This window comes from Thamnophis elegans, chromosome 1 (assembly GCF_009769535.1).
Source record: "Thamnophis elegans isolate rThaEle1 chromosome 1, rThaEle1.pri, whole genome shotgun sequence".
NCBI classification, from domain to species: domain Eukaryota; kingdom Metazoa; phylum Chordata; class Lepidosauria; order Squamata; family Colubridae; genus Thamnophis; species Thamnophis elegans.
In genome coordinates, this window is record NC_045541.1 from 102,109,199 (window position 1) to 102,253,377 (window position 144,179).

The 144,179-nt window shown below is 38.3% G+C and overlaps 3 protein-coding genes across 3 annotated transcripts; 2 read left to right on the plus strand and 1 right to left on the minus strand.

Moving 5' to 3' along the window:
• Positions 1-31,138: 31,138 nt before the first annotated feature.
• On the plus strand, positions 31,139-76,631 carry PRR5L (proline rich 5 like; the record flags this gene model as incomplete). The annotated part of the gene is made up of 8 exons (XM_032213024.1): positions 31,139-31,311; positions 33,772-33,852; positions 37,957-38,005; positions 48,397-48,454; positions 54,514-54,605; positions 58,923-59,063; positions 60,223-60,349; positions 73,394-76,631. Coding segments are annotated over 8 exons (1,104 nt in total), but the record flags the coding sequence as incomplete, so codon positions are not given.
• Positions 76,632-89,815: 13,184 nt separating this feature from the next.
• TRAF6 (TNF receptor associated factor 6) lies at positions 89,816-107,277 on the minus strand. The gene is made up of 7 exons (XM_032231680.1): positions 107,088-107,277; positions 101,229-101,558; positions 97,730-97,880; positions 96,733-96,891; positions 95,549-95,620; positions 93,328-93,405; positions 89,816-91,357 (listed from the first exon to the last, which is right to left on the minus strand). The coding sequence occupies exons 2-7, from the start codon at positions 101,531-101,533 to the stop codon at positions 90,476-90,478; spliced, it is 1,647 nt and encodes a 548-aa protein (XP_032087571.1). The 5' UTR covers positions 101,534-101,558; positions 107,088-107,277; the 3' UTR covers positions 89,816-90,475.
• Positions 107,278-138,613: 31,336 nt separating this feature from the next.
• On the plus strand, positions 138,614-141,748 carry RAG1 (recombination activating 1). The gene is given in 7 exon segments (XM_032213036.1): positions 138,614-139,208; positions 139,211-139,372; positions 139,375-140,916; positions 140,919-140,975; positions 140,978-141,052; positions 141,055-141,072; positions 141,075-141,748. Coding segments are annotated over 7 exon segments (3,123 nt in total).
• Positions 141,749-144,179: the final 2,431 nt, after the last annotated feature.

Consider the following 144,179-nt stretch of genomic DNA (forward strand, 5'->3'; position numbering starts at 1 on the left):
GCTAAATGACTTTAAATTAAGAGCATAGCCGGCTATTATGCAGAGACTGAAGACGTGCGGTTAGCGTGGGGTGGGGGGGGGGGGAGAGAGAAAAGAAGAGAAAGATCTGGCAGGCTCACTTGTTTCAAACCCTCGTCTCGGGGACTGGGTGAGTTTGGCTTTGAGTCATCCAGGGGAAGAATGAAACGCTTTTTGTTATCAACGAATGAACGAGGCATCTCCGGGCTGGGGAAGGCTTGGATAAGTGAGCGCGTTTATTCCGTTAACCGAATGTTTACTTTATCTTTTTTTTAAGGAACAATTATTTTGCGTTCTGGATAATAGAGGGTCAGATTTTGCCCTCTCTTCTCCGATTTCTTTCATTTCTGCCTTCTTTCGTGAAATTTCCCCTCCTGCCAAACAGCTCTACCAGGGCCCGAAGGACTAAACTGACGCTTGAGCCGGTCTGGTCTCTCGTATATTTTTGTTTGTTGGTAACAACTGTGGAGTGTATTTATAGGCAGTGCTGTAATTTTGTGGTGCAGAAAGTTTCAATTTTGTTCAGCCAGCCATTTACCACAGACCCAGGCACCCTGTAATGTTCCGATGAGAATAGATACAGGTTACTGAGGGGGAAAAGTCAAGTGCTGGGAGGCCCCTGCAGAGTTGGGTCCACAACATTTTGGCACCCATTTTTTGTTTTAAAAAAAAAAACATTGTACGGCTGGATTCATGCTCTGGGGCCACAGAGGCAGCTGTGCAACCAGCAAATGTGTGCTTTTTAACCTGTCACGTAACTGCATGGGGATGTGGGACAAATTGGAGGGATGGATTCTGGCAAGTCACTGCAAGTAGTATGTGAGTTGGCTGCTAGTAGTGGCTTGGACTCTCCAATAACTTCTGCAGGGGGAATGCCAGCTGTTGTCAGATATGCTGGCATGATCCTTCTGTAGTGCCCTGTATGGATTTGTAGAAACTGGCAGATAAAGCTTTTCCAGAATTTAGGCAAGCATTAGTGCACCCTGGAGTAGTGCTCAGCTCTACTGATCTCTCTTGGGGAGATCTAAACTCAATGCACTCTTGGTCATGGAGCTCTGGGCCAGCCCCTTTTCCTGTGATTTCTTTGAGGATAAAAATCATGTTCTCATGAAACTACTCAGAAGAAAGGGGAACCATAAAGCTGAAATGTATGGTTAAAAACTAACCAGTTGTCTGCTAAAAGATTAGCAAAGCCTATTGGTTCATCTATTGCCTTCATATTGGTTCTATAATTCTGGATAGTTAGAACAGTAACTACTAGGTGGAAGGCTGCTAGGTTTCCCCATTGCTATATGCAGGAGTAGACACATGTTTGCATATCTAAGTGTATTAGAAAACAACATCTGATCCCTTGTAACAGCCCTTTGGTGACTATTCCCATCTGTTATATTCTCCTTATTAACCAGTGCCATAGATTAGGCAGGGCAAGCTTATCTTTATTAAATATGCTCCTTTAGAACATGGGTGTCAAACTCACCTTGTCATGTTGCTGTCACATGATGTTTCACAATGTTTTTCCCATTTGCGGAGCTGGGGTGGGTATGGCCTGTGTTTGACACATCTGGCCCACGGCCCACCAGTTTGATTGCCTCTGCTTTAGAAGTTGCACTAAACCCTCCTCCCTGTTCTCTTTTAGGAAAGGTATCAGGGCCATTCTCTTTAAAAAGACTTTTTTGGGTTGAAGGAGGATTGATCTGTCTGACAAGCCTGCTCTAGTTGTGAGTATGAGCTGCTGCTCATTTTTATTTACTTGTTCTGTGTCACCAAATCAACAGATGCCAATTCATGAAAATTTACAAAACAGGCATAACAATTAAAATATCCACATTAAGGGCCAATAAATGAAACCACCAGTAGCTAGAATTAAAATAATGGAAGTATAAAAGTGAATGTTGGTAATGATAAATAAAACAAAACATGCAAAAGCTGATAAAATGCCCATTACTTGAATTAATGCAAGTAATTAAAGTCTTGAGGGCAGGGTTGTCTACGTAGACCAAACTCATTGGAAAGGCAACTTTAGATTCTCTTTTTTTGGAGGGGGGATGTATCAAAAATAGTATTTTTTTGATGTACCTGTTGTGCTTTATTTTATTAAAGATAGTGTGTTGTGGACAAAAAAAATCTTCAGCTAGATACTCTGCTCTATATCAGGAATACCCTTCTCCTTCAGTCACTAGTTGCTGCCTTGCACATTTTTTGAATAAAACTTGATGAAACAGTGAAACATTATAGAATTAACTGTCTCAACCACCTGTGTTGTAAGTTTAAGAGTTTGAGTTTATTCTCCATGCTTTTCAGCACTTAGAATCATGTAACTGAGGAGTGTAAAATATCATGATTTTACTACTTTATGGGCTGCCAACTAATTTAATAAATTATTATATAGACCTCAACTCCTTTTCTTTAATTAAATCAAGTGAGAGTGTGGATGCTCTGAATCAATTCTTGGTTAAGATTGGATGAAGGGTAATAAAATTAGATTTAATCAAAACTAAATAGAGATACTGATCAGAAGACTAATTAGGCAATGGTCAGCTATTCTGGAAGAGATTGCAGTAATGCAAGAACATTGGATTGGTAGTTTAAGGATCCGTTGATAGTCTTTGGATCTAACATACTTTGCCATACACAGGCAGAGGTAGCCTTAATGGAGTGTCTTATATCACATCAGATTGATACAGGAACTGCTTCTGTAGAAATAGCTTATGGCAGTTAACTTCCAGGATGAATTATTAGAATTTCCTGCACAAAACATGCCTCTAAAATTGCATTAAACTATTATTAGTCTAAAATATTACCACTTTGGCAAATTATATCCAGGTCCAGTTCAAAGTTTTAATCGTTAATCTTTCAAGTACAAAGTGACTGGCACCCTGATCCCCATATTTAACACCCGTGATCTTGTTGTAATTGTCTATATATTGTATTTCAGTGTATCACTATACATGAAAGAAGTAAGCACTTTTTTCAGTGCATATAGAAAAGAAGGAAAGAAACAAAGGAGAAGAAAAACTAAATGGATATGAGGTAAAGGAAGAAGTAGCTAGATAGGGAAGAATAGAAAAACAAGCAATGCTCCATTAAAGTATTAACAAGAGTTTACTAAAGTGGTAAATGGGTCTTCCTATGCTCTTCTAAAAGCTAGTCTTTAGGCTAACCTTAGAAGATAGTCATAGCTTTCATTAGGGATGTTGCATCATTTTGCAGCTCCATCAATTTAGACCACCTGCCCTATACCTAACAAATGAAAGACATCCCTCTATCAAGGTAGATAACTATATGAAATTGCTACAACAGGTATCCAAAGATATGACTAATTGGAGTAGCAAACAATTGTCTCTGATGGGCAGGATTGCGACAGTCAAGACATACCGTATATACTCGAGTATAAGCCGAGTTTTTCAGCCCACTTTTTGGGCTGAAAAAAGCCGCCTCGGCTTATACTCGAGTCTACAACTGGATCCGGCAGTGCTGTTGCCTGTTGGAGGAGGAGGAGGCAAACCAGCCTGCCATCGCCAGCCACCGCTAGCCCTGCCGCTCTTCCCACCCCCTTCCAAGCCCCACAGTCCAGCGGATGGAGCAGCGAAGCCCCGGGGCTTCGCTACTGCTCCCCGCATTTTCTGCACGGGGATCCCTTGGAGAGGGGATTCCAGCCTGCCATCGCCAGCCACCGCTAGCCCTGCTGCTCTTCCCACCCCCTTCCAAGCCCCACAGTCCAGCGGATGGAGCAGCGAAGCCCCGGGGCTTCGCTACTGCTCCCCGCATTTTCTGCACGGGGATCCCTTGGAGAGGGGATTCCAGCCTGCCATCGCCAGCCACCGCTAGCCCTGCTGCTCTTCCCACCCCCTTCCAAGCCCCACAGTCCAGCGGATGGAGCAGCGAAGCCCCGGGGCTTCGCTACTGCTCCCCGCATTTTCTGCACGGGGATCCCTTGGAGAGGGGATTCCAGCCTGCCATCGCCGGCCACCGCTAGCCCTGCCGCTCTTCCCACCCCCTTCCAAGCCCCACAGTCCAGCGGATGGAGCAGCGAAGCCCCGGGGCTTCGCTACTGCTCCCCGCATTTTCGCTGGACTGTGGGGCTTGGAAGGGGGTGGGAAGAGCGGCAGGGCTAGCGGTGGCAGGCTGGAATCCCCTCTCCAAGGGATCCCCGTGCAGAAAATGCGGGGAGCAGTAGCGAAGCCCCGGGGCTTCGCTGCTCCATCCGCTGGACTGTGGGGCTTGGAAGGGGGTGGGAAGAGCGGCAGGGCTAGCGGTGGCTGGCGATGGCAGGCTGGAATCCCCTCTCCAAGTGATCCCCGTGCAGAAAATGCGGGGAGCAGTAGCGAAGCCCCGGGGCTTCGCTGCTCCATCCGCTGGACTGTGGGGCTTGGAAGGGGGTGGGAAGAGCGGCGGGGCTGGCAGTGGCCGGCGATGGCAGGCTGGTTCGCCTCCTCCTCCTCCAACAGCACTGCCGGATATCCGCCCAACGCTGCGGGGGCGCCAGCGGGAGCTTTGGCGGCTTCACCTCAGCCGCAGCGCTGGGCAGCAAATGTGCTGGTGCTGTTGGAGGAGGAGGAGGCGGCGGCAGCAATAGCACCTGAGGACAGGACAAGAAGCAATGGAAACTTGTCAGAAGGAGACTCAAACTGGAAAGAACGAGCAATCTGACAGTAAGAACAATTAAAATCCTAGGAAAATGTCCTTTCATGAAAAATTACTTTTTCAGTTAACTCTGCCTGACATTAGTTGGGTGAACAGAAATATTAGTTGGCCAATTCTAAAAGGGAGCACCAGAAAGAACTTAAAATATTTTTAAGAGAGCTGGGTTTTTCATTTATATTATATGTATGAACAGAATTAACACAAATTGCAGATACCAATCAAACATAAAGAAAAAAAGGATGAAATAATGCTCATTTTAAAAAACTCAGTGAAAATAAAAACAATATACCAAGAAGGTGGCATACTGGTTGTGATTTGATCTCTTCGGGGGATCCCGGGGATCCCCTATACAAGTATTTTAATATTGCAGACTTGCAGTATTATAAGTCATACTGATATTATAGAACACTTTAATTAAGCGGGTCCCTTGAATAAACATAACTTTGAGTTTCAAATAACACTGATTTTTTATTTTTGAAATTTACCGTAGCTGCTGCATTTCCCACCCTAGGCTTATACTCGAGTCAATAACTTTTCCAGCTTTTTGGGGTAAAATTAGGTGCCTCGGCTTATATTCGGGTCGGCTTATACTCGAGTATATACGGTATGTATTACCAAAATTTTTGTTTTTGTTTCAAACGGCACCAACTAAATTGGACAAATTTTTTTTTAAATCCTTGGAGACAATAGTGACACAGTTTATATGGCAAGGCAAGAAAGCACGAATCAAAGCCCAAACTTTGCAAAAACGCAGAGAACTGGGAGGCTTCGGAGTACCCAACTGGGAAGCATACTATAACGCAGCAATCATGACATGGGTGAAAGATTGGGTGATGTTGAATAGAAGGCGCCTATTGGCTATAGAGGGACATGACCTCCCCCAGGGATGGCATGCCTCCCTCTGGCAAGAAAGAGACACCCCCCATAGGTACTTCATGGGACATTATATTCGGAAGATTTTGATGGGGGTCTGGGAAAAAATGAGGAAAAAATATTATCTTAGGGTTCCGTGTTGGTTGGCACCATTAGAGGCCTTAACGCATCCGAGTGTATTTAATTGGACAAGAAACATAACATATAAAGATATCATGACAGAAGATGGCAACATGAAAACAAAAATGGAATTAGAGCAACAGGGCAGAAATTTGGAATGGTGGAATATTTACAGGTTAGAAACAGGTTTAAAAGTGATAAGGCACGTTTCGGGATCTACCCAAACCCTCAGGGGCTAGATAAGATCTTGTTTGGTGGAGACAAGAAAATGTTATCGAAGATCTACCAATTTTTGACCTGCCAAGATACTAATGAAGAGATGGACAAAAGCCTTCTAATAGTATGGGAGAGAAACCTAGGTTATGAAATTGAAATGGGCAAATGGTGGGATCTATGGAGTAAGACCATTAAACTTACAATATCTACTGAATTCAAAGAAAACATATACCGTATATACTCGAGTATAGGCCGAGTTTTTCAGCCCACTTTTTGGGCTGAAAAAAGCTGCCTCGGCTTATACTCGAGTCAGTGAAAAATTTGCCCAAATGGAGGAGAAAAAGGGGCGCCCCTTTTTCTCCTCCATTTCGGGACCCAGTGGAAGTTCTCTGCGCGAGGTGAAATGGCCGGCAGCAGCCTCACTCTCCTGCCGTGGCTTCCGTTTCAGTCGCGCAGAGAACTTCCACTCGCTTCCCGGGCTTGTGTTCTGATGAGGGGGAAAGAGAGGACTTTCCTTACGCCCGCATCAGAGCTGGACGTAAGGACTTTACCCCATTGATGAGGCGGGCGGCGCGGATTGTAGCAAGGACGGCCGCCGATCGCAGCCTGGCTGCGCTGGCGGGGACGGGCGGGGCGGGGTGGGATGAGACTCCCCACTCGCCAAGATGGTAGGACTCCAAGTCCCATCCCCTCCACCCGTCCCCACCAGCGCAGCCCCTGCCGCGTCAGCCGGAATCTAATTTCCCCCTCATCAGAGCTCGGCGCGGATTGTAGCAAGGACGGCCGCCAATCGCAGCCCGATTGCGCCAGGGGGTTCCGCTGGTTGAAAGAAAGTCCTTCTTTGCACCAAGCGCTTTTCCCTCCCAACTAATTATAACTAATTATATTAATTAGATAGATCAGTGTTTCTCCACCTTGAAGACTTGAAAATATGTGGACTTCAACTCCCAGAATTCTGGGAGTTGAAGTCCACACACTTTCAAGTCTCCAAGGTGGAGAAACACTGAGATAGATGATCCACGGTGTTTATTTTTGGAAAAAAGCGCCTCCTGCTCTGGACTGCCGGGAACGCGATCGCGTCTCTCTCTCTCTCTCTTCCCCCCACCCCCGGCTTTTCCCACCCGGGAATGTTCTGGCGGGCTAGGCGGAGGGTGCGTGTGCGTGCATGTGTGTCAAGGGTGGGGAGGCTAAGAGGGCGAGGTGAGATCCTGGCGGGGACCGCATTTCACCCGCCGAGCTTCCTTTTCCCCCGTCTTTTCCTCCGCTCGCCGACTTCCTTTCTCCCGTGGCTGACAGGTGGGTGGGTTTCCCTCCTCCTCCTCCCTGCTGGACGTGGATCTGCGGCGTGGGTGGCCGTCCTTGTTGCCCGCCGGCAGCAGGTCGCGGCAAGAGAGGGAGAGGGAGAGAGAGAGAAATGCCGCCGCTCCCCGGCTCGCCTCTTTTTCCCGGGATCGCCGTGATGCTTTGAGTTTTCCTTCTGCGGAGGTGGGGTGGAAAGAAGAAGAAGTGGGGCCCTTCCCCGCTTCTTCTCGGACTACCTAAGTGTTGGGTGCGCTGTCCCCATCTGGGAAAGTAGTGCTGACTCATCAGGTTGTCTGGGAACGGGTGGGGCTGAGGAGCGGCTGGGGGTGGGGGGTGTTTCACAGAGCGGCTGGGGGTGGGGGGTGTTTTACAAAGGGATGAGGTGGACTGAATTACCCCCTTGTATCTGCTGCCTTGTTTAGTGATTGTTTTGTTTGCAGCTATAATGATGGTGAAAAAGACCTGTAAAGCAAAGGAAAACTGAATAGGATCCTCAGCCCAGTCACAGTTTCATTTAACAACCATTTAATGACCAAGATACTAGTCCCAGTTATGTTCACTAAATAAGGATTATCTGTAAACTGTTCTTTTGGTATCCACGTATGCAAAAGACTGATAGCTGTAGGAGATGACCAAGCTGAGCCCAAGGGAAGGGTCAAACACATCAATGGCCAACGTAATTGTTTCAGGGTTCATTTTATTTACACCAAATATAATTCATTTAAGAAATTGGACAGCACATCCTTTATTAGTTTCAAATTCTTTCTTTAAAGATATCCATGGTGGAATGTAACATGCTGAAAGCAACAGTGGCAATGGGATGCTTTTGTGGCCCTTTGGGATAACCAAGAAATAAGTGTGTGTGTGTGTGTGTGTGTGTGTGTGTGTGTGTGTGTGTGTGTGTGTGTCAGAGAAGAATTTTTAACACAGGTATGTTGTACATGCATACATTTGGACAAACTTTGCAGAAATCTCCTCTTTTTTAAGTTTTATTTGGCATCATTCAATAGAGCAAAGTCTGAAAATGAAGCTGCATGCTACTGTAGGAGTCCAACAGTTTAGCAAATAAAAAGAGAACTTAGTGTTCCAGGGAGATGAATTTAAACTGCATGGAGATGAGGTGAGTGAAGTATTTCATTGAATACACCGGTATTGTGTGATAATAATTTGTTATCCAGAGCAAATTTTTACAATGGCTACTGTATATTTAATGGGCACAGGCAGGCTGTATATGTTATTCAATGGGCAATGGCAGGCTGTAATTAATGGACACAGGACAGGCTGTATATTCAATGGGCACAGGCAGGACACTGGTAGAATGTATATTATGAGCCTATGAGTTTTGAAGGATTTTAACTCGTGTTTTAGCTTGGTTGCTGAATGAGCTAAGGTTTTGTACTTTTAAAGTTATTGTTGATACCATATTGTTTTTGTTGACCCTCTTTCCACTTACAGAGCTAGTTTACTGTTTTTCTTTGAAATAAATATTCAAAAACATTATTGGTATCTATTTTTATTTTTGAAATTTACCGGTAGCTGCTGCATTTCCCACCCTAGGCTATACTCGAGTCAATAACTTTTCCAGTTTTTGTGGTAAAATTAGGTGCCTCGGCTTATATTCGGATCGACCTATACTCGAGTATATACGGTACAAGATGGTTTATAGGTGGCACTTCCCCCCAACGAGGTTAGCCAAGATGTTTCCTGGGTTATCTCCATTGTGTTGGAAATGTGGAAGAAAGGATGGCACATTCTACCATATTTGGTGGTCCTGTACTGAGGCCACGAAATATTGGAAAAGGATTAAAAAATGGTTAAAAGAGGTTACCGGGGCAAACACTGAATGGAGACCTGAGAACCTGTTACTAAGCATCAAACCAGATAACATAAGCAGTTCAATATGGCATTTGAGCCTGCATATAATTGTGGCCGCAAGAATAACCTATGCACAATTTTGGAAATCCACCACTATACCGTCGGAAGATGCTATAATTAAAAAGATCTACGAATGTGCAGAAATGGACAGAATGACGGGTTGGCTGAGGGACAAAGGAGAAACAGAACATTATCTTAGCTGGAACCTATGGTATATGTGGGCGACTAGGAGAACAGCAGGGACTTAAAATGGGGAAAGTTAACATAGGTACCGTAATAGATCCCTGAATCTTGCAATGAGAAGATGTGGCGTAGAGACCTAATAATGAGGAAAGAAAGAAAAAATTGGGCTGTGAATGACACTGACAATGTCACTGTGGGGGGGGGGGGGTTGTATGTTTAATTTGAAAATAGATATAGTTTTAGTTAAAAAAAATATAGAAAAAAAACAAAAACAAAAACAAATGAAAGACATCCCTTCCTCCAGTTTATAGTAATGACATAATGGGGAAATCTTTTTTGTTAGTAAAAAGGGTTTGGGTTAGGAAAGATCTGTGGTTTGTCCCAGGGGTGAAATTCAGCAGATCCTGACAGGTGGAGAACCGGTAGCGGAAATTTTGAATAGTTTGGAGAATTGGCAAATACCACCTCTGGCTGGCCCCATAGTGGAGTGGGAATGGGGATTTTGCAGTATCCTTCCCTTGGAGTGGGGTGGGATGGAGAGTTTGCAGTATCCTTCCCTTGGAGTGGGGTGGGAATGGAGATTTTGCAATATCCTTCCCTTGGAGTCGGGTGGGGATTGAGATTTTGCAGTATCCTTCCCTTGGAGTCGGGTGGGAATGGAGATTTTGCAATATCCTTCCCCTGCCATGCCCACCAAACCACGCCCACAGAACCGGCAGTAAAAAAATTGTCCACATGCTATGGTCAAGTACAGATGCTGTTGATGTTGGGACTGGTAATGATATTCTCCAGTATAGATGAAAGTAAGGAAAGATTCAGGAAAGGAGGAAGGAAGGTAAAGAATTCACAGTTAGTTCTTTGGGGAAAGGCAGATGCAGAAAAGAAAAGAATCCTTTTTGCTCCTTTCTCCCTCAGCTGCAACAACCTTGCTTGGATGTTTGGCATTAGGGGAGCCTACCAATAGGAGTAGTGATGTTGTTTAAGTTGTTCCATAAGGTCACAATTCTCCTAAGACAAGAAAAACAGATTGCCTATTGGGGAGGTTCTGATCTCTTTGGCTGGCAAAATAAAAATGACGACACAAATATAGGCTCCCTCTCTACAACATAAAGTGTTCCCATAGAGGATGGGTTGTTCTGTTTTCTTAGTGTTAACATTAATTTTCTACTGGATCACCTCAACCTGCAATTGGCTTCAGCAGGAGGTTGGCTTTGAAATGATCCCTTGATGTGAGAAAATGTTTTCAACCAACAGTAAGCAATGCCTCAAACCTGCTGAGGCCTATGTGGATGAGCATCTTGTCTGTGATTGGAAGCTAAGCAAGTTAAGACTAGGTTAATATTTGAATGTGAGACCAGCAGGGGAATTGTAGATTTAAAGTTTAAAGGCTAGAAGAGAGAGGAGCCAACATCACGACGATACGGACATGTGGTCTCGATGCTCCGAGACCGCTGCTGATACTTTTGCTGCTGGATGGTCCAATCGGACCTAAACCGTCCCGTAGAAATGGTGACAGGAAGAATACGTCTTGCTGATCTCAAGGACAACCGCAAAGTCCCTGATCGATCCAAGAGAAGTTCTTCTAGCCGGCAACAAAAAGTCCAGGGCCAGGCTGATGAAGTTGGGACGGCTCCAGAACGGAAGGGAGCAGAAAGAGAAAGTATGTCCATCTGGTGAGGAAACTTTACTGTTTTGGAAAAGACTGCCCAATTTTTTTTTTAAAAAAGTTAAATTAAATCTGAAAGCAGAAGAAAACAAGCGGTGAAATTAACCTATATTGGATTGCTTTGGATAGTGTGTTTCTTTTTCTTTGTAATTCTACTTTGTGGATTGAAGTGCTCACAACTTTTTTTTTAAGAGAACAGATCAGTTTTTCTTCTTCTATTTTTTTATTTTTATTTTTTAATCTATGGATTAAAGTCTTCTTTATTTCAACAAGGACTTTTATTTCTTGCTATTAATTCCATTTAAGAACTCTGTCTCTTTTAAGTTTGAAATAACATTAGATAGTGGGAAGCAGTACTGCCACTTGGAGCCTGGAGGCTTCAGTTTTCGAAACAATGCACTTTCCCTTTTCCTTTTCTCGAGGCTCAGCAACTTGTTTATAGAAAGTGATAAGAAGCAAGGGCATGAATTGTTTTTACAGGTGCACTTTGAGAGTCTTACTGGCAGTGGGAGAGAAAAAGAAACAGAACCTTCTTTTTTTGAAGATCATAAATGAATTTGTGTTTAAGCTAATTTAATATAAGAAGCCTTGAAAGCCAGAGTGGCAGTATCTACCAGTTTGGCAAAATGGGACAATATTCAAAAGAAACAATAACTTTGCAAAACATCTTGGCCGGAACTCAGAATTTATTAGAAATAACAGAGAGACTTGAGAAGAAGATGGAAAAAAATAAGAGTTTATAACAGCAAAAAATGATGGAGTCAGACTCCCAAAAATTGAAGAGGAAAATGATTATAAAGGCAAGACAACTGATTACTTTACCAGTGGAGTGAACGTGGTTGAAAGTGGGAAAAGGGGAGTATGGAAATGGGAATTAGATCGACAGGAACTCTACCCCGGATTTCAAGGCATGGAAGAGGAAAAAAAGAGGAAAAACAATGGATTTAAGGAGAGAAAACTTCTCAGAAGCACGATTGACAACCAAAGATAAGCTGATTAAAATAGCAGATGGAGGGCATCGAGATTACTTAAGTGTTGCTACAAGCAACAAGCTGCGGAAAGAAGTCCACAACAATTTTATTAAGGAAATAAATAGAAGATCAATTCCACAAATGACAAAAGAAATAAGACTATTATTACTTGAAGGATTCAGGCTGATATATGAAAGTGGATAATAACAAATTAGTTAATTTTACTAATTAGTGATTAGTAATTTAGTAATCTCTAGAGTGAATTGTTAAATAAATTGATAAAGATAATAAGGTACATACATGTGTTGGTTTGATGAGAGGAAATTTGATATAACTAGCAAATGAATTTCTGTTAATAAATAATAACAATAACAATGAAATGACAAGGGATATAGTGAACAATATATTAGAATATATGTGTGTGTGTGTGTGTGTGTGTGTGTGTGTGCGTGCATGCGTGTGTGTGTGTGTACTGGCTTAAAAGGAATTTTTACTTAGAACATGCTATAAAGGGGTGATGTTATTAGATGATATTAGAAATAATTAATGAAATGCTACTATGTGGTTGTATTTTTAATTTTGGACTATTTCATGCAAAAGGATGTTAAAACAACCACAGTCAAATGAGAAGCATGGTATTTTGATAGTAAGATATATAAAGATTTTTGATTTAAAATACATAATGTGATTTGAATTATAAGTAATGACTGTGGAAGAGATGCATGAAAGTTATTTGTAACCAATTGACACCAATGTACTGGCTCAATAAAAGGAATTGGGATACAAATAGTAAACAGTGACTTGGAAAAGAGGATTATAAATTTTGTTATAAATCATAATTAATTCTTAATTAGAACATGTTATAAATGTGTAATGTTATTGGATGATATTAGAACTAATTAATGAAATATCATTAGGTGGTTGTGTTTTTAATTTTGGATTATTTCATGCAAAAGGACGTTAAAACAATTATAGTCAAATGAGAATTGTGGGATGTTGATAGTAAGATATATAAAAAAAATATTTAAAATATACAATGTGATATGAACTATAAGTAATGACTGTGGAAGAGATGCATTTCATCATATATACACATTTCTACAATATGTAATGAAAGATGATTTTTTTTCTGTGTTGTGTTTGTCTGTTTAAACCAAAAAAAAAAAAATGTTTTCAAAAAAAGTTTAAAGGCTAGACTAGAAGTTGAAAACCATCCCATGTGGATAAATCTAGATATATATGAGCTAAAATTTCTGAAACACAAGCTACCCCCCCTCCAATGTTGAAAGCCTTCATCAGGTGTAGTCAAAGGTGTTCAAATTCTTGGATCAAGAATTGGATCAAATTCTTTCAGTCTTTCAATATAATATGAATTCCAGTATCTTTCACAACTTCTGATTCCTTCATAAGAACTTGGAGAGGATTAGTTTTGCTTCTTGCATGCATTTGCAAGCAGTTCTTCCTTTTTGGTGGGGAGAATATATCAATGTATCAACTACAGTACCTTCAATTCAGTGGTGGGTTGCAGGCGGTATGGTGCTCTGGAGGACCCACCCGCTCGCCCGAGCTCCTTACTGGTCTTTTAAGCCTCCAGCGTTTCCGTGCACACGCATGGCACGTACAGTGCTTATGCGACGCTCCACTGAGCAGCTGGAGCATCGCAGAGGCTCACGGAGGCGCTAAGACACATGCGCGCGCTGCATGCGTCCATGTGGATGCCGCCGGGCCCATTCCAACCGTACTGGTTGGAACGGGATCTGAAACTCACCACTGCTTCAATTAATAACTTCTCCCTGTATTGGTGCTGTACTTCTAAATCAAACTGTATTATAGATAGATAATGCTTCCAACAAATAGAACAAGAAGAGAACTTAAGGAATCAACAACAAACAGGATGCTATGCTGAAACTCTTCTGAATTAACCCAAACTCTATTGATTTTTTCCCACTACATAGAGAATCTCTCAAAAGCATCCTCTTTCAGCCACTGTTACTTCTGAACATTCTGCATGCTTGTTATGTGGAATGAGTTTTTCACACTCAAAAACTCTTATTTGCCCTAGAGCAGGGGTGTCAAACTTGGTTTCATTGAAGGCTGCATCGGGATTGTGTTTGCCTTGGGAAGCTCCGGGGGCTGTGGCCAGGGTGGGCATGGCCAGCTCGATGTCACTCCTGTGGGGGACATCTGTGGTGGCCTGAGTGATCTGGCAATGAAAACAGGATCTTGAGCTCTGTTTTCAGCTGCCACATCCTCCTGCAACCCTCTCCCAGTGAAAATGGGGCTTGGGAGACTGCTTTTCACTGGCAGAGGGTTGCAAAAAATTGTGGCAACCGAAAATGGAGCTCAGGAGCCCGTTTTCATTGGCAGAAGCACCATGAGTTAACCCTTTGCTGTTTCCAGGGCAGCCCCTCTAAGTACCCCGCACATTGGATCCGGTCTCCGGGCCTTGAGTTTGACACCCCTGCCCTAGAGCCCCAGAGGGTTTGAGACTGAATTTAAATATCAAAAAACTCTTTAATACAGCAGGTGTGCTAAGTATTTTCCATGATAAGAAACCTGGCCTTTTTTTCTTTTAAAACAAACTAATCTAGAGATATTACTCTTAAGTGCTTACTAGTTTTGGGTTATTTGTTGAAAGCGGGATAGACAAAAATACATTGAGAGTACTGATAAAAGCATGATCTGTTCCTGGTTTTTCTGATTTGTTGAAGCTGTTGAAAATGTTTCCCTGTGACTGCTAAGCCTACTTGCATTGAAATTAATCAAGAGATATATGGCAATTATACCAAAGTTCTGCAGTAATTGTTTTTATCTTAATAACTTCCAGGGATTTGATATAACCCTTCTTCTAATGTATCACTCCTGAATTAATTTTATGAACTTCTTTGCCTCAGTTAATATCATTTTGAAATCTAACTTATTAATTAAACAATATTAGAAACATGCCATAATAGTAGGAAAATATAATAGTAAGTTAGGAACAGGACTATTGGTGAATTGCAGTCATCTCCCTGTATTCTGCTGCATTTTTTCCCTTTAGGTTTTTTCACATGAGATGATGTGATGAAAATTGAGCTGTATAAATACCAACTGTGCAACTTCTAATTTTCTGGACTTTTCAACAATGGATTGAATAATATACTGCATATAATATTTTTGCAGTATCATTTCCATAATGTCACATGTGTGGTGCCATAATTATGCAAAGGGAAAATTGATACTAATAACAGTTGGCATAATTTGCATTATTCTCATGCTTTTCCCCTGCAACTACTTTTTAAAAAAACCATGATTTGCTCTACTTACCCACTTTTTCTGCCAACTAAATCCTGTTAAACAAATAGTAAGAGTAAGAGATTTCAATGTTCATTGTGTCAGCTTCATAATTTATTCATGTTCTCTAATTCTAGAGATTCAAAATCTCTAACAGAGATTTTATGTAGAGAAGTTAGCTATAGTGATGTATATGTACATTTGATTTATATTTGGTCAAATAGTTCTTGGAAGGCTTACAAAAAATAATGGTTATGGTTTCAGTAGACTGATTGTCTTTAGTGAAATGCTGTTAATAGCAAAAGGGCAAGTTAGATTATGCTCTTTCCCCTTACCTCCTTCCCCTTAATATCTGGCACAGTAAGATATTAATCTTGAAAATCCATGTTTTTTAAAAAAAATATGAAGACTGATTCATTATGTGCAAATTTTACTTGACTTTTAACTCTACAATACCACAAAACACAGTGGTTGCCTATTGTAATTACAAATTTTGGAAATTGTAGCCCCTGAAAAAGACCCAGTGAACAAAGGATAGTTCTAGTTCTTTCCAATCTATAAGTTAGGCTTCACAGCTTCAAAACAAATGAAGATACTAAAGTAACTTGCAACTGTATTAAAATAGCCTTTCTTGATTAAATTAGAAACTTCAGCTAATTGAAGATCTCCTGGTTTGTTGTGCCAGATGCAAAAGGATAATGTTTATGGGACTGAAGTCTTATGGAATCATAACAATACTGCTATAATTCATATTACATTTTGTGCATATAGTATATTTTATATATGTGTGCTAGTTTCTTGTATTTCACACAGAAAAAAGAGAAGGCAGATATGAATTTGAGTTAGTAGATTTTCATTTAAATAAAAAATGTAACTTTAAATCATATTAGAAGTTAGCTGGATATATATTTCACATGCATATTGATGAAATATGAGCAGTCAGGAAAATGACTTTGGGATTGTAATGAAAACATCAATCTGGAATCTGATCTGTGAAAAAAGCAAAATTCCTACTGGAGGTTTTTTTAAAAAAATTAACCAGTTTATTTTATAATAACTATAAAAAGCTGTATGGTAATCATCCTGGACTTGAAAAAAATACTGACAAACTGCAAATGACCAGAAAAATGAATGCAATTAATCCATGGATGTGATGGTGTTGATATTGGCACTAAAAGTTATCTTGCCCTTTTCATGGAATGGATGGTGAAATAAGAAACTTTGCTTGGAGTGGAAGACTCAGAGAGTAACTTTGTATTTATCGGTCAGTTTGGAGACAGTTAATTGATGTAAGTTGTTTCCTACATGTTTTCTGCTATTCACTTCTCAGGTCAGTTTCAGAATGGTTTTTAAGGGACTGATGGAAAGAAAGATGGCAATGGGGAAAGCTACTCTGTCTGTCTCCCGTCCATATTTCTGATTCTGAACAGAAGCATCTTTTCAAGAACCATAATAAAACAAATCTAGACAGTTATAGCACGTTAATTTACAAGTGGGAATTATACTTTTCATAATGGTTTAATTAATTTGTTTGTTATCCCTCACAAACTTTATCTTAAGAAATCTGACTGGGAAAGGTGCAGATTTCCAGTCTTAAAACAGATCCACCTCCAGCTTTTTGATAAAAGGTCCCTTTTGCTCCTTTCTTAAAAATTTGCTATTACTACAATGAATAATTCTGGAATCATTATCATGTATTATATTATCATATTATTATGAATGTGGTTTGTAATAAAGAGCCCAGATTTTTTTCCGGTAGGACAATAGGGGTAAGCAGACAAGAGGGTTAGGTCAGTTGGGCTGCTGAGGAAATGTTATATGTCACTCTAAAACAATATAAAGCTATATGTATTATTTATGTAAGTACAAAAAGGTATCACAAACAGAGCAGTTAGGTATTGACTTAATCAGTGGAAGAAATAGAATTTCTAGCATTACATTTCTTGTGGGAATTGACAGTGTGAAAATTTAAAATAAAGTATATGAACCTTACAATGGGTTACGTGGTAAGCAGTTAAGTGAAAATAGATGGCATAAGTACATGATTTAAATAGATTAAAACCAAATTATCTTAGAAAGGCTGAAAAGCTGCTTGGGAAACAAACCTGTTGAGATAAACAGATACGTTCCTCTAGTTTCATTTTGTATAGACCCCTTTTCTTTCTTTCTTGACTCATTCTAAGCAACTGAAAGTAAACTTTTAATACCAATGAAATAGGGTGAAATTTTTGTCCCTCTGTCATATTGTGAGCAAAAGAGGATTTACGTGGGGGATATCCAGACTTGGGTTCAGTCCTGCTTGTGGAGAAAATTGAACCTGATTTTTAAAGTAAAAAATAAATTATAAGAATGGGCTAATTGGAACAAAAAAAAATCTATAAACCACCAGGAAAACAAATTATGGTTCCAACTATGTAAGTGGAGCTAAACTGGGAACTGAACTTTATCTTAACATTTGTTTTTACAGGGGTGTCAAACTGGCGGCCCGCAGTCTGGATGCATCACATGCAGGCCATGCCCCCCCCCCAGCTCTGTGAAGGAAAAAAAAGTCACAATACATCACGTGAAGGCAATGTGACCTGGTGAGTTTTACACCTATGTTTTAGAATAATGATTTGAATGATAGCAATTTGACCCCTGCCTCAAAAAATATGATAAAAGCCAGTCAAAATACTAGAGATTATACTTACAAGGATTTTACCTGCCAGCATGCCATAAGTCTTCCACAAACTTTCAGAAAGTTTTAGACTAAACTTCCATAGTTCCTGATATAAATATCAGACCATATTTCCTGTTGCTGATAGGATCTTCATAAATGATTTAGATGAGGGAATAGAAGGAGAACTCATTAAATTTGAGAACACCAAGGTAGTAGGAATAGCCAACAACCCAGAAGGATCTCAACAGACTTAACACTGGGCCCTATCTAACAAAATGAAATTCAATGGACAGAAAAGTAAGGTTTTACACTTAGGCAATAAAACCAAATTTAAAGGTAGATAATAATTGAAATTTAGCTGAGGTAAAACCTGCTAGAGCACAGGTTTTACCTCTGGTTGCCGTCGCATGATGTATCACAAGGTTTTCCCCCTTCAGAGACCTGACATGGGCATGGCCTGCACACAACGCTTCTGTCCTGCGGGCCTCCAATTTGACATCCTTGTGTAGAGGAATCATGAAGTCCTAGTGGACGGCCACTTAAATATTCTGGAAAGAGTGCAGAGGAGACAACAAAGATGATTAGGGAGCTAGAAACTAAACCATGAATAATGGTTGCAGGAATTGGGTACATCTAAGTTTAATGAAAAGAAGGACTAGAGGTGACATGATAGTAATATTTCAATATCTGAGGGCCTGCCAAAAAGAAGAGAGGGTCAATCACTTTTCCAAAGCAAAAAAGGCAATACAAGAAGCAATCAATGGAAACTAATCAAGAAGAGAAGCAACTCAGATCTAAGGAGAAACTTCCTGACAGAACAATTAAACCAGTGGAACTGCTTGCCTTCAGAAGGTGTGAGTGGTTCATCACTGGAGGTTTTAAAGAAGAGATTGGACCGCCATTTATTTGAAAGGGTATAGGGTCTCCTGCTTGAGAAGGGGGTTGGATTAGATGACCTCAAGAGCCTTCCACTCTATGAACTTGCTAATAGAATGCCCTGATTAGCAGCAATAAAGACCAGGTTTCTTTAGTTATCTTTGAGTACACCTTTTATACACTTGAACAGCTGAAACTCCTTGCTATACAAAGATGTGATGGAAAAAACGTTACCTGTTGCCTGGTTGCCTCACCTATGGGAGGAAAGAAACACATTTGCATTCAAACAGTGATTGTTGAGTTTGGCTTTTGCCCTTTCCAATACAACATCCTTTTCTGTTGATATAATTTATTTCTTGAATATCATAAACCTATCCAGGGTTACAGAATGCTAAGTTTATGGGTGCCTTGTACCATTCTCCTGTTTGGATGTCCAGCCAATTGAAATGTTATTCTCTTTGTGGCTGCTAGCAGGCATCCTGCTTCTGGTGGGTTACTGAAGTGGGAGGAGCTTCCTCCTTCCCTCTTGCAGCTGAGTGTCTTGCCACAATTGGCTCAGATTCCTTAAAGGGCAGAGGTTTGCTTTCAGTATACCATGAAATAAGGGAGCAGCATTCCTATTACTGTAAAGGTGAGTGTTGAGAATATCTTGATTTGGGGCATTTTTGTGTGACTGACTCTTTAAAAAAAGTTTCTAACTTAATATGCAGATGAAAGAACTTTTTAACATTCAACTTGTCTTTAAAAAATTAGGTTATTTTAGCAGCAGTAAATATTTTCAAAATAAAGTTACAGGTTTGAATTTTCCCTTTGAAGTGGAGGTTGCAATCTTGTATCTACTTTTCCAGAATGAGACACATTGAACTCAGTGGGATGTTTACATAAAGCAGTACATAGAATATGTTTTGCAGGATAGGAGATACCATAATTACAATGTGGATTAATAACTAAGCTATTAAGAGGTAATATATCTTGCTTTATAGTTTTGAATATGATAATTATTTAGGCAATTATTGTAAGTATAGGCTCCAGGGCAGCCTTTCCCACATGGATGCCTTCTAGATGCATTGAAATTAGGGTTTATTACTGAAGTTAATAAATCAAAAATCATATTTAGATTATATTGGACTCCCCAAATAATATATTTGAAAGAGTAGACATCAGATTTTTAAAATATTGACAGTATAAAAAAACTGAAGACTCATTAATCACATTATATGGTCATGTGATCATTTAATAACTTTTTGGGATTGTGTATTAATGTAGATTTGTAGATTTATGGCAAAATCTTTTAAATGTTACAAATGTGAATGTAATGTTGAATTTTATATCAAAACTTTGGAATTTGGCTTTTTTATAAGGAATTGTAATTGTAGCAGTTATTGTATTAAATTGTATTAAATTGGAAAAGTGATATTATTCCAGAATGTTTGTTGGAAATGTGTGATTTATCTGTTTTGGAAAAGGCAATATTTTCTAATCAAAGGATGCAGCAATATGTGTCATTATGGTGGCCTCTCACAATAAGCTTATTTTGCTTATAGTATTTAATTCATTGGTAAACCACTGACTTTATACTGATAAATATAAAACGTAAGATTTTTTTGTATCTTCAGTTTGTATTTTTAATTTTATTTTCTTGTAAAATTAAAGATTGCTGGTTAAGAAAAGTAAAGATACTAAACATTAAAAAAATATGCAGCTTTTGGCTACTCCAGATAAAGTAATTGATGTGGGAATCCTGAGTGACAACTTTAGCAGCTGCTTTTTTTAAATTAGTTGCAGTTATCCAAGTTACATTTAAAGGCATGAGCAATGAGAGATGATGGTAGCTCAGCACACATAGAAAACAGCAAATTGGAGGAAACAATTTTGGGAAGCATTTTCTGTTGGGTATAACAATGCTTAATGTTGTGTTTTGAGTGCTTGTATTAGAACCCTACAATTTACCACTGCATCCTGTTTACTTAAGAATATAATATTAAAATGCTAAAGATTTAAGAAAATGTTAAAAAAAGAGAAACATGCTAAGAAGAAAGACAATTCAGACATGGTTTGAAGAAAAGTCTGCTTGAAAAATTAGGAAAAAATAGAGTGATAGAGCTGTATTAGTGATTGTTCCTCTAATGTATGTCATATTACAAATTGTTATTTAGCAAGGTTCATTTGTACTATGCAATAAGACAGGATTTAGCTGTAGTTATTAATCTAAAATTGCATGGGTGCTCTCAATGCTAAATAGTGAGTGAACCTGATGTATAAGCAGTGGTTAAGCCAAATCAATTTTGTGTGCTCTGTAAACCTCGCCCTGTTTACATATCTTGGGATAAAATAGTTAGATTGGTAGAAATTACACTTACTGGTACATTTGGTGGCTGGCTAGAGAATATTATTACTAAGCAAATAGACTGTTGCTTAAAGAATGCAATAGTGGATTGTAGAGCACTTGAAAAATATCATGGGATAGATTATAACAAACATCTATGTTTTCTGCACTTCCGAAATCAGCCTGTACTTAAAAAGCTTAATCATCCTTTATAAATATGGAATGTATAAATCAACTGAAATTTAAGTTAATCTTTATTTTTTAATATACTTACTATAGCTGAAGATTATGACTAAATATATCTTTACATGACCTATTAAAAGCTGCACTTCTGCTGCACAGAACAACTTTGGATATTATTATTTAGGCAGTGTGTGTAATCTATTTCATTAAGTCTCCTTAAATTCCAGAACATCTTGTGACTGGTAGTGGGATCGAGATGAACAACAACAAAAAATATTATTTGGTGACTTTTGGTACTACAAATGGTAATAGGGATTAAAGATTAAAATATTACTCCAGAATAGATACTTTTAATTACTAATTTGTCTATGAGACAGTGGTGGGTTTCAAAATTTTTTGGAACCTCTTCTGTAGGTGTGGCCTGCTTTCCGGGTCCACTGGTGGAAACTCTTCTAACCGGTTCGGTAGATTTGACAAACTGGTTCTACCGAATAGGTGCGAACTGGTAGGAACCCACCTCTTCTATGAGATATTTAGTTTTTTTCTAGTCCAAAGAGGCTGGTAATGGTGGCTTGGATGAGTGCAAACAAACTTTATGTAGGATGGAGATGGTGTTGGGACTTCAAAGGTCTGTGCAGCCCCCTGCCTTATAATATTTGAACATTGTTAAAAATCTAGTGGTTGTCTCAAGACATGGGATGGGATGACTGTGGACCCTGGTTTGGTTTAATGCAGTTTAATCTGGTTTAACATTCTGTTGGTTGCTTTCTCTTACTTTTTTGGACGTGATCCAGAAGAAGAGCCTTTGCCTTTTGCTATGGCTCCTGTTCTGTGAAATATCTTGCTCTCAAGGTCAGATCTGCATCAACTCTTTTGGCCTTCCAAAATGCCTTGAAGTCATGGCTGTTCCAATTAGCTTCTGGTCCCAATGGGGCCGTGGCACTTTGAAGGGTTTAATGAAGTACATAGTACTCCATCCTTTTGTCCATATTTTGCTCCCCCTCTCTCCTGTTTAGTTTTATTTTAATTAATTTTTTTTAATTTAAGATTTTTACTTACTGTTTTAATGTTTTATAGTGCATTTTATTCAATGTCTGTATGCTGCCTAGAGTTGCCTTTTGTGAAATGGATGGTATACAGGTTGAGTGAATAAATGAGTGATTGAATTTTTAAGCCACTCTTGGTTATCGAGTCAAGTGGCCTCAAAATTGGATTAAATAAAGTCTGCTGGCCTGGTGAAGATACCTGCTGATTCCAGAAATAATAATTATTATTATTCTCCTCCTCCTCCTCCTCCTCCTCCTCCTCCTCCTCCTCCTCCTCCTCCTCCTCCTCCTCCTTCTTCTGCCCTTGCCATTTATGCACTGCCCATATCCAGTGAAGACAGAATGCAATGCTGAACCAGGATCCAATTTTAAAGGAAGTTTGGCATTTGGTAGTTCAGGTGATCTGTACATCATTAATTATATAATATACTATTGCATTTTTGTTGTGGAAGTTGAAGAGAATCTTGTTTGTAGAATATTCTGTGTCACAAGGCAAAGGTTAATGCAAATGGTTTAGATGCATCAAAATCTCTACTATATCATTTCATAAAATCAGTTCCAAAATGGTTTAACATATCTGTCTTTATATAAATGTACTCCTCAGGTGGTGTCATATATTATGAATCCTTTAATAAAAAACAAGGCAACCTTTTATGGACTTCACAGTTGAGTAGGGTCAGGTCTGGTTGATATTTGGTAAAAGTAAAAGCTGCAAATTAGATTGATGGAAAATTAAAAGATGAAGACAAGACAAGACATTTCTATAGCATTGTAAAGAAAGTATTAAATGATTTGACATGGACCAGTTTTCTCATTTCAAAAGCACATCATTCTATGTATTTCTCAAGTAGGGGTCATCTACAAAATAAGCTAGTTCATTTTTTAATTCTATGTAAACTTTAGTACAGTCATTATGAGTCTTTTCCAGAATTCTGTGGGTACGTGTAATGCTCAAACAGATCTCTTTGCTCTTTTGCTTTCCTTTTTTGTAACTAGAGAATTTGACCAGAAATATCCTTGCGCAGGACAAGAAAATAAAAACAAAGCTTGGCAATATGCACATTATTCTTGGAACAGATGGAAATGACTTCATGTACATAGTGATGTATAGAAGTTTAATGGTATGTGGGAATGACCATGAGGGATAAGGAGAAAATATGTTGCCTGGGAAACAATCAGACCAGAGGAAAGAGACTCCTGTTCTTAATGGAGACAGAAATTTAGGAAGGGCTTGCATTAATTGATCAGTCTGTTAAGGGGTGGCAGGATTCTTTCAGATTGCAACTTTCTGTTAATGTAGCCTTATAATCAAGTAGACTTAGCTCGCTTGGTCATATTTCTTATCAGGCTTACCTAGAAGGGCTGATGAGCAATGACTGACAATAAATGTTTAAATCTTATCATATTTGCTCCATGAACTCACATGAAAAAGTACATATTTGTTTTAATTTATGTGTTTAGCAACATATAACAGGAGATTAGAAATTATCATCTGTACCTATAAACAATTTTTGTAATCATATAAACAATAAAAGATGGACTAGATTTCAAAAGGCAGCAAGCAGCAGAGGTTGTAGCTTCTTGACTGCTAAATGGATAAGAATCTTAAAGTTTTACAACCTACAGTGTTGATTACACACACACACACACACACACATTTAAATGACATCTAATATCTTTCAAACCTTTTTGAATATTATTCAGCAGAAGGACAATCCACAGATAGAAGAAAAGTGAAATAATCTCCTAGTTGGTTAAAAATCAAGAGCAGGTGTCCAGAAGATTAAAAGAAAAGTGCTTAAAAATGAGAAAAGGATTTACTCAGCCTCTCATAAGTAAATTAAATTGGCATAATAGGGATTAATTCCTTAGCTTTTTAGCCCTGAATGAATGAAATCTTGATAAAAATAATAAGGTCCTGGCATAACAATAAAATATTCAGGATGATATTTTTCTAGAATTATTTGTAGGCTAATACTTCTCAAGCCTTTATTTGCAAAGTTGTTCTATCACGTGGGTGTCAAACTTGCCACGTCACATTGCTATTACGTGATGTTTCGTGACATTTTCCCCATTTGCGGAGCTGGGGTAGGCGTGGCCTGAGTGTGACGCATCTGGCCCAAGTGCTGCCAGTTTGACACCCCTAGCATTTTTAGTCAGTACCAAAGGAATTTCCAGGCATACTGACAAAAGCAATGTTGCAATGTATGCCCACTACTTTCCTAAATATGTTGTTACTTGCATGCATGCATGCATGCCTGAAAAGGGTGTAGCGTGCAGTGTGATGTTGCAACTCTTGTATCTTTCTGAGGAAACCTTGAGGTCCTATGGACACCACTGGTCATCCATATTACAAAACCATCCTTCTACTAAAGGATTTCATCTATGGTATTTTTAAAGGATAAAAACACTTCATGGATGGAAGTGCTTCATTGCCTTTTTAGGATTTTTTAAAACTTCCCACCCTTATTTACAGCCCTGAGTTTTCCTAGATGTGTCTCATCCAGTGGTGGGATTCAATTTTTTTTAACTACCGGTTATGTGGGCGTGGCTTGGTGAGCATGGTATGGCTTGGTGGGCGAGGCTTGGTGGGTGTGGAAGGGGAAGGTTACTTCAAAATCCCCATTCCCTCCCGATCAGCTGGAACTCAAGAAGCGGAGAATAGATGGGGCGGGGTCAGTCAGAGGTGGTATTTACTGGTTCTCCAAACTACTCAAAATTTCCGCTACTGGTTTTCTAGAACTGGTCAGAATCTGCTTAATACGACCTCTGGTCTCATCCAAGGACTGATCGACCCTGACTGCATTGTTTGGGGGGGGGGGGGGATTCCAGAAAAGATCAGTTTAGTGTTGTAAACTTCTGAAATGGCAAATACTTAGCTTTATTAAAGATGCTAAAAGTTTATATATTAGAGCAACATTTGAAACATGACTCTGCTTTCCACTAAGAATGGCCAAAACCTTTAAATTAGAAATGAGACGTATGACTTTACTCCCCCTATTCATCATACCAAAATATACTGCAATATTGCAAACATGTTCCACTGGTATATTTTGAGATGATACTGGAAAACAAATTTGCTAATATTTCTTTGGTTGCTATGATCCCTGTATCTCTATATCTCTGTTGATAGGTTGTAACTTCTCTCAGCTCCCAGCTAGTGATCAGCTCTCACAGGGCAGTTTCTCTGTGTCTTTATCCAGATTACATCTGAGATTAACTAGCACAGTGACACTGTTCTAAATTTGAAATGTAGGTAATAAAGTCTTGGTAATTTGTTAAGAGAAGGAGAATTTCTTATCAGGATTAGATAGGAAACTATGTGTCAGAAAAAAAGAGATTGCTTTCCTTTCTCAGCATCTGGTCTAGCCTTGGGAAATTCCTTTTCTCTGCAGCAAATGTTGTAAAGCTCTGTGAAATTTGATTTAGTTCTGCCTCTAATCTTCAATTTAGTTTTCATTTTATAATTCTACCCCTTTGGGTTTCCTTACCTTGGAGATAACTGCACTGTTAGGCAGCATATTCTACATACATATGGTTAGCTGTAATAAAATATATGTTTTATTTTATCTTTGTAAATTACTTTTACGGTCAGTCTGATTTAACATTGTTTACTGAATAAACTAGTTATTGTTTTATTGTTGTAATGACATGTAAACAAGATGTTCTTTAAGGAGAAGAAAGTGTAATTTCTAGACTTGGACAAATTATTCCAAAGCTTGCAATGAAACCAGCTGTTTGGCTTAAGTAAAAATGTCATTTTCAGTTACTTGTTTATACCTGTTCCAAATGTAAGGATGTGGGCTATCTGAAAAATAGCAGTGAAAAGTATGTTATTTGACAATTTGTTTTCTGATTTACTGATGATCAGATGTAAACTATATGTTTTGCTTCTGAAGCTTTTTTATATAATATAGTGCTAAGATTGACTTATTCATTAGGCACAATAGGCCTAAGGCTCATGAAAATGTTTACTCACTTTTAAATAGGGAAGAAAGAAATGAAATAGAAGTTATTTTCATGCCTTTTAATAAATAATTTATTCCATGCCTTTTAATTAAAAAACCGCCAACGAAACACAAACACTTAGAACATGAAACCAATTATCTTCTTTGTAACCTATAGGTACAAGGTGGATACTAAAATTTAGTAACTTCAATGATTTTGGGCAAACAGAATAATCACTGATGGGTTAATTATTATTATAAAATGCATATATTATTTACTGTTCCCCATTTCTCTGTAAAATATAAAAGAAGTAGAGTACTATGCAAAATATTTTTAATACTATTGTTTTCACTTAAGGAAGATCTACAACAGCAAAAGTGCCTAAAACTTACAAAGATCATAATTGATAATAATAATACAAAAGTCTTGATTAGTGCTATGTGCATATTACTGAAAAAAGATAAGCCTTCCTGTAACAGGAACTATATTAATGAAAAACATCAAAAACACTATCAGTCTGTCCACCCCAAATCAAAGCCTTCCATCCAGGAAACCATGTGATCTATAATTCTATCATTCTAGGTGAGAAATAAGAATTTCATCATCTATCCAGTTCTTCTGAACTTAGTTCAACCTTCTAGTTGTATTTCCCTTGCATTCAGGATAACAAAGGTTTGTGAGTGATTTGGAATGTTCTTGTTTTGAACATCAATACTTTTGCACAATGATTTGTAGTAGAGATGGGGAAACCTATGACCTGAAGGCTGAACTTGGTTTTCCAGACTTCCTATGAAAACCTTACTTGGGCAGTTGCTGTTTCAAGAAGCTGAAATAAATAGTGCTTCTCTGGGTCTTCATTCACATTTCTCTAGGAAAACAAACAGGCAATCAAAGCCTGAGAGGGAGTGAATACGAATGTGACGTAAGTTTAGGTAAGAAACCTATAAGATGGGTGATGATTTTGCCCATCTCTAAATCCATCTTCATCTTTTTCTCTTCTTCTTTGTCTTTGTTTTATACCATTCTACTCTATTATATAGGTATTCCTCGACTTACAACAGTTCATTTAGTGACCATTCAAAGTTATAGTGGCACTGAAAAAGTGATATAGGACCACTGTTCACACTTACCACTGTTGCAGCATCCCCATGGTCACGTGATAAAATTTAATTGCTTGGTAACTTATTCGTATTTATGATGGTTGCAGTATCATGATGCGATCATATGATGGGATCATATGATCACTTTTTGCCACCTTCCAGCAAGCAGTCAATGGGAAAGCCAGGTTCAGTTAACAACCATGTTACTAATTTAACTACTGTAGTGATTTATTTAACAAGTGTGGCAAGAAAGTATGTAAAACGGGACAAAATTCACTTAACAACTATCTGGCTTATCAACAGAAATTTTGGGCATAACTTGTAGTCAGAAGTTGAAGATTATCTGTAAGCAAAAATTGTGGGAATTGTTACAACTGATACATATAAGTTTGGAAAGAATGTACTAAAGGATCTTTATATTTTGTTTTTACATATAGTAAAAGATAATTTTATGACATATAAATAAGCTTAACTTTTTTCTTTCTGCGGTGCTTAGTTATAGGGAAAAGAAAACCCTAGCATCGGGGGAGATTTTTTCCCGAGCTGGCGTGCTGAGGGAGAATTTGATTGCAATTGACCAGTCAACTTCTATATTGCTGTTTAATTAAAGGAGGCTGGGGTGGCATTTAATATTTTTTTATACAATGGTGAGATTCATAGTTGAGCAAACTTGTGTTACTCGTATAGATGTAACCAAAATTGTGTGTTTTTGTATTTTTTTCTATTTGATAGAGAGTGAATATAGGGATTTATTTTTAAAATAAAAATCTGTAAGTTAAGTTATCATTGCTAATTGATCATGAATTAATTTCCATAAATTGTGGGAAACCATGTGTGAAAGGGATCTGGTGAGATCATAAAATAGATTTGAGAGTTGAATGCCTATCCCTGAATTAACCCAAGACTTTGATGCCTCGCCTTTAGAATAGATATTGTTGAGTTCATTTCAAATTTCAGTTGTAATTTAACAAGTCTATAGGAACACTTGCACCTTTTTCTTTGTTAATTATTTACTTTTATAGTACTAAACATGCTATACAGTTATGTGTTTACGTGCTCAGGATGAAGTTGGCTATCTAAGGGAAGGACATTTTCTACCCAATGAAAGTAGAATTTATTGAAGAGAATTTAAGCAGATTAGAGCCAACACTTTATTGGATTAGCCTCTTTGTTTTAAGAATATTTGCTGTTTTTCTAGAGAAGAAAAATCTATGAGATATTTTAAAAAAGGAATTTATCTATGGTAGTATAAACCTTAAGTTATTTGAGGGACCATCTCTGGCTGGTCACAACCACTCGACCCCACTAGAGTACTGAGGCATGGAATGTTGCAGGTCCCATCCCTTAAGAAGATACATATGGCGGGACCCAGAAGAAGGGCCTTCTCCATAGTGGCTCCCTCCTCCTGGAACATCATCCCTCTAGAAATTATACTGGTCCCCACTCCAGCACTCTTTCAGAAGGCTCTGAAGATGTGGTTTTGCCAGCAGGTGTGGGGAAGCCAGACTGGGATGGAACTCATTAAATGGTTGATTTCAATATGTGTTGTTAAGGGGTGGGGTGGGTTTTTATTTTATTATTATTTTGTTATTTTTCCTTTTTTTATTTTAGTTTTTCTACATTTTTAAAATTATCTGTAAGCCACCTAGAGTCACTGTGAGTGAATAGGCAACCATATAAAATATCCCAATAAAATAAAATAGAAATTTAACCTATTTTAATATCACTAATATTTTAATTTACAGTCTTTTGTAAAGACTGAAGAAAGCTGGGAAGTTCAGAAATCATTGAACAAACTGTGCATTGGTACAACAAACCCAAAAACACTCTGAACAAACGGGACTTTCTGTTAGCTTTTTCCGTTTATGATTGTGGTGACATGCAGACAACAACATATATTTATACCTACTCTTTATGTCCTGATCAGTGTACACTTGAGGACCTCAGAGCAACACAACATAATGCAATTAATGTTGCTAGTTTCTGGGCAAGATCTGTTTAATTTGCACATACTTTAATCTTGCATTTTATATATTAAGTTTTATATCATATACTATGTCTCATATTAATCTTGATGCTTCTGATATGAATAAACAAACATTGACAGTCTTGGGTTAGACTCAAGCTTAGTCATATTTAGAAGAAGGAATGGATTTTGGGTTGATCATGATCCACTAAAGTCTCTCTCATTTGCACTTACTCTCATCCTGATTCTGGAATATAAATTGCATGTTTGTCAAGATGAAAATTCTATAGAAATGTAAAACCTTCCAGTTGTACTCATTATTATTATGCTTGATTATCATGATTTTGAAGTAATATACAGTATTATCCATATATAGCAAGGTGAGGTTAGTTGATAGAAACTGTGGTCGAAACAAGCTTCTTATAAGCTTAAGATGTGAATCAGAAATTTCAGCTCATGATCGTTAATATACTATACTGTTTTATAAGAAAAGCACAGGCAATTTTCTAAGTCCCTGCCTACCACTGATGATTAAAGAAAATGTATAAATCTAAAATTCCCATTGTCTAGCTTTGACCTGAGAACTACATTTAAAGTCAAAACAAAACCAGTTTGGGCAACCCAAATCCCCTTTGGCATCGTGACAGTCCTAGCAAGTGGGAGTGGCATTGTCTAAACTGTAAAGGAAATTTCCACTGGTAATGATCCAAAAGCTTGGTATAGTATTACCAACCTCAGCCTTACTCATTGGTATGTAATGATTTCACAAGAAATAGATTGCAACATTGCTTTAGAGTAAAGCTCCGAGCCTTTGACTATTTTCAGCAATTCTCCATTAGATCTAGAGGAGTTTTAACAAAAGGCCTGGGCCTGCTTTTTTCAGTGCTCCTTTAAATAGCAATAGCAATAGCAGTTAGACTTGTATACCGCTTCATAGGGCTTTCAGCGCTCTCTAAGCGGTTTACAGAGTCAGCATATTGCCCCCAACAACAATCCAGGTCCTCATTTTACCCACCTCGGAAGGATGGAAGGCTGAGTCAACTCTGAGTTGGTGAGATTTGAACAGCCGAACTGCAGAACTGCAGTCAGCTGAAGTAGCCTGCAGTGCTGCATTTAACCACTGCGCCACCTCGGCTCTGGGTAATGGGGGATCCTTCCTAACAGGCCTGGTGTTGTTGTTAGTGCATAAGTGGGACAGTGTTCCTGCTGTACTTGAGTTAGGCATGTTGCAATGTTAAAAATCCTTAAGAGGTTACTACATTCAGTGTGGGTAAAACCTTCTGAACAAAATAATGGCATGACTTGTTCCTTAGATAGATAGATTACATAGATGATAGATAGATAGATAGATAGATAGATAGATAGATAGATAGATAGATAGATAGATAGATAGATAGATAGATAGTAGGTAGATAGAAAAAGATGATAGGAAGCTGGGTAGATATAGAGAAAGATAGAGATAGAGAAAGGGGGGAATGGATAGATAGATAGCACATTCCTCTTCCTTACTGTTTTCTTTTTTATGTGTCCTGATTTCTATACATTTATTACAAACATGGGTTTTTAAGCCAATCTTCTTTTTGTTTTTTTCCAAAAGATTCTAAATACTGGCATGTTAACATTAAAAAACCAGAATGTCTCTTAAGGATGAACTTAAAATGAAAGAGGTTTTTTTTATTACAATGAGTTAACCATCTCAGAATAGAGGTGCTACGACCAGTCTGTCATATACAGTAGTATAGTTTATAAAGCATGTTCAAGCCTCAATTTTTCTTTGTTGTTTCCACTTTTTGACAGGTTGAATTCTGATTTCTGAGGAAACAGAAGTATCTTCCCTGCCAGTTAACCTCAATATCCTCATGCAAATCCATTTCCTCATCCCCTTCCGTCTAAACGGATGACATCGACTCCATCATAGCTCGAGTTTTTGATTTCCAATTTCAGAAGATGGGCTCGTTCCGAAAGCCTCGGCCACGTTTCATGAGCTCCCCAGTGCTGAGCGATTTGCCACGATTCTTGGCAGCTCGGCAATCTCTACAGTTCAGATCAAACTCTGCCTGGAACAGGTGAGAAGCATCCTGTGAATATATATTTGATGCCTTGAGACTTGGATTTAGAGGGTAAAAAGTTGCTTCAGAGTGTGCAAGGTCTCTCGCATGGTAATTCCATAAAGCAGTGAGGTGTCTTTCAGGGATGATGTGGTTGTACATTATAGCCACAGCATATCTTGAGAAAAGATGCATTTAGTATAAGGAATTGTCCACAGGGAGGATGCGTGCACTCAATAAAACATTTTTCCTCTTGTACCCAAAATATTTCAGAGCTCTCTTGTGCCTTATAATGCTCTTCTTCGGGCATTACTGGATTTCTCTGTGTGTTTGAATTCAAAAACTATCTGTGCAATTCTTTGGATTTCTCACTAATTGTATGTATATTCTGGGAGGAGATCATTTTTCCTCTTTGGTGTGCAAAGGAAAAGATTTTGGATCAAATCTGGTTTAAACTTCTCCAGAATGCCTCAAGAGGATGAGTGAATAAACTTGAGTTATCTGTCTGGTTTTGTGAGATAACATGTTGTGAGAACTTGACAATATCCTGGCAGGGATTTTTTCACACCAGAGAGATTTCTGTGTAGGTGTGTTTGGGTGATTTTAAAGTGTGGTTACAAAAAATGTCTTGGCGTATGTATTGAAAATGATTTTATGGCTACAGTTAATTCTACTTTTATTGCTTGGTTAACTTGTCAAGTTATTATTTAAAGTTATTTTAAGTTATTTTATAAAATTATGCTAAGAAGAAAAAGTTCCAACCATAGTTTGTTGATTCAGATGAATGGTTACCAGTGTAGTGGTTTAGAGAGAAAAAAAGTGAGCTCCCTCAAGGGCATTTCTCATAGTATCAAACTGTGACTCTATGCTGTACTAGTAGCCCTCCACTTATGGCCACAACTGGTCCCAGAATCTTAATCATTAAATAAAATGGTAATTAAGCAAGATGTCATTTCATTCAATGACTGCAGTCCCAGCTCTTCCAGTTGTGAGTGTTAAGCACCTTTGCAGGCTGTTAAGTAGAATGCTGGGGAAAAGGTCTGGGCCTCCCATTACACAGGGAAACCCAGACCCTCTCGCTACCCCACCATGCCCAGGTCTATTTACTTTTGCATTCTGCAGTTGCTGAGGCCACTTGCTCCATCCTGCAAGTGGTCCCCATTCTTGAGGTGGTTCAGAAGGCTCCTTCTCCAAAACCCCTAGTTTGGAGAAGGGGCCTTCCAAATGATTGTGAGAACAAAGGCATTTGCTGGCTTTTTTTTTTTTTTGTCAGATACGAGATTTGTTCCTTCAGTGCATGCATGGATTTTCCATTGCTGTATAGAGGGAAGGGGAAATTCCTTGGTGCATTCGGGGAATGAACCTAAAATGCTCCACCACCACCACCTCTGCATGCCCTTCCCTGCTGGCTTTCCCATTGACTTTCTGGGGAAGCCAACAGAGAAAATTGCAAATGGCAATCACATGACGACAAGGCAATTGACATATGTTTGCAAATGCAAATTTTTTACCAAAAGCCTGAAATGCAATCATGTGACTGCAGGCAAGGGGGACAGCATGACCATTTTCTAAGCCATCATAAATGCAGTTATTAAACTACCGTAAATTGAGGACTACCTCTGTGAATTATCACGAGATCAGTAACTAGAAGCACAGCCCTATTTAAATGCCTGCAGTTAATGGTGCAGAGAGCATTTACAAATTGTTGCAGACAGCAATGATTGATTCTACTTTTGTCTCCCTCTCAAGTCCACATGGTGCTAGCTGAGAACTGTGATTGGCTTGAAAGTGGATAGTTTGTACTAATATATTTATATATAACTGTATTATGAAGGAACTAGTAAAAATGTCCTTATTTTCTTGAATTCTGTTATCGGCAAACATTTTTTCATGTTTTATGGGTGGGGGGGAGGCTGGGTTAATTCAGAGACTGTTCCACAGTAATTTGGCCATGCAGTCCTACAGAGATAAGTTTTTGCATCTTGTGAAACATGCACAACACTTTGGTTCTTCTTCCTTTCTTTTATAAGAAAGTATTCTTTTGTGGTTTGCAATGAAGCAAACTCTGTTTAATCACTGGCCTTTGTGTATGCCTGAAAAAGTCAGAATACTCAATGGCCAAAATTTCCAGAGTTGCTTTTTGTTTCCAAAGAAGATGATGCAATAGTCATGCCAGTGCTCTAAATAAGAGCTGCATAAGGGCAGAAGGAAACAGCGGTGCACTTAATTTTGGCTAGCACCTGCCTGTATTAGTCTCTAGATATCTGTATAATTATATTTCTCTCCACAGCCGTGGGCAAAGGAGCCTAATGATTCCATGGGGAGTGGAATGCAGAAGTCATTTAAGGGCAATTAATCTCCTTCTCTACTCTCCGATATATTTACACGGTTTTTGACTGCAGTTTCATTGCTTTGTGTAAATCAGGCAATGACATTCATTATTTATGACTCCCCTAACCTTCTCCTTCTGTTTGGCAGCGTTCAAACAGCAGTGATCAATGTCTTCAAAGGGGGAGGCTTGCAAAACAATGAACTCTACATCCTCAACGAAAATGTCAGGTATGTGGATTTAACTGAACTTGATTCAACAGCCTTCCCAGGTCAGGGCAAAAGTAACGCCAAGAGCTTTGTGCTGTGGCAGTAACTGGGATTCCCAATATGCTTCTTTTAATGGCACAGGAAAGGAGACTGAACTATGGACTTTTTATGATGCTACAGCAGTGCAGAAATTCACAACAGAAAAAAAGGTCATATATCAATGATTTTACATGGGAAGCAGGAGAATGGAATTAGGTCCTTCTTCCTCTTATTACCAGGGGATTTCTTGCAGTAGCAGTGGCAGTAATGGATGGTTGAGATCAGAATTTGGCCCGGTTCCTCTTCCAGAAAATTATTTACATCTCAGGGCTCTCAGCATCATCGCCTCACAGGGTGAAGAGAGAATGCTGGGGGAGAGCTGTGCAGTGGCTGGCACTGCTCCTGCTTCTTGGGAGGCCCTGTGCAACCCCAGGGCCAATCTGGTTGCGTTGGACGCTGATCCTGGGTGTGCTTTCCACAAGGAGAGCGGTCCTTGTCTGGGTTGTGTGGGCTGTCAAGCATGCCATTCTCCATCCCTGGGCTATACTTTACCATTTCCCCAAAAATAAGAGCTCCCCAGATAATAAGCTCAATTGGGCTTTTGAGTGCATGCACCTTCCCCCCAAAATAAGCCCTCCCCAAAAATATTGCAACATAGCAGCAGCCGTGAGGTGACCACGCTCACCGCCTCCTGCGCCTCAAAATAATAAGATCTCCCTGAAAATAAGGCCAAGCACTTATTTTGGAGGTCAAAAGAAAATAAGACCCTGACTTATTTTGGAGGAAACGGTACATGCCACAATTATAATTAAGAAATGGCTATCACAAAGGGTGTCTTTTCAGCTTCATTCTGCCATCATAATATTAAAGGAACTTCAGGACGGGGAAACTATCACCTGTAAGAATGGCTTATTGGTGGCTGGTTGAGTTGTTGTTAATGTGGTAGTTACACGTGCTTCATATTTTTAGTGGACAGAGCAATGATGCTATGTGATGGAGCCATTTGCATGTAAGCAGGGCTGAGATTGTTGTCTTTTGAATTTTTGCAAAGAGTTTGAGGAGTTTTCCCTATCACTATTATTCTGCAATAATATATGTGGGGTCAGAAATGAGTAAACTTTGCACTTCGTGGTGCAAAGATTTAATTGAGGGTGAGAAAAATTCTGTTTGATTTTCTCTGAGTTGGTTGAGTTGACTGAGGTGCTGCATGAATGCTGCTGCTTTATAAGGTGATGCTTTAAAGAAGTGGCATCATAGAAAAGAACTATGGGTTTCCTCCTCAGACAGGTTTTTGTCTCTATGCCCCTGCTTTTTCTTTTAAAAAAACCTATGAGGTGTTACTGATGCATCTGCTTTGATGTTTGGTGTTTTTGGAAGTGGGATGCAGTAGGTCTGCTCTTCGAAATCTGAATGGAATCATATTTAGGTACTGAATTTGTGTATATGAAAGAGAGGAGGTAAAAAAGAATACGTGTCAGAGAGATCACTAGGCGTAGAATATTGCAGATTTCAATGTTCAGTTGGGAATATCTTTGCAAGTCACAAAAGTTTGTATAATGATGAAAACAGGCACTGATCATGCAATGAATTTATTGGAATGGTTTGGTCAGATATATGAGCACAAAAAACATTCATGTCTTGATGGAGCCTGTTTGGTGTAGTGGTTAAGGCACCAGATTAGAAAGCAGGAGACCATGAGTTCTTCATGCCTTAACACAAAGCCAGCTGGATGATCTTGAGCCTTAGCACAAAGCCAGCTGGGTGACCTTGAGCCACTCATTTTCTCTCAGCCCTAATGGCAAACCACTTTTGAAAACCTTGCCAAGAATACCATAGGGACTTGTCCAAGTAGTCATCAAGAGTCAACAATGACTTTAAGGCACCAAAAAACAAAAAAACAAAGGCATGGCAATAGGTAAGAATTTTCTCTAGGAAATGGAAACAAACATTATTTTGATTATAGCTTCAGATTTGATAAACACATAGAATGGTCTCCCCCGCAACCCCCACACACTTCATGGCCTTTCTTCCTTCCACTCCGTGAACTTGTTTAAACATTGACAATGCCAAGAAAGCTAAAATGTTTCGACAAAAGGTTATCAGTATCCTCCATGCTTCTGATTGATACTGTATGTGCCCAGTGAGTTAATTAAAAACAGCTCTAACATTTTTTCCAGTAGCAGAGATTTATGTGACTGATTTAAAAACATCTGTTTAAAGCATGAAGTTTTGGCCATAAGATCTTGCATTGAAAACAAAAATGAAGCCTTCATAAAGGTTTTTGTTTGCTTTTTATATCATCTCAGTAAGATATAATTCTTCATGCTCTGACAAATGGTTTTATAAGTTTCTGAAATCATATCTCCCCCCTTCATGCTTAAGAGTAAAAATCTTACTGCTTTAATGCATACTTTAAATAAGAGACTTGGAAAGGAAAGTTGTTGCTAACAGCAGTACATTCATTTTGTTCTTTGTGAAGGCAGCATTTGTTTCTCCAGCTATGCAACTGCCTTCCATGTATATAAGTAAATGCATATAACTAGCTTGCTTGTGTATAACAAGAAGAGACAGAAATTTCAATTGGATCAATCAGCTGTCAACAAAACCACCAATTACACCTCTTTTATCATAATTTCTAGAAGGATAAATGTATTGGCACATCACAGCAAATTTGTGTATTTCATTTTAAAGACAAATGAATTTTGTTATGTGGATTAAAGTTCACTTGATGCATTAACTAAATTGGGCTCCAGATCACAAAATCCTTCGACTAATAAAGCTTACTTTGCAAGGATGCCTGATTAGGTTTGTTCAGCGGATTGGTTAATTGCTGGAGTGAGAAAATGAATAGCAAGCATATTGGGTGAATGCCTGGAAGGTTTTGATCATACAGGATTAGGGAAGGAATTGGTGGTTTTAGTTTACATAAGCTCAGAAAGCAAATTTGTTAGTCCAGTGAATGGGATAATTTAAAAAGGAAGAAAGAAATAACATTGGTGAAGAATGGCTGCCCATAATCTGAGAAGCACTATGGGGTTGAAATTGAGGACAGGAATTCAGAATTCTTACAAATCCCATGTATTGAATTAATGTTGGTACTATAAATTACTGGGTGCAGCAAGGAGAAAAACGATGTCTCAGAATCTCAGCTTCATGACAAACTGTAATAGGGAGGTTTTGTCATAATAGCAACATCCTACTGCAAAATGATTTTTAAATTATTATTTAGAAGTCACAGACGGGGTTTAGTTGAAAGTTCCATGGGGTTCATCCTGTCCTTTATTTTCAGGTATTCAAAACCAGCTATACCTCAATTCTGCTTGAAAAGATTCAGATTTAAAAAGCAATATTATAGTGATTTACTTGAGGATAAAGTGTTGAAATTGGAATTGTATAATGTTTGTCATTGATCAGAAAATGACAGGGGTTTTCTGTACTGGAAAGTTGCTGAAAATGTTTCTCTTCTAGCATGGTGACTGGACCTAGTCTTAACAGATTTTTGTAAGGTTTGAAATTTTTTCTTCATGATTATTAGGCATTAAATGCATGTGGGATAGGACATCAAAGCATTACGAGTTAACCTGAATGGAAAGAGTAGAAATCTTGGTTTTGCTTTCCAGCCCACTCAAAAATAATATCTAGGAATGTAGGAGATAGCCAAATCAGATCTTGCCTTCTTTAGAAATTGAACTTGTTCTTCCTTAACAGGAATTAAGTATGAAGACTCAGGTCTTTTGATCAAGTTCTTACTATCAAGTTTGTCTCATACAAATAAGTATTTCTAATCCAGATAGTTAACATGCTACAACAAATGCATTGTCAGAATGTGATTCTAAATGATTCATGCAAGTGTGGGATAAATGACAGTAAAAATGTACGAAGCCGGCTTTGAATGTAATTTCATACCAGCTAACAGTTTGGTGTTCCACAATTTAGGATTCTTTGAATGAAAGAAATAAAATTAAACAATACATAAAAGTCAAAGTATCTTTTTAGTCACCTCTGCATTGTAGAGTTCAGTAAATGTCTTTTTTTATTACTATTTTCTGGAAGTGTTTTCATGATAAGTGATCCATTTCTTTCCAGGCAGTTGTTGAAGAGTGAGCTTGGATCCTTCATCACAGACTATTTTCAGGTAACATTTAGTCCTTAAGTGGATAGATGAAACAGTGAAATTGGACTATCTTTTGGTTAAGTCTTTATGCTGGATTTCCTTTTTCTTCTCCTTTTTAAGTAGCTGCAAGTTCTTGGATTTTGAATACAAAAGCTAGAAAGTGTTTTGGACAACATAGCATGATAGCAAAGGCTAAATCAAAATTGGACAACCTTATTTGCAGAACTATAAATTGATAAAAGTTAGTACTTATTTTCTTAAAACGGTAGGAGTGTACTACATAAAAACGCCCCATTTAAGGTTAATACTATGAGGATGATTCTTTTTCTTTAAAAACTCTTGAACAATTGGAAAGTAGGTTTCAGAAAAAGGTTCACAACTAGGGAATTTTCTCTGCTTCTGTCCTCAAAACCCCCTCTTTGCCCCCAGTAGACAGGATTATGTGTTGCTTAAATTACAATGCTTACAACTCATGTTTCTCTTCTCCACATTCCTTTCATCATTCTTATTGCAAAACTTATAAGTGGAAATGTACTTATGAACATTTGGGATAAATAATATACCCAAGATCTTTTTAGACAATGGCTATTAATCCAAGATTACCAGGTTCCCCTAGACCCCCAACATTTTGGGCACCAGGGACCAGTTCCATGGAGAGAGGCTTCTCTGCAGACCAGAGGGGACATGGTTTCGTGTAGTGCCTGCATCCCGCATAGGAGTCTTCACTTTATTGCATGGCCCAGTTTCTGGTATGCTGTGCACTGGTGTCAGTGTATGGCCCCAAGTTTAAGGATCTCTGTCCTAAAGGACTCTGGAGCACCCTTAAACATTATAAAATCAAAAAGAATAAAGAGATTTGATAATAAGGCATCTTGTAGAAGTTTCCACAATCACAGTCTTTGAAGATATTCCACTTTTCAATAAATGTTCAACTCACGGTTTCATATTTCCTAATCAGAAATTCTTTATGTGGTCTCTTGTACCACAGGTTTAATGCATTTCTCCATATTGATTTAAGATGACATCAGTGGTCACTGAGAAGAGACTATCCTTAAGAATAGCTTCCTTTGTTGAGTTTTCCTCCCTAGGAATTCATGCTATGATACTTAGCCTTCCCCACCTTTTTGGAAAAAGCTACCTAAGCAATGACATAAGATGTACAGTGCAAATACCCATTCTTAGCACTTAAATGTGGAATGCATATTAGATAAGCTGTCAACCCACATAGTTCCAGCATGCAGTAAAATATGTTGTGGTTGTGGTTTTGAAACACATGAACAGAAATCTCATTTAATAAGCCTTTCAGGGAATGTAGCATTGCTTTTTGAAATCTGAATAGTATGCAGAGCAACAATAATTCAAACACTGGAGGTGAGGAAATGCATGAGTCAAACTGAAATTGTTATTTACCTTTTAACTGATAAACAGCCCTCAAAGGTCTTAAATTTAACCAGTTTGGTCCTGTTATCTACAAGAATGCAAAAAAAAAAAAAGTATGTACCCAAATTCATGGCTATTGTTACTGTAGAAAGCAGCCTCATTAGTGAAAATGAAACCTATGAAACCAAATTATGAATAGGATGTTTTTTCATCCACTTCTATATTGGGGACCTTTTAGATTTCCCAGAAGTAGCCACAAGGATTTCTAAAAAGGCAGACCAACTTATAATGTATTCTTTATCCTCAATTCAGTGTACACTATTATAATGCATTTCTTGTAACAGCAATAACCTATGCAATAATGGCTCAAAGATTAAATTTAAATTTATATAGTTTCTGCAATGTGTATGTATGTACGTACGTACACACACACACACACACACACACACACACAGACAAATTGGCACAAAGTTTTCACACACAGATATACTGAATTTTCCTAAATTTTATCCTTTCTTGTTCCAGGAACAGAAAAAAAACCTATAAAATTCATAAACTTACCAAGCTTCCTGCATGCTAAGTAATGAAATAAAAATAACTGGAAATTGTAATTCCAGGTAATATCTTATAGTGTGCTATTTTATAACACAAATTTAAACCAGTCCTATTCAGGCCAGGTGAATGTCATGATAGCAAATTAATAACTGAATGTTTTAATAGATTGATTAGTGAGAGCCAACTTTAACTGGCAAGATTGTAGGTTACAAACACTTGTTAGTAATTGATTCTAGTGCATGTAATGGCATTTAAGGGATAAGAAAAAAACAAATTATTTCTCCCAATTATTTGTTGTTGTAATTTAGGTTCTGCTCATTCCTAGATTTTTTTAAAAAAAGTCATTTAAAACAATAATAGAATAAAGACTGAACAATAAATTAGCATTATTGAAAATCATGGCTTATGATGAATGCATGCTGGTGAATTTTAACTTATTCACTTCTCCTGCTAGCTTTAATTGTTAAATAAATCTGGAATGATTTATTGGCATATAAATTGTACTAGAGATGTTTGGCTGTTGCTCTTCATGCAAGCCATAATTTCTAAATGAGAAAGGAACCATGGTTTACAATTCTGGCTTGTAAGCATTGAGATAAAGCCAACATTTCTGATGATGGCAATGTGCCAAAGGGATGGGATTTGTTTGACCTCTTGTATAATTGTGAGGAATGAAACATAACTAATGAGCCAGGTATATCAGCAGCTCAATTACAGTGAGGATTCTCCAGAATTCTGGTTCATTCTATGTGAAAATGGCCAATGTTTAGAAATATTATTAGTTTTTTTTCAGCATAAAAATAATGGAATTTGGCCAATAGAGATAGGCTGAAGATTCAGTCCATTCAACCCTAATATTTTCCCCTACACTCTCTGGGAACAAAGAGTACACCTAGATCATACACAAATATAATAGATCTAATGAAAAGATGGAACTTGACCTCAGATAGCAGTAAAATTGACTGAAATTGTGGAATGTTAGGCAATGTGAAATGATGTAAGAATAAACCATGGAATATGGTTATAAGAATGAATGGGCACAAGTTGAAGCTTTTGCAGATAACAGAAGTAGAATGTAAGTTTGGAGTTGCAGCCATCACAGTTTACTTAAAATTCTTGGTTCATGGTTTGATTTTGGCTCATAATGACTAAATATAGTTTGCTATAATGTTAGAACTGAACTGTTTATTTGGGGATTTGATAACTTTGTACAAAAAATACAAAAACAATTTTTCTCACAAATGTTCTCTTCTACCACGTTTCCCCAAAAATAAGATGGGGTCTTATTTTCTTTTGACCCTCCAAATAAGGGGTTAGGCTTATTTTCGGGAAGGTCTTATTATTTTTTAGGTACAGGAAGCAGCAAGCCCACCAGCCCCACCTTCTCCATCCCCCCACCTGCTTGCCTGCGGCCACAATGACCCAAGTTCTCCTTGCATCCTGGCCTGTGACTGCCCTGCTTGCTGGCTGTGGAACAGCTGACTGTGCTGCTCTGGCCTCGCTTGGGGGGGGGCTCTTCTTGGCAGAACAAACGAAAACACACACACACACACACACACACACACACACACACACACACACACACTCTCCCCCAACAAGGCAGCCACATCCCTTTCCAGCTCCATTCTCCGCTCCACATGCAGGACAAGAAAAGTAGACTCTGTGCCTATGGTAAAAAAAAATAGCAGAAAATACCTTCCAAGTTGTCGCAAAAAAAAAAAAAAAAAGATCTCGCAAAGTTGGAAGTAGTCCCACAAACTACTTTTCTTGCCCTGCACGTGGCAGTGGAGAATGGAGCAGAAAGCAGGTTAGTGGAGTGATGTGCTGCCTTGGGGAGGGGGAGGGATCTCTCTCACACACCCGCACACCATCCTTTCCTTGGGAACTCTGCATAGACGCAGAGAAGGCTTCGGATAGAGTATTTGGGGAATGTGCGTCTGCGCTGAGATCCCAAGGAAAGAACGATTGCCAGGAAAAGTGCGGGTATTTTGCCTCTTATCCTCTTCTGAATCTGTGCTGAGCTTCAGAACAGAGTAAGAGAAAGTAAAATCTCCCCTCCACATTTTCAAGCCGTTTGCAAAAATGCCCCATTTTGAGCCTTCAATGTGAATATGCAAGTGAGAAGCAACCTCTTATAGGCATGAAAATCCTAGGGACATCAGAAGAAGCCCTGCAGGAAAGCTCCCATCCACCTGCAGATCCTCCTTTCTATGAGGAGTTTCACCAGGGTGAAGAGGTGAATGAAGGCGGCATTTGTGTCGCCTTCATCCTGGTGAAATTCCTCTTTAAAAGGACGATCTGCAGGTGGGGGAGGGATTTCCTGCACATCAGTAGCATTGTCTCCTCGCAGGGCTTCTCCTATGTCCCAGGTGTATTGATTTCCACGCATTCTTTTCCTGTTCCCTGGATGGAATTGCGAGCTGTGACTGTCACTGTTATGTAAGGAGGGCTGCAAAAGCGACCAGCGTTTGCTGGAGGCAGAGGCCTGAGCGGCACTTGCTGATCCGATTAAGGGACCTGAGGTGACTGGGGAAGGGAAGGGCTGACCCCTGTTCTGGCTAACTAGGGCTTATTTTGCGGGGAGGGTTTATATTTTTGTCTTCTGCAAAAATCTGGCATGGCCTTAGTTTCAGGACATGTTGTATTTTTGGGGAAATACGGTAGTTAGATGGACTGAAACCTCATTTTTATTAAACACTCTTAAAGATCCACTTTCTATTTACACCTGCCCTAATCTTAGCTGTAAAGGAGAGTTCCCTTAATAACAAATTTGAGAACTGAACTCATCTCAGAAATATGAACTTAATCTGAGCAAGAGAGGCATTTTCTTTTTCTACTACTTTAGATGGAGTTTTTTTAAATAATAAAAATATTTTAAATTGAGTTACAAACAGGCCAAATTGTGAGATACCAGATCACTTGATCTGTAATACTTTTAACTTTTAACTGAAAGTTAACTATCAGCATACTATAAACATGTGTGCATTTTAAAGAAATGATCCTAATTCTATGCAAGAGGACTGTGGAAGAGTTACACAGTGTGAAATGTAGAGCAACTGTTTATCATTTCTGTAATTCTTGAACAGTAGTTACTGTACTTTTTACTAAAGTACTCATAACTAAATCACTGTCTCATTTCATGAAAACAGAATTAACCAATCTACAATTGTTTTTTTCTCAATAGTGAACATTTTCAATTCTATAATCACATTGACTAGGGTGCGTATCATTTTGACTTTAATTGGGAATTTTGTGTTTCAAAGAGAACTTCTAGTAATACTCCTTCCAGAAGATATGTGAGATATATATAAAGATGTACATATGGGATATTCATTTTTATAAACATAAAAGACAAAACTTCATGTTTCATACAGCAGTCTGACTGAAAAAAATACAAGTAGAATTGTCTCGTGTTCCACTTCTGGCAATGTAATCTTGAATAAACTATTCCAACAGATACTTCTCCATGTGAAGGAAGCACACTTCTTTCCTAGTTTAATTGAGTAGAATGTTCCAGTTTAAAAAAAAATACTCAAGTCTTGATTATTGAAATTTGAATGATTAACACTGCTCAATCTAGCTTTTTAATGCAATCATCCAGTTTTATTGGCATTTTACATCTGTATATGCAGATTTAAAAGTTCCTTTAGTTCTTCCAACCCATTTACCAAGTGGCTCCTCAGGTGACAAAAGTTGAGTTTGCCCATTAATTGTCCTAGCTATTTTTTGGCTAAATGATGGTAATAGGAAAACCTGTTTTTTTTTCTTTACATTTTATTGTCCGAAGTTGTACATATCTCTGATAGGAAGTGAACTTTTCAGCTAAGCTACTGACATCTAGAACATGATATTTAGAAGAAATGTAAAGTGTTATAAATTATCAGTTACTGTTCCTCATATGCTGGAATTATGTGTAAAGAGATTCTTGATAGCTTGTTATTTAACAATCTGGAAATAATCTGGTTGCTTAGTCCTTACATGTGACAAAGTTTTAAAGGCCAAGCTTCATGTATTCTATTAAACCAAGAGATAATTGAGTGGCTTACATTTTATACTGACTGCATAACAAATATATGGTAATACAACTTCAGAACTTAAGGTTTGTTCAATAAGTCAGTTAACCATACCATATCTAAGCTCAAAACACAGTTGCTGGGTTCACAAATCAGATTTAGCCGAAACAAGGAAACAAAATTATGACTTACCATGATGTGTACATCTAACCACTTACTATTGTTTTCTGTGTTAATTCTGGTAGACGAGACCTTATATTTCCTTGTAGTTCCTCAAACTTTTTTTTTGTGATATGATTCTTTTTCGGTCTGGATTTTTAATTCGAGATACTTTGTTTCCTAGTATCTTTACATAAATTCATAAGTTATTACAGTGGGGAGAGGAGGGAGAATATAATACATGACAAGGTTTATGAGAATAACACAAGTAATTGTTTATTCTAGCATTTTGAGAAATTTGAGATTATTGCTTACTTTTGCCCATAGATAAATTTATTGAATCTGAAGTAATTGCTAAACTTCTAGGTAACACAGAGCCTTCTATTAAAAAGGGACTTAGACTTCTATGCATGGATTATTTTAATCATAGTCTTTATTGAGTAATTTTAATTGGGTTGACATAATCTTTCAAAATAAAGCTGCTTGGGAAGGAAGCACTGCAAAGGCATTGATTCATTTCTCAAAATGAGAATAGCTTCTTCTCCATGATTGCTATATATTTAGACCATTTGTGCATACAGTATATATATTTTTTTGCCTGCATTCTTTTCTTTTGCCTTGTTCTGAATTTGCAGGAAAATAGTTGCTTGGGTAATTGAACATAATACTGCTGACCAGTTTTCTGTTTTGTTCACTATTCCTCTGTGTGCTTGCTTGCACAAAGATCCCCCGTCAGCCAATTATTTTCCATCAGACAAGGAATTCAAAACTATTCTGGATAGTTGCGAATTATTCCATGTGCATACAGTATAGGTAAACTGTAGGCAGTGGAGTACATCTATCTCTTGAAACCACAAACACTTCCCATAAATGTTAGAGGAATAGTTACTTATAAAAATTATTCATATGATTCATCAGCCTCTTATTCACAGTGGCAGAATTGCTCATAACCATGGGCATGTTTTATTACATAAAATTCTGTCTGCATGCATAACCTCCAGGCTTTTTTCAAACTGGTGTATCCAGATGTGTGTAGTATTTTAATTCCTTGAATTCTTATGACCACTTTGTCTGGGAATTCTGAGAGTCTAGAGGGCACCTTGGACATGATTATATAAAAGACTACTATTATATATTATTCCAGAGGGTAGGAAGACAGATATCAGTTGAATGTGTGTGTGTGGGGGGGAACAGTAACAGTAACATTTTTTTAACAGTAAGAATAATCAATTACCTATAGAGGCATCTTTCTTATTAAACATTTCTGATTTAAAGGTAAGCAGAAGCTGAGTAAGTCTCTGTCAGGGATGGTTTAATGGTTTTTTTTTGTTTTTTTTTTGCACTGAGCAGAGGGTTGGACTTAATGGCCCGAGCAGTCCCCCAATTCCATGATGATAAGTATTGTAGAACACTGGCAAGTTACACTGGCTACCGGTCTGCTTTGGAGTGCAGTTCAAGGTGCTGGTTCTGACCTTTAAAGCCTTTAATGGCATAGATTCAGGCTACCTGATGAACCGTAATCCTGATAACACCAGCCCATCCTTCTCAAGATGACAGTGAGAGCCTACTGCAGATCTTGTCAGTCAAAGAACTCTGACTGTCAGGATCCAGAAGAAGAGCCTTCTCTGCCGTAGCACCTGCCCTTTAGAACTTCTTGCCCTCCAGGGTAAGATCTGTCTCAAACCTCCTATCTTCTTGTAAGAACCTAAAGACTTGCCTCTGCAAATTGGCCTGGGGATCCAATAGGGAATTCTGGAGGTGGCTGCTAGATTGACAGCAGACTCCACCTCCCTTCACCTCTCTGCTCCCCATGCATCTTTTTTTTTTTACTAGTCATTTACTAGTCATATCAACATATTTTTAATTTTATTTCTCCTTGCTTGTTTTATTATTTTTATTATTGTTACATATTATTGTTATATTTTTATTATTTATTTAAGAAAATTTGCATGGCCACAAATTTTTATTATTTTATTCTATTTTACTTTCCCTTTGTTTAATATTTCTTTATATTTACTAATATTTTATGATTGTGAGCCACTTAGCGATAGACAGAAAATCAATTTGATATAATAATAATATTAATAATAATAATAATAGAAAATCGAAAAATCCTCTGATGATGCCAAATGCAGACTTTGCAAAGAAGCTGATGAAACTGTTGATCACATACTCAGCTGCTGTAACAAAATCGCGCAGACTGATTATAAATTGCGGCACAATTCAGTAGCACAAATGATCCATTGGAATTTGTGCAAAAATTATAATATTAAAACAGCAACAAACTGGTGGGAACATCAGCCTGAAAAAGTCACCGAAAATCAGATGGTCAAGATCTTGTGGGATTTTCGTATACAAACGGACAAAATACTGACGCATAATACACCAGCCATCACACTGATTGAGAAAATAAGGTTACAATCATAGACATCGCAATACCAGGTGATAGCAGGGTCACTGAGAAGGAACATGAAAAAATTGCAAAATACCAGGACTTAAAAATCGAAATTCAACGACTATGGCACAAACCAGCAGTGGTAATTCCAGTGGTAATTGGCACCCTGGGTGCTATTCCAAAAGCACTGGAATTACATTTGAAACAGTTAAAAATTGACAAAATCACCATCAGTCAAATGCAAAAAGACGCACTGCTTGGATCTGCACGCATATTATGAAAATATGTTACGACGTCCTAGGTCCCTGGGTGGGGCCCGACTAGTAACCAATGCCAAATCCAGCGAAACAACTGGCCACTGTGATACAATTGTATAATAATAGATGATGACTGCATTTGCTTAGCTTCATCTTTCATTCCTTCTCCCTGCCAGTAAACTTTAGATTGCCAGTTCTTGGGAAATCTATATGAATATTCTTAAACCATATTCTGCAGAATAACAATATTATTGAAGATGTTCTATGAGTTGGTCTGTGGTTCTAAAAACTTTTTAATGGGTTTTATATCTATTTAGTTTCTAGTGGGAAATGAACAGGAAATGCTGGTAGATCTCGCCATAAGCATATATTAAAATAACTGGAAAAAAAATCCACAAATTTCAGTGAAAGTTCACAGGGACAGTTTTTGAAGTGAGAAAAAACTGACGATACGGCTTCTTTTTCCTTCATCACAACTTTGTGAAAGTGGATTTTCAGCATATTCTTCAATGATGACTAAATATTGAAATATTATTATAGTTGCTGCATTAAATATCAAGAAAACAAGATTGTTATTTAAACAGCTTTTTCATTTCTTTCCCTTTAAAAAAAGAAGAAGCTCCGAGGTGTTCCTCTTTTTTTAAAAAAAGAAAGTAAAGTTTTGCAAAGTGTGGCTTGCACTGACGATGTAAAATAGAGAGTCAACATTGACTCATTCCTTCTATTTTTTGAAGTTCAGAAATGAGTATCGGTTTTATATAACACAATCGATACAAGAAGGAGTTGTGTTTGGGGACAGCCCCAAAGTTTTTAATTGTACAAAACATTTTTAGGAAACTCCCTGCTTTAAGGGGAGATTCCAAAGTACAGGCAGATTCAGTGGACAGATATATAATTGGATTGGAGCCATCACCTGAAAAATAGTAGAAGAATAAAATAAAAAAATAAAATAAATAAATAATAAAATAAAATAAAATGGCTAATAGCAAATAGGGACATTCCTTCATGCAGTGTATTGTTACGAGTCTTGGTTGTGTTCTAATTTTTAGCACACTGGAAAACCGGTATAAGTATTTGTAATATTGTGTTGTCCTTTAAAATTCTATACAGACAGAACAGTCTCTGCACTAATTCCATAAGAATTTAGTTCAGTTGTTTTCTTCCACCAGTGAATGTTTTACAGCATTGAACCATCAAGGTATTTGCAACTGAGATATGCCACGTGATTTAACATCTGCAGAACGGAGACTGGTTTTAGCTGATCATATGCAGGAATGCCTTTCTTTACATGTATTTTCCACATTTATTTGGCAACCCAGAAATATATGCTCTTTGAGACTTTCCAGAGCTGAAAGTAGAATATAAATATAATATTAAAACACAATACAATGATTACAATAATAGCAATAAAATCCAACCTGAAAATCTTTGGCCAGAAAAGAAATGAGTTTGATTAGAAATTGAGATATTACAGCTAAAGCATGTAAAACTTTCATTGGCCATATGTGTTTTGACATATTTCCTTGATCTAAAACTAAGATATGTTGCTGATTCAGTAGATTGGGCAAATCTATCTGAAATAACATTTGTAAAAATTGAAAATATTTGTGTCTTTGAATGTTGAAAATCCAACCTTTTTTTTCTTTTTGGCAGAACCAACTTCTTGCAAAAGGTTTGCTATACATAGAAGAAAAAGTTAAGTTTTGTGAAGGCAAGTATAGAAGTTGACAACTTGGGGAAGGGCTCTGGGTTTCCAGAAAACTTTGTGAATCATCTTCTGAAGTTGCTAAGATTAATTCGTGGAAAAACCAACATATCAGACTCACATGGCTAAATATCCCCAGGTCCTAATGTGTACAAGCAACACAATAAATTCATAATAATAGCATTAAATAGAGATGATTTAGAAAAGAGAGGAAAATATCTTTCTAATTGAAAAGCATGCTTTAAATATCTATTTTTCAGTGCCATTTGTGAAAAAAGAGAAGAAATATTTTGCTGTGTCCCTGTTTCCCTGAAAATAAGATCTTCCCAGATAATAAGCCCAATTGGGTTTTTGAGTGCACATGCTAAAATAAGCCCTCCCCTGAAAATAAGCCCTCCTGAAAATATTGTAATACACTAGCATCCATGAGGTGACCACGCTTGCCACCTCCTGCACCTCAAAAATAATAAGACTTCTCCAAAAATAAGGACAAGCACTTATTTCGAAGATCAAAAGAAAATAAGATCCTGTCTTATTTTCGGGAAAACATGGTATGTGCATCATCTAAATTATCACATGGCAGCCTTTATCTGTATATATGTACCAACGCTGACCAATTGGTGGTGAAAGATGTCTAGCAAATGGCTATAACCAACTTTACTATCCAATCAACATTGTTACAAAAGACTATTAAACATTGTTCATATTTCTGCAGGGAAAGCACGGCTTATGCTTGAACATTATAGACTGGGATCAGTTATGTTATGCCTATAATTGTCAATCTGTATCAGAAATCTTTGATTATGTTCCACATGATTTTTCCATTTGGTCTTGATGGGTACAACTAAAACATTGTGGATACATTGTGGTGGCCAGTCACTCTCAACTTTTGGATTATAGTGAAAAGTTTGGAAACTATTGTAGCATCAAGGAGTTGGTCTAGAGCAGTGGTCCCCAACCTTTGCAGTTTGGTGACCCTGTAAGATTAGGGGAGAGGGAACTGGGCTGCAGCAGTGCACAGTTCAACTTGTGCAAGTAGCAGGTCAGCATGCATGCAGCTCAACTTGCATACGTTGAACTGTGTGTGTATGTGCCCACATGTCAGCCTGCCACTTGTGCAAGACGAGCTACATGTGTGCCAGCCTGACTAGAAGACATCCAAGTTAATTCCAAAAATATTAGGGCACATTCTTGGTTTTCATGAAATATACTGCAGCCTTATCTGAGATTGACATACAGTACATGGGAGAATGTTACCTGGGGCATAATAGTTTTCAGTTGCCAGTCTGCCAGGAAGTTATATAGTCTCTAATAGTTCAAAAGGATGCAGGAGCCTATGGAAAAATAAATCTATCCTAGTTTTTTAACCACAAAACCATTCAGACTTCTGACCAGATAAATTGTTGCACCTGTTTCTTCACTAGTATAAGCTTTCTGGTTTATTATTTTTCTGTTACTTGGATTCAAAAGAAAAGAAAGAAAAGAGTTTTGCAGATGGTTGTAAAAGTTGCATGTAATATTTTTATAACTTTTCTTATATACCAGAGATACTCTTAATTAGACATTAAAAAGCAGATGTGATGTGACAGCTCTAGAACTTGTCAATTATATTGTTTAATTCCAACCCTCAACCTAATTTTTAATTGAAGCCAGATAATTAGAGTTGTCTTGAGGGAGACTTTTACAATCTTAGTTTATTTTTTTTAAATAAAATTTTGTTATGATTCAGTGGGACATAGGCTGCTTGCTAAGACTGCAATTCCACAAATCCTTATTTGGAAACAAGTCTAATAGCAATGAATAACATCTGCCTATAATGTTGCAATGTGACCTGACACAGCAATTTGGAGTGTATGCTCATCTGGATCTTAGGCCAGAAATGTGTGCTTCTAGATTGGAAATAAAATCCGAGTTTGGCAATTCTTCAATGGTAAATTTCAGAATCACTCAACTTTATGTGGAAAATTCAGTTGGTGGCATTTATGGCTGCTAAAAGTTAGTTTGGGAGAAAATGAGTGATTCTTCAGTTCCACAATTACCGAAATGTAATAGTTTTGTTGGTACGGGGCCTGAAAAATATTTGCAAAATATTTAGACCAAAGGGGTTATAGCTGTACTGATGGTGCATCGTGCTTAAAGATAGGTATTTCTTTTTTTTATCACAATGCAACTGCAAATCCTGCTAAAAACCACTTCAGCATGCAGTGTTTATTAAAGGCCTTGGGTTACAATGACAATTGGGGTGAAATTTCCATTGTAAGTGATGGCAGTTGCAAAGATATCACATGAATGAATCATGCAGCAATGGTAATCCCTCAGTTCCAATTGCCATTGATCACATGAGGCCAGGACCACATGAGTCTATAAGTAAGAAGAGTCCCAGGCTGGCGGATAAGGTGGTGGGGTTCTGTGAGCAGTGGCTCTGGATCATAGGCAGGTATGCAGATGCTGCAGGGGAGTGAAGGATACCTTAGACAGATGCTTGAGAGTGCCATGGGCAGGCCCTGTGGAGCACAGATGCATGCTGTTGGGGGGAGATGCTGTCGGAAAGTGGTATAGAGAGTGAGTGGGGAAAAAAACAGCAGGAGCGACTTCTGATTTCCTGCTTCCCCCATTGACTTTGTATAAAGCTATCAAGGAACATTGGAAATTGCAATCCTTTTACCACAGCTCACTGTAGCAACCAGAACTATGAGGACTGGTTGTAATTTTACATAGCTAATGAATTGTTCAGTTATTTAAACAATAGCTGTTTAAGTAGTACTGTATTATGATTTCAGAAATGAATATAAAGACACAATTAACACGCTAGGATCTGACTTCATTGGAAGAGGATCTGACCAGACTCCAAAAGTTTTTAATGAATGTTTTACTTTTATAATCAGGTCTGAGAGGTAGAGTGAGCAGACAGATCATATTCTTAACCGTATGCATTGGGATATGATGGTAACTAGACTTAAAGAGAAACTATAACTGTGTTTATTTGATGGAATTATAATGTTCCATATTATGCATGCCAAATTCTGACCACAAATTTACTCCATACTTCAGTTAAGAGTTGCTGAAAAAGGTTAGAAGAAATCCTGTTTAACGGGTTTTGAAATATAAATGCATACTCACTAACATATTTTTTCCGGGTAAAGAAAAGGTTTTGAGAAGCAATAACTTTATGTATATAGATGCAGTATAGTGGTTTTTGATGCTATGTAGAATTATATTAGTAAAAATGTAAGGGATGCATTATATTTGACTTGTTTCAATAATAATAACAACAATAATAATATATTTTAACAAGATACTTAGTGGATACTGAGGACACTGGCAGCAACCCACATCAACCATTAGCACCAGTCAATGGTATTTGTGACACATTTTTAAATGTTCAATTGACTGAGTTTCATGTTTAATGAATAATAATAATAGTTTGGTTCATTGACATTGCAATGCCTGATAATGCACGAATTGAAGATAAGTAGCAAGAAAAACTCACAAAGTACTGGGATTTGCAAATTGAAGTTAAGGGATTGTGGAAAGAAATTGTGTGGTGTCCCAATTGTAATTGGAGCAATACCTAAAGGACTACCTCGCTATTTGGAAATTCTAAATTTACCGGACTTGTCCATTCTGATTCTACAAAAAAACCATCCTACTTGGAACAGCTTATATCCTCTGACGTTACCTTAACAGTTCCTAGGTCCTTCGTTAGGTCTCGAGCTGCTGAGCTACCGACCAGCCCCAAAGGCTGTGAATCTCACCAAAGATTAACCACATAATAATAATAACAGCCTTTATTGTCATTGTACATCATGTAAACAATGAAATTGGTTGCATTCTTAATTTAGCATTAAACTACTGCTTTGTTAAAACCTGAGCATATATTCAGCAGCTCATGTTAGGACTACTGTACAGTCAGCATCTCTGCCCTTAATCTTTCTGCATTGGGAATTGAATAAAGGTTCTATTCATATTCAGTCATACATAAATAAAAGCCACTGTATGCAGAGAACCATGATAACATAAAATTCCTAAGCATTTTGAGATTTATGGTTGCATTCAACAAACAGCTAGTAGAAAGCACCTTGAAATCTTGATCTCATGTTCAGGATGTAGGTGAGCACTATGGGAATAGTCTTGTCTTCATAAACTCCACTTCATATTTAGCCTGCAGGTAACCTTATTGTAATAGGATTATATAAAAATATAGGCTTGATTCATAGGTTGTGATGTTGGACAAAGTATTTCCAAGCTCCTCCTATGAAATTGGACTTTTGGTTTCTTTTGACCATTGTCCTTGTTATACCCTTCAGTCAAGTATGTGCCTCATTAATTGATATATTTGTACAACTGGGAATAGAATATTAAAATTCCTTGTACTGAACTCTTTTGACATTTTGTGGATACTGCAATGTTCTTTAAATAGGAAGGATTGGGGATACCTTATAGATTTTTTTTCACAAAATGAACAATTAAAAAAAATGCTCTGAAAGTTGAAGCCTGCTAAATTATTACTGTTATTTCTGCCTCTCTTTCTCTCTCTCTCTGGGAGAATGCCCACATTTTTAGTTAAAGGTTAATGAACTCTAAACAACAGGGGCTTTTTGCTAAGCATATTTTTTTCCCTTTTTAAATAAATCATTTTTTATAGTTTTCATATGACTTTAGCCTGAGGCAGTGTGGAACACTGATTATCCCTCAGAAAAAGTCAGAACATCATTTTATTTTGGAAGGAAGACAAATAGAAAGTTGGCATAACTGCCATGTATTATAATTTATGTATCTGCAGCATTTTTATAGTGTTAATAGTGCATTTTAGTTTTAACCACCCAGAAGTTTCATGCAATTTTTGTCAAGGTACACAAATGCATAAAAACCCTAGAACAATGGTTCTCAACCTTTTCTTCACCATGGAGCTCCTTTAAATACCCTTTGTGGCTATGGACCATCAATACTTAACTCAAGATTTAAATCATAATATTTCTTTCATTTCATTTTCTTCGTAGACCCCTCCCCTCCACAGATCAGAGGTTGCGAACCAATACCTTAGAAAAATAACTATAAAACCTACTCTACTCTTAAAGATACCTGGAAATAAACCATTTCCTAAACAATTTCCAACATTTCTAAATAATTAAATGTTATGTGGGTTAGAGTCCTCTGGAAACCTGTCCGGGCTGGTCCGGTTCAGATCTCCATAGGTCACTTCTATAGTATAGGGACGTAACCATGATGCCCTGCCTCTTGCTCTTCTGATCTTCCATGTGGAAGAGGTACTTTCAGCATTCTCATTTGCAGCAAACAAATCAGATGAGTCAATTCTACTTTAACTAGTTTTGCAGACATCCAGACTCTATATCATAAAGGACCTATAGATTAAACCAGCATTTTGAATTCTACTCGGAAATCTATTGGAAACCAGTAAAAGACCAGCAAAGCAAGTATTGGGTGACTCTGGTGATTCTTACTAAAGAATCTAAATGGCAGCTAAATTCTGCACCAACTGCAGTATCCAGGAAGTCCTTAAGGGATCTCCATATTGAGGTCATCATTGCTATTGCAGCTGAGTCTCCCTTTGTGAAAATTAGTATTTGGATCCTTCCCGGGTTCAGCTTCTAGTCAAAAGTCACCGCAGCATCACGTTGCCATCAAATGATGTTTCGTGATGTTTTTCCCATTCACGGAGCTGTGGTCTGACACATCTGGCCTGTGGGCTGCCAGTTTAACACCCCTGTTCTAGTGACTATGCGAGCACACCCATGTGGTTTCTTGGCCATCAGATGGAAGTGGTTTGTCCTTGCTTGCTTCCTGGATTCCCAAAACTAGTATTCCTGGAAGTCTCCCATTCTTGTATTAACCAGATCCAAACCTTTTCAAGATCACTCACAGTTGGCCAGATGCTATCACTCATCTGGGCCTTTGCTGCTTATCTAGAAGACACTTAGCAACCTGCAGTAATTTCACAAAGCCAAGCAATATGTGGATTGTATTTGTACTTGGAAATGAGAGTTGTGTACCTAATAACTACATGCTTCTTGAAAGTTCCCTAATGTTCGTTGTATTTTTTTTAGGAGAAGATCGTATCCATGTATTATCTGAAACTTGGGATCACTTCTTCACAGAAATTCTTCCTACACTACAGGCTATATTTTACCCTGTTCAGGTAAATCTAGTTAAATATAAGCTCAACAGGGCAGAGAAAAATATTTCAAACTTATCCTATAATTGAAGGAAGACACAAAACTTAATCTGCAAAGGAAAACAATTTTAAACTTTTAAGAATCACACATTTCACCAGAATTGCTGTTAAGCTTGTTTCTCCTGCTGTCGATATGGTTATAAAACTCTTGACTAATTTAAACCACAAACCCTGTTACCCAATAATTATAAATCTAGACTGTGTTAAAGGATAAGTTATTCTGGATCAATATTTTGTGTTATTGTTAATTTAAAAATCAATATCCATTGTTAACAGTGCATTTTAGTTTTAACCACCCAGAAGACATTGCAATTGGACAATACACTAATGATAAAGGTCTTTGTCTCCAACCGGCCACTTTCCAGATATATTAAAATAACAAAATTCCCAGCCAATCTGGCTTGAGAGTTAATCAAAGAACAAGATTTTGTGCTTTTTTCTCCTGCTTTCCTCTGAATTCTTCAATCATCTTCAATATAGCTTCTTTTTTCTTACCATTGTGCTTGAGTAGAAGAACTGGAAATAAATCTAATTTCCATGGTTGACTCTTGAATTTTAAATTATGATTTTTAAAGAGGAAGCCAAATATTTGATAAGGTTCTATGGGATATACTGTATATAAAGGCAGCATATTGCAAGGCAAAATCCCCCCTCACATTTTCTGATTTTAGAACTGTTTGTTCCCCTAGAAGCAGAGAAATCATGAAATGTATTTATATTGGCCTCTGACTAAATTGGCTCAGCCTACTGTCAAATAGGCCCAAGAATTTGTGTGCCATAGTTAACAATCCTCTCTGTTACACCACCTTTTACATAAACCATTTTCACATTTGAGACAAGTGGAATACTAATAACATATCTGTGTTCATTATCCCAATAATTATACTTGGCACTCTGAGATAAAAAAGATAATATTTTTCTTTTCCACGTAATGGAATTAATTAGAAGACCAAGAAAATAATGTTATCTAAGCAAGAAGTTACTGATGGGACAGATTTCTTGTAGAATGAGTGTCTTAGGAAAGTGACATACTATTCCTGTGCTTCTCCAGAGATCCCTTTAACAATCTAACCCTTACTGGTGCTATTTTTCCCCTCTAGACCCAAAATATCAACAGGTAAACATCACTACCTTATGCAAGGCTTATTTCAAAGTGGTGTTTTTTACAGTACTATAGAGAATGTAAATACAGTATTTGCTTCTTTGCTGTAGGAATCTTGATTTCCCATGCTCTCTTCTCTTTTTTTCTTTTTTCTTTATTCCCTTTCCCTATTCCTCCTTTTTATACTTGCAGCAGATGATAAAAGGTATGTGTGGCTTTATGGGCTGGTGAACTGTGCACATTTGAAAAATCTTCAATGTTCCAACAATATGTCCATGGAGATGGGTGTCACCATATCTTGCAATTCCTTTTTGACCTACTAGGGTCCCTGCCCCATCTGATTTTACTTTTTGTTTTCAATTTTTATTTTTTTAAATGGGAAGCTGCAATATAAAGCTTGATCTCCAAGTATGAGTGGCAGAGACTATATTAGGAACTCAGAAGAGGTTATTACAAATTAAATGAAAATCTTTTGGCTTCTGGTCGTTGGTCTTAATATTCCAAATATATCTACAGGCCCAGGAAGATTGGGGCCTTAAATCAATCATTTTTTCCATTTATCACATTTGTAGGCAGGTTGAATCATAAAGTCTTCTTTACAATCTGTCCTAGAGCAAGATGTTTGAATTACGGAGGGCCACCAAGCATTTTTATCTCTTTGGATTTGAAGTGCTATTTAGCTCTACCACATACTAAACAGATTACAACATAGTTATTCTTTGAATTACCTTCAATTTTGCCATGTCAACACAATAGATTTTACTATGTATATAGGAAATGATTCACTCAAAGTTTCTTGTTACCTTGATGGATGTGGTCTGAAATTACATCCTTTCCCCCCACAACCCATAATATTGCTGTTGCTTTATTGATTGAAATGTTGTCCTGGATTCTTTTTTATCTGCACTACTGTTCAGACAAGTGCTTTCCATTTTAAATAAATAAAAATAAGCGTATTGAAGCAGACCAATTCCAAAGACAGAGCTCACTAGCATGCCATTTGAAACCTTCCTCCAGGTTGACAGAGAAATAATTGAGGTCTTTCTGGCTTTTCATCCAACTGTGACTCCATTTGATTGTGTTTAGCAGATTGTCGAGCCAAAATATTATGGAAAAATGGAAAGTTGTTTCTTGAAGTACAGATAAATGGATGAAAGCTTCATATTATAAGAGATGTTTTTATGCAGTGTGCTTTCTCTTTCACACTTCTCCTTCATAAACGTACAGTATCATAAATAGCACAAAAGAAATTTGCTATTCTAAAATTCTGTTGTAGTTTGAGTACAGCAATCAAAAATATGCTGCAGTGAATGTTATAATATGAAATTGAATTATTATGAATAACACATGTGTGCCACACTATAATATTTCCAAGAATAGAGGACCATTGACAGAAAAGGTGTTTGAAAAAATATAATTGTACTATAATATAAAGGTCAGTGACAGAAAAAAATGATGCTTTGCTCTTTATCTACAGTAGATTGCTGCTGCACAATAGGGTGGCAGTGGAATTGAATTTCAATTGTAAAAATGAACCAGTATGTGTAGATTAAAGGAACAATTCTATACAAATTACTTGGGCTAAATGCGGAAAGCAAAGCCAATTAATTGTAACAGAATATTTTTCTCCAATAAATACATCAGGAAAGGTTTCATATCATTAAAAGTGAAGAGGCAGGCAAAACAAAATTTGTTATCATTTTGCCATGAATTGATAGGTATGGATAGTTCATAGCCTCCCATCTTGCCAATGTTCCCCTGTAGATGAAGACATATTCTGTATTCTTAATGTTGCTGGATTGTGGATACTTATTTGCTGTGATGTTCCTTCTTGGTTATTTTTTAAAATTTGCACAGTAGGTTGATTGTATTGCAACAAAGATTAGATCAAGCTGAGAAGCTCACATATCTGTTTCTGCACAAATTTCATTCCCTTCTTTTTTCCCCCAAGTCCTGCTCCATTTATTTGCCCATAACCACACCCTTGGAATCTTAAGGAGAACAGCCCCTTTTAAAAACAGGAAGTTTCTGCCTTCAGAGCCTTTGGCTTGTATTCTTGTTTTGCATTTTGATGAACTTGTTAGTTGTATCATTAACCCTATTATGAATTGATGATTAACATACATTTATTCCCTCCAGCTAGAGTTCTGGTTCATTAGTTGGGGATATCTAAACAATTCCCATGGAGAGTATGCAGCATAGTTGATTTTAGCTATTAAAATAGGAGTTGCAAACACAGTGCTTAAACAAAGGTTGAAGGGTATGGTAGCTTTATAGGCTTGGCATTCGCTTTTTAAAGATGGTAGCCGATAACAAAAACACATCTTTTTGACAATTACACAAGTTAAACAAAAACTTTATTTAAATGCTGTATATTTTATATCCCTAGTGCCGCGTAACAGAGTGAGTTCTCGTTACTTGTCCCAGCTTCTGCCAACCTAGCAGATCGAAAACATGTAAAAATGCAAGTAGAAAAATAGGGAACACCTTTGGTGGGAAGGTAACAGCATTCCGTGTGCCTTAGGCATTCTGCCAACCTAGCAGTTTGAAAACACGTAAAAATGCAAGTAGAAAAATAGGGAACACCTTTGGTGGGACAGTAACAGCATTCCGTGCGCCTTTGGCGTTTAGTCATGCCGGTCACATGACCACAGCACTGGCTCTTTGGCTTTGAAACAGACATGAGCACCATCCCCTAGAGTCGGAAACAACTAGCACATATGTGCAAGGGGAACCTTTACCTTTATATATTTTATTTCTTGGAGTGCTATTAAGTATCTGAAATTGGTCCAGCAAAGGCAAATTAATAAATTAAGCCTTGTGCTTTAAAAGGTCCAAGATACATAGTGAAGTTTTGTGAAACCCCTTGAAAAGGGTGCTGCTTCCAATATGCTTTCCCTGTCTAGCTACAAAGGAATACCACTTCCCCATTGTTAACTGTTTCTACAATTGCCTTTCTATCCACAAACTGATTATCCACGGGGCAGCATAATCATTGTATTTCTTTTAATTTACAATAATTCCTCTGTCAGTTTATGTTCATATTACCAGCATGTTCTCCAATTCTTTTACGATATTGTGTGACATTACTGTCCTAAAACATAGGGTTCAGTTTGCAAATAGGATTGAACCGCATTCCAATGCCAATGGATGCCATTTTTCTCTCTGTGTATATTTAGGGTCAAGAATTGACAATTCGTCAGATTTCTTTGCTTGGCTTCCGAGACTTGGTCTTATTAAGAGTAAAGTTGGATGAGATTCTTCCTCTGGTCCAAAGTAACCTTCCACCCTCCATTATCCAGATGCTGCTGATTTTACAGGTGGGTAATGGTCTTATTTCCACCTGTCTGAAATATTTTGTCTCAAAACATCCTATTCCAACTTTTTACTAGAAGCGTAGTGTTGTTGGAACAGCCTATTTTAACATTAAAGTTGTTTTAACATTGAAATGTATTGTACTGACATCCAAATGTATTGCACACCCCTGTTAATGAACATTAAACATACTGTAAGAGTGAAATTACTACTTTCCAAACAATTTATGAAAGAGAGAATTGTCTTTGGCCTGGACCCGCAAATATTGGTTCCCTATATCACTGGGTTCTGTCTCACAGAAAGATATTGATGATATGCCTTCCTGCCCAAATGTCTCTAGTCTCATGCTGTAAGCATGACTCTTATGGAGAAAGTCAACATGACGCAGCCTTAATCATGTGTGTTGGGCAAGGTATTTTCAATTAAGAGGGCTGGATTTCTGACATCAGTCTTTCATTGATAAAGTTTGAGCTATCTAAAATCTGGTTTTCTAAATAATGAAATTAAGTTTAATGTTGCAATATAGGGGTTTCAGTGACTGTTTCAAGGATAATAGTTTTTTGTTTTGTTCGCTTGTTTTAAATTACCATGTCTGAGCTCTGGGCATGAATGTTTGCCTTCTTCTCATTCCCCCCCCCCCCCCCCCCCCCAATTACAACTCTGATAGTTCTAACCAGCCTCCCACCTTGCCAATGTTCCCTAGTTACAATTCTGATGTTGGGAGAAAGAAAAAGAGAAAACATTAGGAATGCTGTCTTAAGTTGCTGGAATAATTTGCAAGAGAATTAAAACATCCATCACTTCCCAATTGGGTCACAAGTCCTGGGGAAAGATAATTTGCTTATATTCTTTGACTTGTTGGAATAGCCTGCTTGAGCTGGCTGTTGAGAGCATTTGGTAGGATATTGTAGAACAGTGTTTCTCAACCTTCTCACTTGAAGATAGGTAGACTTCAGTTCCCAGAATTCCCCAGCCAACATATTGGTTGATATTGAGAAATAGTGCTATAGAAAATGATATAACTTATAACATCTACATCATAATCTAATACATAATTAAGTTTCTTTTCTTCAGTCAATTAGAAAAATAAAAATGGACAAATAAAATGTGTTGATTTGCATACTCCAGGTATTTGACAAAGTATATATTTTGTTTATGTTTCAGGGAGTCCATGAACCTACAGGTCCCACTAAGGCATTTATACAACTAGAAGAACTTGTAAAACTGGTAGTTTCCCCATACCTTGGTTTGTGTGAAGAACATTGCTTCCCTGGCAGTACCTGTGCCCTGGGTAAGGTGTAAAGTATTGAAAGGCCTGATATTTGGGTCCAGGTTAACTAGAGAATCCATGGAATCAGAAGAGAATTTCTTTTGTCTGCAGCAAAAAGAGTCCACAAAAACATAGTATACACATTTTTTGCTCACATTTGAGTATTGCTTCATTTGATTATGTTATAAAACCCTGCAAAACATGTTTAGCAAGAGGCAATACCATAGGTTAAGAAAAAGTGTGTGTGTGTGGGGGGGGGGACACCTGCCATTTACAAATTGGCTATAAACCAGCCATAGTCAAGGATGTGTAATCAATACTCAATGCTCGATGATACACAGAAACTGAGAGTGAAAGCTTAAATTATCCCTGTGCAGATACTAATCAATACAAACTTGCATTTAATTTGTGTACATGCAAAAAAAAAACCTTTCATTTTCTTTTTCTATGTCTAACTGAATGATAATAAGACAGTCATTTGCAAATATTTAAAAGCTAGTTAAAATCTGATTTACAAAAATAAATACCATTTTTAGCTTTTAAATGAGCTTACCTAATCACTAAGTGTCTTTTCTGTTTTGTATGCCTACCCTTTGTTCCCTCTCCTTCTCCCCAGAATAGCTTATCTGATTGTTAGAAAAAAATATATCTTTTGGGTTACATTAAATCAGAATGGCTGTGGACCGCTCCTTCCAGTGCATAGTGCTACATTGTGGGCAAGGAAATGACTGTAAATTGAATAAAGTCAGATTAATGTACTGGTTCAGTATGATTTTGGGCACAGATTGTTCCCGTCTTGCTGTCTGAGATTATTTCAATGAAAATAGCTAAAATTGGGATCTAGTCACAAAGCATGTGGTTTTCTTCAATGGATTTTCATAATTAGGGGAGCATAGTTTGTAGATTTATTTTAATATGATTTGATATGTAGTTTGTTCAGTGGAGAGAATGTAAGTTGCTTCCAATCTATCCAAGGTTAACCATTTCTCCCTGATTGTTCTGTTTCTTTGTCAATCTCTTAAGTCCAATTTGAAACCAAAGTTTCCTATCTTATGCAGGAGTTAGGTCTCTACTTGTGGATTCTTAGCGCCCAGTATTGGGTTGTTGCTCTTGTATGCCTATTTCCTTGGTGTCTTTAGTCAAGCAGAGCTCTGGGCTTCCTACTAGGTCTTGGCATTAACACCACACCAGAATAGTTTGTAAAACTGAGCAGCTGTAAATTCATGACTTCAATAAATGAGATGTTCCTGTCACAGTAAAAATATAATCAGTGCACTGTTTACAGCTAATAAAATTGTGACCCTTCTCCTTGAGAAGAAAAATAATACAAAGTGTACAGGGACTTGAGTAATAGTGAAATTGTTTACTTGAGGTGGCCATGTGCCTCTTGTGAAAGCATTCTGCTATCTTTCTATCTACCAATAAAACCAGGGTTTATTGTCATAAAACACATTTTATATACTCCATGACCTAAAACACATTTTCTATACTCCATGACCTTCAAAGAATTATACATTCAGAATACTTACATTTGGTCCTCCATTTAGAGAACATGTGGGCCCCTATTATGCTTTGCATGTATACATTCAGAACATCCTTGGTGCTTTGCCAGCTGTAGCCCTGCATTTGGAGTTGACAGCTGTATAGAAATACTGAAATTATGCCTTTAGGGATAGAGCAGAAGTAGGCAATTTTTTGAGTCTCATTTGAAATTTACACAGTGGCTGATATGGAAGGCTGCTTGTTCTCAAAGCAGCTGCTGTGGTGAAAATGGCAAGTCACAAATCACTCCTTTATCACTAGTGCCTGACCACACTCTCATCCCAGTACAACCATCATGAAACTCAAGGGTATTCCTGTAAATGAGTTAGAGATGTATGCTTTTTATTGCTAACTTTCAATTTTATCTTGACTTCCAATGAGAGTGAGGAATATAAGAATTACATAAATCATCATTCCTAACTTGTTTTGATAATTACCTTCTCATACACTATCTAGCCTGATATTTTACAGTTTCATAAAGGTCTTCCATCTTGTTATGTTTCAAGATGAAAGGAAAACAGAACATACCTGTACCTAAAAATGCTTCCCTGAACTCAATTAGCAGTTGATTCCCTTTATTTAAATGGATGAATAAAGGATGGGGAAAATGACTAAAATGATTTTGGTGTTTTAAAGGGAAGGTATAATTTTGAAGATTTGTATGTTGGGATCAACATTTATTGACCTTGAAAAAAATTAAGCATCCTATAGCATCTTGTGAGCAATGGTTACTAGGTGTTTTTTTTAAAAAAAATTGATGGATGTATATTTTTAGCAAGTGGCCAAAGGTTAGCTTAGCAGAATCTCTTGCATTTTTCTTGCTCTCTAAATAGCAATTAAATATGTGACTGGGAAACAGAAGACATGAAGTTTGATCCCTTGAATAATGTTGAGATGTATGAAATAGCAGTGAAATGTTAAGACTTGCTTCAGACTTAAAAGTGAAATTGGAGCTAGAAAACGTTATCATTTCAGTGGATTTTAGGACCTAATTAGACACTTGAATGGAGCACATTACGCTTCACGGCTTCCAAACAGTATTTCATAAAATAAATGTTATACGAAGTTCATCATCCTTTCTCCATATAAAGTTTAAATCACTGAACCGGAATGGGTGGGCAGAAATGCTGAATATTATATCAAGAAACATGTTTTTCTAATCCTAAATGCTACTGGAATAGATTAATGGTTGAGACATCTTTAGGCCCTTAAAGTTAATGCACACAGTCTCTGTTCAGCATAATTGTTGACAGTTGAACAACATCTCCACCTATTGGATATTGAAGAAAAATATCCAGTACTTTTCATTTTGAAATAGTTCAGTGCATTTTGGATGAAAGTGTCAAAAGACTTATAATGATGGATGATGCCATATACACTCTTCTCACAAGGCCAGACCATAAACATTCCATGGGTCATGTTTACTTGAGTCCCAACATAAGGAAAGATGTGCCTGACATCTAAGGTGTGTTCATTATTTCCAATAATTGATGACTAGAGAACAACAGTTAAAATAGAAAAGGGGCGACTAAATGGTTCAAAATAGGGAAAGGAGTGCATCATATAAATAATGTGACAGTGAATGTTTAATTTATATGCAGAACATGTCATGAAAAATGCTGGAGTAGAAGAAAATAAAATCAAAATTGCTGGGAGAAGCAATAGCAGATTTTGGTATGCTGATCATATCAGGCTGCTCAGTGGAAACCTTAACAATGAAACTAAAGTTTAAATATTACCTAATGCAAAAGCAAGAGTCAGTGGAGAAGTTGACAGAAGATAGGGTGACTAGATGATAACATAAGCATGTGCTTAGAGGAACTCAGTTACTGAGTAATAGTTCTGAAGAAACAGGATGTTCATTATGTCACAAAACAGTGGATGCAAATGAATGATTATTCAGTAACAACTAAAAGGTCACATGGCAGGAATCTGTGGCATAGCATTCAGTTTGGCTTGTATACCAACTGTTGTGAGATCACTTAGATGAGATGGGCAGCCATACACATTGAATAAATAAATAATAAATATTTGAACTGTGAAAAACATACCCATTTCCCTTGGGCATCTTAGGAGAAATTTCCTACATTTTTTTGCAGGAAACCCTTTTTCCTTTGTTGTAACATCTCATCTATGTTTCATTGACTTCCCAATTTTCCGGTTCTATTAATTTCCATTCTAGCCACTCAGCAATTTTTTATTTTTATATTTTCTCTGGTCTGTGAGTTGAGTTCAGATTTATTCGCGACTCCTGTTTTTCAGATGTGTTTTTAAGTTCTTGCTGTTGTAGTTTTATACTGCATTTATTTATTTGACTTCTGAAGTGGTAAACAATAGTATAATTGTATACATAGACATTATATATCTGTTGTGTAGTAGCAAATGTAGTACAAAAAATTAAGCCAGCCAACTAATTGGAGCAATATAATTATTGGCATGCTCTCTTGTAATTACTGTAAAATAAATCAGTGTTAAACAATATAGATATAGGTAATTTTTCATCGTTTTGAGTCTTGGAAAGGCAATATGTGCAATGGGTACGGTATCTGCATACGTTCCTTAATGACCACTAGAATAGTTTCCTAAGATGCTTTTTTTCAATTAAAAAAGATTTATTTGCAAACTAGAATGATGCAAAATGAAATACAAACTCGTGGTATCATTCTTTTTTGCAAAGTGCAGTAGAGTCTACTTAGATGATTTTTTAAAAAACCATCAAGGGAGCAATAATTTACTTACTATTAAGGAGGCATTTTGGGACAGACCAAATCAGAAAATACTGTCTACCTGAACTCTGGGTGTTTTCTTTTCTCAAACACTGTAACATTTTCATAGATGCCAATCTCTAAATGACCAGTTAAGTATATTGTAGTTTCTGGACGAGAGTTTAAAAATGGGATGGTTCTCCACTGCAGCAGTACAAGAGAGTAGTGAGGTGAGCTTAATTATACTGGCAGTAGCTGAGCATGAGATCAAAGGAACGTCTGGTCCTTCTTCAGTTTGTATAATAGTAATTGTGAAACACATTTATATTTATTGGTTCATTTAGAGTGGAATCTGACCATAGTATTTCTGCTGGGAAGATTAAAAAAACAATAATAGGCATTTGTTGCTAATGGCTTATCAGCTGATATGAACTCAGTTCATTTTTTTCTTTCAATTTGCTATAGCGGTTTGTAGTGTTTGTTGCAGAAAATATTCATGGTGGCTAGCTGTAATAAACAGGACTATGGAACAAAGCCTGCAGTGTTTGTTTCCTCCTGACTATTCCTGTCTGGCCACCATAATACTTTTGAATGCATTTTCCCTCCAACTGCTTTTTTATAGTTATTGCTCCAGATTGGAATGACTTTTTGGAAACCGAGTTGACAAGAGGGAAATGATTGCTAAATATAACTGTTAATAGTGAATTCACAAATTAGATAGAGAATCTATTTATTAGATCTAGATTATTCATTTAATTTGAGATAAATATTTGCAGCTATTTAAAGCAGATAACTTGCAAAGCATGAGAGTTTAAATTTCTAAATGAGATTGTAAATTTTCCCTTTTCTCTCTTAGTGTTTCTACCATTTTGTGTTTCTTTCATACTTTCTGCATTCTTTTGTAATAAATCTCAGATCTGCCCACCCAGGGTCCACAAGATATCAGTAAACCAGCCTTTTCAACTGGGCAGCCAAACAGCTGTATTCTTGGAAATTCTGGGCCATCTGATCTCCAACATCAGTCAACTGGAGAATGCAATTCTCCGTATGTATCTAAAGCCTGGGTGTCAAATTTGATTGCGTCACATGATGTATCACAACATTTTTGCCTTTGCTGAGCTGGAGTGGATATAGCCTATATGTGACACATCTGCCCACAGGCCACCAGTTTGACAGGCCTTACCTAAAGCATCATTAGTGGTTTTCTGAGGGAAAGGAGTCCTGATCTGGATTCAACCAGTGTTGTCTTGTATTCTTTCTCCTTTTGCTACTGAAGGTGCTGTTTCTAATTGAATATCTTAGCATACTCAGGGCCTAATCTTAAATGGGACATTTATTCCCAATTTAGAACAGGAATTTACATTGTATTAAGGATCCATGCTGCTCTTTCTAGAATAAAAGAGGGCAATTTAAAGGACAGGGAAGAAAGTTGAGATTGAAGTAAGATTATGTGTAGCACTGGGTCTCAGGTTATGCACTCCTCTTTTGTACCAGTGAAATGGAATCAGTGATAATTTGGAGATTAACCATCAAGATGGTGGGTGCCGTCCTGTGATAGAAGCCCTATTGTTTTGGTTTGCTTCATCCCCTGCCCTCTAATTAATATCCATTGATGCAAGTAGGTATTCTTCAGACAGAATGACCTCAGGAAGCACTACTGAATCTGATTGACTCATCAATAATTTTGTGCTTCTTCTGTGGTAGGCTCTGAGGAGGGCATTGCTCAGACTTTTCTAATCCAGTTAAAACTGCTCATTGCAATTCCTCTTCCACCTTTTGCCAATTATTTCAGTAATAACTTAGGGTGGAAAGACCACGATAGTTTCAGTGAAAGAATATAAAAATGTAGCATTACTGATGCAATGATTTCTAGCATAACTGTGTAGATAGCATGGATTTTCAGCTAAAATCTCTGCAAGAGGAATGATATGCATGACAGTGGCAATTATACGAATCTCATGCGCGCGCACACACACACACACACACACACACACATGAAGAGAGGGTGGGAGGGAGGGAGGATGGGAGAGAGAGGGGGGGGGAGCCATATCCCCTGGCAGAAAAGTAATCTATCAGCCTTATTGGAGACAGCTTTTAAAATATCCCAAGGAGATGGATGGTGCTTGTTACAACTGTTTTGTATTAAGACACAATAGAGACACTTTAGGATTTGTTTACAGCTTTGAAAATAAGTTTTAGTTACAAGTTTCACTTCACAATTCAGACTGAGATTGTCAGTTATAAAAAGTAGCAGAGAAAAATATTATTTCCTCCAAACATTATAATGACTAGTCAACAGGCCAAGAGGTTTCAGGTCCTCTTAATCTTAGCCATCTGCCTCTGGTCTATAAAGACAAGATTCCCTCTCACCTTGGCTATTTTTCTTTTAAGAGAAAGTTTTAGTTATCCTGGGAAAGCTGCTGCTGTTTGGAGTCCTTAGACACTAGTTAAAGGGGAAAAGAGACCTCTCCTTCTCTCCGTGTTACTGAAGAAATAAATAACTATACATGTTACCCAAGCAGAAATTCATTGACCTATAAAAGAACTTGCTGTGGGACTACTCCTATCATTTAAGACCGGTGTTCTCAGGTTGATCAACCGGGTTGATCCTTGCAGTTTGAAACAATGTACAGGGTTGAGTTTCCAGCACAAATGAAAGTACGCATGGAATTTACAAAGTACTGCTTCACAGCAGCCCGATTTGTAGCCAAATTGGAATGGACTTTCTGACTATATAATTCTTGTTTGTCAGATAAAAGATGGCTATAGCTCAGCATCTATTTTTTTCTCTTTAAAGGACTTGTTTCAGTGTTTTATATTATGAGTTGGAATAAAAGGAAGAGAGCTTTAAATGGTGGAAGTTTAACTGCTAATATTTGCTCCCAATTATAAGTTTGGATAATATGGAGACAAAATAGGTTAATTCAGTGTTCCTTAATAACCATTACCAATGGAAGAATAAGCTATTAGCTGAGTTCAGTTCAGATATGAATTGTTTGGAAGTAAATCCATTACAATTTACATCTATGAAAACTAAGGAAGAACTATTTAGATAGGTTAAATTAGATTTCTTTTTACATTCCACTTTTTTTTTTTAGCATTAACTCAAGGTGGCAAACATACCTAATATCCCTTCCTATTCCTGTTTTTCACAACAATAAATCCCATAAGGTGAATTGGGCTAAGAGAGATTGGCCCAAAAAGCCACCCAGATATCTAGGTGGGATTAGAATTCATGAGGCTAGCCTGGTGCCTTAACCTCTAGCTAGCTAACTCAAGAGAAGCTTTAAAATGAAATATAACTCTATATCTGACATTTGGGGTGTTATGCTTATTTAGTACCTCTGTCTTGGTGACACAGCAAGCTAGCTATGATTTCTCTCCCCATTAATGATTTTTTAATGCTTAGTCTTGTGAAAGTGTACTGTGCTGTAAAATGTGGTGAGCCATTTCTGAACTCTTCCCTTATGCAATAATAAATGTTGCAGCAGCTATTTTGGATGTAGTGTTTCTATTGAGCAGAACTATCAGGGGAGATATCTGCTGGAGAAAAAAGCAAGTTGAATTTTATCGATGTTATGCTTTTCTCTGTGGTATCTCCACTTCCTAAAAAGACAACAACGTATAGGCGTATTGGAAATGTTTTCAGAGTGGTATGAAGTAGTGTGAGGATACCAGCATACACAGCATCTCTCTATCTCCTTTTCTCTACAACCCTGTGAGGCAGGTTAGGTTGATAGTGAGTGACTGATTCAAATTCATCTAGTGAAATTCAAATGCTGAGTATGGACTGGAAGTTGAATCTCTCCAATGCCAGTCCAGCATTTGCACTGCTACACTATAGGTACTCTTTGACCTATGACCATAATTGAGCCAAAAAATCATATCACCAAGTGAGACAGTTGTTATGAGTGTTTTGCCCCATTTTACAATTTTTCTTGCCACAGTTGTTAAAAAGTGAATCACTGCAGTTGTTAGGTGTTAAGTAACATAATTGTAAAGTGAATCTGGATTCCCCATTGACTTTGATTATCAGAATCAAACTTTTGTTGATCAACAAAAGTTGATCATATGACACAACTATCATAAACACGAATTCTTTGCATCTGAATTTTGATCACACGACAAGGGCTGCTGCGGTAAGCATGTGAAAAATAGTTATGTCACTTTTTTTGCTGTTATAACTTTCAGTGATCACTAAATGAACTGTTGTAAGTCAAAAACTACCGTCTATATGAACCTAATAGAGGTGCTTTAGTAAATGTTCTGACCTAGGCTTCCTAATACAGTAAAATGCACATGATTAAATCCAAAAACCCTCTTTTTATTTCAAAGGCTGTGAATTATATTCATTCACAACCCGTAATGAGTTCCAAATAATAGTAGAGTTCCACAGCAGGCTGCCAAAGTCCTTCAAGATAAGGCTGATAAGCAGCCACCATCTTCTTTGAAAATGCTGCTTAATTGGCAATTACTTGGCAAGGCCACACAGAGCCAAAATGGAGCTTCAGAAGGTAAACCGACCAGCATGAACCAACGTGCTTTGTGAAAGGCTCATGTGCCTTTGCTCCTCCTTTATGTCCTATGGGAGGGGCCAATCACCTCCAAATCCTACTCCTGAGTCGCCCCTTTTGTTTTAACTGTTCTTGTCTTCTGGCAGCTCTGTGCATGCGTGCACTGGGAACAGGGGGAGCCTGTTCCTCTGCCTTGCTGCTGTCCGACTCTGGAGGCTCCAGAGGCAGCACATAATTCCCAGATGCCCTGGCCACCTCTCTGCCTTCGCCGCAGAGCCCTTGTCCAAGACTTCCCCAGACTCCAGGACTGGCCCATGTTCTTTCCCAACCTCCTCACTGTCTGACTCTGCTGCAAGCTCCGCAGGCCGCCGGTGGACCACAACACTATATGTGGGACCATGAATGTAGTACATGTCTATGACTTATTAAAGCAGCCGTATTTTGGGAAGATTCCTGTTTCTTTTTCTATATTAAGAATTTTAAATACAATAATAAAAACTAATGAAAATGAAATTCAGTGAAAGAGAATAGAAATAATAAAACATGCAAAGAGAAAGGAAATTATTTCCAAACTTTATTACAAAATAAACACATTTAATAACTTTATCTTCTATAATCTTTTCATCCCTTTTCATCCCTCATCCTCATCTATAAATAAATCCATAAAACATAAATCTTTCAGTCTTGGTGTCCATAAAAAATAAATGGTTGCCAGAACATTGCAAACCCACAAAAAAAGAGCTTACTTTAACCTTGATCAAATAAACCAACTTACTTTCTTTTATTCCTAACAGTCTTAATCTTTAATTCAATCAAATATAGTTTTAGGATTTAATTTCTCTTCAATTCTTCTTTATCCCATTGTACAAGTTTATTCAAGGCTTTATAAAGCAAGTCTCTTTTGTAAATCCAATAAGAAAACATTTTCCAGGTCATTCTCTTGGTTTATCATTTTGTCTTTTTAATTTTTAAAACTCCTGCCAGTCTTCTCTCCCCTTTGATCTTCTCCCCTCTCCATCTCTCCTCCCCTCCCATCAGATTTCACCAAATCTCATCAAAAGCAACTCTGGGCAGCACCCAACAGTCAAACACTTTTTATACCCAGTATGTTCTTTTCCAAATCACCCTGTTAATCTGTTATTTGTAGTTCCACTTTAAGTACCGTCTCCGTCTTGTCTGATAAAATTTGTTCCATACAGTATCTGTCAGAACTTCATTAATAATCTTTGGATCCTAATATACATTCTTCAAATAATTCATTTAATATTTCCAATGTTATAACGTTTGATTGTTTTGAAAGTCCCAGTATTGACATCAAAAACAAATTTGTATTTTTGTATTTCTTTTCTTCTGCTTAGAATCTTAAGTCTTTCTTTGTCCACTTTCTAAAATCATCACTTATCTTTGTTCCTTGCAATAACTAGGATAGCCAAAACAAGAAACTGTTTGTTTTTAAAAAAATCAAAATCTTATAGTGAAAATCAATATTCCATATTCATCTGAATCTTTGATCCATTTATAACCACCATAGGTCAAAAATTTATTTAGCATTTTGCTATTTATTTCAAGTTCTGTTAAGTTCTTAAGCCTATAATTTATTTTTCTTTTGTTCATGTTGAAGATAAACTCACCTGACAAAAACTTGGCAAACTTGTCTTGAAGTTCTCTAATAGTTTACAATGGTTTGGCAATTTTGGCAATTTCCAAAAAATACTAGAAAATGATTAGAACGATTGTTGGTACTTACCTGAACGTCGATTCTAATGATGAGAGAGGAAGATGCTACCAGTGGGCTATCATCAATCCTGATTGGTCCATAGACTGAGAGAAATTGTTGCAGCCATGCCTCTACTCCGTCTTCCCAGTTTCCTCAAGGTCATAGGGGGTAAACCTGTGAATCAAATATCACAATAAGGGAAAAAACAACTCCTCCCCCCAAGCTGTTACCCTCTCATCATTAGAATCAATGTTCAGGTAAGTACCAACGATTGTTCTCAAGAAACGGGAGGTGCTACCAGTGGGACGTATCCAAGCTAGCGTCCATAGGGGTAAGAATTATAAATCGGTAGCGGCTGATGGAGCCACTACTTGCTGCAACACTCTAGGGCCGAAAGATACTCTCTGCATCTGTAGTGTCGAATAAATGAAGTAGGGGATGTCCAAGAAACTGCCCTACATATGTCTTTGAATGGCGCTCTAGTCACCCATGCTGCTGTAGTGGCCGCACTGAGAGTAGAATGCGCAGTAATTTCCCAAGGAGGACTTTTACCTTTGCTTTCCTTAACCACCTACCTATCGTGTTAGATGTCACTCTTGCACTTTGCGTGGATGGTTGAAAAGACACCAGAAGAGCTTCTGACCTACAAAATGAAGCCATTTGCTTGACATAAATTCTCAGTGCTCTACAGACATCAAGCCTATGCCAGAGTCACTCCCTGGAATGAGATGGATCGGGCAAAAATTGGGCAGCACTATCTCTTGTGCCCTATAAAATGGGGTGTTAATTTTAGGTAGAAAGGCAGGATCTAACTGTAAGATCCTTGGGGGGGGGTTGTCCAGGGGGCTTATTTGCGGGGGAGGATTATATTTTTGCCCACCAGAAAAACCATACCTTCCCTAGAAGCAGAATTAGCTGTTTCTAATGTGCCATACAGTTTGATATAAGGAAGTGGAAGAAAAAGGAAGTGGTACAGTTTTGTAGTTCAGGAGCAGGTAGAAACTAGAGGACAAAATTATCAGTAGAGTTCTGAATGATAATACAAGGATTTTCAGTTCCCAATAATAACAACAGTAACTATAAAATGACTCCTTATTTAAAAGTATAACTTACTGTAAATGAAAAAAGCTTGAGGCGAGCAGACATGGAAAAATGCACGTTCAAGGATTCAAAACAAATTCCTGAGTTCATAATTCTTCAAGAGTTTGGAATGTGCACATGTTTTTCCTTGGGGCACTTAGACAGCTCCCTCCCCTAAAATAAAATTGAGTCTGTCTGCTCTTGTACTGTAGCTTTAGAATATGTGACTTGTAATTCCATCCTCATAATTCTTACAATTGAATGTACTAAAAGTTGCTAGTTAGATCCATGTGAATTCCTCCTGTGTAGGGAATACTGTTGGCCAATGTAACTGCAAGAGAGCAATATCTGCTACTTTCATCCATGATTTCCATTATCCTAGATCAGGAAGAAACGATCTGTTCTTGTTTAGCTGCAGTTGAATTAAAGTTAACATTATTTCTTAGCACTGCCAGTGTTAGCTGGAGATGCTGGAAATTGGAATTCAGCCATATCTAAAACATTACTGATTTTTCTCCACCTACCTTTCAACAATTCTTTTGTTAGAAATGGCAATGAATTCAAACTGGGAAGCTCACTAGATCAATGATTACAAAAGCTTTCTCTAAAGTAGTATCCACCAGAAGGGCATAATGTTGGAAAAAAAAGTGATGCATAGTAGTGATGTGCAAAATGACTTCCTTGGAGAAAATGTATGTGCCCCAGATTTTGAGAATAAGAGTTTGAAATGTTCTTTCATAGAAGAAAACCCGAAAATATACCGTTCTTGTCTCAAAACAATCCACTCTAGGATCGTTCCATTCTAAGAACTTGAAAATGAAGATATGTATGTTCTAACACTTTTACTTTGTTCTGACACATGTTATTGTTTTAATAAAATGTTTCAATGGAGTTGTTTTGTTAGGTCTGTGTGTAGAATAGGCAGTATATTTCTCACAGAAAAATTTGTTTTGCTTTGCCACTAATTGTTACGCTGTTAACTTTGCCCATAATATAATCATTCTGAACTGAATCTGGTGAAACATTACATCAGGAAAGAAAAAGATACTTCTGTGTTAGATTCTGGGCAATATCCAGAAGTTACACACAAAGCATGTCGCAAACAATTTATAGCATAGGCTATAAATTTATACAACATTTATTAGACACCTCTTCTAAATACAGTGGACTTGGGGTGGAATTTCAGCTTACTACTATACACTTACCCTTTTAAGTGTAAGACAACTTAAGAGGAGATATTATATTACAATAATGTCAAAGTTCTCCAGGGTCATAAGTTCCTCTCTGTCATAACATGGACTTCTAACATAGGATCATACTGGTATAGGAGATCAAGTATAATCAATGGTATAACGTATTTTATTTATTTCCAAATATCCTTATCATTCACATGTTGCAACTTGTGAAGAAATATTTAATGTGCCTTTCACAGAAACAAAATCTGGAGAAACCAATCCTTGCAGTGTTAAACAATTAACAAAAATGTCTCTTTACCTTTGTTTTCCAGAGAGGCGGTATTACAGATCTCGTTACAAACCCAATGGACTAAGCATCTCTTCTCACACAGTGGCAACCCGACAAGTCAGTGAGACCGCCTTGACACCCTTGACTGAACAGGAAGGCGAGGCTTACCTTGAGAAGTGTGGGAGCATCCGCCGGCATACTGTTGCCAATGCTCATTCTGATATCCAGCTGTTGGCCATGGCTTCCATTATGCACTCAGGCATGCTAGCAGAAGAACCAGACAATGGCGACCAATGTCTCCTTTTACAACCCAGTTTGAACCACAGACAGTTTTCTAGTGAGCCCAGCATAGCAGATGGACCAGAAGAACTGGCCACGCAAGATATGGAGGGGACTGCAGAACTGAATTGCACATCTGTCTGTTGAAACAGAGGAAAAGAACACTCCTGCACAGCAGAGGAAGCCGATGTTACTTTTCATGCTGCTTAGATCAAGAATTAGATCTACAGGGCACATCCTGGAGCTGATTGTGTTCTTAGGCTCTAATATTATGAGGGTCCTTTCTGTGGATTACAAAGGTACAAAGTTGTTTCAGCTGAAACATTCCAATGTTGTCCCAGAGCAATGGTTTCTCAGAGTTTGTTTTTCCAGCTAGGTTTTTGTACCCTCAGCTGCATTCAGTTTTTGTCTTATCCGGAGGGTGAACACAGTAATCCAAGTTTTATTCTGCCTTGCAGATTGGGAAGAGGAACTCCACTGTTAGGGACAGGCAGTTATTCTCAATTGCGATGTCTTATGAAAAATACAAGGAAGCCAGTTGTAAAATCTTCAAGGTTGTTGCAGTGGTACATTCCTTTGTAGGGCAATGAATCGTGTTCATTATAATATGGTATACACCTAAACTATAAAAATAGGGGCAGTAAAACCTCTTCCACTCTCTATCATCAGAGCTACTCAGAGCAACATATTCTATTCTGGGTGAATAAAATAAAATGAAAGCAGTAGCCTAAAACAAAAAGGGCATTGGTCCTTACCTGAGAGCCTCCTTTTGCCTGCCTCCTGGGGAGAGCATCAGTGAGAGTTGGCTCTGAGCTGGAGGTGTCTGATCAGAGGGCAGAGTAGAAGAAGAAGCCTTTTTACTGGCTGCCTTCTTATGAATTCTCTCTAAGGTTTTGTCCTTCTGTTTCTCATATCGTGAACTGGGCTTGGAAGACTTTTTTAAAAAAAATTTCTCCTTAACTGAGGCTTGTGCTGTCTTTTTGCTAGCCCTGGCTGCTTCCCTGCTATCAGAAGTAGAAGGCTGGGAGGAGGAATGAGGCACTGAGACTGCTTCAGGTGTGATACTTGAGCCTCCCCAGGCAACTCAGGAGCCGGTATGGAGTTTTATGCACTAAATACAGCCTCCATGTTGCCAACTGACAGCAACTGACAGGCATTCAAAATGGCGATTCGCGCCTTTTTCAACTGTCATGAAGCCCGCGCTAGACAACAAGGATAAATTCGCCCTGTGGCTCAGTCACACTAGCGGCGTTCCAACGCAACTCTTACAATTTCAGTTTTCCTCAAGAACTCCTTCTGGGTCACTCCGTGGCAGCGTTTTGTATTTATATAATCACAGCTGCCACGGTTCGCTGCTCAACTGTTTGAGCAGGGAGCCAAATTGTTTCTTCTCGCTTCCGAAGATAGGCGTTTAGAGAGGGAAGCTGAAGCTGACAGCCAGCCCGCTGTTTCAAACTGCGGGAAGCCGTTTATCGCCGTTTTGAGTCGCTCTAGTTGCAGCGACAGTCTATGCACCCTGACTGGGTTTAGAGGCTCAGACCCCTCCAAAATCACTGTCCCGTGAGGGGCTTTGATACTGGGGTCACTTTCTGGCACTCCCTATCATTTACTCACAACACCTTAATTTTCAATCCACCTTAATTTTCAATCCATATCCGATGGTCTTTTAAGACTGGAGAAAGCAATGACGCAGCCGCCCTCATCGAGGGACTGAGTTTAAAACTGGGTCTACCTAGCAGGGGCGTGGTTTATCAACGTTATCAGACCCAGTCCTCGCGATGAGTGGATGAAGGTTAATCCAGTATGGATGCTGCCTCCACCACCAGGCAGAACTACCGTAGCTAGCATATTGTTTTGATGTTTTGATTGCAATACATCTCAGGAATTACTCAAATTATTTTCAGTAAACTACCAAAAGCATTTTTAGGAAGGTATATGACTGTTTGCCAAAAACATAATACCAGTGCTGAGTTGGTAAGCTTGCAATAGTGATTTTGAGCTACTAGCTCTGTGATGGCATGCGTGCCGGAAGAAGCATGCAGAGCCATCTCTCTGGGCCCATGAGCCATCGCCCACTGCTCTTCCGGGTTCCAGCGTGCTGGCCAGTTGGTCTTCTCACATGCGGGAGTGCCGGAAGAGCAGCCGCCCGGGGCACATGCATGCATCGGGAAGATGATCATCTGGTTTCTGGCATGTGCATGCATACTGGCCACCTGGTTTTTTTGCACGCATGCATGCCGGAAATTAGAAAACCAATTGGTCGGTGTGCATGCATGCGCAGGAAACCATAAGATCAACTTTACCAGGTGGCTGCTCTTTCGGTTTCTAACATGCACATGTGCATGCATGCCCATTTTGGCACTCGGTGCTAAAAAGGTTCACCAACGCTGTACTAGCTTCTATAAAATAGGGGTTGCTGGGTTTAAGACTGAATATTTTGGAAATAGCTTTTATTGATATCAACAATGAAAGAAAGGGTGCATTTACATTAGTGGGTAATAGCAGACAACCCCTTTGGCTGGTGGGAATAGCCTTTATTGGAAAAATTCCACGGCTATTCCCTGGAACAGGGAATATCCACAACTTCTGTAATGACTGACTGCTGCAAATATCAGGATCAAGTGAGATGAGTTTTTTTGAAACTGGTATAGTGATTTCTGGAAATATTTCCATACATCTTTGGTAGCCAACCCATTCTTTAACAAACAAAATAGAAAAAGAATGTTTTAAGTTTTGTGGCTAATTGCCTTCCTCCTGCAGGTCTCTTGATATTGATGGGGCAGTGGCCTTTAGTATCTAGAATTGATAGGTTTTTTTGTTTTGTTTTAAATGCAGTTTCCTAATATAACTTTCATATGTATAATGCTTATTTGGCAGTGGCTCCCTTTTGATGGAAGACATACATAATGCAAAGAGAAGGCAAATTTCTTCATATAGCTGCAGATAAAGAAGTGCCATTGGGTGTCTTAGCACAATCCAATCATAACTTATTTAGTTGTTTAAATGGTAAAAATAATTGCATTATGCAAAAAACCCAAACAGTAGAATAAAATCTGTGCGGAGAATGTGGGATGTGTGCCTTTCCTGCCAGTTCAAAATAAACATTTAACAAATACTACCCAGATTCTATTGTGTATGCAACTTCCTTGTCACAAAAAGTACAGTTTATTAGGAAAACAAGAACATTTTTCTATGTACACTGACCAACATATTTGACTCAACATGTTTGGAAGATACAATGTTAGGAAAAACTCATCTGCTTGAAAACAATAATTAGTTATTCTAAATATCTGGTGGAAGTAGACGTAAACCAAGCATCACACACTTTTGGGGGACAATGAAATAAGAACCCTGAATTAAGAGAAGGCATCACAAGGCGGCCATAAAGAGTATGGTTTTTCACAAAAAATCATTTTTAAGAAAATAAAACACTAGGAAGGAACTTCCAACAATTGCAATTCAGTGCAGAACTAGATCCAAGTTCGAAAACAGTTTTCAGCCCACTGTTCTGATTCAACATCCAAATTATAGGTAGTTTGGCTGAAGAACTGAATGTAAGGGAGATGCATGGGCACAGCCCTAATGTGAAATCATCTATTTGTCAAAAACATAACAGAATTTAAACTTTACAGATGATCAAAAAATATAGATACCATGACAAAGTATTCTTTTCCATGAAATAAACCGCAGGCAAGACATACATATAAAAAATAAAAATAAAAAATCACCTTCTTAATTAAAAAAGCAAGCAGGAGAGATACATAAAGTCCTTTCAGACATATTCACTGTTAAGAAACAAAGGTTTGTTACCTTTATTTGACATTTTCATGTGAAACAGCTTTGAGGCTTATTCACATATTTTCTCTTTTTTGCATATAACAAAGATGGAAATATAACTGACAAGCAGTTCTCACTTTCTCAGCCTTATTGCCTTAATTCTCTTTAAAATACATCTTGTGGTTCCTTTGAGCTATAACCTCAAACCCAAACAGAAAGCTACCATTTCCACTGCTAAAGCTGCATGTTTAAAGACCTTGGCTCCCTTCTGGGAAATTATGATATAGAAAAAAAATCAACAGTGGTCGGCAAGACAGCAAGGGAGCAGGGTCCACCAGTAAAATAGCTGTTTAGCATGCTCTCCAGTTTGCACCATCCTTAGTAGTGAAGTTCATCATTACGAAGGACTCTCAAATAGAGTTAGGGAATTGAGACCAGGGTGGCTAGGAACTGCAGTCTGGCATTTTCTCCATGATAACAACATTCCCATCTGATTCCAGAAAGGGGCTGCCTGGCAAAATTGGCAATACCAAGCCACATGGCCAAATACTACACTACTTTATACCAGATATCCCCCCTCCCCCCAAAAAACCTCCAAAAGATTTGAGCTAGTGTGCAACATAGCTTTTAGTGTCTGGCAGGCATATCAAACTTTCTTCGAGGGCTAAATCAGCATAGTTCTCCATGGTCCGGTGGGGGATGGATGCCTCCTATAGCACCCTACCGGCCAAAATGGGGCATGGGGGGGGGTGTCTGCATGTGCCTCACCATGCCTTGTTTTCACCCTTCATAGCTTCCAGCAGCTGGGCATTTTTGGCCCCATTTTGGGTCAGCAGAGTTCTGTAGTGGCCATGAAGGGTGAAAACGAGGAACGGGGTGGGGATGTATGCAGCCTGTTATAGCTGCCAGAGGTGCCATAGGCCAATCCTTTGATATTTCTAGACTGGCCCTGCAGGCCAGATTTAAACACCCCCCAGGTTAGATCCGGCCCGTAGGCCTTGAGTTTGACATCCCTGGTCTATGAAGATGGCTTTTACCTTTACCAAAAGTGAATAAATATGGAAATAATGATTGTATCTGAAGACATAACTTTGGGGTAAGTATTCCGCATTTAGCATTCAGAAAGGTTCATTTTCCCCTCTTCTAAAGACTCTTCAATCACACACTCCACCATTGCTGAAAGTCTGCTGACAATTGTCATTTTTGATTTAGTCTAATCCCCAGTTAAGATTTCTTTAATAATATAATTTTATTAAACTTTATAAAATACCAATGAAAATAAAAATTGTGGAGAAAGGGGAGAAAAGTATAGGATAAAGAGGAATTCCAATTTTTAAAAAGTCCTTTGACCATTAGAGTTACGTTCAATTCCCAGAACCTAAATGCCTGACGTATAATGCAGAAGCTTTGCCTGCTTTCAGTGAAACTGTTTGTGCTTTTGTTTTCTAAATTAAGTGCTGTGGCTTTTTAAAATGCAGATATTTTCTAAAAAAAAAAGCTGTTGGCTCTATTGGTTTTTATTATAGGTGGGGTTTTTTGTATGTCTTTGAGTCAATCTTGGAAATTACAGGAACAAGTCCCAGCAATTTTTTTTGGTATGATTTTAGAGGTCTTTGCGTCCTTCCTAGAAATGAGACAGGATCACTAGCTCAAGGTCAACACCAGATTGAAGGCAGGATTAGAATTCAGCCTTCAGCTAAAAGAGCCAAGGGTTTTTTGCTTTCTAGCCTGGTGCTTTAACCAGTACACAACCAGACTGGCTCTTAACGATCGTTAATCAATTGCTATATAAAAATATCTTGGCTTTACAAAGAGCACTAGAGACTATTCAGGGAAAAATAGCAGGTAATATAGTTTAATTGCTAATTCAACTTACTGAAATAAGTTGAGGAGCCTACATTGGCAGAAGGGCCCACCATAGGCATTTGTGTTCTAAACTGGCAGAATCGTTAATAGCAAAGAAGAAGTATATTCTCAGCTAGGAAACAGACTAGGGACATTTAATGGACATATCTGGAGATTTTTCTTTCTTTTTAAATTGTGTTGGGTAGTGTCACAAAATTATTGTGCCAGGCAAAAAGTGTAGCCATTGATCAAATGGCTGTTGTGCCTAGTCACGAAATATTAATTTTTCATGTGGCAAATAGGTAAGAAAAAATAGGTTCCCCAAAAGCATTAATCGGAGACCGTGTTCAAGTTCCAAAGTAGAAAGTACAACCATGAATTAACAATTTTCTTGCTCTACTTCACTGAGGGCAAAGAGGTGGCATTAGGGTTAGGGTAATGTAATTATATAATAAGTTATGTAATTTGGCCTAGAAATGAACGACCATATTTTTCGGAGTATAAGATGCACCTTTTTTCCTCAAAAAAGAGGCTGAAAATCTGGGTGCGTCTTATACACTGAATGCAGCATTTTTTGCCTCCTGAAGCCCCACCCCTTCACCAAAATGATCATGCATACCCTTATGGAGGCTTTCAGAGAGCTCTTGGGGGCTGTGGAGGGCAGAAATGAGCAACAAACGGGCGGATTTTTTGCCCACCCATCCCCGTGCAGCACTCTATAAGCCTGCATAAGGCTATGCATGCAATTTTTTTGACAAAAAATGGGCTGTTATTTGCTTGTTTTTGGCCTCTCCCATGCCCCCAGGAGCACTCTGCAAGGCTATTTATGCCTTTTTTTGGGGAAAAATGGGGCTGTTTTCGCAAAAAAATGGGCCGTTTTTGGGTGGTTTGCAGAATGCAAAAACTTTTTTCCTTTTGGAAAGCTCTTTAACTGATTGATTAACTTACATTGATCTAGTGCTATGCCAGCAGAAACAAAGTCTTAGGTGCTGTAGATTGTCAGTGATTTCCTTCTTCAGCACATGGATAAATAACTTGGAAACATCTACCTACCTATCTACTCTCTCTCTCCCTATCTACTGTATTTCTCTCTATTTCTCTCTCTATCCCTCTACTTACCAACCTACCTACCTAATCTTCCTCTTTCTCTACTCCTCTACCTACCTACACACTCTCTCTTCCTAGCTACTGTATTTCTCTCTCTTTCTATTTCTCTCCCTCTATCCCTCTACCTACCTACCTACACACTCTCTCTCCTTACCTACCTACTGTATTTCTCTCTCTTTCTCTCCCTCTCTATCCCTTTATCTACCTACCTACCTTTTTTAAAAAATTGCCTCTTCAAAACCTGCTGCACCTTATACTCTGGTGCATCTTATACTCCGAAAAATACGGTACATGGCTGAGATAGGTCACTAAGACACAATACAAGTCCCTCTAAAGACAGTCTAACAAGGCTCAGCATACAAATGCAAATGAAATACTTGAATATACTACTTAGCATTTAGAAAAATAAAATACATTTCTTAGTGTTCCAAATTTTAGCCTATTTTTTATCACTAATTCTTTCTACATTCTTTATCTCAGAATGCTTCACAACAAAAATACCGGGCCGTGTAATAACATTATCTTTGCATGAAAAATTTGGTATCTATATTCCTGAAAATGAAATTGTACTACAAAGAACTCATTAAATCATTAAGATACAGAACCTAATTAGTATCAAAGGAAGTATCTGTAGGCACATTGCTACTGATGAGAACTCCATTCAACATATACCATTAGGATATCATCATACAGATATAATATATCTCTAAATAAACTAAGATATCCCCATATCAATTTTAAAAAGTTTTTATTTGCAGACCAGTGCAAACTCTTTAGGGAGGATCCCTTTAATATATTAATAACCTCATAGATCATGCTGGAAGTGGCATGAAGAACCATCGCTCCAGGCACGCCAGCCATTGCTCTTCTGGTTCCCGCACGCACATGTGCATTTTCCAGCTGGTCTTCACACAGACAGGCGTGCTGGAAACCGGAAGAGCAGCTCCGTGGCATGCATGCATGCGCACACTGGGAAGCTGAGCTTTGGGTTTCTGGTGTGCACATGCGTGCCAGCCAGCTGTTCTTCACGCATGCATGCACACCGGGGAACTGTTCTTCCTGTTTCTTGGTTTCACATGTGCACGCTAGGGAGCTGCTCTTCCAGTTTCCGGTGCTCCCATGTGCGAATGTGTGCGCTTCTGTTTTGGCACTCAGTGCCAAAAAGGATTGCCAACACTCATAGATCCTGGATTTCCAAAACTATTCCCCACCAACCAGCATGCTGGGGATAGATGACTAGCATAATGCCCAGATGGAATAGCCTAGCAGACCACTTTGTAAATCTTTTCAGTTTCTTTTTGTTCCTCCTAATCTAGAGAAGTGTTAGTTTTTGCTAGATAAAATAATAGCCTATACCAAGGATCTTCAACCTGTGGGCCAAGGCCCACGACCCGACCGCGACCTATATGCAATTGGGGCCATGTGAGTGGCCGGCTGACACAGCCCCACTTGTGCGAGTGTTGTGGGGGCTCATTGCCCCATTCATACGAGCATCACAGGGCCTCACAGCCCCACTCGCATGTCCATCGCAGGTGTTTGAGGTCCATTCGCGTTGAGTGTCACAAGCACTTGGGGCCCCACGCCAGTGTGGCAGCTCAGTCGCACTTGCACAAGGATCACGGGTGCTCAGGGCCCCTTGTGGGAGGATCATGGTCACTTGGGGCCCCACTCGTGTGAACATCGCAGGTGCCTGGGCCCTCATTTATGCAAGCATTGTAGGTGCTCATGGCCCCATTTGTGCAAGTGATAGGTGCTTGTGCCTGTCCTCTCTTTTCCCCCTCTTCAGGCCACCAACCCAGAAAGATAGAGGAACTCTGACCTATACACTACCTATATCTAAAACCCATTTTGTATGGTTTTTTTTTAAAGTTAGCTGGATGGCAGTACCTTGGCGACTTTGGTCAATCTCAGCAAGCTAAGCAGGATCAGACATGATTGTTTGGATGGGAGACTGCCAGAAAACAGTGCTGTGGGCCAGTTTAGGAAGCTGGAAAATCCCTTTCAATCATTCTTTCAAACCATTCTAACTGAGGTAACTGAAATGTTCATGGGCTTGCTCAGACTTGGCATAGAAACAGATGAGTTTGGGATCAGAGGAAGATGCTTCTTCCCAGGGTTTGGCTCAAAGGCATTAGAAATAGAATCTAACCTGGCAACATCTGCATTCTTGATCTTGTTGAATATACTTTTAGTGACTTTCTTTTTCTTTAAAATACCATCTGCCCTAGGTTTACGTCTCTCTTAACAAGGTGATGAGGAGTTGTTACTGACGGTTCCCCTGCAGTGCTCACAATTTATTTAAGAGATTGTTTCCTTGTGGCTGTGATGTTTACTTATAGCCTCAATAGCTGAATTTCCATTTAGTATTTATCATTCGTTTAGATTGTGCAATCTCAACGTAAAAAGAAAGCACTAAAATCTAACTACTTGGTAAGTGCTGCAAGGGAATATTTCATGGTATAGAGCGTGTGTTTAGTTAAACTGGTCTGCAGTTGGGCCAGTGAGCAGAATTTTAAAATCCTGATCTTATCAAGGACTAAAAGCATCTTTCAAAGTTTTATTTTGAATCAGCAGTGTTGAACTCAATACAGTAGAGTAACACTGCCCCTTTGTGGCCACTTTAATCAAAGACATGCATGAAAAAAAGTTGGCTCAAGCTTTCAGAATTTAGAATACTCATTAACTGTATATTCAGAAGCCTAAGTTAAATGGGGCACTAGTAATAACTTACTATATGAAATGTGTTCATTACACTTAAGTACATCAACAAAATCAATGCAAAAAATGCTCCTAGCAGAAATATCTGGAATATCTGGAATGTACAGCATTAATGTGTAATGTGTAACTTAAACATATGTAAGCCATGAAGTCATGCTCTGATTTGTTGAATGCAATCTTATTTTATGTATTGAAATAAGAATGACTTTTCATTATGATTTTTATTTTGAAAAACCCAACATTTTTGAACAGTTACAAATTATTTCATTTTCTCAAATGGGGATACCAATGTGCAAGGCAAGCAACATTTTCAGCAGCCACTAGGCCTTGAATTTTTTTTTGTAACCATACAAGTTGCAGTTAAGCATTTAGAAACATTACAACAGATGGCTCTCCTGCTGAATTCACAATTCCCATTAATGGCAGCCATTACGGACTACAATTGGGGAAGGAGTTGCAATCCACATCACTGAAAATGTATGCTCATCCCTATAATTCAGCATCGAAACGCTGTGCATTCCACTCACCAGCATGAAAGAGTTTTTGCTATTTTGTTTTTACTCAAAATAGACTGAAATGCACTTTATCATAAGCAAGCAAGAGATGCCCCAGTTTCTCCAGGACATCCTCTTCAAAACAGGAAGAGGAAAATCATGAACACGTGTGCATTAAAGAAATCAAGTTGAGCAGCTATGCAAATGAGAAACTAATTGCTAAAGTTAATGTCTTTTACCCATTCAACCACATTTTTGAAAACTTTGTTCCATCTGTTATTGACAGCTAAACTGTAAGAAACAAATTGACAATTCTTGTATATATAACTCACTGATTGACAAAATATTCATAAAAGAAATGAAAAAAAGCAAAACATTATACATTTTTAAAAACAGCTTGCTGACTGGAAACATTACATAAAACTATGATTCAGAAGACTTCTAGTCTATGTTTGTCTGTGTTTTGTTACTTCTGAGATTTTTGCCCATGAATGCTACAAGAAGAGTTTTCGATGAGTTGTATTTGGGTTTTTGTAATTAGTGCATTAATTAAAAAAAATTCAGAGGCATTAGCAACATTGACAGTATGTAATATTTTAGTGTGGTGTTCTTACTAACACTTTTAATTTACTGGATTATGTCACAGCATTAGTTCATTTAAAGACCAGCATTTTAATTTAAGTGGTACTTTTCCGCTGTAGTTCACTTGTATTTTGGATTGGGTACCTGGTTCAACATATATTACAATAATTTGACATTTCAATGAAACAGAAAACCTTATTTAAAAAATATAAAAGGTCATATACATTATCTTGATATGGTATCCCAACACTACTTAGCCTATTTTGCCAGCCTCATTTATGTTTCATGTTTATGTTTAATAGCAATAGTTTTATATAAACTATAGTTTTACTCTAAACTAAGCAATAGTTTAGATTTATATACCCTTACAGTGATTTACAGCCCTTTCTAAGCAGTTTACAGACTCAGCAAATCGCCCTCAACAATGTGGATCCTCATTTTACCAACCTCAGGAGGAAGGAAGGCTGAGTCAACCTTGAGCTGGTCAGACTTGAACTGCCTGACTGCTGAAGCCGGCTGTCAGCAGAAGTAACCTGCAGTATTAGATAAAAGAGCTTTGTGGGTAAAATGGCACTTAAAAAAAGAAACTTAAAACAGATCTGCTTAGCCTCCCGGAGTGAAAATATCTCCATGTTCTCCCAAAGCATATAAAAGGGGCAAAAAGAATATATCTAACTTTCTGGATACATTAGTGCACTAGCTATAGTTCTCCAAGTTGCGCCACTAAAAAAAATAAAGAAAAAAACACGGTTACCAAATTTAAAAAAAAATCCACTTCATCCTATATTGCAAGGTAATTGGATTCCAATTTGAAACAATTGTAACAGAGCGTATGATCCTGAAAGAAAATATACAAGGAAAATTTTGACCTCTATGCTATTATTTTAATCAGCTTTATGTGATCTAAAGAAAAGATATTATTCAAATTCTATGTATGCCAAGGAAATAGAAGGTTTTTGCGTACACATACATAAATATAAACACACATGGTGATCAACTTCAACTGCACAATTCTTCAAAGTACAGGATGTTTACATGTAAGAATAAAAAAATTAACTTAAAATGCTCAAGAGAATGGAGAGAGATAACTTGGGACTTTTCAAATCTTGGTATGGGTTAGAGTTCTAAACATACCTGATTATTAATTTTATTGACCAAGTCTGTTGGAAACTGGAATTTAACACAGCTAGAAGTCTATGAGTTACCTCTCCTCCATTCCATGCATATGAACTAGTGACCTATAGTTTATGAAAGCTTATGCCTTTTAATAAAATTTGTTATATTAAAAAAGTGCTTCCAGCTCCTAATTTTTCTTCCTGTCCTATTCCCACTATATGGCAGAATATAAAACACTGAATAAATACAGTAGCAGACTAAGCACAATATATACAATGAAAAGGGATGGGTAGCTGGTAGTAAGGAAGCTAAAAACCAATTAATTAAAAATCTAAGATATTGATTAGATCTTATTGGTGTCTATCTGCAATTAATTCTAAAATTAGGAGTCAAAGATTTTGAATTAAAAAACAGGATAAAACAGAAGCTAAAATATTACAAGTGATAGAAAATAAAATTAGTTCAATCAATAGACAAAAAGTACAGATATTTTAAATAGAAATCTTGACACATATTAAACAATGTTTAAATAAAAGATGAGACTGCAATCCTATATTTCATTATCTGAAAGTGTATTCAGGTTGACTTAACAGTTGTCCATAAGACTACCTGAAGCTGATATAAGTCCACATATAGTAATTAGCACCTACCTTATTTTATCAGAGAAGGATTTGATTAATAACAATATGAAACAGCAACTGACAAAGATAGGATATGCTATCGAATAGTTTATTAACGAAATAGAACATGATTCCTTAAAGGTTAATGCTTATTACAATAAATTACTATTCATAACCACGTACTCTGGAAAGTTGGTATTTTTTTGTCAAAATAGAATTTTAAATATGCAATAAATTGATACATTGTAATATATAATACTTCTGTATATAAAAATATCTAAAGATGCCAGCATTCTTCTTCTTAGCTTACCAGAAGATAGAAATAAGTTCCAATGAGTGACATTTACTTTTGGGTAAGTAAATGAAATATATCACACTAAGAGTTACTACTTCATCAAAAATAAGATTCCCTACAATTAGATCAGGTTTAAATAAAGAATAATCTATCCTGTTCTTTTTCATAAAAATGCATGAGAATAGAAAATTATATGGTACAAATCAGCATTTATAAATGTTTGTATTCTGAATAGACAAGCAATTATTTGAAATAATGCACATTTTCAGGGTCTGTGTGGGGTGGGAGTTTAGAAAAGGTAATGTAACTTTTTGCTTCCAAGCAAGATTCTCTTCTATAAAAATGCAGAATAGGTAACCTTAAGTGCTATTCTCTCATACGGCACCAAGTAATACTTTAATTCATTCCCAAATGCTGGGAAATGTTTGGTTCAAATAACCTTTGTCTCCATTCATGTCTTTTCACAGGCAGTGTCCTCAAAATATGAGAGATCAACTCAAAAGCTGAGTGTTTTTCCATGATTGCTTCATTGCTGTGTAGCTTTTATTTGTTTGGAAGGCAGGGAGTTTACTCTGATTATTCTTATAAAGCTATAAAGAAAAATTATGCTCCCATGGAGCTTTAGGTTTACTGTCATATGTTCTCATGGAACACTAGTGCAGACTTTGGGCAATTAATTGTTGCCACCAGTATGTGTTATATCAGTATTTATTTTTTCAAAGTAAAGGTAAGTCTGCCTTGATTTTTTTCCCCCACACATCAGAGCCACATATTCATCTATTAGTTAACTTTGGTAGTGATTCCACATTTTATCAAGAACACTTTCACCAAAATGATCTTGTCGACACCAATGAATTTTGATCAGAGACTTCTGTACACAAGGTAATAACTTTTACAATTAGCACTTATAGCATGTTTATGCACCAAAGTAGCACATTGCTACACAGACTGTTGTGCGCAAAAATGTTAAAGCTTTGCTCAGATCAGCCAATCTGAAGCTGGGTTAAAAAAAATAACATTCTTGAGAACTGTAATACCTATGCGGAATACGTCAGCAAAGTAAACTGAAAGCCCTGCAGAATGCAAGCATATATGCCTATCCCAAATCACCTTTAAAAGAAGGGGAATTCCCTTTAAGGCTAACAGATTGCAACAGAGTTTCCAAGTAAAAATGAAACATGTCTAACTTTTGTAGCAGAATCACAAACATATCATTAAACGTATCATAACAAGTGCAAAAAAAATGCAACAGGGCAATGATAGGATTAAGCAGTGCAAACGACATTGAAACATCAGTCAAGGATACCTCAAGATTTCATCGGGGCAAAGATTTCCTGAGGCAATCAGGTTGATTTAAGTTTCTCCATAAGAGATCTGCAGTGAGCTTTTAGATTCATCAAACCTAATTTATCATTATGTTAAGAGTAGTTGAGAATAGATTAACACTAAATTCTCTGGGAAGGGAAAACAAGAATGAAGTTGTAATTAATACCAAAGCCACCAAGATATGACTATTGACTTTCTTGCTTTAATGATAAAAAGCACCAAGCAATTATGCATGTTATACAGATAGTCCTTGATTTATGACAACTAGAACCAGAACTTCAGATACTAAGCGATGCAGTTGTTAAGTAAGTTATCACATGACCAGATTATGCAGCCATTTTTACTGCTGTTAAGTGAATCATGTGGACATTAAAATGAATCCAGCTTTCTCAATTGTCAGGAGCCAGCTGGAAAGGTCACAAATTGCAGTTGTCAAGCACCTGAATTGCAATCATGTGACTGCAGGAAAGGTGCAATTGTGGTAACTGAGGATGAGTCTTAAGTCACAAACTACCTGTATGTATAGTGGATAGATAGATATAGAATAAAATGTTATATATGTATGTATATGTGTGTGTGTGTGTGTGTGTATATATATATATACATACATACATACACACACATACATACTATATATATACATACATACATACATACATACATACATACATACATACATACATACATACATCCTCACAATTTAGGGCTAATTCCTTAGCTTATATACTCAAGTCATGAAATCATAGGAATTCTATGGAATTCATTGGAAGATAACTTAGAGATTTTATAATCCACATCTTCCCTCCCAGGGTAGGAATCCTCAAATAATCCAAGGCAAGTGGTTGTCCAACTTTTGCTTAAAAATATCCACTGAAGGAGTACCAATAGTTCTGAGAAATACATCATTTGTTTTTGTTCCTAATTTAGGCATTAGTAAAGTTTCCCCTCGAAAATATGTGCTAGTTGTTCCTGACTCTAGGGGGAGGTGCTCATCTCTGTTTCAAAGCTGAAGAGCCAGCGCTGTCCGAAGATGTCTCTGTAGTTGTGGCTGGCACAACTAAATGCCAAAGGCGCACAGAGCACTGTTACCTTACCACCAAGATGGTCCCTATTTTTCTACTTGCATTTTACATGCTTTTGAACTACTAGATTGGCAGAAGCTGGGACAAGCTGGGACAAACTTTCTGATTGACAAGCTTAGCGTCTTAGCTACTGAGCCCTCTCCTCAATTTAGGCATTAGGCAGAACAAATCCATACCGTCTTCACTGCAACAGCCCTTCAAGCACTGGAAGACTGGTACCACTGATATTATACCTCCTATTACCCTTCTCTTATTTAGGCTAAACAAACCCAATTTTTAAACTGTTCTTCATAAGAATTATCTTCCAAGTCTTTTATCATCTTTACTGTTCTCTTCTGCATTCTTCTGTGGCTCATGCTTAATCTGTAGTCTACTAGATCTTTTTCATGAGATCTTTTTCATAAATACTATAGTTGAACCAGGTACTGTCTATATTCTATCTGTGCATCTGATCTTTTTCCACTCAGGTACAGAACCTGACATTTTCTCCCCCACTGAATTATATTTACTTGCATAAAGTCCAATTGTTCAAGCATAATGAAACATTTCATTATCAACATAATGAAACTTTGAGCATGTCTTCTGAGGTGTCTCCTCCTAGCTTTATACTATTTGCAAATTTGGGAAGTTTCCCTTCCATCCTTTTCTCCAAGTAATTTATAAAAATGTTGAAGAATTCTGAGCCCAAAACAGAACTCTGAGGTATCCCACTATCTATTTGCCTCTTATGTAGACATACACTATACTGCCAAAAGTATTCGCTCATCTGCCTTTACTCGCATATGAACTTACTGTGACATCCCATTCCTAATCCATAGGGTCCAATATGATGTCGGTCCACCCTTTGTAGCTATAACAGCTTCAACTCTTCTGGGAAGTCTGTCTACAAGGTTTAGGAGTGTGTTTATGGGAATTATTGACCATTCTTCTAGAAGCACATTTGTGAGGTCACACACTGATGTTGGATGAGTTTAGTGGCCTACCACTTAGTGGCTGAGTTGCTGTCGTTCCCAAATACTTCCACATTCTTATAATACAGCTGACAGTTGACTGTGGAATATTTAGGAGCGAAGAAATTTCACAACTGGATTTGTTGCACAGGTGGCATCCTATCACAGTTCCACGCTGGAATTCACTGAGCTCCTGAGAGCAACCCATTCTTTCACAAATGTTTGTGAAAATAGTCTGCATGCCTAGGTACTTGATTTTATACACCTGTGGCCATAGAAGTGATTGGAACACCTGATTCTGATTATTTGGATGGGAGAGCGAATACTTTTGGCAATATAGTGTATTTCACAATTTTAACTTATGAGATACAAATACGTTTATAGCTTTAGCTGTCAATCTTCTAATGACTTACTGTACTCTGGCTGTACAGCAAGTGGCTCAGTTTTAATTACAATTTTCAGCACACATCAGCTACTGATAAGTCAGTCATTTATCTAGCTTACCGGAAGAAGAGTGTACTAGATATGTATTTTGTCTTATGACAGAAGAATGATTTCCCCTTTCCTGAAAAGCATACTATTTTCCCAGACAGGCAGTCTAACTTCTGCTTCAAAGATCTATGATTTTTATGAATCTCACTCTTCATTTACAGTTCTGGAGATTCTTCATATAAGATAGAAAAGCAGCTGCTATAGGTGAAATATTTTTCATGTAGCAAAAAAGACATAAAATACATATTTATTTATTATTGCTGCTTTTTGATTCCTAAGGAGTAGGAAGTGGTACTACCAGAATTTTGCTACCTTGGGTTAACATCATGACTTTTTTCTTTTTGAAACAGGAGCTTCATTTGCTGCTCCCCCTTAGGGAGCCAAATAATTTAAACCAAGCTTGGTTTTCATAATTACATAACAATCAAGACTGGACAATAGGCTATGATGTTCCATCTGTACTACGAGGCTGAAAACCTTCCCTTCGGAGACTGGTTAAGTCCAAACGTGTTAAAACTTCACACCGTACCAAGAGACTATCATCTTTTATGTATGTTCTTTGTTTTAGGGCTTGCACCTGCATAAAAGTTACATATCCAAAGCCCTTTGGGTTGCGATGGACCATAGGACGTTGGAAGGCTAGCAACTCAGGCTTAGTATCCATTACTTCTTCATGGTTGTGTCTTGGAGATCCTTCAGACTGATCCAAAATTGATAGACGTATGGTGCCTTGGAAAGGCCAAGGGAGATGACTGTCATAGTCCCCTTGCATGGTGTGAACAAAAAGAGAAATGTAATTAGCACAACGTTGAGCGCTTGGTAACTGGATATGCAGACGCAAGCAAAGTTTATATCCTGGTTTCCCTGTGTAGAAACCTGGACTATGGATCACAACTGGTCTTTCTTCCTCCTGGGCTTTTAGGTACACACTGAAATTTTCAATTTTCCACAGGAAAATACCATTACATTGTTGGGCTTCAAGGTCAGCAAGTTTTTCCTCTAGAGTTCGGATGGTGCGTTTGAGATCTCCCATCTGGGAGTGTTGTGTCTCCATTTTTGCAATGAGTTCTCTAATTTGGTGATCTTGTCTTACCAAGCGACCTTCCAGTTGCTGAATAGTCTCCTTGAAGTTCTGGACCTCTGGACTACACTCACACGAGGGTGGCATGCCTTGAGAGAAGAGTGATGGGTCAAAGGGTAAAGTTCCAGAAAAATTCGTGGAAGTTGGAGTAGTAACACTAACGCTCCGAAGAGTCTGAGCCATCATTCTCATATGAACCTGAGTAAATTCTTGCATGTGGCGTGCCAAATCATTTCTCTGCATCTGCAATCAGACAAAAGTGAATACAACTGTATTTCTTTTTAGTAAAATCAAGGACTAAGTCTTAATGGAGAAGGGAAAATACTGCATTAAAAAAGGAGCTTTATTGCTTTATATTAGCTGAAACAAAGGAGGATAAACTGAACAGAACTGAACTATTAATATTGTAGGAATTTCAAATGGTCAGAAGCAGATCAGGTGTATGAAAATCCTCAGGTGTAAAATAAAATATTTTCATCTCCGTAAAATAGCATCAGTATTAGTAATCATTAATGTAATATTCGAACTATGTCATTTTGTATGTAAGCGGTGTTTTTAGAACTTTGTTTTTAAAATTCGTATTTGACAATAATGTAATCATTCACATACTAACAATAACTTTTTAACATTAATGGTTGGGAAAATAGATTAGAAAATATGAAAACTGAAATGAATATTTTATGATTTAAGTACAGGAAGAACATAATCAGCATATACTCTTTTCCTTGTAAATGTTTATTTTTATAATAAACATTTGAATAAACATTCAAATGAATAAAGATTACAAAACAGAACCTTAAAACTATGAAGCTGAAAAACATTTATGTAATTTAAAAAATCTGCAAAATTATAAAAACATACTGAAATCTTTTATTTTCATTTTTACAGATCTACATTATTAAAGCACTTTTTCATATACTGAACTAAAACCAGAAATATTTTGCTTAGTTGTGTAAAAATATTTCTGCTGTTACTTTTCCTTTAAAAAGTCATAGTGATACTCCACAGAATTGATTTGCCAACATTTTCCAGAACTTATTAGTTAATCCCCATTTTAGAATTATTAAATTTACACTCCAATAAATTAGTAAACTGAGACTACACACACACACACAAAATATACAGACATTATTATTTATATTATATTAATTACTTGGCTTTATTTTTACATTAGTATATACTTGAACCTTGGAATAGTTTAAACCTCAACCAGAAGCCCTCCAGAATGTGTTGTGCTACAATTCCTAATCACCAGTGGCTAGTTAGAAGCCTGGTTAGAATTTTGGACATCATAGTCTAATATTATTTGGAAGATCCCCAGCTGAGGAAAGTCATATAAAACCAGGATGACAAGCTTGTTCTTCTGAAATAAATATGAGATTTAAATTCTGTATGTGCTATCCAATATTCAGCAGCTCAAGGTATTTCACAGCATGATTGGAAAGCTCTTTTTCCTCCCCTCCGCATGGAATCTACTCCACCCTGCAAATTTTATCTACAATGAATTATTGCAAGAGAAGAAATTAATAATTCAGAACAAAAAACTACCAAGAAACTAAAAAGCCTTAGCAGACAGTAAACAGAAATCCCACTAAATGAAAGCAAATTACTTTCACATTAGCATTTACAGAATTAACTCATTCCATGGAAGGATTAAAAAAAAATCTGAAGGGATTTTCTGGAAAGACAGACTTTTTCTACCCTAGAACCTGGATTGAAAAATGAGCTACATTTTGACAATCATATACACCTGAATAAACAAAGGGTTTTTTTCCCCTTCCAGGTCCCACCACCAAACTTCTTCCTTCTCTGTTGATGAGGTATGCCTAGTCTTATGCAAGGCAGTTGATTGCCGTACCATGACTTCTTCCCAAGATTACTATATGTGTTCTTCTCCAAATTGTGCAATGCTTCTCATGATGCTCCCGAGGCCTCCCAAAAGCTTGTAAGAAGCTCTTATGCAAGTCTTCAAATCACGCACTACCTTTATCACAATGCTTCTGAGGCCTTCTAAAGCATTGCAAAAAGGCAGTGTGTGATTTGGAAGAGCATGTATGTGGCCTGATATGGCCTCAATTATCTTTGTCTCAGGGCTAACCAAATAATGACAGTGAGATCAATCTTTGTACATTTTACATTAATTGCAACAATGTTGGATAAATATTTTTTTAAGATCAACAAGCATATGCATATATAAAACCAATTTAAATTACCTTTTCTAGACATCCAAATGCACTAAAGGTACATGGTACTGGAGCAGTAGGGCAGTCATTATCGTAATGATTAGGCAGCTATAAAAAGAAAAAAGAATGATCTGTAGTTTCCAGAAAAGTAAATATGTATCATTTATACCAAAACAACATTTATTAAATTAATATTGCTCGCTAGTGAAAAAAGTTGGAAATTCATAGGAAATTTGACATATTTTGTCTAAATTTTTTGTGCTCAAGTTCAGATCATTTTCCAGGCATCAAATAAAATACCAGATTAAAAACATTGCCATTATTACTGTAAAGATGATTCATCAGTAGCATTAAATTCCACTGAAATTACATTATATCAAATGTAATACTTTTAGATAGTATTAGCAAAGGATTAAATGAATAGTTATGTGTTTTTCTTTTGGATAACAAGTTTTAATAAAACTTCTTCATTTTTCATTATAGATTGTCTATTGCTGGCATAAAGTTCAGTTTAGACAAATATAATACAAATGTTTTAAAAATTCTGTAATGCCAAATTTAACCTTTGGTTTTCCTTCTCAGATTGATTTATAATTACCATATTTTTCGCACTACAAGACGCACCCGACCATAAGACGCACCTAGGTTTAGAGGAGAAAACAAGGGAAAAAAAAACAGACGGAGCCTGAGAGGACCACAAATAGGTGTCCTCTCATGTGCCAGCCCTGCCTATTGACTCCTGCACTGTAGAAAAGAGATATAAGAAGCTGTCAATAACAAAAGACGTGATGCCACGAGGTGGCGTTCAGCACTGTAAAAGGACTGCCGTTCAGCACTGCTGCTGCGGCCCGGCTGCTATTCACCACTGGGGTCCCCTGAGGTTAATATACTTCATAGTCTGTGATGCAATATTTGCTTCATAAGACACACAGACATTTCCACCTATTTTTAGGGGAAAAAGTGTCTCTTATGGAATGAAAATTACGGTATGTTTATAACAAACAAATATGTGGTTTATTGGTACAGTGGGGCAAAAAAGTATTTAGTCAGCCACCAAATGTTCAAGTTCTCCCACTTAAAAAGATGAGAGAGGCCTGTAACTGACATCATAGGTAGACCTCAACTATGAGAGACAAAATGAGTAAACAAATCTAGACAATCACATTGTCTGATTTGGAAAGATTTTTTTTGCAAATTATAGTGGAAAATAAGTATTTGGTCACCTACAAACAAGCAGGATTTCTGGCTCTCACAGACCTGTAACTTCTTAAGAGGCTCCCCTGTCCTCCACTCATTACCTGTATTAATGGCACCTTTTTGAACTTGTTAGCAGTATAAAAGACACCTATCCACAACCTCAAACAGTCACACTCCAAACTCCACTATGGCTTCTACTATACTGCCATAAAACAGCTTCTACTGTACAGTGCACTAGAGTTGCCATGGTAACGGCTTCACAGTACTCCAGAAAGGGGTTCCCTCTGGTAAGGTGTAAAATTCAACATTAGAAATTATGTTTGGTCTGGACATTCCCCCCCTATAAATAAATATCTGGCAATGCCGGGTTATCGGCTAGTAATACTATAATATTGGTGGCATAAAATAAATGGTATACATATCATTTATTATAAAAATTTAAGAGAGGCTAGAGTGAAAGCTTTCCTGGGAAAAATATCTGCTTAGTGTAAGGTGAAGCTTTCATATACTCAGGTCCCAAGATATTTCTGTTTATACATACAAACATGTGCACACGCAGGCGCACACACACAGAGAACTCTTTTAAATCGAATTATAATATAGATTCTAAAATCAAAACACAAGATAATGTTCCTCCCTGGCATTTAACTCTTTGTAACAGTTCATACTATCCCTTTATGCCTCATAATTATGATAGAATTCTTTATAGAATAGAATTTTTTATTTGCCAAGTGCAATTGGACACACAAGGAATTTGTCTCCAGTGCATAAGCTATCAGTGTGCATCCGAAGAACAAGTGATAAAACATGATTATAATCTTAAAATACAATTATCATGAATCATAAGAGACAACTCACGGATAGTCATAGGATACTAAATAAAAGCAATCAACATATATCGTAAGATACAAACAACAATATGATAGTCATAAGATGCTAAAGGAATAGGCAGTAGAAAATATGAGAAGGATAATAGTAATAATGACTTAGCAATTTGTGCTATTAACACTTTGAGCAAAGTAATAAATAAAAGCAAACAAAATATGCCCCTTACCTGTTCTCTGATTAGCAATGTATTACAATATTCACAGAAGACATTTGCCAAAAGGCATATTTCATCATGAACCTTTATTTTAGTGAAAGCAAAAAATAAAAATAAAATAAAATTAGTTTTCATGGAAAGGGAATGATACATAATTGGGATTATTGGATGTTTTACAATCTAGAATACAGCTTTTCTTTCTGTCCTAATTGCAGAAGATTGGGAAATAAGATTGCCTGCCGTTCTCCCAGAATTAAGAATTTTGAATTAATAGAGGATATCCACTCAGACCAAGTCAGAGGGATTGGGAGCATTTTATAAAGCCATGTTTCAAGGGCAGAAGTATCATCCTTTTTCTCAACTATCACCATGTATGTAGGCACGTACATTCACATTTTGTTTTCCATGGGAGTTACATTCTTGAAAAATCCCATGGAAATAGAAACTGTGGTTATTGAAGCACTGATGTGAAAACAGGTGAACTAGTATCAGAATGGTGTGGAGACTCGTTAGCACAATAAACACCATGAGAACAGAAGGTGGTTTCCTTTGGTGTAACACATGTCAATGCTGCTAGGTAAGGCTCTCAAACTTTTTTCTCTTCTGCCACAGTTGTATACAGCTGCATTGAGACATTAGACAAAAAAGTAACACTTCTATAGAATCTACAACAGAATATTCAGATGAGGAATGAATATAGTTTATGTACAATTACAGTATGTATATAGGTAGTCCTTGACTTATAGCCATTATGAAGCCTGCCCATTACAATGGTAAGTAGCGACAACCATAAAAATGGGTCACCCACATGACTTTTTTGCCATTAAGCAAAGCTGGCAATCGCTAAGTGAGCACATCAGTTGTCTTTACAGTTATTTTAAAAGTAAGTGTAACACAAAAATTTTGTTCAAATCATTCAGGACATGATTGAACAGAAGGGGGAAAAAGCCAATGTTATCTTGACAGATTGTTTTCCTTTAGATCAAGATAACGAGCAGGCAGAACTGAAGAAGGAAGAATCATTTCCACAGAAAGATGCTATTACCTCAGTGGACTGCAGTATGGGATACTCCACATTATGGAATATACTATTTTATATGAGACAACAGAAAGAAACTTTTGAAATAATTAACACATTATTAAAAAAAGCTTATTAAATTAGTATAAATATAAAACAGTTCTATTTTGCATTATACCATTTTTTCTTCATAAGGCATACACATGGCACAATTTGGACAAGCAATTTGCCGCCGTGGACATTCTAGCTGAATATGTTCTTGCAACTGGTTCTTCAGGAAAATTCCTTGACATTGAGAACATTTTTCTGATGCGAATCCACAATGTAGCTGATGGTCCTGGGAAAAAGCAATTAGAAGAACAGTCACCAAAAACCAAACCAAACCAAACTTCTATTAATTTTTTACATAATTCCTGAATATACAGTGTTTGACCATAATTATATTAGCAGACAAAAATATAACTGGTAACTATAGCTTTAACAACTTTAAAAGCAAAAATAGACCGATGGTTTCATATGGGTTTTTTCGATGGTGTTATAGAAATATTGTCATACTTAGTGACCCCACAATCTATTTTTTTTCATTTAAAATCAACCTATATTACAAGATCAATAGTAAACTTAAAATGTTACAAATATTATAACCTGCTGCAGCGGGAGCTAACACTTGTGAATGAGCAGCTGAAATCCACTTATGAAGTACTCCTAAGGGCCTGGCCTTCAGAAGAATCTTAATGTTATTACAGGTGGTTCTTGGTTCCCAACTTCTTTGCTGACTTCGGATCAGCAAAGTCAATGGAGGAGGCAATAGGAAGTTGCAAACCATGAGGACCTCACCCATAGTGATTTGCTTAACAGCAGCAACTGGGAGTGCCAGAATTGCTGCTGCTAAGCAATGCAATTTTCTGACATTGCACTTTTGTATTGTTGTTAAACAACAGCAGTTCCAGCCCAATTATCACTGTAACTGAGGACTATCTGTAACTTATTCTAACATATTTAACCCCAGTTTCAATGAAAGGATCATGTTTAACTTACTTCCTTTTATCCATATCTTTCAAGAGTTGTTCCTTTGCATATCCTAAGTATCTTTTTCTATATATCCTAAATATATTGATCAGAATAATATAGAACTGAACCTTAATTCTTAAAACAAAATACACGTTAAAACTTACCTCTAAGTGCCTTAGCTCCATCTTTTGACTGCAGCCTTTGTTGGGACATTTCACTTTCAGTGAGAGGATTTCACGTTTTGCAAAGTTATCAGGGAAGAGTTGATTTTCTAGTAACATTTCATTGTCTATTGGACATTTATGACCTGCATCTCTAAAAAAAAACAATATATATGTATGCATCTATATGTGTGCATGTACTTTATGTATGTAGATGTATGTATTAATACTATATGCTATAATAAGGCTCTTCACATTTCTGCAAACAATCAGCTTTGGTTCAAAAGTGTGTCACATGAACTGGAAGTCATTTTTATTCCTGCTTGATTGCCCTTCTTCACAGCCACAGTCTGCAAATGTCTTCCTCTAATTACAGCATCTTTTATATCTCATAGCAGAGATAGATTTTTCGGAGTATAAGATGCACCAGAGTATAATTCAATGTATAACAACCTTTATTACATTTGATTTGTTTTGTATCCATTTCCTATTATTTATTTGCTACAGTCTATTTTATATTTCTATCTTTTAATCATTTAAGCAAGATATCTTTTAAACAAGATACCTTTTGTACCCAGATTTTATTCCTGGATTTGGGGAAGGAGGGAAAGATACGTATAATTTCATGTTTCCCACCAGAAATATTACAATGGTTGAACTTAACTTTAAAATATACTGTATTTTTCAGAGTATAAGATGCATTGGAGTATAAGACGTACCAAGATTTTGAAGAGGCAATTTTTTTAAAAAAAGTAGGTAGGAAGATAGAGGGATAGAGAGGGAGAGAAAGAGAGAGAAATACAGTAGATAGGTAGGGAGAGAGAGAGAGAGTAGTTAGGTAGGTAGGTAGGTTGATAAAGGGATAGAGAGAGAGAGAAAGAGATAGAGAAATACAGTAGGTAGATGGGGGGGGAGAGTGAGGGTAGGTAGGTAGGTAGGTGGATAGAGAGAGAAAGGGAGAAATACAGTAGATAGGTAGGGAGAGAGAGGGGGGGGAGAGAGAAATACAGTGGGTAGGTAGGTAGATGTTTCCAGGTATATTTATCCATGTACTGGAGAAGGAAATCACTGACAATCTGCAGCACCTAAGACTTTATTTCTACTGGCACAGCACTTGTTCAATATAATTCTCATCAATCAGTTAAAGAGCTTTCGGAAAAGAAAAAAAAGTTTTTGCACTGTGCAAACCTCCCCAAAAGGGCCGGGGTTTTTTTTGCAAAAATGGGCTCATTTTTCTCCCAAAAAAGGCATGAATAGCCTTGGGGGGGGGTGTGAATAAGCAAAAAAAGGCCCATTTTTCACAAAAACGAGCCCGTTTTTGTCAAACAAATAGCATGCATAGCCTTATGGAGGCTTATAGAGTGCCGCAGGAGACTGGGGGGGGGGGGGAGGGCAGAAAAATGGCCAGTTTGATGCTCATTTCTGCCCTCCCCAGCCCCCAGGAGCTCTCTGAAAACCTCCATAAGACTATGCATGGACATTTTGGTGAAGGGGCGGGGCTTCGGGAGGCAAGAAATGCTGTATTCAGTGTATAAGACGCACCCAGATTTTGAGCCTCTTTTTTGAGGAAAAAAGGTGCATCTTATAGTCTGAAAAATACAGTAATTGAAATACCTTACGCATGATGGGAATAAAGATTGCAGCTGGGAAGGGAGTCAAGGAAAAATAATATTCCAGATTTTTTTTCTTTTTGCTTGCATTTATCCAGGTCCCAAACTATACATTTTCATTCTCTTTGTGTATATATGTATAGCTAACACAAGATATAAACATATTAATTTAATATATTTACTACATGTAACATGGTGTATTTATTTCTTAGAAAATATATCCATCTCATTCCCATGTTTTTAAATATATGAAACAGAACATACAAAAGAAGAGCACAATCAGAGGAGAAACAGGAACTTGTGGTTTGATGCTGAAAGAGAGTTCCTGGATATGCCCATATATATATAAACTATTTTAGTCAGAATTTAACATCCTGAGTTTCTAGTGCTACATGGATGGATATATGTATATGTGGGATTCACACTGCTATACTATTATTTTTAAATAGATTGTAAACAATTAAAACATAACTGAACAAAAAAAGGAATTTTAATTTTTTATACTTTTGTCTAATAAATTCAGACATGATGAAAATCAAGAAATGGTTATTTGAGGAAGCAAAAAGGGAAGCTTATATTTAAAACTCAGTCAGCATTACAGGTGTTGAACTTCATGGGAAAGTTGTTAAATGACCCCCCCCCCCAGTGGAATGAAAGATAAGGCCTATGATTCTAGTATTAAAATAATGGAAAAAAGTATTGAGAACTTGAGTGCCTACAACCTCTGTCACACTAACATAATTTATAATGCAGTAGAGGCAATTGCTTGATCACAATTCTCATAACAGCAATCCAACTTCCAATTAAAAATGGACATTGTAATTTTAACTTCCATTCATAGTCTACATTTATATTTCAATTTTTATTTAACATAAAACCACAAAATACTGGGAAATTGCCTTGGTTTTTAAGCAAAATAACTTTCATAATAATGGAGACAAAGCAGTGTAAGTGGAGGAATGAGATTCATAGTTTGTAAAAAATAAAGATTTACTGAAATCATTACACTGCATTTTCTTATCCAAAGTTGCTATCAAGTGCTATGCTTCATTTTTATCCATAAGGCCAAATAATAGTCATGTATCATGTGCAAGTCATTTATTCAAAGAAATAAAATGCCACACCATTTATTTAAGGTTTCAATGAATCAGTTTTAGAACTTCTCTCCTTATGTAGGACAATCACCGACCGTCGTAACTCAAAGACTACTATTAAGACCTGAATATAGGTACATATTTTGCGCTTAAACAAGAGTAACAGAGTCTGAGGAATTGGCCACTTGTTTAGTACTATATTGATTCTTAGGGGGAAATGAAATAATGCAATACTGTTGCGATTCTCTTTTATTATGAGGCTTGTTTTTTTTTTTTTTACTGTTTTAAATTGTTTTTGGATAAATCTTAAATCTACTAGGGCATTTAACTCTATCAATCCAGTAAATTATTCTGGAATACTGTATTTTACTTATTGATATTTATCACAGCTCTCTAACAGTAACAAAGGACTACTTTATGTCAGCATATCACAGTTTAAAATCAACCAACAAACCAATCATACATACAGAACACAAACTACGTGTCATGAAAGACCACAACTGAATGATTAAAGACAATTCTGACCTTGCAATGATTTGTTGAATTATAAATAATTTTGGAATTTTGGAGACGGATTAAGACATAAAGGCCTTAAAAGCAAAGCAGACTGTATGAATTTCTCAGGTGATACATAGTAATCTTTCCCTTGATACTATTCATTTCACTCACAAGAAATTTTAGTTTTAATTTTTTGAAGATTACACAAGAAATTTGATGGAGCAATTAATGGAAAGGGCACTGTTAGGAGACTGAACCTGGGGCACAACTGATTTCCTTTCAACAAGCTCACTGTGTTACCTTAAGGATTTGACAATGCAAGCTTTGCAAAAACGATGTCCACATGGCGTCTGTACTGCTTCCCGTAGAGCCATTAAACAGATAGGACATTCATATTTACTTTCCAGTGGTGGGTCAAACTCCACATCATAGCCTTGGGTTTCCTCCATGAAAGAGTTTGAAAGTGTCCCACCAGTACCATTGCTGATGGGGGCAGTGAAGCTTTCCTCCTTGGTCCCAGCACTGCAAGCACTGGCCATGGCTGCACAGCAGTCACTCTGTTGATCATTGATTTCAAAACTTGTGCTACTATGTAGTAGACTCATAGTAATTTAAGAGGTGGCAGGATACCTACAGGCATGAAAAAGAAAGAATACTTTGTCATTCATACTTAGATATTTATCACCCTTTGGGAATATTACAAAAAGTGTAATTTTACACAAAGTGCTACAAGAGCGAGAGATTGTGGAAATAAAAGGGAAGAGAGGATGAAAAGTAAAAACGTTTACAGTGATAATATTCTATATTTCTCCATATCTTTCTAATGCTTATGTGTTTAAGTATCATTTTATACACTGCCTTTCATGCCTTTATAGTAATGACTTATTGCCTGTTTAATTTTGGGAAACCTCATCAATTCCATCCAACCACAACTATATTTCTACTCAATCTATTCTTCCTTTTTATTCTTTTTTTTCCTACTATTTAATCCTTATTTACCTCTATATGATCAAACCTCTTGAATTTATTTAGTTCCACTCACCTATTTTGATCAAAATGGTTACTGTAATGCTGAATATAGAATGTCCCAAATCCATGTACCACTCAACAAATATACATCCTGATAGTTCAATAGTATATGTTCTTCCATTTGCTTTCCAAATCACATACAGGCACCGTGACTCAAGTTTTATTATATTTCTATCAATCATCCATCCATCCACATCAATTGATCTGTCTGTCCATAATCTAAATTGCTATTACCATGATATCAAAAATAGTCAAAGAAATCCCTTATATTTATGTGATTGGATTATGAGAACAAGAATATATAATTCTACTATGATAAAATAAAAAAAAACTCAAGCTAGATTCATAGCTATTCAAGAACTTTATATAATTACAGTAGAAACTATTCCATGTTTGTTACAAGTTACAAGAATGCACTATCCTATGTAGTGGAAGGTTAGAGCAGTTTCTATTCAGGTATAATATGTTTAATTTGAAGTTTAAGAATGCAATTCTGCCCAATCTGAAGGAGTTTTCAATTTGGCAGAATTTCCCTTTGTTCAGAATTTTTAACGAATGAAGTACCAACGCCCTTCACAAAACTGTTTCCCAGACAGTGGGCATTTTGCCAGTTAAACATTTAAAGCAGGATGTGGACAGCCCAGGCAAAGAACTTGCTTAAGTTGTACTTACATTGCCTTAATTCAAAAATGCCAGGCCAAGCCTTGGTAGAAAGGATTTATCTCTTACAGAATTCAGGGCAACTTTTAAAAAGTCCTCTGTACACCAATAATTATTCCATTGATGCAATGATAGAGGATAGGTGGCCCTTGACTTGCAACCACGATTGAGCCCAAAATTTATGTTGTTAAGTTGTTGAGTTTTGCCTCATTTTACAACCTTTCTTGCTACAGTTGTTAAATGCTGTTTAGTTAATAACATGGTTGTTGAGTGAAATGGTATGTGCTTAGATTTCTTAAGATGCAAAACATAATTTTATAAATTACATGACAACTTGATTTACTTATTTATTCCCTTATTGGGGCAATAAGGTGCAGTGGTGGCACAGTAGTTAGAATGCAGTATTGCAGGCATTCTATTCAGGAATTCAATCCTACCAACTGCCCACAGTTTGATCCTGACTAGCTTAAGATTGACTCAGCCTTCTATCCTTCGGAGGTCAGTAAAATGAGGACCCAGATTGTTGGGGGCAATTGCTGACTGTGTAAACCTCTTAGAGAGGGCTGTAAAATCACTGTGAAGCGGTATATAAGTCTTATTACTATTATTGGGAATAATGAAAAAAGTTTACGTATTGTGACATAGAAAACATGTATGCCTTTGTATTTTATCATACATAAAATTAAATTTCACAAACACTTCCTACAAAAATACACACAGGATATTGCATCTTCTTTTTATAACTTATAGATATCAATGACTTTAAATAACTTTATTTTTCTTTGCTACACATTTTCTTTTGCCAAAGATTTTATGCTTCTTGAAAACCCTAAAATGTGTTCTCAATGAATCAAAGTGGCTATTCCAAAGATGCTAAGAGAAAGTAGCTGTATTTGTTTTTTTTAAGATTTAATAGTTATTTTTAATAACTCTGATTTTACCTCTTTATGGTGCAATATGTTGAAAAAGATGATATATAGCTTTATGCTCTTTAAAATCATGAAAGTTTGAACTGGTTCCTTAATGGGAACAAAGGCTATAAAAAACTATTTGCCCATTACTATCTAAATGTGTATTTCGTTCTTCTGACTTATCCACAGAATGAATTATTTCCCACTATATACTCCACAGAATGAATTATTTTCCATATTGGGTTTCTCAATATCCAGATTTCTGCATAGCACTTTCTCTACTTTTGTATACCAGAGCTAAAAACAGGATAAACATATTTTGAATGAAGTGATTGAAATGTTATGTATATCTTTCTCTTATCATGCCCACTCACTTTTGTCATCTCAGACAGCTACTTTTGTCATTCAAAGACTTTCACTTGAAGATAGATTTAAGAGATTGCTTACTATTTTTAGTTTATCTGAGTCTGAATTTTATTGGCTTCATTACTACTATACTATGTATACACTACAGATTCTCAAACCTATTAAAAAGCTATAATACAAACACTTACTTTCAATTCAAAAATAGTGAAGAAATAGTTTATGGAATTAGGTTACATGATCCTCAGTGTATACAATACTGGAAAGTAATTTAATCCAGTTTCAGTTTCCGTTTAGAATCATTGCCAATTAAGGAAAGCCCATTTGTGTTAAAAGGGAAAACAGAACGGGTTGCATAAGTTTCAATTTCTATTTCTGATAACAAACAACAGTTTTAAGAATTCACATCTTGATCCAATAGCTTTAAACTAATGTGATTATGATATCAATATGATTTTGGCATGTGCTTTGTTTTAATTTCAACACTGAAAAATTTATACCAACATATTCCTCTGCTAATCCAAACTGTGGAAAAAAAGTATGCTCACTGTCACATTTAAACATGAACAATGCATGGAACGTATTTGTCATCATTGCAGTATCTGATACTAGAAGTTCAAAAAAGCTGCTTTTGCAAACTAGTTTAAGTACTTGAGGAATTATTCAAAAAGAGTATAAATGTTGTAAACAGAGTGAGGGGAAAACACTTTTTCTTCCAAGCCACTAAATAATAAGAGAATATTCAGTTTTAAGGCCAGCTCAGAAGCTAGGTTTCATTATGCTAAACAATGTCATTTATCAAGAAAATAGGTTTAAAATGCTAATCACAGTAGTGGGAAAGCCCCTGTTTAAATCTTATCTAAAGAACAGGTGACCTTTGATAGCTATTCTTTATTTCAATATATTGATTAGAAAACAACAAACCACACACTTTTATCCTAATATCTGGCCTGTCAAATAGAACTAAACCCCTTGTTTCATTCCATCTGATCTGTGATGCAGACCATCTTCTATTCATTGTAATTTATTGGATAGTTGTGAACTGTCCACAGCTTCTTGGAATTGGGCAGCATAACATTTAATAAATTATTATTAAAACATGGGGGTCAATAAATGTGAAAGCTATGATATTCAGTGTCGACAGATACAGTAAGGTATATGGGTTACTTTAATGTATTCAAAACATGCAGGTTTCTATCATATATATTATTCAGTTTTTGCAACTACAGACAAAGCATACTTTGATTGCAATTGCATGACACAAAAGGCAGGCTCCTAATCCAGTGTCTTCAAAATATGTGCTGTTCAGAGCTAAATTACATTTATCAGCAACTCTTTCAAAAAGCTCTATCTTTTGCTTAATGGGGACACCCTTCTGACCTCAATTTCAAGGGGGATTTTACTGTTGGTTTTGTCACAGTGTGCCAGGACCTCATTTACAGGATGACTTCATTTTTGGGGAAGACAATCTTGTGTTCTAATCAAGTATCTTGTAAGTTCGTGTTAGCTTTTACATCACTGGTTTACAAGACATTTTTCTGATGGATTAAGAGATAATCTCCTATTTAATGTCCTTTAATTATGACTCTATGTTTTATGATAATTATTATGAGATTTTAATTACTAGGAACTATCTATTTCACTGATATACAAGTACTATTAAGAAATAAAATGGTAATTCTAGGCTGGTCCCACCATGCCTGAAACATCCAGCAAGGGCATTAAATATGTAGTGACTTTTAACTAGCAAGATCAGGCAGCAGTGATAATATCATCATGATAATTACAAACAGAACCAGTTTGTAATTTTTTAAAGTCATTTAATTAAAATTTATCTAGTAGCAAAATCAACACTTTGCCAGCACATTATACATTCCCACCTAATTCATATGATTAAACCTAAAAAAGCAATCTTTCTGAAGCAAAGTGAAAATTAAATGTGCCATTTCAGAATTAAAATGTTAAGGAATTCTGGTATGAATTCTTAAGAAAATGACATAATCAAAAGTGCACACCCACAGTAGCACAGGAAACTGACTATATACCCTTTTAAAACTTTGAGGACTAAACATTAGTAATAAGGCCTTTCATAAACAACCATTTTCTATTTATTGATAGAAAATAAAGTATTAAGAGTGGTAGAGTGTGCACTCTACCCATGCTCCCCAAATCTTTCACAGTTTTATGTGACTTGCGGAAAAATTGGATTTTTCACCTCTCCTCTATATTGTAGAATGTTCCTTACAAAACTAAAAATTTCAATGTGTAAAGCACACACAGTTCAAAGTAGGGCCCCTGGATAGCAGATTCCAAGTTGGAGGGAATAAACACACCAACTTCTAACTCTCACCATTCTATACAGGTAGCCCTCAACTTCCAACAGTTCATTTAGCGACCATTCAGAGTTATAAATGTAACAGCACTGAAAAAAGTGATTTATGACCTTTTCGCCACACTTATGACCGCCGTAGTATCCCCATGGTTACGTGGTCAAATTTCAGACGTTTGGCAACTGGTTCATATTTATGACAGCTGCAATGTCTCAGGGTCATGTTCGTGATCAGCTTTGGCAACCTTTTGAAGAGCAAAAGTTGATGGGGAAGCCAGATTCAAAGAACTGCACAACCAACCAACCAACTAAGCAACTAACTGCCGGGATTCACTGTGGCCAAGAAAGGTGGTAAAATGGGGCAACATTCACTTAACGGTCTCACTTAACGACAGGAACTTTGGGCTCAATTGTGGTCGTAATTGTAATTTCCCCAACATACAAGCGACGAACCTGCGAGGAAAGCTCTTAGGTGGAGTCAGCTTGGCAGCAGGCTGTTACGGGCGGACATTTAAGCACACGCCCGCGGATATAGCCCGAAAACAAGAGCCTGGGTGGGCAGCGGTAGAGACGACCAAGCTCCCCCACTGAACCCACTCGGGGTCCCACGAACCATTCCGGATAGCCCTGGTGCAGGAAGCGCGCGGGCTAGGAAAGGGGACCAGCAAAGAGACCGGGCGCCAGAAGAGAGGAAGGACGTCGGCGGAGAGACAAGCAGCCCCACCAGTTTTGCGCTTTTTAAAAGTTATATTTTTAAATTTATGCTCACGCCAGGACCGGCACCAAGCGGGCGAGCCTCCCCCGTCAGGGTCCCCCAGCCCTGGAGGAAAGGGAGTGAGTGAGAGGAAAACAGGGCGCCGCGCTTACCTTATCTCTCTCGCTCTCCGAGACTTCTTCCCAGCCGGTCCGCGAAGGCCGCGACCGAAGCGGAGTGACGACGGGAAGGGGAGGCGGCGAAAGAAGCAGCCCGAACGGAAAGACGCTTCCGCCTCCGCCAGGCCTGAGAGGGCGAAACCGCGCCACAGCGCCCCTCGGCAGACAGTCAGGCACGGCCGGCCGGGCGAGCCCTTTCGCAATGCGTGGGCGGTCGAAAAAAACAAAACAAAAACCCCGCCCGCTTGCTTCAGCTTGCCCACGCGGGCGAGGAAAGTTGCCCTTTTAGCTAGCTCGGTTGCGGTCTACGTTTGGAAGCCCTGCCTGGCTTCCCTTCCTGGCCGAGCCGCCTCCGCTTTGCCTTTGCGGAGCGCCATCGGTCCGGGGACCGCTCTCTCTTCTGTGAAGTGAGGTTGCTGCGTCCACCCACAAGAACCGCGTCCGGTGCTCCTTGGGTCGATGACGGGATCGGGTGTCCTGTTTCTAGAGGCGTAGCTCGATACGTTTAAAAATCTTAAACCTGGTCTTAAATAGTCTTCCATGGAGTAAAAGGGTGGGTGGGTTACACAGTTGTGAATGCCCCCTCCTTCTTGCACCCTGTCATACATTTCAGTACAATAGGAGACCGTAGAATAATTAAAATAAAAATTAAAAAGTTTAATAAAGTTTTAATAAACGTTTTAATAAAGTTAAAAGTTGTAATATTTTGGACATGTGATGAGACACCCAGAAAAATAGGTATCCTTCACTGAATTGGCAGTTGATTTATAGAATCTTTTTGTGTTTTTTTTAAAATATATATTTAGCATCTTTTGCCAATATTAGCTCCTTTTTAGTTGCAGATACCTATAACCTATGGCTACTGAACTTTCTTATTTGTTAAACAGTCATTTTCTAGTCAGCAGATTAGCTAGGAATGGTGAATATTACAATCCAACACTCAGGAAATCTGGAGATAAAATAGTTAATTTGAGAATAAGGAAATGCTTTATTAAATTCTTAAATAAATGCACAATAACGTTTTAAAATAATCACATTTTTCAAAATAAGCCAAAAGCATTTCAGCGCAAAAGTGCTCATCAATGGCCTAATGTACCATCATATGGCTAAATACAATACATGAATAGACTTCGAATGTTTTATATATATGACATCAAAAGAAAGCAAAAACACCCAGCAGTTAAGTGAGTTTTGCCCCATTATATGACCTTTTTTGCCACAGTTGTTAAGAGAATCACTGCAGTTAAGTGAATCATGATTGTTAAGCAAATCTGGCTCCCCCCGCACCCTTGACTTTGCTTAAAGAAGCTGGCTGGGAAGGTTACAAATGATCACATGACCCCAGAAAACTGGAACTGTCAAAAATATATGCCAAGTGCCCATATTTTGATCATGTGACTTTGGGGATGCCGCAACGGTCATAAGTTGAAAAATGGACATGTCACTTTTTTCTATTTCATCTTCCAATGGTCAATAAACAAATTGTTGTTCAGTGAACTACCTGTAATTTAAAAACTGTAGCCACCCTTGGACTATGTTGAAATAAAGGGGAAAACACTACTTTAACCTGGGTACAGCTAAAAACAACACATGCCTTTAAAACTCATGGGATAGGAAGGCAATGAAGACCAAGTTATGGAGACCCAACAGGAAAAAAAAAGATGTTGACAAAGCATGTTTATATCATGATTAATACAAATGGGGAAAGACTACAGGTAGTCCTTGACTTACAACAATTCATTTAGGGACCGTTCATAGTTAGAACAGCCCTGAAAAAGGTGACTTTAACCATTTTTCACACAACCATTGCAGCATCCCCATGGTCATGTGATCAAAATTCAGACACTTGGCAACTGGTTCATATGTAGGGTAGTTGCAGAGTCCCAGGGTCATATGATCCCCTTTTGTGACCTTCTACAAAGCAAACACAACGGGAAAGCCACATTCATTTAACAACCATGTTACTAACTTAACAACAGCTGTGATTCATTTAATAACGGGGGCAAAATTCACTTAACAAATGTTTCACATAACAACAGAAATTTTGGGTTGTGGTTGTAAGTCAAGGACTAACTCTAGTAAGCAGCCAAATCACATCTGCTTTTAAAGATCAAACTACACTTAAAACAATTTATCTGACAGTTAGCCTCTTTAATTTTTGTCACCCATTCCAAATCACTTTTGTCAAGTTTTTTTGTGCTGATGAATTGTATGAAGTCCCTTCTATGATCTCCTGATCTTTCCAAATTTTCATTCACTGGTTCTAATTGCTAGTTGTCTTTCACCATATTCCCCCTCCTGTTTTTCTCTTCAACAATTTCCATGATGGATTTGCTTTTGTTGTTCTTGTTACCACCATCTACTAAAATGACGTTCAACATTAAGACAATAATCTGGACACATACACAGCCTGCAGAAAGCCACAGCCAGTACTGATTTGTGAATACTGTCCTTTTTCAATATATAATTGTTTTAAAAATACACTGCACAATCCATGCCTGTTGGATCATCACTTCAGAGATGTTTCACTATTTAAACATAAAAGGAGTGACTATGAGTGGGCCAAAAAGAAGTGGGAGAGGCACTGTTTCCCAACTTCCTTCTGGTTCCTCCACTGAATTTCTCTGTGGGTAGCTCCCTCCCTGGAATAGGAGAAGAAGGGAAGGAGAAATGCAGCCAGGTTACAGAATTCTCAATGAGTATTGCAGCCATCTACTTCCTGATTTGAACTGAAGAGCTGAAATATATAAATAACGGGATGGATTGGGTTGGGTGGAGCAGTGAAGAAGAAACTAAGTGGTAGAATTTCTGTTGTAATGCCAGGATATAAATCACGTGACATACAGACTTGTATCCACTGTTGCTACATAAGCATGAAAGACTGACGTTTGCATGGTGCCACCATAATAAATACACATTTGATTTTTTTGGGGTCATGTCTCTGCCCAGAGATGTTGTAATAACTAATAAACACTTTGAATGTTCATAAGAGATAAAGGAGTTATTAAACATTCCTCTTCTTCTGTCATCTTTTTTCCATCTCTAACTTCCACCTCACATATCAGTTTATGTCCCATTAGGTTTTAACTTCCTATTTTTCTAGATATGGAAGGATGTAGACAACTCCTGCTAAGCAGGGTTTACTCCAATTCTTGGATGGATGACTACAGGGAAATTCCTGGATTGTCAGAATGGAAAGTAAAAGAAAAATTCCAAAGAAAGCAAAGAAAAATTATTTCCATAATGCTGCCAAGAAAACTAAAGGGATATTGGACAGACAACTTTGAATCTAGGCTCTTTACTTTTTCCTTGACAAGATGGGTGGTAACACCTAGCTTATCTAAGATTATATCAAGCAACTAAGAAATTTGCATCTGATTCATACTTGTATGTGAGATCACCAGGAAATACCAGATCAATAAGCTTGACTTGTAAATAGAAACATATTCTGGAATGAGTCAATGGAAAATCCTAAAGTTTTACCCCCAAAACTAGGTGAGTATAATGTCACCCATTAAATTGAGATTGCTTTCATACTTTCATAATTCCATTGATCCTAAAATGCAGAGGTCTCTGAAATATTTTTTACCTATAAAATAAGTGCCATATGATGGCACTATTATTATAGTGAATTTCACATTTCCTATAGAAAAATATATCCATTTTCAACAGGTTTGTTTCAATCACTTTATCCAGGCTTGCAATCTCTTGATCTATCCCTTACCCAGCAGCCAATGGACATCTTGGCTGATGGAAAGGGAAAGAAAGAAAGGGAAGAGAAGAACACCCATAAATCCTTCCCTGCCCATGCCAGCTCCTATGCACTCCCCCAATCTGTGTGGCCTTCCCTCATGTGGTTTTCCTGATTCATGCTGGCCCTCTCATATCCCTTTCCTGACCCACGCAGGACCTCTTGCACATTCCCATGCATCCTTTCTGAATCCCACCAACCTCCTGGGTGTCTTCTCTGACCTGCACAGCAAGTCTTCCGTGCCCCTGTGTGCCTTCCCTGACCCATGCAACACTTCTTGTGCACCCTCCTCAACCTGCACATCTTGCTCAATCGATGTGGCATTCCTGGACACTTCCACACACTTTTCCTGATCTGTGTGACCACTGTGTGCTGTCCTTGACCTGCATAGAATCTCTTGCACACTTCCAAGCACACCCAGGCAAACTACTCAACCCAAGTCACCAGTGGTGGGTTGTAATTAATTTTACAATACTTCTGTGCATGTGCAGAAGTGTCCAGGTGGGTGGGTGGAGCCTCCTGTCATTGCCACCTCTGTTTCACCCAATCCAGGGCGAACCAGCAGCAACCCACCTCTGCAAGTCACCCCTTTCATGCCCCGCACAGCACTTCTTGCACACACCCGGCATCCTTCTTGATCAATGCCAAACACCTGCATGCTTTCCCCAAACCATGGTACATCTCTGGTGCATAGCTGCACACTCTTCCCAACATACATGACACCTTCATACATGGGAATGTACCCTTTCTGAACCACACCCATGCACACTGCCTCTCCCACTTGATGGTAAGCATTTATTATCCTCCTCGCCTTGTGCTTACAACTGCCTGCTGGCTTCCCCACTGACATTTTTCATGCAACTTCCCAGAAGCAAAGTAAATGGCAAAGTCAGCAGAATGAAAAGGGAGGGAGGGAGGGAAGAAGGAGGAGAAAGAGGAGGAGGAAGGGAAGGGGAGATATTGAGAATGACATGGAGATAGGGAGGACAGGAGGGAAGAAAGCAGACGTGGTATTCAGCAGATTCTGACCAGTTCTGGAGAACCGGTAGCGGAAATTTTGAGTAGTTTGGAGAACTGGTAAATACCACCTCTGACTTTCCCTGCCCCATCTATTCTCTCCCTCCTGAGTCACAGCTAATCGGGAGGAGATGGGGATTTTGCAGTAACCTTCCCTTGGAGTGGGAAGGGAATGGAGATTTTACAGTATCCTTCCACTGCCATGCCCACCAAGCCATGCCCACCAAGTGACACTGTGCCTACCAAGCCACATCCACAGAACTGATAGTAAAAAAAATTGAATCCCACCACTGGAAAAAATGAAGGGGGGGGGGCAGAGAAGAGAAAGAAGGAAGGGGAGGGGAGGGAGGGAGGGTTTCCAGTAATGAAAAATTGTTTGGAACATATACGAAAAAGTAGTTGAAAATGAGCAGGTTCAAATATTATGAAGTTTCCAAATAATAGACTCATAAAATCTTGCCTTTAATTATGGTTGAAAAGAAGAAAGTGTGGATAATTGATGTGACAATACCAGGAGATATTAGAATAAAAGGTAAAGAACTGGAGATGATCACAAAATTGCAAGATCTGAAAATAAAAAGATTAGGCATAAATCTACTACGATGGCTAGTTTTCGACACATTGGCTACCATACCAACACATCTTTGAAAAATCTGCTCATTGACAAATTTTCCATCTGTCAGCTACAAAAGGCCACATTGTTTAGTTCCGCACATATGCTATACTGATACATTACAGCATCCTATGTTTTTGTGTGCATATAATATGTGGTTTGGGTTTAGCATTACATTTGGTTCAGGCTGAGGATGGCATTACAATACTTTCTCCTCCCCCGAAAAAATCATGTTTGACCCGGAGCCAGGACTATCGGCAAATTCACTCTTCCACTCTGTCTTTCCAGTGAAAATCATTTTCAGTCCACAGAGTTGGCAACAAGCCATTTGGAAAGAGCTCAGAAAAATCCAACTGTTAAAAGATAAAGACGTTTTCCATCTTTCTTTCATATGATCATCTGTCTCCAAGAAACCATATGCTTCTATCCATGCTCCCGAGATGCAGCCAGCGGGTCAGCTATGCCCATTTTCTTGCTGAAAGGTTGGTTTGATGTCAGTTCAATTTGGCAGCTGTTTTTCCTAGAATCATAGCAATTCAAGGATATTTAAAGAATGAACCTGGCAATTTACACTGCTTAGTTCCAACTGGCCTTTTATTTCCCAACACAGGCAAGAACTATGTTATGAATTGTGTGGACTTAGGGGAATTGTTCCCCAAATTCTTTCCTTTTAACAGCAGCTCTAAAGTATGTAAATGAAGCAACTTGTCCAGTAGACACACATCATTCAGGAAGAAATACCCTTCACAGAGAGAGCCTTTAACTGATAAATAAGAAAACAAACAAGAATTTAAATATGTTTTTTTTTACATTGCATCACTTCAAGAGGCAAACAGCCTTCTACATTGGCTACCTGAGACTTCAGACTTGTTCAGCATCAGAACCTCTTGGCTTTTCATGTTGAATATAGAAAGGTTATTGCCGACAGGAGAGCTGTGAAAAAAAATCATTAAAAAAATCAATCATTTTTGTTTTATAGTAAGAAAAATTACCTTGATGGAATTACGTAAAAAACCATTATCTAGGCAAAAGGGTCTGAAACATTTTTTAAGTCCAGAGCAATAAAATAATATTTGAAGTGATTCAGGTACACAACTTCCTAATTGATTAAACATAGCACAATCAGACTTGCAAGATTAGGTTAATGAACCAATTAAAAACAGTTTATTGGAAGTATTATTTACTTCTTTTGGACTTACGGTAATTTCCTGCTCTGTTTAACCTAGTGGGCTGACATTTTGCCAATTTTTTTTGGAAGATAATTATTGGGGACAAATATGCTTATCATCATCACTATTATTACTGTAATAATAATAAACATCTGTAAACTGACTCATTTCTTTTTACACTTTTCTTTAAGCTGTTGCACAGAGAAACAACAACAACATTATCAAGTGCTATGCATATGTACTGTATCTATCATACCATTCGCTTTTGAAACATGCATAAAAGGGGTCAAAATCAGAAAGTCAAAGAAATAGACATACCTTAAAACTAGTGTGCACTCCAATGTTCACTATGCCATATTTTTCAAGTTGTTCTTGCTTCCATCACGTCCGTACAAGGATTCTTACCTTACCATTTGTTCTTAAAATCTATCAGCTCTCTCTTTCTTGGGATTTTTGTGCTCTTTCCAATCACAATTTTCTTCATCTTCTTCTTGACCCATTCAATTATCTCTCTTAATTTTTTTTTACCCTTCCTTCATATATTAACTTTTCAATTTAATCTTCATTTATACTTTCCACATGACTAAAACATCCCAATCTACTTCTTTTGTACTGGTCATTTACTTTTCTATTCAATCCACATGAATTTAATATTCAATTGTTCTTAATCATCTCTTTTGGGGTTTCAAAAATTTTTGGAACCTCTTCTGTAGGTGTGGCCTGCTTTCCAGGTCCACTGGTGGAACCTCTTCTAACCGGCTTGGTAGATTTGACGAACCGGTTCTACCGAATAGGTGCGAACTGGTAGGAATCCACCCCTGGGTTTTACGACGTGTCAGCTCTTGGGCTGGCTTTCAGGGGGGAGCCCGTCAATCGTCACGCCTGCTCGGCCATGCTTACACGCCACCAACTCTGCCACGTTGATGTTGACTCTCTGATGTTGGCGGAGTCTGTAGCTGCATGTGGCTCTGTAAGGCTTCCCTCACCGCTCTGCAGAATAACTCTTCTACTTGGGTACAACTGCCTCCTCAGAAGTAACTCTTCTACTCGTGTGCAACTGCGTACTCTAACGTAACTCTTCTGCTTGGATGTGGATAACCAGGAAGGAGGCTATGATGACACTGAGTGGGGGTGTGGCTGAGGGTGTGGGTCATGGTGATTGGTGATGGTGGTTGGGTGTTATCTGGGTGGAGTTGTGGGTGGAACTGGGTGGGGTAATGGTATATATATGAGTGATGGTGTTAACTTTGTTAGAACTCACTTGGATTTGCTTAACTTTGTATCATTGTCATTTAGTGCTGGTTATCACGTAATATTAGATAGAGATAAAGTAATCTTCCAAAACCACGGTGGTGGTGATCGTGGTTGGGTGTCATCTGGGTGGAGTTGTGGGTGGAGTTGGGTGGGGTAATGGTATATATATATATGAGTGAGGTTGATGATGAACGCCATTATGAAATTGAACAGATAGTAGATTCCTGTCGTCGTCATGGCACTTTACAGTATTTACTAGTTTGGAAGGGATACCCATTTACAGATGCATCGTGGGTGAAGTCATCTGAGGTGTGCGCACCACACCTGATTGCCCGGTTCCACCGTTGATACCCTGATAAACCTATAGAGGATACTGCTTTTTGTCTTTGAGAGTCCTCTCCAGTGGTAGGGGGGTGGCATGTCACCCTTGGGCTGCCATTTAGGGGGGAGCCCGTCCATTGCCACACCCTCTTGGCCATGCTTACACTCCACCAATGCTGCCACATTGATGTTGACTCTCTGATGTTGGCGGAGCCTGTTGCTGCATGTGGCTCTGTAAGGCTTCCCTCACCGCTCTGCAGAGTAACTCTTCTACTTGGGTGCAACTGCCTACTCTGACGTAACTCTTCTGCTTGGGTGTGGCTAACCAGGAAGGAGGCTATGATGACACTGAGTGGGGGTGTGGCTGAGGGTGCGGGTTAGTGACGTACGTGAGGTTTATGGCTGGTGAGGCATTCACACAGTGGTGGGTTTCAAATTTTTTTAGACTTGTGGACTTCAACTCCCAGAATTCCACAGCCAGGCATGCTCAATTCCGATTTAAAGCGTCAGCATTTGTTTTTCTCCTTTGCGAAATAAGTTTCCTTCTTTCTTTTTCTTTTTCTTCTCCCTTCCCCTCCTTCCTCCCTCTCTTCCTCCCTCTCCCCTCTCTGAAACACACACACACACACACACACACACACAGAGAAGTTGGATTGGACTATCTCTCCTACCCCCTTCCCTCTCTCTCTCACTCTTTCTCAAACAAATGCACGCACACACACACACACAAAGGGAGAGCACCAGCGAGGAGGCCACAGGAAGAGGCAGGAAGCCAGGCCTGGAAGGATCCAGCCCAGCTTCACTAATTACGGGTTTGAAAAGGCATTGTGGCTTTGCCTGCAATCAAACTACACTTGGGGAGTGATCTACACTTGAGGATGAAGTTTGAATTCCTCTCCCTCCCTCCAACCCACATGTACCTTTTCCAACTGTTTCAGAGAGAATTTCAACTCTGCTCTTGCCTCGGGTCCTCTGAAGAAGCCCCGCCCAAATGAGCGTGCTTCACCTATGTCAGCAATTTTTAGGCTTTTAACCCTTGCTTAACTCTGCTCGAGTAATTATAAAATGCCTAAAGTCAGACTAGATGAGGCACACCATTCTCCTGCCTCATGGTAGAGGGCACTTTTTTAGAGGCTTTTTTAAGCAGTTAAGCAGAGTCATCCATGGTGAGGCAGCAAACTAGCTCAGCCTCACCTCAGCTCTCACCTTTTTCCCTTTACATTTTTTTTCTTTTCATGATGAGAGTGGTGAGCCTGTGCCTCACCTGCCTCACCTGACTGTACATCACTGGTGTGAGTCATGGTGATTGGTGATCATGGTTGGGTGTCATCTGGGTGGAGTTGTGAGTGGAGCTGGGTGGGGTAATGGTATATATATGAGTGATGGTGTTAACTTGGTTAGGACTGACTTGGATTGGCTTACCTTTGTATCATTGTCATTTAGTGCTGGTTATCACGTAATATCAGATAGAGATAAAGTTTTTCACCAAACAAACTGACTCTCTGTTTGCATTCAATGTGAACGTCGGAACATGACACCATGTTCACTTCTTAAGTAATCATTCCCATTGCATTCAACTTATATTTATTTTGTTACTATGTTGATGTCTATATAATAAAGACAGGAGAAGCAAGCTCTTATATGGAGCCATTTAAAGTTATCTCAATCCACATCATTTCGTTTTTGTCAGCATTTGTACTTATTAAATTTTTTTCCATTCATTTTCTCATCTTCGGCAAACATTCTATCAAATAAAAAATCTGTATACTTACTCTGGTTTTTCATCATGTATATAAAAAATCCAACTTGCAACTTTGTAAAATATAGTTACTTTGGGTTTTGTTATACATTTGCTTTATTTATTTGTGTTTGTTTACTTACTTACTTACTTACTTACTTACTTACTTACTTACTTACTTACTTACTTATTTACTTATATCCCACCTTTTTATAAATAACTCAAAGTGGGGAACATATCCAGCATATCTTCCTCCTATTTTACCTGAAACAACAACAATCCTGTGAGGTGAGTTGGACTGAAAGAGAGGGATGGGCCCATGATCACCCAGCTGGTTTTGATTTCCTGTTGCATCATACAATGCAGGTTCTGTGTCAACAACATGGCATCTTCCGCATGCAAAAGGTACTCATTTTCATGTTTGCACAACACAAATATAATGTCTCTACAGGCTTTCCTTATCTTTTATTTATAAATACATTAAACAACCAAGTGGGCACAATGCATCTGTATCTAGTCATAGCTCAATGATTCTGTGGTGCAGATGATTCAACAACCACCTTAATTCATAAAATGGTTCCTTGTGGTTCTGCTTTTCAAAACCATGGAGCAGCTGAAGTTGCCCAAAGCTCTGTGTGAGATTGTAACACTCACCCAACCCTGCAAGCCTTCTATGTGCGCACATTAGATACAGGGAAGAACTCATGTAGATTGTGTAGCAACTTCCCAAATGGGTATGGTTGTTTCATGGATGTGGGGAATACAAGTATTCATTGCTGAACAACCATTTATTCAGTAATGGTTTTACAACAGTATTGAATGAGAGGTATTAATGACAGGTTCTCATAGTTGTGGCTGTTGTAGCATCCCTGTGGAAAAGTGACTATGTTTCAGGTACTTAGCGATCAGCTTGTAATCGCAGTGTTGCAGTGTCCTGTGGTCATGTGATCACAACTTTCTCAGCTAATTTCTGACAGCCAATAGTCAATAGTGAAGCCAGCAGCAGTTCACAAAAGGCAATCATCTGACCTCAGAACACTGTGACTGTGTAGGATTCACTTAATGGTGGCAATTGGGGCTTCTGTTGTAAGTCAACATGGTCACATGATATCACATCTTATGACTATGTCACTTAGTGACAGAGTTTCTAGTCCCAATTACTGCCAATAAGCAAGAACTACCTGGAAATCTAGAAGGGGTCTAGTTGGATGATATGTACAAAGTTAGTGGCTGTGGCTGTAAATAGAGAAATTGTTGCCACTCTCCTAAAAGCATCACATTTAAAACCGTTTTCCCGTAGGAAGGTTTTATGTATGAATTCACATTGTAACCAACACCATCATATTTAAATATGTGTGAATGTAGCTGACAACAATATGCTATACCCTAAGATACTTACTCCCTACTTAATCTTCTATCTTGTATAGAAACAAAATATTTATTTATAACAAATTATTTATAAAGGGGATAAAAAGTATAGCCTTTATTGTCATTGTATAAAATAATACAATGAAATTGGTTTTAAAAAAATGGAAATAAAAATTGGAAATTGGGATAAAGCCCATAGTGCTTATTTCAACTTCATTAAGCCTATTCAGTTGTTCTTTGAATGGTGTGGTGGCCTAGAGGTAGCCTCTTGCCTCACAACAGTGACGTGCGGTGAGGGATACCATTGGTGAGGAAAGAGTGCGGCAGCGGCGAGAAGCAACGTCCCTGCCACTGTGTCCGACAGGCGTCTCTCGTTTATGATGGACATAAACACGAGATGCCTGTCGGACACAGTGGCGGGGGTGTTGCTTCTCGCCGCTGCCGCGCTCTGCCACCTCGCCCCCCACCTCCTCCGTCCCCGCTGACATTCTTGGGAGCAGGTCGGGTGGCTGGCTGGCTGGGAGGAGAAGACCAGTGAGTCTTTGTGCCGGCTGGCCGGCCAGGCAGGGAGCAGGTCGGGTGGGGGTGAGTGGCTGGCTGGCTGGGGAGGGACTCACCGCTCTTCTCCCAGCCAGCCAGCCACTCACCCCCACCCGACCTGCTCCCTGTTTGGCCGGCCGGCGGCCGGCACAAAGACTCACCGCTCTTCTCCTCCTAGCCAGCCAGCCAGCCACCCCCACCCGACAAGGGCTCACCGCTCTTCTCCTCCTCCTCCTCCTCGTCCTCCCCACTCGGTGCTGGGCTAGCTGCTGAAGAAATGGCGGCTAGTGGTCAAAGAAAAACCTCTCCAGAATCACCCTTGCACTTGCGCAGTCGCTCAAGTGCAAGACATGATTCGCTGCTTCCAGATCAGGAGGCAGGAGAATCAGTGCTTCTTTTGCATATTAAATCTTTTGCTTTTTAACTCCGCCTTAACTTTTAAAAGGCGAAAAATTCCTTAAGCAAAAGAGGCCCTGAGTTCTCTCGCCTCCTTCTAGTTAACACTGAGAGCAGACACCAAGCCACTGTGACTTGAAATCTGGTAGCAACTATCCTGGCTTTAATTCATTAAAAAAAATATTTAAAACTCTTTCCTTTCTCTCAGGAGACTGGGGAGGCTCTGCCTCCCTTGCCTCTAGTGACTGCACGTCCCTGCCTCACAATCAGGAGGCTATGAATTCGATTCTAGATAGAAGGGGATATTTCTCTCTCTGGGCACGGTGAGAATATATCTGCTGAATATACCGTATTTTTCGGAGTATAAAATGGACCTTTTTCCTTCAAAAAAGAGGATGGAAATCTAGGTGCGTCTTATACACTGAATACAGCATTTCTGCCCCCCAAAACTTCACCCCCTTCACCAAAATGGCTGTGCATAGCCTTTAGGAGGCTTTTAGAGTGCTCCTGGGGGCTGGAGAGGGCAGAAATGAGTGAAAAACAGGCCATTTTTTTGCTCAATTTACCCCCCCCCCCAGACCCCAGGAGCACTCTATAAGCCTCCTAAAGGCTATGCATGCCCTCTTTTAAAAAATAAAACAGGCCCGTTTTTGGGAGGTCTGCAGAGTGAAACACCTTTTGTTTTTAAAATTTGCCTCTTCAAAATCTTGGTGCGTCTTATACTCCGGTGTGTCTTATACTCTGGAAAATACGGTAACTCCGCATTGGCGACAGGAAGTTCATCCAGCCAGTAAATACTCAGCTTCATTCAGTTTCCCAGATTCCACCCCACAGGGGATTATGGGATCATTAAAAGGAGATTCAGGTGTTCTTTCCATTAACTATTTAACAAAGCATGCTATATAGGGAGTCTTACTGTATTGAGACTTTTGCTGCTCTTGTCCCATATTCTTGGTTTTTGGTGAAGAGATATATATAAGGTGACCGGATTTTCAGATTGGTAAAGAGGGACACCTTTGACCGGGAGGGGGGGGGGGGCGGCTTGATTAAAAATTTTATATTTTGTCAAAAGGTCACACAAGGCGATTACATGACCCCAGGACACTGAAAGCATCATAAATATGAATGTTGCCAAACATCAAAATTTTGATCACGTGACCATGAGGATGCTTCAACGGTCGCTAAGTGTGAAAAATGGTCGCTAAGTGTGAAAAATGGTCATCAGTCACTTTTTTCAATGCCATTGTAACTTTGGTCACTAAATGAACTGTTTGAAAGCTAAAGCTAGCTTGCATTATGCTAGCTTACATTTTCAAGAGAGAGAAGCTAAACTCCTGATTAGAATTGAAATAGAAATGAGTAGAGTAGAGTAGAGTAGAGTAGAGTAGAGTAGAGTAGAATAGTTTATTAGCCAAGTGTGATTGGACACACAAGGAATTTGTCTTCGGTGTACATAAAAAAAATAAAATAGAATACATTTATCAAGAATCATAAGCTGCAACACTTAGTGATAGTCTCTCTCTCTCTCTCTCTCTCTCTCTCTCTCTCTCTCTCTCACACACACACACACACACACACACACAGACACACAAACACACATACACACACTCCTCCTCTGGATTCAATGGGACTTTTAGAAAATCCCCACTCCTGTGCACATACTCACTCACTCACTCCCTCCCTCCCTCCCTTTCTCTCTCTCTCTCTCCCTCCCCTCCTCTGGATTCAATGGGACTTTTAGAAAATCCCCACTCCTGTGCACACACTCCCTCTTAGAGATAGAGATAGGAAAGGAGACAAGAAATGAAGGAAAGAAGGAAGGTGATAGGAATAAGAAGGAAAGAGGGAAGGAAAGGAAGGAACAAGATGAGAAGGAGGAGACAGAGAAAGGAAGGAAGGAAGGAAGGAAAGAAGGAAGGCAGGAAGGCAGGCTCCTCAAAGGCAGATCTTCAGAGATCTACTGCACATGGGACAAGTTCTGACAGATGGGATGGAGCGAGCCAGAGGGGGGGGTGGGGCTTACAGGGCTGTCTGGAGAGGCGAGCTTTCTGACGGCTGGTCTCCCGCATCCCACGCCCTCTCCTCCAGCCAGGCGACGCCGCCGAGCTCTTTGCCACCAGCGACTCTTGGTGCTGCTGGAAGAAAGAGGCGGGCGTGGAGTTTGGCCACTTCCATTGCCCAATTCCCGCTGGCACTGCAGCCCCCGCCGGTTCCCTTTTACCCACATCACCTCCACCACGCCCCTGCCTGGGACAACCACCGCCGCTTGTGACTCTGCCAACCTGTCGCCCTCCCTCGTCCTGGGCTCTCCTCATGGTCTCTCGTCTTGTGTCTGAAGGGGAGGGGACCCTGGCCACCCGCAGCCTGTCGCCCTTTCGCCCCCCCCACTCATCCCCTCCTGAGAAAGGAAGGAATGAAGGAGGGAGGAGAAGGAGATCGAGAGAGGGATGGAGATAGGAAAGGAGGCAAGAAATGAAGGAAAGAAGGAAGGTGATAGGAATAAAAAGGAAAGAGGGAAGGAAAGGAAGGAACAAGATGAGAAGGAGGAGGAGACAGAGAAAGGAAGGAAGGAAGGAAGGAAGGAAGGCTGCACATGGGAGAAGTTCTGGCACATGGGACGGAGTGAGCTGGAGGAGGGGAGTCTTACAGGGCCATCCGGAGAAGCAAGCTTCCTGAAGGCTGGTGCCCTGCACCCCACGCTCTCCCCTCCAGCCGGGCGATGCTGCCGAGCTCTTTGCCACCAGCGACTCTCGGAGCTGCTGGAAGAAAGAGGTGGCCATGGAGTTTGTCTGCCCCCCCGACTCCACCTTGCCCGGGCACACCCCCTTGCCCTGTGGAGGGCTTGCCCGGTGACGAAGACGCCTGGAGCGTCGGTGCCAGCAGGCAGGCAGGCGGGGCACAGAGGGAGGGAAGCGCCGCTGCAGGTAGCTCGAGGAGGCGCGCCTTGTCACAAGTGGCTCTCCAGCCACCTGGAAGGAAACAATGAGTCGAAGGGTGGGCTGTTGCACCCCGCGAGCAAAGGGGCTGCTGGGGCCCCTGCAAGACTGCTTCGTTTCTGGCGGGTAGTTCTAAGCGAGGCGGCAAGAAAACCATGTGCAATTCAGTAAGGCTTACTCCTTAATATATTAGTTCAGGACTTATAGCTTAATGACGTCGGTTTTTCCATATTATATCTTTTAAATTTACTACTGCATAGCAACGTTGTGAGTTATAGTGCAGAATCCCGATGCTATCACGAGTAGGATAAGTCTTCCCTTGAATATCTAGGATTTCTGCTTTCCGAAAGCATTGAACTGAGAGATTAAATATTTGTCTCAATGGATTGGGATGAGTGACATTCTCGTTCCTACAGAGACGGCTATTCTTTAGGCAAAGCTACAGCGCTTTTTGTCCTCCTTCGGAAGCCGTCTCTCATGACGTTTGTGAGCCAATCAAGAGTGTGGCTTTGAAAACCTGCGGCGTGATCGTGCTGCGCGGGAGCGAGTGTCTCTCCCCAAATATGGAGGACATAGTAGGCAACTTGTATGTATCCTAGAAAATCAGTAAGACCCACTGGCGGCCCCTATCTGCCACGGCCTTGCAGCCTCTTTACATTGGTAAAAATAAAATTAAAAAAAAAATTGGGACTTTTTAAGAACGTGGTGGGACACGTGACAAATTGTAGAAAAGCGTGCCTGTCACTCTGAAAGCATGACGTCTGGTCACCTTAGATATGTATGCCATCTAGGTAGTCATCAACTTAGTTCCACAATTGAGACCAGAATTCCTATTGCTAAGCAAGGTGGTTGTTTAGTGAGACATGCCAATTTTATGACTTTTTAAAGCCATGGTTATCAAATGAATTACTTCAGCTATTAAGTGAATCATAGGATTGTTAAGCAAATCTGGCTTCTCATGTTGACTTTACTTGTTGGAAGCCAGCTGGAAAAGTTGTAAATAGCGACTACACAAATGGTTCTAAGTTGAAGATTGCCTATACTTCTCTCTTCAGACAAATCATGGTTAGCATGTAGTGTGAGTGTTTTTATTATGTGAAGACTTTTTTCTCCTCAGACTGTAACATTCTTCCCCTTAATTATTTTTTTAAAAAAAGAAACGCTGTGATAGTACAGAAGATTTTTACATATAAGAGATTGTATGCAAACTGTGTGTATGGTGTAAAGTTCTTCAATTTAAGCTCCACTCATGGTGATTGTATGGACATGTTCACGGCTCATAATAGCAATAGCACTTAGACTTATATACCACTTCATAATGCTTTACAGCCCTCTCTAAGCAGTTTACAGAGCCAGCATATTACCCCCAACAATCTGGGTCCTCATTTTACCGACCTCAGAAGGATGGAAGGATGAATCAACCTTGAGCCAATCAGGATCAAACTCCTGACAGTGAGCAGTGAGTTAGCCTGCAAAACTGCATTTTAGCCACTGCACCACCACGGCTATTTTATAAGCAGTTTTCTATTACATTTTTCTGGGATGTTATTTAACTTCCCAGTCTAGGCTGATATTCTATAGAGAAATCTTGTTTCAGAATTAAACATTTTGATGCTTTTTGATGTTTATTTTTGGATGATAATGCTTACTTTCTGAACTCAGGCAAGGTCACCTATGCACTGTTCCTGCTAAGGTAAACCATTCAATTCAGGGAAGTCTGTATTCCTAAAATGTTATTATAACTTTGTTTGTTTCTTAAATGCAGACAACAAAGCAACTGAAAAGCAAAGAACATCTATCCAAATGACTTTACTGTAATGTAACATGAAACTAGGAAGAAAGATTTTGAGCTTTAATTCCTTAAAACAGTGACATATTACAATGCAGAATTAATGCAGAAATAATTTCCACCACATGGTGGTGCTGACTGAGCACAAAATGAATCTTTTTTTTTTCATTGACTCATGATTTTGTGGTTTATCCCAATCTGATGGCTGAGACATAACATACTAAATAATGTAAATGAGACACCCAAACTGGCATTAAGTGTATGACAATCTTATTTCTGCAGGGTGATACTTTCTAAGGGGGAAAGTTTATATCTGTGGAAATATTTGGCAGACATAATCTGTTGGAACATCGATGTAATTATGCAATCATAATTATTTTTCTTTTCTTCTTATAGATAGAATAGATAGCACTATCTACTGTGTTAGTGCTATCCAAAACATTCAAAAACCTTTTCGGAGGGTGAAGTGAAATAGTTATTTTGCCAAGGTGGCGCAGTGGTTAAATGCAGCACTGCAGGCTACTGCTAGATCAGCAGGTCAGCGGTTCAAATCTCACCGGCTCAGGGTTGACTCAGCCTTCCATCCTTCCGAGGTGGGTAAAATGAGGACCCAGATTGTTGGGGGCAATATGCTGACTCTCTGTAAACCGCTTAGAGAGGCCTGAAAGGCCTATGAAGCGGTATATAAGTCTACTGCTATTACATCAACCTTTGGAGACAACTGAAGCAGTTGCATAAACCTAGCAAATTATGTGGTTTCTTTAACAGTTAGAAAGGGATTTTAATGGGTTTACACACCAGTACTATTATCAAATGTGTGAGAATTCTGGGTAATAACCAAAATGAATCCAGGCTGGATTTAGTCCCAAGTACTAAGATGTAATCAAACTGATATTGTATGGCGATGTTCAAAGTGCACTCAGTATGTAGGAAATGTTAATTTGACCTCTAATTCATGGAATTATTTACCTTACTATTTCCTGCACTGATTACTCTATTTTATTTGTTAATTTATTTATTCCTTTTTATTTTTTAAAGGTTCCTTTTAATTTATTAATGCTGTTGCATATTGGATGGTTTGTGATTGTTATTCTGATAACATGAATCATTGTACTATTTTCCCTCTGGTTGGGTTTTTCTTCTTGTTTTTCTTGGTTGTTTTTAAAAAAATATATCTTTATTTAATCTTGCTCTTAAATGTCCTTCTGCATAGATTCTTCCCTAGATTTTTCTCTATTGCTACTGGCATTCTTCAGATGTGTTGGGACTACAACGTCCCGATTCCTATCCAGCTGCTCATAATCTCTGAGTAGATCTAACCTTACCATATTGTTCTTTGCCTATATCCCTTTTCTATTTCCTACCATTAGACTGCCTTCTGACAGCTGGCATGGGCTGTCCACTCCTATTACAATGGTCAGGTGAACGCCCACAGGCTTGACAGTAGATTATACTCAGATATATTTTAGATACAGCCAAAGTCCATTTTTTTGTTTATTTTCTAATATTCTATTTTCTATTCGAAATTGCTAACTCCAACAGCTTTCTTCTTACATAGTTTAAAAACCTAAGCCATATGCTTCATTTTAAAACAAAATGAAAACCAGTTGGCAGTTATGCAAAGTGACAGGAAAAGGGTTGTGGAGTTCATAGAATAATAGGACTCAATGGAATCTTGGAGGTCTTCTAGTCCAACCCCCTACCCAAAGCAGGAATCCTTATAGCATAATCACTGGTTGATTTAAGCAATGTAAAGTCAACAAAGATCAACAAGATATCTTTTTTAAAAAAAAATTTATTTTTTATTTTGCTTATGCAAACTTCATATCTTTGCAACACATTACACTTCTTTTACATATCTGTTGTGATTCTTTTATCTGTACATAGAGTATAAGTCTTACATAATTATAAGTTTTATATCTATATCTATATCTATATCTATATACCTCTATCTATCTATCTATCTATCTATCTATCTATCTATCTATCTATCTATCTATCTATCATCTATTTATTTATATATCTATCCTCTGCATTTATATTATTTCATACATATTTTTTCCTTCATTCTATATATAACGTTCTACATATTCTATGTATAACAACCTTTATTACATTTGACTTGTTTTGTATCCATTTCCTATTATTTATTTGCTACAGTCTATTTCATATTTCTATCTTTTAAACAGGATATCTTTTTTAAAAAGTTATTTTTTTAAACAAGATATCTTTTGTGCCCTGATTTTATTCCGGGATTTGGAGAAGGGGGGAAAGATACGTTTAATTTCATGTTTCACACCAGAAATATTGCCAATGGTAGAACCTAACTTTAAAATATAGTTTTGGAAAAAAAATAGGCAATTGACAATTGGCTGAAGCCAAAGTTGACGCATCTTGGTCTGTCTTTTTAGTGGATCGGTGGAAGGACGAGGCTGGAGCCACAAGCCGTGCCTTAGTCAATCAGGGTGCGGTTTGGCTAGTTGCTAGCTGCTAGGTCATAAGTCAAGGACTTTCCAAGTCCTCAACAGTCTTGAGATAGAATAGGTAAAGGTAAAGGTTCCTCTGCACATGCATGCTAGTCATTTCTGCTCTAGGGGTGGTACTCATCTCCGTTTCTAAGCCGAAGAGCCAGTGTTGTCCGAAGACGTCTCTGTGGTCATGTGGCCAGCATGACTAAATGCCGAAGGTGCACGGAGCACTATTACTTCCCACCAAAGAGCCAAGGTGGCGCAGTGGTTAAATGCAGCACTGCAGGCTACTGCTAGATCAGCAGGTCAGCGGTTCAAATCTCACCGGCTCAGGGTTGACTCAGCCTTCCATCCTTCCGAGGTGGGTAAAATGAGGACCCAGATTGTTGGGGGCAATATGCTGACTCTCTGTAAACCGCTTAGAGAGGCCTGAAAGGCCTATGAAGCGGTATATAAGTCTACTGCTATTATTATTATTGTACAAAGGTGGTCCCTATTTTTCTACTTGCATTTTTATGTGCTTTTGAACTGCTACGTTGGCAGAAGCTGGGACAAGAAGCTCACTCTATTATGTGATGTCGGGGATATGAACCACTGAACTGCCAATCTTCTAATTGACAAGCTCAGTGTCACTGAGCCACCGCATCTCTTGATATAATACACTTTTCCAAATCAGGAGAGTTTGTATTCTGATTTCTCCCACTTCCATATTTGTTTCAACATCAATTGCTATGATACAATGAAACAATTCAGTCAAATTAACTGTAGTATTTAAATTAAATTAAAATGGTTACATATTAAATTTAATAATATCATAAGGGAATATATAATGATGTCTTTCTACAGTCCTTTGCATAAGATTACTGAGTTAAGACAGAGCTGTATTGATCTCCATTTCTTTCCCCATAAATGAAGGGAAAAGTGACAAACCCTTAGTATTTAATAACTGAGCTGAGAGGCCTGAGTAGCTGAATTATCAGTTGCTATTTTCCAGAAGATTTTCACCTGTGTAATATCATTACACAAAGGAAGAGCTAATAAAAAATGATTGTTGATTACAATAATTCCATCAAGAGTCATGAGGAAGGTGAGTTCATTTTTCATTTCATTTTCATTTTATTTGTATGCCGCCCTTTTCCCTGAAAGGGACTCAGGGCGGCTCACAACTCAAAGGGAGGGAAAAAAAACAGGGAAAGTTACAAAAAACATAGAAACCATACATAGTTAAAAAAAACACAACAATCATACCATTCGAAGTGGGGCAGCGAGTCTTTAGCCTCAGGCCTGTCGGAACAGCCAGGTTTTAAGGGCTATGCGGAAGGCCTGGAGGGTGGTGAGGGTACGAATCTCCACGGGGAGTTCGTTCCAGAGGGTCGGAGCAGCCACAGAGAAGGCTCTCCTCTGGGTAGTCGCCAGTCGACACTGGCCGGCTGATGGAATTCGGAGGAGGCCTAGTCTGTGGGATCTAATTGGTCTAGTGGAGGTAATTGGCAGTAGGCGGTCTCTCAAGTACCCAGATCCAATACCATGAAGGGCTTTGTAGGTGACAACTAGCACCTTGAAGCGTACCCGGAGATCAACAGGCAGCCAGTGCAGCTTGCGGAGGATAGGTGTTACGTGGGTGAACCGAGGCGCACCCACGATCGCTTGCGCGGCTGCATTCTGGACAAGCTGAAGTTGCCGAATACTCTTCAAGGGCAGCCCCATGTAGAGCACGTTGCAGTATTCCAGTCTAGAGGTCACAAGGGCACGAGTGACTGTTGTGAGAGCCTCCCGGTTCAGGTAGGGACGCAACTGGTGCACCAGGCGAACCTGGGCAAATGCCCCCCTGGTCACAGCTGACAAATGGTGTTCAAAAGTCAGCTGTGGGTCCAGGAGGACTCCCAAGTTGCGGACCCTATCTGAGGGGCATACTATTTGACCCCCTAGCCTGAGAGGTGGAACACTTGGCCAATTAGTAGGAGGGAAGCACAGCAGCCACTCGGTCTTATCTGGATTGAGTACAAGCTTGTTAACCCCCATCCAGTCCCTAACAGCCTCGAGGCCCTGGCACATCACGTCCATCGCTTCATTGAGTTGGCACGGGGCGGACAGATACAGCTGTGTATCGTCCGCATACTGGTGGTATTTTATCCCGTGCCGTCGAATGATCTCACCCAGCGGTTTCATGTAGATATTAAAGAGGAGGGGGGACAGGACCGAACCCTGCGGCACCCTCACTCTTTTTGAGTCATTTTTTTAAAACTCATGGCAACTTCATGGATTAGATCCTGCAGTTTTCTCAGCAAGGTGTAGAATGTTTTGCCATTGTCTCATTCCTAGGGCTAGGAGAGAGTGACTGGCCCAATTCACTCAGGTGATTTTGTGCCACAGTAGGGACTAGAACTCATGATGTTCTACATGATGTCTTAATCACTGTATCAAAATGGTTCTTTCTATCTGTCTAGAATCTGTCTACAAAATTGGGAGAAAATGGTTTGAAGACAACAAAGATAAGGCACCCAAACAGAAAGTCCAAATAATCGGTCTCCAAAATATCATTTCTGTAGTTAATTTGTGCTAAAAGCCAACAGCTTATTCAAGAAAGTATTATGTAAGTAGTTTAGTTGTGCTGTCTGAATTGATTTTTTGTTAGAATTCTCTGCGTGGTTGTTGCCTTCCACGGTTTTCATTTTTTTTAAAAAAAGTCCTTTGTCCATGTGTGACCAACATGGTGACTTGTTTGTTAACTCCTCTACATCTGGATAAGAAGTTCCCAAACATTTCCTTCCTCCTCTACTCCCCCCCCCTTAATTCTGGGCTCAAAAGCAAATTTCTTATAGAAACATTAGCATCTTGTTCCTAAGATGAGTCAAATGATGCAAGCTTTCACTTTATGTACCTGTGATGTGATGTTGTATAGTATTGCATTAGGTGCTGGTAAGCATCATACATATTTTGATGTATGCTTCATCATTGCATCCAATGGATAACTGAGGATAGAAGGGCTAAGAACTGCCCATATTTTCAGACTAGAACATGTCAGGATTGCATTCCAGAAACTTCAGCCTTACTGGTGAAAATTTATTATAATTATCATATTATTTTACTGAAAAATCCTTGGATCAAAACACAGTAAATGATCTTAATTACTAACCAAAGTTTGATTAAAAACCACCAAATGATTCACAGTGCAGATTGTTCAAAGAAGCAGAAGAAACAATAGATTGCAAGAAAATTGCACAAACCTATCAGAAACTGACATTACACATTTACAAAAATGATTCACTGGTAGATCTGCAAAAAATATGAGACATTAATGAAAAATCGGTGAAAAATACAGTTTAAAAAGTAGTTGAAAAGAGGCAAGTTAACATGTAGGGTTTCTGAATACAGATAAAATCTTGACTCATAACACACCAAATATCACTGTGGTTGAAAAGAAGAAAGTGTGGATAATTGATGTGGCAATACCAGAAGATAGTAGAATTGAGCACAATAAATGGCAGAAGATCAAAAAGTGTCAAGATCTGAAAATTAAAATTTTATGACATAAACTGGCTATAGTGTTCCCAGTGCTTATTGGCCAAATCTTGGTGGAACCCACAAAATATGCGCATTGACAAATTTTCCATCTATCTATTACAAAAGTACACATTGCTAGGATATACTACACCAATAGTTTATGACATCCTAGATTTTTTGGGGAAGAACTCAATCAGGGACGTGCAGTCAGGGGAGGCAGGGAGGCGGGGCCTCACCAGTCTCATGAGGAAAAGAAAAGAAATTTTAAAATAATTAAAAAGGATAAGGTAGTTGCTGCCAGACTCCAAAGTCACAGTGACTCCGAGTCTGCTTAGGGGGAGGTGAGAGAACTATGGGCCTCCTTTGCATAAGGAATTTTTCTCCTTTTAACCCTTGGTCAGAGTTAAGCAAGGGTTAAAAGGTGAAAAATTCATTATGCAAAGGAGGCACGTGATTCTCTCGCCTCCTCCTACAGAGGGCACTTTGTTTAGAGGCTTTTTTTAAACAGTTAAGCAGAGTCATCCACGTGGTGACTCTAGCAGCAACTATCCTAGCCTGCCTGGCCCTGGCTAGACCAAATCTTGCATTTTTGACGCAGCTGGAAGGTATGTGGGTCAGAGGGAGGGGGCAGGGGGGAGGAATTCAAAATTATTTGTAATGTAAGTAATTGTAATTTGTTGTGTGTGTGTGTGTGTGTGTGTGTGTGTGTGTGTGTGTGTGTGTGTGTGTTTACCCGCCTCTGCTGGCACATGGGCTGGCACATTTATTTTTATTTTTTATTTTTTTATTTTTTAAAGCCATGCCACCTCGGTCCGCCATAGAGCGAAACATGTCCTGGTTTGTGGCCAGGAGGCACTCTGGCACTTTAAAGTGCATGCTGCCGCCCCGGTCATACAGTGGGCGGCAGCATGCACTTTAAAGTGCCAGCGCGCCTGTCTGCCATAGAGCGGGCTTGTTCTCTGCTTTAGAGGTCCTGCCCGCTTGCCTCACCAGCAGTGAACCTTACTGCACATCACTGAACTCAATGCATATGAAGGGAACACATGCTAATGAACTGTCAGCCATGATTTCACATTATTGTATGTATAATAATAATAAGCATAGGTGGGCATGGAATGTTGCAAGTACACTAGACAGCTGAAGAAAAAAAAAGAGGATTTGAAGAACATCTGAAGGATAATGAAGATGTACTCAAGGTAGTGTACCATGAAGACTTACTGAATGCCAAACAGACCAAACTAGCCTTTACTTTATTTATATCTATGATTAAATCTTTCTTTCTTTTTTGTTTATTGGATTTATATCCCGCCCTTCTCCCAAAGCACTCAGGGTGGTGTACAACATAAAAAAAACCCCACATATTACAAAAGTTAAAAAGAAAATTAGATAGAGTATCCAAAAACAAACCCAATTAACAATAACATTTAAAAAAATAGGTTAAAATTAACAATTAAATCAATCATTTATTTTATTTTGCTCAGGCCAGGCTGGCTTGCTGGAAAAGCCAACTTTTTAGGGTGCGTCAGAAGGACCGGAGGTCGGGGATTATACGAAGCTCCGGGGGCAGCTCATTCCAGAGGGAAGGCGCTTCCACAGATAAGACTCTCCCCCTGGGGGTCACTAGCCGACACTGTCTGGCCGACGGCACCCTGAGAAGGCCAACTGTGGGATCGCACTGGATGGTGGGAGGCTACCGGTGGCAGTAGGTGGTCTCGCAGGTATCCTGGGCCTAAGCCATGGAGCACTTTAAAGGTCATAATTAGTACCTTGAATTGTACCCGGAAGACAACCGGCAACCAGTGCAGGCCACCTAAAAGGGGCGTAACATGGGAGCACCTAGGTACCCCCATGATAACCCGCACAGCCGCATTCTGGACCAGTTGAAGCCTCCGGGTGCTCTTCAAGGGCAGCCCCATGTAGAGAGCATTACAGTAGTCCAGGCGAGAAAGGACGAGGGCATGAGTGACTGTGCACAGAGAATCCCGATCCAGGAAGGGGCGCAACTGACATACCAGGCGAACCTGGTAAAAGGCCCCCCTGGTCACAGCTGTCAGGTGTTCTTCTAAACTAAGCTGTGTATCCAGGAAGACTCGCATATTGCAGGCCTCGGGGTCAATCCCTGTCCTCTAGTCAACACAAACTGCGACCGATCTGACAGGTAGGAGGAAAATCACCGTAAAACAGTGTCTCGCACTCCCAACCCCCCGAGTCGTCACAGTAGGATACCATGGTCGATGGTATCGAAAGCCGCTGAGAGGTCTAATAGGACCAGGACAGAGGAGCAGGCCCCATCCCGGGCCCACCAGAGATCATCGACCAATGTGACCAATGCCGTCTCCGTACTGTATCCAGGCCTGAAACCCGACTGAAACAGACTAAACTGAAACAGGCCAAACAGACCAAACAGACCAAACTAGCCGTTACTTTATTTATATCCTGTGATTAAATCTTTAACACCATCAAAAAATAACATCTCCCTAGGAAGAACTTAATAGGTGGATAAAAATGCCAAATCCAGTCTCAATATATGGCTAACTATGCAAGCAGTCATAATAATTACATGCTCTTAAGGTGGAAGAGAGCTATGCCAGAGGTTTAACCATACTGGACAGATCTCTTCAGAAGGACCAGAGGAAGAATGCATCAATGAGATATAATTTACAGAAATCCATCCTGGATTGGTCATCACAAAATTAACAAGGACCATGCTAGGTATTGGAGGTCTTGGATATCTGGTGAGAAATGGGCTATAGGAGTCAGTAAGCAACAAGGGCCTGCATCTGTAGAGCTACTGGAAGAAAAGTTGTGTACCCAGCACAAAGGTATCATATCATGCAGTGACACCTTTAATAGTGTCAAACAATATCCTCCTATCTCAAATCCTTGGGAAGGATTCAGTAGTGGATACAATGCAAAATCTAGTCTAAACATTTGACAGTCTGACAGTGTGGCCAACCAGTAATCTGGGTGATTGTGTGATAAACCATAATAAACCTTTAATATTATTAAAGCACAACATATGGTTATCCCATGTCCTTGGAAAGGATTCAATAGGTGGACAAAAACACCAAGTCCAGTTTAAACATTTGGCTGACTGTTTGGCCAACCATAATAATAGGAATCCAAGTTCCTGCACCATGCAAAGGTTCAAATATTGGGTATAAAATCTACAGCAAGAAGAGCAAGCATGTCTGTAATTAACATTGTTTTGATGAGCTGTGTGGCATGTTAAAAAAGAACAGGTGTCAGCTGGAGCTGAGACTCCTCAACTGTGGATGAGAGTAAGCAAGTTGTGGTTAGTAACCAAAATGTTCAGGGAGTTGGGAGGGAGAAGGTTAGAGTAAGATAAACAGCAACCCAAGGAACTTATAAAGCACAGGAAAAAGGAGAAGCTTGATCTAGATGCCAACTAAGCAGCCATACAGACTTGGGAGTGGAAGAAGGTAGGCTGATCATATTTATTACAGTTTTCCAGTTTATTATGTGATTTCTAAGCCTGGAGTAAACAAATGTTTCTTTTGCCACTTATTTTTGTATGCATATTATCAGATCCATTCAGCAGACCTTGAATCCATTTCAAGGAGAATACAGTCATAAATTAATTAAATATTCATCTGAGAATCTGGGTCTAAAGGAGAAGTCACAGAAATAAGGAAAGGAAAACAATGGATATACAAACCTGTTAATCCTATGCTTTTGAAATGGGACCTATTTGCTTATAAGTGCACGTCTGCTTGTACTTTTAGATCCAAATTTCATTCAGTCAAAAGAAGAGATCCTGGAAGCTTTGGATGAAAGCATTTAGATTTTTTTTTGTTTAAATTTTTTTAAAAAGAAGTCAGTCATGAGGGTAATTGAAACAATCTGTGGCTACAAATCAAAGTAAACACTAGGACTACTGTCCAGGTTCTATTCTATCCCTTTGCATAGAGTTTACAGGTGAGATGTTTCAACTGGATAGAACTATGTTACATAGTCTTATTAGAGCTAAATGTGCAGATAAATATTGGAGTAATGTATGAGGAAAAAATTCCAAATGAAACATTTTAAATAATTTCCTGAGTAAGTACACAGGAGTTATTATTCAACACAAGACAAAGTATTTGCTTGAAGAAGCATTAAGAATCTTCTCATGACATTTTAATTCTGAACTTTTCTTAGCCAGAAGATGAAATTAGTTACATACAATCTCTGAGCAACATAACTATAGCAAGCATTAAGTCAAGGTGTGCTGGTTGGCTCAGTGGAAGACAGTTATGACTAACCTTGATTTAATCATATCCATTGCAGTGTGCTTCACTGCAAAGAGTGAAAGCACCTTGTCTATTCCTGTGTCCTCCAGGTATGTTAGATCCAACTCCAATAATTCTTAGTCAACATTGATTATACAAGTTGGAAATCACTAGAGCAGTCTATTATACCAGGCTGGAAAAAACCTGACCTTGAAGGAGCTGGTTTCTTTAAAACATCTAGGAAATATCTTAATATAGAAGGCCATCAGCAGCTCAATCTTATCCACATTTGTTAATCCATTTAAAATGATAGGCTATTTTTTAAAGTAAACATAATCAGAATTCTTTTGTTAATCATCTGAGCCCTTACTTTAGTCAAATATACCCACTACATGTTTGCAGCCCTTTTATATTTGATTTATCAGAAACAAAATCCTAGTGCTGTATAAGCTGGTAGACATTTCAAGGTATGATGTAAGAGCTACAGAGTACTTCAACTTGTAGTATAAATTATGTTTGTCCATATAGACTTAGAAAGCAAACGATACACTTTTTAGTTCATTTTTTTCAAGTGACATGTTTACAAGTAGAGAATAAAGCTGTTCAATTGTGATTGCATAGCTCTCACTGTGAAACTAGCATATATTTTTTAAAAGGAATATTTTCATTTAAGTATTGGTCCTATGGAAAACAATGGAATAAAATGGCTAAATGCAAAATAGATGAATGGAGCCATTTAGAGAAAAAGCTCCAAAATTTAGAGTTTTATCGGGACTCAATGGTCCAGACAATTTAAAGTAAATTGAAGTTTAAAGTAAATAACACTGATATCTATGAAATAAGCCCCATTGAAGTTATTGGGATTCATTTCATAGTAGCTTATGAGGATTGTGTTTAATATTCAGTATGAGACTATTCAAAGAACATTTATAAATGTCTGTTGTGACCTACATATTACTTACATTTATAACATTTTCAAGTGATGCAGTCAAGTAGTTACTCTGATGTACTTTAAGCCCATCTGTCTCTTATAATAAGATTTTTAGTTCTTGTGGGATTAAATCCCTTGTCTGTTGCCTATGCTGGCAAAGTAACTCATAATAGCATTTCTATAGTGGTTTCAACCATTCGATACATAGAAAAGATCTGGTGAATATTTTCCCCAAATCTGATAATAAAACACTGGAATGGCAAAACACTAAAGCATGTAAAGAAAGGTTTGGAACATGAACAGAGAATTTATGGTCATTGGATGCTGTTGGCTTTGTATTGTTAGCCAACATAGCCAACAGGTAAGAAATCTGGATATTGTTGGCAAATAACATTGGGAAGATTAGATTAGATTTAGAACATTGCTTATTGGTTCAGTTACTACATGCAGTGAATTTATTGAGGCATTATATGCTTAAGGCCTAGAAAAAAAATCTGTGTGGGTTAGCCTTGGCCACTCTGTTATTATGTGTTTTTGATGTTATTGGCTTGATATCATTTGCCTTTTTTTCTGGAATAAAGGATAATTGAAGAAAAAGCGTAGGAAGCACAATCTAGCTACATCTAAGACATCTCTGTGAGCTTGTTGGATAGGACATAATTTAGTGGATATGAATTCCTCTATTAGAATTTAGGAGCACTAAAAAAAGGAGAGAAGGCTCATTTTCTACAAATCATTATACAGCAATGTACAGAGCTGTGGCAGCACAGTGGTTAGAATGCAGTACTGCAGGCTAATTCTGCTGACTGCCAACAACTTTATTCTCACTTGGTCAGGGTTGACTCATCCTTCCATCCTTCTGAAGTGAATAAAATGAGGATCCAGATTGTTGAGGGCAATATGCTGATTCTGTAAGCCACTTACAGAGGGCTGTAAAGCACTGTGACACAGTATATAAATGTAAGTGCTATTGCTACATTTAGCCGACTGATTTTTTTTTTCTATTTCTGTTAGGCAAACTGTATCAGCCCGTTGTTTCCATCTCCTTTGCAGTTTTTAAAATCTCAGCCTTTGTTCAGTGCCCTGATTAAGATTTAGCAAAGGCTTCTAAAGAAGTGGCTTGTAGTGTGTGCAATGAGACTGAAGAACCTTTTCATTGAACAGTTTAAGAAAGCTACTACATCTTTTGCAAACCCATGCAACTATTTCAAAAGTTGGCTCCAAGGGCAGGTGTGTGCATTACCACTTCACTTTGCTTACTACTGTCCCAGTGAGAGTATTGTCTGCGCATGGCCATACATGCAGAGACAACCAGGGCCTGCTTTCAAAAGAGCTATGTGAGTCTTGCGTAAATTGTGGCTGCTTTCACAATTTGAACCATCTGTTTCAAATGCTTTGGATACATAAGCTTGATTTGTATTTGAATAATTTAGCTGTGTTCTGGGGAAAACAATGCCACTGAAAACCAACCATTTTGCCATAGAATTTTATCATCTGGAGATGCAGGAGGTCTATATATGTGAAAATGGATCTAAATGTTTTTTTTTAAACTTCCCAGACCAACCTACAATCCTTATGATATTCTGTGGAGGTCTTGCATTGAAGTAATAAAGTGGTCCAATTCTGCCTAGTCCAAATGAAGTCTCCCACTGAGAATATGGGCCCTTCCCCACTTGCACCTAACTGTGATTCAAATATGCCTCGGCAATATATGTTTTCTACTGTGTCCCTATGATATTGTCTTCATCTGCCCAGCCTATGAAAGCTTTAAGATGTCTTTAGCTATACTGGTATCAAAGTGTGTTTCCCCTTCAAATAGAAACTTCCATGGGCAGTTGCAAGCTGTGTAAAATCTGCTCTGTCTTGCCATTAGTTTACTTCAGAGACAAAAACACATGGCTGATGATGCATGGAATGAAATCAGAGTAACAGTTTTGAGCAGATGAGACCTTCCCTCAAGTCCCTGGTTTGGATTGTCTGCGGCTGACTCTCTAAAAAAAAGAGCATTAATTGAATAATAGTACTAGGGTGGCCAGATATGCTGCAAATATTTTAGCTCTGTGACCCTTATCACAAAACTGGAATAGATAGATTATTGGACACTTCTCTACCCCAATAGTTAGGTCCTGAGTAGAAGTCACTGGAATCTGGAAGTCAGCATTTTTTACCCATAGAAAGAAATGGAAATGAAGAAGAGAAAAATCCTAAATAAAAGTGTTGGTTGTGATTCAGATCCCTTTATATCTCTGCCCATTTCTAAACAGAATTTAATTATATTCAGTTTGGGTTACAGCCTCATGGGACATAAAAGGTGGGACACAGAGGAGCTTAGAGTTTATCAACAGAATCCTACAGTCAAATCTGTCCATTTCTCTTGCATTGCCAAGACTGGCAGATGTTTGTCCCAAAGGCTAGTGATGTGCAGAAAGAGAAGAGAGTACATTTGGAGGAATCAACCAATTAATTTGCTTATCAGCTACTACACATGCAAAATCAAGAGCACCCTTCAGCAACTAGTTGAAAGAACCTCAAAAAAAGCATGAGAGAATCAGCAGTGGGGAAATTTGATGCCAGTAGCATTTTCTGCTGATTCAAGTTTAAATAGATAGTACTTTAAGGCTGTAATGAGAAAAAAGTCCTGTTCAAAAAGTTGTGGGTTCAAACTTATTGAATCAAACATAGATTTGGAACATAAACATATAGTTGAATGCAGATTTATTTCTACCATTACCAAATATAACCAATTTTTCCCCATATGATTGTAAAATAAATTTATCTCATTCATCTGATCATTAGACATCAATGGGCATGTAAGATACTTTTCAGGACCCATTTTTCATTTTGAAGTGTGTTTCTCTCCCATGTTCTCACTACTGATTTTTGATGTTTAGAAAGATCATATACTTTAAAAATGCTTTATTCATTGTTTATTTAAGAAGTCAAAATTCAACTGCTGTATTGTTAATAAACGTTGATTTTTTTCTTAAATGGAAGCATGTTCCCAGGGAGAAGAATGTCACTTGGGATAACCAATCAGCATTCTGCAGAGCTGTAGACCACCAAAACTTTGCAAAGATGGGATAAATGTATCAACCATAAGAGACCTGCTTCTAAAGAAAATGAAGTAGTTCATTCAGATTTGTTCTTATGTTTAAATAGGAACTTATGTTCTTATGTGTTTAGAGATGCTTTATCAAGATAGCATCTGTGGTTATAGATTAGTAATATTCATCTTTCATCTCATTATGCAGGAATATATTCATCCTTCTCCTAACCAACATGTTTATACACACTGTCAGTGCTTGATAAGCATTTTGGTAGTGATGAAGTAAAAATATTGTGGACTATTTATTAATGAAGCATTCTTAATATTTAGCATTGGTTTTTATTCTATCAGGTTTGATTCATTTTTATCAGGTTCTTAATCATGGAAGTTCCTTACCAGTTTCTTTTCTCTCTCTTTCTATCAATAGGTAATTCAACATCTGCCAGGATGGAGAAGCTACCTCCGCCAAGCATAAACTTGTGTTTTGGACCAGAACATCTTCAACAGCCGTATATGAAATTTTCTGAATGGAAATTCAAGCTGTTCAAAGTGAGATCGCTTGAAAAGCCTCTTCCTGAAGACAGCCACCAGGCTAACTGTGCTAAAGAAAATGTGACAGGGTCTCTGAACGTCACTGACGAACAACCTGAGGCAGCAGCTGTAATGTCACAAGTGCCCTTTGAAACAGACACCGAGTTGAATAAAAATAGCTTGGCAAGAGAGAAAGATGTCTTTCACATCAGCCAAAGGGAGATGGAAGCTCACCAAGCAAACTTGCAGCACCTCTGTCGCATTTGTGGAGGCTCACTGAAAACTGACCCTTATAAAAAGTGTCATCCAGTTCACGGGCCAGTGGATGAGGAGACCCAGGCTCTTTTGAGAAAGAAAGAGAAAAGAGCCACTTCCTGGCCAGATCTTCTTGTCAAAGTTTTTAAGATCGATGTAAGGGGAGATATTGACACAATCCACCCTACTCATTTTTGTTACAATTGTTGGAAAGTCATTCAAAGAAAAGTCAGCAATGCCCCCATGAAGCACATCTTCTTGAGAAAGACCCAGTGGAATGGCATCCCCATTCAACAAGCTGTGACATTTGTGTCACTTCCTTTCGTGGAGTCAAGAGGAAGAAAACAATGCTGAATTCACAGCTGAGCAAAAAACTCAGGATTATTGCTGGGCATACGAGAAAAATAAGATGCATAAGAAGGTAAAGCCACTGAATAACAAAAGTTTGATGAAAAAGATTTCAAACTGTAAGCAAATCCATCTCAGTACAAAAATCCTTGCAATAGACTACCCTGTGGACTTTGTAAAGTCAATATCTTGCCAGATCTGCGAACACATCCTGGCTGATCCAGTAGAAACGACGTGTAAACACTTATTCTGCAGAGTCTGTATTCTTAAATGTCTTAAAGTAATGGGAAGCTATTGCCCATCCTGCCGATATCCTTGTTTTCCTACTGATTTAGTGAGCCCTGTAAAATCCTTCCTAAGCATCCTCAACAATTTGGTTTTGAGATGCCCAGTAAAAGGCTGTCATGAGGAGGTCTTTTTGGAAAAATACTGCCAACATCGTTCTAATCATAAAGGGGCAGAAAGTACAGACAGCTATGTCTATATCAACAAAGGTGGCCAACCGAGACAGCATTTGCTCTCACTGACCCGGAGAGCTCAAAAGCACCGCTTGAGAGAACTCAAGCTTCAAGTGAAAGATTTTGCAGAAAAAGAAGAAGGAGGAGATGTGAAGTCTGTGTGCCTAACTTTGTTCCTTCTGGCTTTGAGATCTAGAAATGAGCACAGACAAGCAGATGAATTGGAAGCTATAATGCAAGGGAAGGGATCGGACCTTCATCCAGCTGTTTGTTTGGCAATCCGAGTTAACACCTTTCTTAGCTGCAGCCAATATCATAAAATGTACAGGACAGTAAAGGCAATTACAGGAAGGCAAATTTTCCAGCCTTTGCATGCTCTCCGAACAGCTGAGAAGTCCCTTCTGCCTGGTTATCACCCCTTTGAATGGGAGCCTCCTTTGAAAAATGTATCTAGTAACACAGATGTAGGCATTATTGATGGGCTCTCAGGAATACAACAGTCTGTGGATGACTACCCAGTAGATACAATTGCAAAACGATTTCGATATGATGCAGCTTTGGTGGCTGCCCTTATGGACCTAGAAGAAGAAATTTTAGAAGGACTGAAAACTCATGACTTGGATGACTATTTGAAAGGACCCTACACTGTAGTGATTAAAGAATCCTGCGATGGAATGGGAGATGTCAGTGAAAAGCATGGCTGTGGCCCAGCGGTTCCCGAAAAGGCTGTTCGATTCTCCTTCACCCTCATGAGTGTCACTGTAACTCATGAACATGGCAGTGCAAGGATTTTTGAAGAAAACAAACCCAATTCAGAGTTGTGTTGTAAGCCTTTGTGCCTAATGCTGGCCGATGAGTCAGATCACGAGACTCTCACTGCCATCCTGAGTCCTCTTATAACAGAACGAGAAGCCATGAAACATAGTGCATTGATACTTTATATGGCTGGTATTCCTAGAATTTTCAAATTCATATTTAGGGGCACTGGATATGATGAAAAACTTGTCCGTGAAGTTGAGGGTCTTGAAGCATCAGGCTCTACTTACATTTGTACACTTTGTGATGCCACCCGGCAAGAAGCCTCTCAGAACCTTATCCTGCATTCTGTAACCAGGAATCATGCTGAAAACCTAGAACGATATGAAGTGTGGAGGTCCAATCCTACCATGAAGCTGTTGATGAACTACGTCACAGAGTGAAAGGCGTTTCTTCAAAGCCTTTATTGAGACTGTGCCTTCAATAGACGCACTTCACTGTGATATTGGCAATGCCGCTGAATTTTACAAAATATTCCAATTGAGATTGGTGAGGTGTACAAAATACCAGTGCAACCAAAGAAGAGAGAAAGAGGTGGCAGTCAACTCTTGACAAGCACCTTAGAAAAAAGATGAATTTGAAACCTGTAACAAGGATGAATGGAAATTTTGCAAGAAAACTCATGAGTAGAGAGACTGTGGATGCAGTCTGTGAATTAATAAAATGTGAGGAGAGGCATGAAGCCCTCAGAGAATTAATGGACCTTTACCTTAAGATGAAACCAGTATGGAGGTCTTCATGTCCAACCAAAGAATGCCCAGAACTTGTATGTCAATATAGTTTCAACTCTCAGAGATTCGCTGAGTTGCTGTCAACTAAATTCAGTTATAGATATGATGGGAAGATTACCAATTATTTTCATAAAACACTTGCTCATGTTCCAGAAATTATAGAACGGGATGGTTCCATTGGTGCATGGGCAAGTGAAGGAAATGAGTCAGGCAACAAACTGTTCAGACGCTTTCGAAAGATGAATGCCAGGCAGTCAAAATGTTATGAGATGGAAGATGTTTTGAAGCATCATTGGTTATATACTTCAAAGTATTTACAAAAATTCATGAATGCTCATAATACATTGAAAAGCCAGATGGTCCAAATTAGGCCAGACCAGACTGAGAGTGATATCATGATGATGGAGGATTCTTTGGAGACTCCTGATTTCATGGACTTCTAAGTGGAATTAAATTTTGCATTGGTCTTGCAGCTGAAAAGTCAATATTCATTTGCATCCAGAAATAGTGGAGAGGTGTGTTTTTTTACAGTGAGCTGTAAAAACCTTGAGGAAAGCTGTTTGATGGTGGGCTGTGCTGTTCTGACAACAGGTCCATAACACAAAAGTGTGGGTGAGCAGATGTGGCCTGGCTTAACAGTCAATTTTAACAAGGAAAACAGAACCAGTAATTATTTTTCTGTGACCACATTTAAATACTATGTAGAAGGCAAAATAGAACAATTTCAGTAAAATTTGTAAAAGGTTAATGATAACATATTGCTTTTATAAATATTTATTAGCCTTTATTAGCCAAGAGCAAACGTTTTCCCAATATTTTAAAATGGGGAGACAGAAGACCTGGGAAACGAAAACCATTACTTTGAAGTCTATTACTGGTTAAAATATTAATAAAAATAGTGAAGTAGCAAGTTTATGATCATTTAGATAATTTAATTAGCTATCTCATTAAACATTTTCTTTTAATGGCTTCTGGCCTCCAATTCCTGATCGATCAATCAATCTGCAATATGAAGGCATTTATATACAGGCCTATTATAGCATGCAATCCAGATAGTAATTCAATATTTTTAAAAGTAATTTCTAATCAATTTCATTATCCTAAAGTTTTAGATTTTAAATAACACAAATGAAGATTTGAAAATAATACATTTACAATTTATTTTAAATTAGACTATATATAGAGTTACCAGAAATTAAGTTCATTCTTTAACCTTTTAGGTGTCATGAAGCCAAAATGTGAAACGATGTCATTTCTGTTTATTATATTCTTTGAGTTTTGAAAGAATTGACAAATGCATAAATGGATCATGGTGTCAGTTCTTTAGCTTCAGCACCTTTGGTGCTTCCGCACATGCACACGGAGCATATGGCGCCTGTGCGACACTCCGCTGAGCAGCTGGAATGTCGCGGAGCATCACAGGAGGTAAGGACGTATGCACGTGCTGCACACATTCATGTGGGGGATGCGAGGCCCCATTGCACCGTAGCGGTTGCACTGGGATCTGGAATCCACCACTGCCGATCATACATATATGTTTACATGCTTATAGCTCTTTATTATCATGAGAGGGGAGAATGTGAAACTACATTGTTTCATTTATGGTAGATATCTGTAACAATTCTATCAATAATTTCTTACAGTTTAAAAGAATTTTCCACGAGTGTATTTTACCTAATTTTGCTTTGCTTTTAACTGCCTAGTAGGATTGTAATTAATATAAACATAGCCTTTTTTTTTTTTGCTGTTGCTTACTTGATAGCATTTATCTATAGACTATCTTGTAAAAGCATTTATGCATTAGATGGCACCAAGTGCAGGATATGTTTTGTATTTGGTTGGCAAAGTTGAGCAAATACTTCTATTGATGTAATATCACCTGGTTTTTCTTTAATAAACATTCTATTTTAAAACAAGCACTTGCATTTTATTTTTACATAAAGTGATTCATCTGGGCAGCAGAATTCACAAATGGAAACAGACACAAACACACACACACAATACTTAGAATAAATTAATTCATATTCCCGTACTTTTAAACAGATAGTTTTTAATATATTTAACATTTTCATTTTGTCTTAAGTGTAGTAGTTTCTGTTTATAAACTAAGTCTGATACCAAAGGCAGATTACAATGGGGGCTGGGGTGAGGGTGGAAGTGTTTCTCTACAAGGCAGTGTTGCCTTTTCTCAATCTCAAGGAGCCAGAAAGTTTAATTAAAGAGCCAGTGGAAAAATGTTAATCTGAGCGATGCTTTTTCTTCAGAAGAAAACTAGGATGCTATGTGTACCCTAGATAATAGCAATAGCAATAACATTTAGACTTATACATCACTTCACAGTGCTTTACAGCCCTCTCTAAGCAGTTTACAGAGTCAGCATATTTTCCTCAACAATCTGGATCCTCATTTTACCAACCTTGGAAGGATGGAAGGCTGAGTCAAACCTTGAGCCTGGTGCCAGGGTACCAAATAGCATCCAAAAGTAAATCAGAGTCCAAGACAAAGTATTGCTCAAAGTTCCAATTTATTAAGAGAGCCATGTTGGCACATCTAGTAAAACCCAAATCTGAAGGCTTCCTGGTTTTCCCACCCAGTTAAAAGTTCAAGATCTTGCCTTCACACCCACAAGTCCATCACATAGTCCAATTTTCCACTGCCATGCTGGCAGTTTCTACCCACCTAGTTCTGGTCAGGTACAGAGGTGCAAAGACAAAAGATGACCTTAGCTTTCTAGAAATTTTTTTGTTATGGCTACATTTCATTTAACTCCATACAATCCCCCTCCCATTTTCCCACAATAGAAAATGCATAGAGAATAGAAAGTGTGGCAGGCCTGAGATCCACAAGAAAATATGGCTGCAGGTCTGACACCTG

Bases quoted from the DNA above. Each gene is read 5' to 3' on its own strand.
- TRAF6 (XM_032231680.1), bottom strand. From the start codon at position 101,533: ATGAGTCTACTACATAGTAGCACAAGTTTTGAAATCAATGATCAACAG. The intron at 97,881-101,228 runs GTAACACAGTGA...GTTTTTTTTTAG, and splicing joins TGCATTGTCAAATCCTTAAG to AGATGCAGGTCATAAATGTC. The intron at 96,892-97,729 runs GTAAGTTTTAAC...GCTTTTTCCCAG, and splicing joins TGGAGCTAAGGCACTTAGAG to GACCATCAGCTACATTGTGG.